Here is a 144,179-nt window from a genome sequence, read left to right as displayed (position 1 = left end):
CAGTCTGTTTGGAGTTGCCGATTAAAAGAAGGAATTTATTTGAGGAACAGTATTAAAATAAGGTACATCGACAATAAGGGAAGGGCAAATGAGGAAGAGGCCCGAGAAAACTGGAGGCAGCCATAATATTGCTCCACTTATATTTTGCATTTGTTTTAGTCTGGTTTTACAAGGAAAGTTAACTGGAATATTTCAGGATCATTACTGTTGTACTCGGAGTTCCAGTGGCACCATGATTAACTTCCTGGCCTCTGAGCCGGGTTTGAGTCCCACCCAGGGATCTGGTGACAGGCGAGCAACATGTCCCAGGAAATTCCAGCTGTGGGATGGGACATGAGTTTGTGCTCTGTCTGCCTGATATGCTGTTATATTGGGCGGAATCTAAGCAATAAAATGACAAAGTGTCAGTTCCGGTAAGAAGGGGGGTGCGAATCCGGTCGGGATTTTTGAGGGAATTTTCAACCTCTTTGCCAAAATAAAGTAAGTGGGCGTGGTTTACGCCATCATTCTGGCAGGATGGGGCCTATTTGAGCCAGGAACCGGCTCCAAATAGCTTGGCACGCTTTGTTTGAAGGGCGTCCCACCCAGCACTGCAGTCTAACAGCCCTCGGCCTGCATCACAGATGTCTCAGGGGTCTCCCAACCCGAGCACCGACATTCATCGCCGGCAGCTCTCCCCCCCCCCCCCCCCCCCCCCACCCTCACTATCTGTTCTCCTGCCCACTCTCCACAAATACATGAACCACCCCATGGGGCTCCCACTAGGGTCTGCACCTGGCATTGCTCCTTGGAACAGGCTGGCACTGACAGGCTTGCACTGCCAGGTTGGCACTGTGTCTCTACCTCCCCCGCCCCAGTGGGCTACACTTAACTCTGCCCCCTCCCCCCCGAGGGATCCTCTCCACTGCCCTAGGCCTGGGCAAACCTGTTGTAAATGATGCGGGCATGATGCCACGCCAGCGCCCAGTGAATATTCTGTGTGGAGGAAAGGTCTGAAGAGAGAGTGCTTGCTATTGTATTAAAATGAGATTCCCAGGCTACCTTAGCGCAGTTTGCACTCCGCCATCAAAGGGCAGGGGAGGGGTGAAAATTCCAAAACCCGAATCGCGTTTTTCAATTCTCTCCGGATTTTGATCCCGCGCCCGAGTTTCTCATGGGGGCGGGAGGGGGGGGGGGGGGGGGGGGGGGGTAGAATGCAGGTCCAAAATCGCTCTCACCTATGTGCATCCATTGAAATCAAGCATTGGATGATGATTCAAAACTAACCATGTGCTCGTCCAAAATAACAGTGAGAGGACTATCGAATAAACATATTAGGGAATTACATTTTGGCATCCCCCTTGAAATTTCATGGTGTTGGCTATGAGGAGAGGTTGAATAAACTAGGACTGTTTTCACTGGAAAGACGGAGGCTGAGGGGAGACCTGATAGAGATCTACAAAATTATGAGAGGCATAGACAGGGTGGATAGTGAGAGGCTTTTTTCAAGGGTGGAAGTGTCAATTACAAGGGGGCACATGGTTCAGGTTGAGCGAGGGAAAGTTTAAGGGAGATGTGCGGGGTAGGTTTTTCACACAGAGAGTGGTGGGTGCCTGGAACGCGCTGCCAGAGGATATGATGGAAACAGGCACATTAGCAACATTTAAGAGGCATCTAGGTGGGTACATGAATAGGGAGGAAATAAGAACAGAAGAACATAAGAACTAGGAGCTGGAGTAGGCCATCTGGCTCTTCGAGCCTGCTCTGCCATTCAATGAGATCATGGCTGATCTTTTGTGGACTCAGCTCTACTTTCCAGCCCGAACACCATAACCCTTAATCCCTTTATTCTTCAAAAACCTTTCGATCTTTATCTTAAAAACATTTAATGAAGGAGCCTCAACTGCTTCACTGGGCAAGGAATTCCATAGATTCACAACCCTTTGGGTGATGAAGTTCCTCCTAAGCTCAGTCCTAAATCTACTTCCCTTATTTTGAGGCTATGCCCCCTAGTTTTGCTTTCACCCGCCAGCGGAAAAAACCTGCCCGCATCTATCCTATCTATTCCCTTCATAATTTTATATGTTTCTATAAGATCCCCCCGCATCCTTCTAAATTCCAATGAGTACAGTCCCAGTCTACATCCAACCCCTTCAGCTCTGGGATTAACCTAGTGAATCTTCTCTGCACACCCTCTAGTGCCAGTACGTCCTTTCTCAGGTCCGGAGACCAAAACTGGACACAATACTCCAGGTGTGGCCTCACTAACACCTCATACAATTGCAGCATAACCTCCCTAGTCTTAAACTCCATCCCTCTAGCAATGAAGGACAAAACTCCATTTGCCTTTTTAATCACCTGTTGCACCTGTAAACCAACTTTTTGCGACTCATGCACTAGCACACCCAGATCTCTCTGCACAGCAGCATGTTTTAATATTTTATCATTTAAATAATAATTCTTTTTGCTGTTATTCCTACCAAAATGGTTAACTTCACATTTGTCAACATTGTATTCCATCTTCCAGACCCTAGCCCATTCACCTAACCTATCCAAATCCCTCTGCAGACTTCCGGTATCCTCTGCACTTTTTGCTTTACCACTCATCTTAGTGTCGTCTGCAAACTTGAACACATTGCACTTGGTCAGCAACTCCAAATCATCGATATAAATTGTGAACAATTGTGGGCCCAACACTGATCCCTGAGGGACACCACTAGCTACTGATTGCGAACCAGAGAAACACCCATTAATCCCCACTCTTTGTTTTCTATTAATTAACCAATCCTCTATCCATGCTACTACTTTACCCTTAATGCCATGCATCTTTATCTTATGCAGCAACCTTTTGCGTGGCACCTTGTCAAAAGCTTTCTGGAAATCCAGATATATCACCTCCATTGGCTCCCCGTTATCTACCACACTGGTAATGTCCTCAAATAATTCCACTAAATTAGTTAGGCACGACCTTCCCTTTATGAACCCATGCTGCGTCTGCCCAATGGACAATTTCCATCCAGATGCTTCGCCATTTCTTCCTTGATGATAGATTCCAGCATCTTCCCTACTACCGAAGTGAATCTAACTGGCCTATAATTACCCGCTTTCTGCCTACCTCCTTTTTTAAACAGTGGTGTCACGTTTGCTAATTTCCAATCCGCCGGGACCACTCCAGAGTCCAGTGAATTTTGGTAACTTATCACTAGTGCATTTGCAATTTCCCTAGCCATCTCTTTTAGCACTATGGGATGCGTTCCATCAGGGCCAGGAGACATGTCTACCTTTAGCCCCATTAGCTTGCCCATCACTACCTCCTTAGTGATAACAATCATCTCAAGGTCCTCACCTGTCATATTCTAATTTGCATCAGTCACTGGCATGTTATTTGTGTCTTCCACTGTGAAGACCGACACAAAAAACCTGTTCAGTTCCTCAGCCATTCCTCATCTCCCATTATTAAATCTCCCTTCTCATCCTTTAAAGGACCAATATTTACCTGAGCCACTCTTTTTTGTTTTATATATTTGCAGAATCTTTTACTATCTGTTTTTATATTCTGAGCAGGTTTACTCTCATAGTCTATCTTACTCTTCTGTATAGCTTTTTTAGTAGTTTTCTGTTGCCCCCTAAAGATTTCCCAGTCCTCTCGTCTCCCACTAATCTTTGCCACTTTGGATGCTTTATCCTTCAATTTGATACTCTCCCATATTTCCTAAGATATCGAAGGTCGATTTTCCCTCTTTCGACCATCCTTCCTTTGTGTTGGTATGAACCTTTGCTGAGCACTGTGAAAAATCGCTTGGAAGGTTCTTCACTGGTCCTCAACTGTTTCACCATAAAGTCTTTGCTCCCAGTGTACCTTAGCTAGCTCTTCTCTCATCCCATTGTAATCTCCTTTGTTTAAGCACAAAACACTAGTGTTTGATTTTACGTTCTCACCCTCCATCGTTATTTTAAATTCCACCATATTGTGATTGCTCCTTCCAAGAGGATCCCTAACTATGAGATCATTAATCAATCCTGTCTCATTACACAGGACCATATCTAGGACCCCTTGTTCCCTCATAGGTTCCATTACACACTGTTCTCGGAAACTATCGCGGATACATTCTATAAACTCCTCCTCAAGGCTGCCTTGACCGACCTGGTTAAACCAATCGACATGTAGATTAAAATCCTCCATGATAACTGCTGTACCATTTCTACATGCATCCGTTATTCCTTTGTTTATTGCCTGCCCCACCATAATGTTACTATTTGGTGGCCCAAAGACTCCTCCTATCAGTGACTTTTTCGCCTTACTATTCCTGATTTCCACCCAAATGGATTCAACCTTATCCTCCATAGCACCGATGTCATCCCTTACTATTGCCCGGATGTCACCCTTAAATAACAGAGCTACACCACCTCCCTTACCATCCACTCTGTCCTTCCGTATAGTTTGATATGCTTGGATATTTAACTCCCAGTCGTGACCATCCTTTAACCATGTTTCAGTAATGGCCATTAAATCATCGTCATTCACGATGATTTGCGGCATTAACTTATTTACCTTATTTTGAATACTACGAGCATTCAGGTAAAGTACACTTATGTTGGCTTTTATACCTCTGTTTGAATCATAACACCTTGATCAGCAACCTCTCCTCAGTTATTTTTCCTCAACTTTTCTCCTAATTTTCCTTGTCGTTGAACCCATATCTTCATGTAACAACCTGCCGCGTCGCTTTTCATTTTTGTTTTTACTTCCCGTTTTATTCCTTTTAGTATTACTGGGCCTATTCACTGAGCTCCCCTCAATCACCGTACCTTGTAGTGTCGCCCTTTTTGATTACTGCGTTTTGTTTCTGTCCCTGTTTTACTACCTTCTGACTTCCTGCATCGTTTCCCATCCCCCTGCCACATTAGTTTAAATACTCCCCAACCGCTCTAGCAAATAGCCCCCCTAGGACATCAGTTCCAGTCCTGCCCAGGTGTAACCCATCCAGTTTTTACAGGTCCCACTTCCCCCAGATCCGGTCCCGATGCCCCAGGAATCTGAAACCCTCCCCCTGACACCATCCCTTCAGCCACGTATTCATCCTATATATCCTGTCATTTCAACTCTGACTAGCAGATGGCACCGGTAGTAATCCTGAGATCACTACCTTCGAGGCCTGATTTCTTAACTTCCTTCCTTGCTCCCTGTATTCTGCTCTTAGGACCTCATCCCATTTTTTTACCTATGTCGTTTGTACCGATGTGTACCACGACTACTGGCTGTTCACCCTCCCCCTCCAGAATGTCTGTACCCGCTCCGAGACATCCTTGACCCGACCACCAGGGAGGCAATATACTATCCTGGAGTCTCGTTTGCCGCCACAGAAACACCTGTCTATTCCCCTTACAATTGAATCTCCAATAACTATTTACTATCACACTTATCACCCCTCCCGTCTGCAGCAGAACCAACTGTGGTGCCACAAGTTTGGTTGGTGCTGTTTTACCCTGAGAGGCCATTCCCCTCAACAGTATCCAAAGCAGTATATCTGTTCTGCAGGGGAATGGCCACAGGAGACTCCTGCAGTACCTGCCTTGCTCTCTTGCTCTGTCTGGTGGTCACCCATTCCCTTCCTGCCTGCGGAGCCTGAGCCTGCGGTGTGACCACCTCTCTATACGTGCTATCCACGATGCTCTCTGACTCGCGGATGCTTCACAGTGTCTCCAGCTGCGGCTCCAGCTCTGAAACTCGAGCTTCCAGGAGCTGTAACCGGAGACACTTCCTGCACACATGCTGACCCTGGGGACTGGAACTGTCCCCTGCCTGCCACATGGAGTAAGAGGAGCAGATCACACCTTGGAGCTGTCCTGCCATGATTTATTCTTTTAAATTAAACTTTTGAAATTAAACTTTAGAAAGATGTTTTTGCGTTGAATTATATCCAATCTCGTGTATATTATTTAATTAGCTTTATCCCTGAGTATTTATCTTGCTTGATCTGACAACAAATTAAATAGTTATTTAATTGAAATTAAAAAGTTATTTAATTAAAATTTAAAAAGTTATTTAAATCAACTTAAAAATTGTAATTTAAATCAACCCAAAATATTTGTTTAAGTGAGATTAAAAAATTAAAAAATAGTAATTCAAATCAACTTTAAAATAGTAATTTAAGTCAAATTTTAAAAATTGTAATTGAAATCAACTTAAAAATTGTAATTTAAATCAAACTAAAACTAGTAACTCCACAAATATTCAAATTTAGCCCAGTCTGCCTTTCAGCCAATCAGGTCACAGTCTCCTGTGACGTCACTTTACCGGGTTTTTTTCAATTTGAAATAAACAAACAGACAAGCAGCTGTCCTACCTGCAGCGCAGTATCCCGCGCAGGTCCGCTCCTCTCTGCTCCCGGCTCCCCTCTCGCTGTTTTAAACACTGAAACTCCCGGCTCTCCTCTCGCTGTTTTAAACACTGAAACTCCCGGCTCTCCTCTCGCTGTTTTAAACACTGAAACTCCCGGCTCTCCTCTCGCTGTTTTAAACATTGAAACTCCCGGCTCTCCTCTTGCAGTTTTAAACACTGAAACTCCCGGCTCTCCTCTCGCTGTTTTAAACACTGAAACTCCCGGCTCTCCTCTCGCTGTTTTAAACACTGAAACTCCCGGCTCTCCTCTCGCTGTTTTAAACACTGAAACTCCCGGCTCTCCTCTCGCTGTTTTAAACACTGAAACTCCCGGCTCTCCTCTCGCTGTTTTAAACACTGAAACTCCCTGCTCTCCTCTCGCTGTTTTAAACACTGAAACTCCCGGCTCTCCTCTCGTTGTTTTAAACACGGAAACTCCCGGCTCTCCTCTCGCTGTTTTAAACACTGAAACTCCCGGCTCTCCTCTCGCTGTTTTAAACACTGAAACTCCCGGCTCACCTCTCGCTGTTTTAAACACTGAAACTCCCGGCTCTCGTCTCGCTGTTTTAAACACTGAAACTCCCGGCTCTCCTCTCACTGTTTTAAACACGGAAACTCCCGGCTCTCCTCTCGCTGTTTTAAACACTGAAACTCCCGGCTCTACTCTCGCTGTTTTAAACACTGAAACTCCCGGCTCTCCACTCGCTGTTTTAAACACTGAAACTCTCGGCTCTCCTCTCGCTGTTTTAAACACTGAAACCCCCGGCTCTCCTCTCGCTGTTTTAAACACTGAAACTCCCGGCTCTCCTCTCGCTGTTTTAAACACTGAAACTCCCGGCTCTCCTCTCGCTGTTTTAAACACGGAAACCCCCGGCTCCCTTCTCACTGTTTTAAACACTGAAACTCCCGGCTCTCCTCTCGCTGTTTTAAACACGGAAACTCCCGGCTCTCCTCTCGCTGTTTTAAACACTGAAACTCCCGGCTCTCCTCTCGCTGTTTTAAACACTGAAACTCCCGGCTCTCCTCTCGCTGTTTTAAACACGGAAACTCCCGGCTCGCCTCCCGCTGTTTTAAACACGGAAACTCCCGGCTCGCCTCCCGCTGTTTTAAACACGGAAACTCCCGGCTCTCCTCTCGCTGTTTTAAATACTGAAACTCCCGGCTCGCCTCTCGCTGTTTTAAACACGGAAACTCCCGGCTCGCCTCCCGCTGTTTTAAACACGGAAACTCCCGGCTCGCCTCTCGCTGTTTTAAACACTGAAACTCCCGGCTCTCCTCTCGCTGTTTTAAATACTGAAACTCCCGGCTCTCCTCTCGCTGTTTTAAACACGGAAACTCCCGGCTCCCTTCTCGCTGTTTTAAACACTGAAACTCCCGGCTCTCCTCTCGCTGTTTTAAACACTGAAACTCCCGGCTCTCCTCTCGCTGTTTTAAACACTGAAACTCCCGGCTCTCCTCTCGCTGTTTTAAACACTGAAACTCCCGGCTCTCCTCTCGCTGTTTTAAACACTGAAACTCCCGGCTCTCCTCTCGCTGTTTTAAACACTGAAACTCCCGGCTCTCCTCTCGCTGTTTTAAAGACGGAAACTCCCGGCTCTCCTCTCGCTGTTTTAAACACTGAAACTCCCGGCTCTCCTCTCGCTGTTTTAATCACTGGAACTCCCGGCTCTCCTCTCGCTGTTTTAAACACGGAAACTCCCGGCTCTCCTCTCGCTGTTTTAAACACTGAAACTCCCGGCTCTCCTCTCGCTGTTTTAAACACTGAAACTCCCGGCTCTCCTCTCGCTGTTTTAAACACTGAAACTCCCGGCTCTCCTCTCGCTGTTTTAAACACTGAAACTCCCGGCTCTCCTCTCGCTGTTTTAAACACGGAAACTCACGGCTCTCCTCTCGCTGTTTTAAACACTGAAACTCCCTGCTCTCCTCTCGCTGTTTTAAACACTGAAACTCCCGGCTCTCCTCTCGCTGTTTTAAACACTGAAACTCCCGGCTCGCCTCTCGCTGTTTTAAACACTGAAACTCCCGGCTCTCCTCTCGCTGTTTTAAACACTGAAACTCCCGGCTCTCCTCTCGCTGTTTTAAACACTGAAACTCCCGGCCCTCCTCTCGTTGTTTTAAACACGGAAACTCCCGGCTCTCCTCTCGCTGTTTTAAACACTGAAACTCCCAACTCTCCTCTCGCTGTTTTAAACACTGAAACTCCCGGCTCTCCTCTCGCTGTTTTAAACACGGAAACTCCCGGCTCTCCTCTCGCTGTTTTAAACACTGAAACTCCCGGCTCTCCTCTCGCTGTTTTAAACACTGAAACTCCCGGCTCTCCTCTCGCTGTTTTAAACACTGAAACTCCCGGCTCTCCTCTCGCTGTTTTAAACACTGAAACTCCCGGCTCTCCTCTCGCTGTTTTAAACACTGAAACTCCCGGCTCTCCTCTCGCTGTTTTAAACACTGAAACTCCCGGCTCTCCTCTCGCTGTTTTAAACACTGAAACTCCCGGCTCTCCTCTCGCTGTTTTAAAGACGGAAACTCCCGGCTCTCCTCTCGCTGTTTTAAACACTGAAACTCCCGGCTCTCCTCTCGCTGTTTTAAACACTGAAACTCCCGGCCCTCCTCTCGTTGTTTTAAACACGGAAACTCCCGGCTCTCCTCTCGCTGTTTTAAAGACTGAAACTCCCGGCTCTCCTCTCGCTGTTTTAAACACTGAAACTCCCGGCTCTCCTCACGCTGTTTTAAACACAGAAACTCCCGGCTCTCCTCTCGCTGTTTTAAACACTGAAACTCCCGGCTCTCCTCTCGCTGTTTTAAAGACGGAAACTCCCGGCTCTCCACTCGCTGTTTTAAACACTGAAACTCCCGGCTCTCCTCTCGCTGTTTTAAACACTGAAACTCCCGGCTCTCCTCTCGCTGTTTTAAACACTGAAACTCCCGGCTCTCCTCTCGCTGTTTTAAACACTGAAACTCCCGGCTCTCCTCTTGCTGTTTTAAACACAGAAACTCCCGGCTCTCCTCTCGCTGTTTTAAACACTGAAACTCCCGGCTCTCCTCTCGCTGTTTTAAACACTGAAACTCCCGGCTCTCCTCTCGCTGTTTTAAACACTGAAACTCCCGGCTCTCCTCTCGCTGTTTTAAATACTGAAACTCCCGGCTCTCCTCTCGCTGTTTTAAACACTGAAACTCCCGGCTCTCCTCTCGCTGTTTTAAAGACTGAAACTCCCGGCTCTCCTCTTGCTGTTTTAAACACCGAAACTCCCGGCTCTCCTCTCGCTGTTTTAAACACTGAGATATGCACCGAGACAGGGCAGAAGGCTTCGTTTTTAGTTGGGGCATCATGATTGGCACAGGCTTGGAGGGCCGAAGGGCCTGTTGCTCTGCTGTACTTTTCTTTGTTCTTGTTCTTTGTACAAGTTCCTATAACAATGGGTGTGATAAAATGGCTGCCCCGAGACTGCAGTAATGCAGCTGCTAGTTTTCAAAACATCTCAATGTTATTCATGATCAAGTCTGTGTGCTAACTACAGTCCATCTACCCTTTGCCTAGGCTCTTCTGCTGTTTCAGTGGCCTCCTCTCAAAATCTGGCAGCTTCATTAGGTTGCTTAGTGAGAAAGAGAGGGAGAGAATAAAATAAATGAGAAAGAGAGATAGAGTGAAAGACAGCATTTAATAATCTTTTATTGTCACAAGTAGGCTTACATTAACACTGCAATGAAGTTACTGTGAAAAGTCCCATGTCGCCACATTTTTGCAGTGCCTTCCATAATCTCAGGACATTCCAAAGCACTTCATAATCAATGAAGTACCTGAAGTGTAGGCACTGGTTTAATTTGGGAATAACAGCAACAAATTTGTGCACATTAGGGTCCCATAAACAGCAATGCGATAATAACCAGATTATATGTTTTAATGACGGTGAGGGATAATTATTGGCCAGGGCACGGCACCTTCCCTGCTCTTGATTGATTGATATTTATTGTCACATGTACCGAAGTACAGTGAAAAGTATTTTTCTGCAGCCAAGGGAAGGTACAAAGTACGAACATAGTAGATATGGTAAACCACTGTTACACCTGTATTAGGTGATGTAAGGTAGGACCTGTACTACAGGTTCACCGGTAGACCCTGCCTGCTGGCTCCGCCCAGTAGGAGGAGTATAAATATGCATGTCCTCTATCCAGCAGCCATTTCACCAGCTGCTGTGGGAGGCCACACATCTTACTGCAATAAAGTCACAGTGGTATCCACCCTGAGTCTTTGTACAATTGATTGTGCATCAATTTATTGCAGTAAGATTTTCTATAAGATGGACCTCCGAATCAAACCAGATCGCCTACAGCTGGATCCGCAATCGAGCGACGCCAGAAAGGACTTTAATCACTGGCTAGCTTGCTTCGAGGCCTATGTCAACGCAGCGACCACCCCTCTGACGGAGGCTCAAAAGATACAGGTCCTGTACTCAGGGTTGAGCTCCAGCGTGTTTCCGCTGATCCAGGAAGCCCCGAACTACGCAGACTCCATGGCGCTCCTCAAAGAAAACTACGCACAGAAAGCGAACACACTCTTCGCCAGGCACGTACTCGCCACTCGCTCTCAACTCCCTGGTGAGTCCATAAAAGACTTCTGGCGGGCCCTAATTCCTCTCGTCCGGGACTGTGACTGTCAGGCCATTACGGCCACCAAACATTCTAACCTTCTTATGCACGATGCTTTTGTAACGGGGATTGGGTCGGACCTCATTCGCCAAAGGCCGCTTGAAGGGGCCACGCTCGACCTAGCAGGGACTAAGAAGCTAGCACTCTCCATGGCAGTCGCCTCACGTAATGCTCAGGCCTACCCCTCCGGCCGTGCGGCCCACCCCTCCTATCCCTCGTGGACCCCACAAGCGGCCGCCCCAGCCGGGGCTTTACCCAGCCAATACGCCTGCGCCACACGCCAATCCGCGCACCCCGGGGGTCCCCGATGTTACTTCTGCGACCAGCAGAAGCACCCTCGTCAACGCTGCCCGGCCCACGCTGCCATTTGCAAGGCTTGCAGCAAAAAGGGCCACTTCGCCGCAGTGTGCCAGGCCCGCACAGTCGCCGCTATCGCCCCCCTCCCCCCGACACACGCACAATGGGCGCTGCCATCTTCATCCCGGACCACGCGCGGCCTGTGGGTGCCGCCATCTCCACCTCCCGGGGCCACGTGCGACCAGTGGGCGACATCATTTCCCCCCCGCAGACCACGTGCGGCCCATGGGCTCTGCCATCTTGTCCAGCCCCCACAACGTGCGGCCCATGGGTGCCGCCATCTTGTCCAGCCCCCACAACATGCGGCCTATGGGCGCTGCCATTTTGTACCCCGCAGTATCTTCAGGCGCCGCCATCTTGTCTTCCCCACGGCGCATGGACGCTGACAACATTCCACGACCTGGGCCCCCCACGCTCTCCATCTTCGGACGCCAGCGATGACCAACCGCAGCTCGCCTCAATGACACTCGACCAGTCGTCCACACAACCTGGCCACCGCCTCGACTACGGTGAAAATCAACGGCCACGTGACCTCTTGCCCGCTGGACTCCGGGAGCACCGAAAGCTTAATTCACCCGGATATGGTAAGGCGCTGCTCCCTCGCGGTCCACCCCGCCAATCAAAGAATCTCCTTGGCTTCTGGATCCCATTCCGTCCCGATCCGAGGGTTCTGCACGGTCACTCTCATGGTCCAGGGCGTAGAATTCAGCGGCTTCCACCTCTACGTCCTTCCTAATCTCTGCGCTGCACTACTACTAGGGCTGGACTTCCAGTGCAACCCCCAGAGCCTCACCCTCAATTTCGGCGGGCCCCTACCACCCCTCACTGTGTGCGGCCTCGCGACTCTAAAAGTCGACCCACCCTCCCTCTTTGCCAATCTAACTTCGGATTGCAAACCGGTTGCCACCAAGAGCAGACTGTATAGCACCCAGGACAAGACCTTCATCAGGTCCGAGGTCCAGGGGCTGCTTCGGGGGGCATCATCGAGGCCAGAAACAGCCCCTGGAGAGCTCAAGTGGTAGTCGTTAAAACTGGGGAGAAGCGTAGAATGGTCGTGGAATACAGCCTGAACATCAATCGGTACACACAGCTCGACGCGTACCCCCTCCCACGCATATCTGATATGGTCAATCAGATTGCGTAGTACCGGGTCTTCTCAACGATAGACCTAAAATTCGCCTACCACCGCTCCCCATTCGCAAATCGGACCGTCTATACACTGCTTTCGACGCAGACTGTCGTCTCTATCACTTCCTCAGGGTTCCCTTCGGCGTCACTAATGGGGTCTCGTTCGTCCAAAGGGAGATGGACCGAATAGTCGACCGGTACGGTTTGTGGGCCACCTTTCCGTACCTAGACAACATCACCATCTGCGGCCATGATCAGCAGGACCACAATGCCAACCTTGCTAAATTCCTCTGCACCACCACTCTCCTCAACCTCACCTACAACAAGGAGAATGCGTGTTCAGCACGAACCGCTTAGCAATCCTCGGCTATGTGGTCCAGAACGGAGTTCTGGGGCCCGATCCCGACCGCATGTGCCCTCTCATGGAGCTTCCCCTCCCCCACTGCCCCAAGGCCCTCAAACGCTGCCTGGGGTTCTTCTCCTACTACGCCCAGTGGGTCCCAAACTACGCGGACAAGGCCCGCCCACTCATTCAGTCCACCCATTTTCCCCTTACGGCCGAGGCACAACAGGCCTTCGCCCGTATCGGAGCTGATCTAGCCAAGGCCGGGATGCACGCAGTAGAAGAGACACTGCCCTTCCAAGTCGAAAGCGACGCATCGGACATCGCACTTGCCGCCACCCTCAGCCAGGCAGGCAGACCCGTGGCATTCTTTTCCCGCACCCTTCATGCCTCAGAAATTCGGCACTCATCCACCGAAAAAGCTGTGAAGCTGTTGAAGCTGTGCATCATTGGAGACATTACCTTGCCGGCAGGAGATTCACTCTCTTCACTGACCAACGGTCGGTAGCCTTCATGTTCAACAACACGCAGCGGGGCAAGATCAAAATGATAAAATTTTGTGGTGGAGAATCGAGCTCTCCACCTATAATTATGAGATTCTGTATCGCCCCGGCAAACTCAACGAGCCCCCAGACGCCCTATCCCGAGGTACTTGTGCCAGTGCACAAGTAGACCGACTCCGAGGCCTACACGACAGCCTTTGTCACCCGGGGGTCACACAACTGTACCATCTTGTCAAGGCTCGTAATCTGCCCTACTCCATCGAGGAAGTAGGGACAGTCACCAGGGACTGCCAGGTCTGTGCGGAGTGCAAGCCGCACTTTTACCGGCCGGACCGTGCGCGCCTGGTGAAAGCCTCCCGGCCCTTTGAACGCCTCAGCATGGATTTCAAAGGGCCCCTCCCCTCCACCGACCATAACACGTATATTCTCAGTGTGGTCGATGAGTACTCCAGGTTCCCCTTCGCCATCCCCTTCCCTGATATGACGTCTGCCACCGTCATCAAGGCCCTCAACACAATCTTCACTCTGTTCGGCTTCCCCGCCTACATCCATAGTGACAGGGGATCCTCATTCATGAGTGATGAGCTGCGTCAGTTCCTGCTCAACAGGGGTATCGCCTCCAGCAGGACGACCAGCTATAACCCCTGGGGAAACGGGCAGGTAAGGAGGAAGAACGAGACGGTTTGGGGGCCGTCCAACTGGCCCTACGGTCCAGGAACCTCCCAGCCTCTCGCTGGCAGGAGGTCCTCCTTGATGCACGACACTCCATCCGGTCGCTACTGTGCACCGCTATGAATAACACACGGTCCAGGAACCTCCCAGCCTCTCGCTGGCAGGAGGTCCTTCTTGATGCACTACACTCCACCCGGTCGCTACTGTGCACCGCTATGAATAACACACCCCATGAACGCCTTTTTGCCTTCCCCAGGAAGTCCACTTCCGGGCTGTCGCTCCCGACTTGGCTCGCAGCTCCAGGACCGGTCCTGCTCCGTAGGCACGCCCGACTCCACAAGGCGTACCCGTTGGTGGATAGGGTGCACTTGCTCCATGCCAACCCCCAGTCTGCCTATGTGGCGTACCCCGACGACCGCCAAGATACTGTCTCCCTCAGGGACCTGGCACCAGCAGGTTCCACTCATACACACTTCCCCGGCCCGGCGCCACCCTCCCCTCCCCCGGCGCTCCCAGCATTAACCCCACCAGGACCATCCCTCCTTCCCCTGCCCACGCAAGAGGATGAAGAGGATTTCAGCACGCTCCCGGGGTCACCCGACATCAGGCCAGCACCCATGTCGCCAGCATCGACATCGCCGCCACCGTTACGTCGCTCCCAGCGGAACGTCAAGGCACCAGACCGGTTGAATCTCTAACTGGCACCAGTCTTTCAAAATACATTTTTTTTCTCTCCGAATAAAACACTGTACAGAAATTCACTTCTGTTTTTAGTTCTCCACCATCCCCGCCGGACTCATGTTAACAGGGGGTGAATGTGGTAAACCACTGTTACACTTGTATTAGGTGATGTAAGGTAGGACCTGTACTACAGGTTCGCCGGTAGCCCCTGCCTGCTGGCTCCGCCCAGTAGGAGGAGTATAAATATGCGTGTCCTCTATCCAGCAGCCATTTCGCCAGCTGCTGTGGGAAGCCACACATCTTACTACAATAAAGCCACAGTTGTATCCAACCTGAGTCTTTGTACAATTGATCGTGCATCAGTAGACAAAAGAATAATCGACAGAGTATATTGGCAGTGGTGCATCAACAAATAGTGATCGGTTACACTGTGGAACAAGGCCAAACAAGAGCAGCATAGGGTGTCGTGAATAGTGTTCTTACAGGGAACAGATCAGTCTGAGGGAGAGTCACTGAGGAGTCTAGTAGCTGTGGGGAAGAAGCTGTTCCTATGTCTGGATGTGCGGGTCTTCAGACTTCTGTGCCTTCTGCCTGATGGAAGGGTCTGGAAGAGGGCAAAGCCTGGTGTGAGGGGTCTCTGACAATGCTGTCTGCCTTTCTGAGGCAGTGGGAGGTGTATACAGAATCAATGTGAGAGTGGCAAGATTGTGTGATGCATTGGGCTGAGTTCACCACACTCTGCAGTTTCTTGCGATCTTGGACCGAGCAGTTGCCATACCAGGCTGTGATGCAGCCGGATAGGATGCACATCTGTAGAAGTTTGTGAGAGTCGATGCAGACATACCGAATTTCTGTAGCTTCCGTAGGAAGTAGAGACGTTGTTGGGCTTTCTTGACTGTTGCATCAGCGTGAGTGGACCAGACTGTTGGTGATGGTGACCCCCAGGAACCTAAAGCTATCGACCATCTCTTCTTCGGAGCCATTGATGCAGACAGGGGTGTGTGTTGTGCTGCACTTCCTGAAGTCAATGATCAGTTCCTTGGTCTTTCCAGTATTAAGAGAGAGATTGTTTTCGGTACACCATGCAACCAAGTGATATATCACTCTTCTTCAGAATAGTGTTATATCCATCTGGGATGGGAGTGGGGGCCTTGATTTAATATCTCATCTGAAAGGTAGGTCATCACCTCCCTCAATGTTGCACCAAGGGATCAGCTTAGATTCAGGTCTGGAGTGGGATCTAACTCGAGGTAGCTACTACTGAGCAACGGCTGACACCCTACCACATTAGGATTCTGGCTCTCAACAAAAAGAGAGTGAGTAACTGGTTTGTGAATTCATGCGCCTATCTTGTATTGTGATGCTGCTCAGTATCTGCCACTCAATAGCCTCTATGAAATATGCAAAAAGCAAAGCTGTCTCCAGTGGTTAAAGGAAACAGATGGGGCACATTTCAAGTTTACTACACAGGTATATCAGCTTTTTCCATTGATATTCTCACCAGAAACCATCTTCCACACAGTCCGTTCCAGGTCTTTGACCTTAGAGCTATAGCATATTCTATTTTTTCATTAAAATTTCAAAGGAGTAGAAGGTCCAGTTCATAATGGTGTGTCCATTGACACATTGCTTGGAAAGGCATCCCCGTGAGATAGAAAGCATATTCCATTGCTTCAGGATGATCTGTGTTGGTTACTGTTTTGAAAGAACTGATTGGCATATCATTATCCAGTTTTTATAAAATTGCTACTGCATGTGGGAGTGTGTCAACGGACATGGATATTTTTAGAAGTGTGGTGGAATCATTTCCGAGATAATGTGCCCTATCAATTAGCGCAGCAGGCATTTTGGTCTTAGTCGGAGTGATGTGAGGCTATAACACATCACCTGGGATCCTTTTATTTATGTACATTTGAAAACAGATGGAGGAGATGGATTGACCCTCCTGGCTGCATTTACCAGGCGCAGGGAGTAAAATATTTGATGGTGTCATCTGTTGAATGGACAATCACTTCTGGAGCTGTTTAACTGATCTCAGAGCATTAAACAAAGAACTTCTTTCAGGGCGTTTAAAAGTGATTATAGCAAGGTTCGAAAATCAGCTGAGATAGAGTTATAGATGCTTACAGCATGGAAACAGGCCCGTCGGCCCAGCTGGTCCATGCCGCCCAGTTTCTATCACTAAGCTAGTCCCACTTGCCTGCATTTGGCCCATATCCCTCTATTCCCACTCTGTCCATGTAACTGTCCAACTGCTTTTTAAAGGACAAAATTGTACCCGCCTCTACCGCTGCCTCTGGCAGCCCGCTCCAGATGCTCACCACCCTGTGTTTGAAGAAATTTCCCCTCTGGTCTCTTTTGTATCTCTGTCCTCTCACTTTAAACCTGTGCCCTCTAGTTCTAGACTCCTTTACCTTTGGGAAAAGATGTTGACTATCTACCTTATCGATGCTCCTCATTATTTTATAGACCTCTATAAGTTCACCCCTAAGCCTCCCACGCTCCAGGGAAAAACAAGTTATCCATATTTTCAATGGCATTGACAGGGGGAGGACTGCTGAGCAGGAGAATACTTTTCCATTTCAAATAGTGCCATGGGAATTTTAAGATTTGCCAAGTCAATTCTGGAACCCATAAACTTGTGACTTAGAGGAGATAGTACTGCACTACTAAACCAGTCGAGAGCAGAAGTAACAACAGACGTGTTCCCAAGGTCCTGTCCAAGTATAGGTTTTGAGAATAAGAACTGAATAAATTAATACAGTTGAAATTGAAGATAATTGTCATTCCAAGTGAGCCACAAACTCGCAACTCCCTTGGTTCAGCTCGATGACTATTCGATCCATCTTCACTTCACGCAAGATCAAATTAGCCATAGCTAACGGTAGTGCAGTGGTTAGCAATGCTGCCTCACGACGCCGAGGTCCCAGGTTCGATTCTGGCTCTGGGTCACTGTCCGTGTTTGCATGGGTTTCGCTCCCACAACCCTGATGCACGATCAATTAGACTCGAAGATGAGGTTGTATCAAAACTGAAGGCTTTAATAGACTAGATCTGTTCCCCAGCAGCTTCGGTACAGAATGAGGGCTGCTTGGACGGCACCTTTTCTTATACCCCGCCTGTCAGGGCGGAGCCACATACCAAACAGTCATTGGTAAGCTGCTAGGCTTACCCAATGGTCTACAACCTCTCGGGTGCCGCAATACCTGATACTACCACAAACCCAAAGATGTGCAGGGTAGGTGGATTGGCCACGTTAAATTGTCCCTTAATTGGAAAAAATTAATTGGGTACACTAAATTAAAAAAACATCTCTCCTGAAATAATACTTTGCATTTATCTGACCTAAACCATTTAATATTTTACTGTAATCTTCTGCACAACTGCTCAGGATTTGGTGCAGTTTTCTTGCTATGAAAGGGAAAAAGCAACTTTTGACACCCTTGGAACATCTCAACGTATTTCACAGCCAATGAGGTACTTCTGAAGTGTGGTCACTGTTGTTCTAATGTGGAGAACCATGACAGCCAATTGCATGCAGCAAGATCTCACAAACAGTAACCAGATACATATGGGCGGCAAGGTAGCATGGTGGTTAGCACTATTGCCTCACTGCACCAGGGTCCCAGGTTCGATTCCCAGCTTGGGTCACTGTCTGTGCGGAGTCTACACATTCTCCCCGTGCCTGTGTGGGTTTCCTCCGGGTGCTCCGGTTTCCTCCCACAAATTCCAAAGACGTGCTTGTTAGGTGAATTGGACATTCTGAATTCTCCTTCACTGTACCCGAACAGGTGCCGGAGTGTCGCGACTCGGAGCTTTTCACAGTAACTTCATTGCAGTGTTAATGTAAACCTACTTGTGACACTAATAAAGATTATTATAATCAGATAATGAGGTGGGGATTGGAATCTTCTGCACCAGTTTTTCTGGAATAAGGCAAGAAATAATCACTCCAGTTTAGCAGCGGGATAGCCAGTGACCAACATGCACAGCATGGACCCCACTGTTAAATCCTGCGAGCCTTTTTGATCGGCATCTCAGGTATTCGCCTAAAGCAGGTGTTAGGCTCTTTGATCAATTATTAAGGCACCCAGCGTCTTTTGGAAGACCCACTCAACAATAAACTCAAGATTCTGTAGTTTTTGGTGTGGTTGCAAAATAAGAACAAATGCTATTCTTTCAAAACTAAAATACTGCAGAAGCCAGTACTCCCCTGACTCCGAAATCAAAGGAACCATCCTTCCCCTTTGCCTGTCCTCGCCCTCATCCCAAAAGGGAGAGGTAGGGAGCTGGAGAGGTTTCGGGAGGGAATTCCAGATGGTTGAAGACACAGACACCAATGGCGAAGTGATTTAAAGTCTGGGGTGTGCAAGAGGGCCAATGAACTTAACACTTTGGGTATCACTAACATGGCGGTGGAATTACATTTTTGGTAATGAGGGAAGAGATAGAAAACTGTTTCCCGGCATCCAAAGGCACCCCTTTAAAAAAAAAAAATGGGCCGTGTGCTGGAACGTGTTTTGATTTGTACGCTTGTCTGTGAATCGAATGTATTGTTGGAATGTAGTGCACTAAATGTATAAGTGAGGGTTCAAGTGTTTTTTTTAATTGCTGCTCTTCAGTGAATGTGAAATTTGAGCTAATCAAGTGACTACAGGACTTGTCAGCACATTGGCAGTCTCCCCACTCTCTGCAGATGTGTCAGAAACGCTCCAGTTACATAATTTTTAATTACATAGTTATAACTTGATGAGAATCCTCTCCACTTTGTTTCAGGAAATTTCTACAAACTTTCCTCATTGAGTTTATATTTGGCATCATTCTTACTGCTCTTTGCACGGCTCCGAATGCGGGTTTCTTTCTTTCGCTCTCTGGGGACAAGACTTCTGTATGGCACTCTGATTCTGACCACTTTTGTTGAAGTCTCCAGTCACTCTCCATCGACTTCTCTTTGTTTTGCCCGTGAATCCTAATATTCTACAAGTGCTTTATTGTTACTCCCACTCTCAATGCTAATTCTATTCTATTTTTGTATACCTATCCCTTGTGGGGTTGTTTTTTCTTGCATGCCCACTGTGGTATATTGTAACAGCTGAGCCTTTTGTTTGTTGTATTGCCCTCTCTGTTGGGGAAGTGTAAATAAAATCAATTCAATAATGGCTCCCTGCGGTTGAGCATGTTATTTGCTCGGATGCTGTTAGAGCTGGGGAATTGTAGCTCCGAGGAGAGATTGGAGATATCGGAATTGTTTTCCCTGGAACAGAGAAGGCACATGATTGAGGTCTGCAAAATTGTGGGGGTTAGAGGTAGAGGAGTGTAGCCATCTGGGATGGCCACGTCCCAGTTACAAAATGGACACCCGCAAAGAATGCAGGGAAAATTGGACAATACTAAGAAACAAGTAGGTGCTAGCTCTGTCTGTTGATTAGAACCCTAAGCTCTCAGACAGGACAGAAATTGCCAAGAAATCTACATACTAATGAGCCATCTCCAGGGACAAAAGGGAAACATTTAGATAAACAATGTTAAGGCAGACACCCCGGCGCCAGAAGAGACTAAAAACAAAGCAGACCAATGGTCACTAGGACACGCCCAGCGATCAGGGAACCACCCCTCTATTGGAGGAAGATCGATACGGATGATTGGGAAAGACCCAATTAGTTGAGGCCAAGTTCAAGGCCCGCCCAAAAGTGCGCAAAGCCCTTTTTAGTATAAAAGATATTCCCCAAGGGAGAATCTTCCTCCTTTGTCTTTGGCTTTCAGTGAAGAGAGGGACCAGCCTAGCAGCTGCATCAGACCAAGTAAGTTCCAAGTCAACGCACGCTACGAGATAGACGCTCCTGGTTGCTACCCTGAAAACAGCTCAACCCCGCAGCCTCAGAACCGAGCAACGGCCATTGTTCCTCTGACTGAGTGGGCACCCGAAGCTAAGTATAGGCTTTAGTAATAGTGGTAGTTTAGTTTGTAGAGTTTATGCATGAGTAGATTTGACTGTGTGTAAATAAATGAGCATTGCTTTTGAACTTACTAACTGGTGTATCGAGTCATTAATCAGTATTCGGTTCTGAACCTTGTGGCGGTGTCGAAAGATACCTGGCAACTCTTGAGCAAACATCATTAAACAGAGCCAAATTAAGAGCCAACCAAAAGTTAGCAACAGGAGGCAGGAGAAACCTGTTTCTCTCGGCAGAGAGTTCAAAAACCAGGGGTCACAGATTCAGGCTTAATGGCAGAAGGAGGAGAGGGAGCTTTCTTTACACAGAGGGTGGTGGGAGTCTGGAATTTGCTGCCTGAGTTGGCGGTGGAGGCAGAGACCCTAAATTCTTTTTAAAAGTAGCTGCATCTCCACCTGAAGTGCTGCAAGCTGCAGGGCTAATAGGCCGTGGGCAGGAAAATGGGATTAGGGAGGGCACCTGGGTGTCTTTGGGTCAGCATGGACAAGCTGGGCCACATGGCCTCCTTCTGTACTGTATCATGTCTATGTTTCTATGTGTTAACCTCACTCTATGCAACATATAACAGAAAGGTGACAATGAGAATGCAATAGTATGTTTTGGATTTCATTTTTTGATTTTGAGGAAATTAGAGCAATCTCAAAGATTGTTTTGTGCGTGCACATCATATTCAGGTACACAGTGAGTCAGCACAGTACGTGATTGGAACAAAAATGGCACTGAAGTCATATTTGGGCACAATGAGGGAATTCAACTCTAACAAAGAGGACTTGTGTAGTCATGAGCAAAGGTTACACATTTGGCTGAAAATAAAAGATGGGGATGAAGTAAACATTTTAATTCACCGTGATGGAGCCAAAAAATTTTGAAGTAGAGCGGGATCTACCAGTCGCTTGTGCCCGAAATGCAGTGCAGGGCGCAATGCAGCCAGTAGATGCCGGGAGATTCCATTCCTGGGATTTACCCAGCTCACCAAGCCTCGCATGATCCAACGTGATTTCGCAAGCTTTCTCATGTCAATACCTCGTATTGTGGGCGGGATCACTTTCTGGCAAATCTGCATATTAGAGTGAGACTGCCCTGCACCTGGTGATCTTGACTTCTTCCACAACATTTGCTTTCTTGGGGAGTGGTCACAACATGGCTCATTTCGGGGTTCTAGGGCAAGCTGCACGAAGGCTGGACATGGGAGGCAGGTGAAGGATGGAGGGTCTCCAAACGATCTAAATCCTGCTGTAACCTCTGACAGTCCTCTAACCTGGACGATTGGTCCAATGACATTACCACTATGCCACCATCTCCACCATCGATGATACCTTTACCTATACCAAATCCAATCATTACCCTGGGTATATTACTGAGAGTAGAAAGTTGACAATGGAACGAAACAGCAGTTTCTGCAAAGAACGACCAGCCGATTCGATAATATAGAAGCTCAGAAGAGTTCAGACTTGAGATGTTTACTCTATTTTGCATCTCCACAGATGCTGCCGGATCTCTTGAGTTTTTCCAACATTTTCTGTTTTGGTAGGCAATTCAATAACCCTTGTTTGAGTAATTGCTCCAAAATGAATTTCTGTCCCTTAAAATTCCTGCTCCTTCCTCGCTATTCCTGTGGCCTGCTCCTCATACTGCTAAAGTCAATATTTTCCCGCTTCTGTAGTAGAAAGATTCAACACAGTCGTTAAGACAAAATAACAAAGCTTTATTTTCGAAAAGACTGCATGCAGTACCGGCTGAAACTTGAAGTCAGAGAGCAGTCAACAAAACTGCTGAGTCTTTCGCAAGTTCCGCGCTTTCGCGGAGAATTAGCTCAATATTTATACATTATCATTATCAACATTGCGTGACAACAGTATAGTCAGGAATTTGATCGGAAATACAAACGGAAGCATAGAACAGACCTTTTTTGGTCACATCACTCATACCATTATCTTGTCCTTGGAGGGAACATTGAAAGGTCGGAATAGAATTATTTCTTCCTGAACTTATCTTGTTTAATTCCTACGGCCCTGGGTTATGACGAGTTAGTTTTATCAGGAATTGCCGAGGTCCGGTGTTTTGGAATGGCTCGACCTTCGCTGATCTTTTCAGACTTCAAGTTATGCAGAGTTGGCCTTATCAGTCTTACAGTCTGAAATGGCTAGGCAGCATTTCTTACAGGGGTCTGGTGAACTGTGAGCATTCTTTACATGGGCCTGGTGAGCTGGAATATGTAGTTCAGCCTTTCTTACATTGTATCAAACATTTTGACCAGTCTTCCCATTGACCAGTTTTCCCATCATGCCATTACTTAATTTGTACCATATCACAATACGGGATGAGAACTCAAAAATCCTGGGCGGGATTCTCCGGTCTTCCAGCCGCGTTTTCCAGATCGTCATGGCCCCGCCCGATAGTGGGATTCCCCGTTCCCGCAACCGGCCAATGGGGTTTCCCATTGTGGCCACCCCCACACCATCTGGAAGCCCGTGGGCGTGAGTGCGCTGCCAGCGGACTGGAGGACGCCGCTTCCTGAATTCCGCCTCCAGTCTGGACTATTTAAGAAGTATATATATTCACTTGCGCAGCCATTACCTCTTGCGCTATGGGTCAAGCACAGGAAAATGGGATTCGCGTAGTCACATCATTGTTGACCGGCATAGACACGATGGGCCAAATGGCTTCCTTCTGTGCTGTAAACGTCTGTGAATCTACAATCCAGCTAAATTTATTTTCAATATTTTTAACGCCTCCTCCCCCATATCATTTGTTCCCATCTGGACAGCCATTATTACTTTATCTGAAGGCGCTCCAAGTATTCATCACTTTACAACAATTTCCCCAACCATCCTGATACAATCTGTGTCATAAAGATATCACTTTGCTGAAGACTTTCATTCCAACACCCACAGAAAGAAGTCAAACAACTGTCACTGAAGAGAGGAGATAGAAATTGATGTTTCACAATTGATATATGAAATGGCCTAATGCATCCATGAGCCCTGTTACCACTGTTTTATTCTTGAAAGGAATATAATAATTATAACTTTTTCTTCAATTTCAGAGATTTTGAGGGCAATACAGAGAAGTTGATTCCGCATTGCTTTGGAATTTCAGGAAAGAGTAATGGCACTGATTGGCAGTGGGACATATCGGAATTTAAGATTTCCCACAAGATATCAGTAAAATAGAAATCTGAAATCGGCCTTAATTTCACCTTCCTAACAGTAGCGCGCTATGATCAAAGACCTCCGTAAAATGGTGAAGTGTTTGCATATGCAGACAATACATAAAATTAATTCAGCAGTTTCTTAGCAACAAATTGAGTCTATTTTGCCTTAGTATATCACAGTAGAAAAGTGGCAGGCAAATTTTAAATAGTCAAGACAGTAAAATTAAATCATTGTTTTTACAAAACGAAATGTGTCACTTTTATGAATTATATTTCAAAATATTTATTTCAGGCACATGTTGAATAAACTTCAATTGCGCCATGACTATAAAATTAACTCCTTTGTTGATGTGTCAGTTGTTTTTCAGAGATTCTCCGTTCCGGAGTCTAAGTACTCCAGCCAGCGGAGAATCGGGACTGTTCCCCGCTGGTGCTGGGAGCACCCTGGACATGCCATTCCCTGGCACTTGGATAGAAATGTTTTTGGAAATCAGCTTCTCTGTGCCGTTTCATTGCACGTGGGTGTGCTGCAACTGAGAGTGGCGGGACCTAATCTCGCAGACAGATCGCATCTCCTCCCCCCCCCCCGCCCCCCACTTCAGGCCCTGTCCTTTGGCCGTGCCAACCTGGCACCTTGCAGGCCAGGGATGGAAAAGTGGTAAGTACCCTCCCAACAATTGCCTCTAGGGTGCCGACGGGGATCCATTCTGGGAGGTGGAGGTCAAGGGGCCTTTTGCTGGGCTGGAGGGGCTCATGTCAGCAGTCTTCCCTCAGATGGGGCTCCTTTGGCTGCTCTCCCCATCCGCAGCCTTTAAAATCATTAAACAGTCAGTCAGTGTGTAAAAGTTAAAGATTTCCCAGGATAAAGTGAAAATGTTCTCGTCTGTACCCTCATACCATTTAGACACTCACACATTATCTCATAACTACACACCCCTCACAATAAAGGGAAGTGTTCTCAACTGCACCCAAAACCCTTTAAGCAGTAGGTCAGTACGTAAGAAATAAAGTTTTATCATAATAATCTGAAAGTGATCTGATCTGTACCCCTAAATCCTTTAAAAAGCCTGTCCGTATTCCAAGTTTAATGGTCTGAGGGATGAAGGTAAAAGTGATCCTTTTAATGTGGTAGAAACCTTTGAAGTGGATTTCTACGATGCTGAATGCTTTGAACTGGATTATTTACATTGAAATTTACATTCCATTGCTTGATGAAAGCATCATGATTGACAGCTCGCTGGAACTTCAAAGGGTAGAATCAGATTGTTTATTTTTATAGTTCTGCAGGGATCCATTAAGCCAGGGTAGCAGCTGTTTCTCTAATTGCATTTTTTTTATTAGTCTGTCTCGTTTTTCTTGAGGAAGGAACAGCTGCTTCCTATAAACCACTCAGAGAACAAAGAGTTTATGTACTTGTTGAGAGGTAATTCACTACTTTGCCATGCCTCGGACTGCAAGACGCCGGGGCCACGCTCTTCAATACTTGCACTTATTCACACCTGCAGAACTTTCAGCAGAGGGTGGAGGGACAATGCGCCCCACCTGGCTTGTCAATGATGTGCCCTGCCCGGCAATGACATGTAAAATAGCTCCAATGAGCTATTTGACTGGTCCTGCCGAGTCAGAGCGGGAAGCCCATCTGGACCATCAGAAATCCTGCCATGTTTAATGGGGCGGGCAAGGAAGTCGCGACCGGATTGCCACCTGGTGCAAATCCCGATTTTGCCCTGCTGTGGGATTCTCCACCTGATCAGGATTCCTGGTCTTAGCGGCAGGGAACAGAGAATCCCGGCTAAAGTACGCCAACTCTGGCTGGAATTTTCTGATCTAGCCCGTGGCTTGGATTCTCCAGACCTGTTGCAGTGAATGGAGTTTTGGCTGAGCACCAAGTTCTCTGTTCTCAGTGGAAGCGGTGATGGGCCAAACAAGATTGGAGAATCCTGGCCTTCAGATTGATACGTTGTCTTCAATATAGATCTGCAACGATCTACTACCCAACCCAATTACGTGTTGGAATATGCTAGGTTGCCTATTACTATGTATTGCTGTTTCAACAAGTATTGACTATTTGTACTTTGCAAAATACCTTGGTTTTATTGAATGCTTGGCTGGCTGAACCAGTGACTTTTAGACCTGAAATGTTGCTTTTTCTTTTCGTCGATCTTAAATAATGAATGACTTACTGATTCAATAAATAATTAGTTTTGACAGAGTACATCTCACTTAGAAACGTGTGTTGAGAAAATGGCGAGTCATCCTAGATTCAACGTCTGAAGAAAGGTTTTGTTTTCAATTGAGGTGCCCTAGATGAAGGGCTAATTACTTGCGGAGGGCACTATTATGATTGAGGAGTTTGAAAGAAACGTGATGTCAGCTTTGGTTTTTGAAAGCCCAAAGATTGCAGAAGGAATGGAAGAAGCAAGAAGACAAGCTGTGTGTCCTATCATTTCATTCATTTCTATTTTATGGTTTGTAATGCTTTAACCATGGTGGCTCAGCGGTTAACGTTGCTGCCTCACAGCGCCAGGGACCTGCGTTCGATTCCAACCTCGGGTGACTGTCTGTGGGGAGTTTGTACTTTCTCCCCGTGTCTGTGTGGGTTTCCTCCGGGTGCTCCGGTTTCCTTCCACGGTCCAAAGATGTGCAGACTAGGTGGATTGGCCATGCTAAATTTCCCCTAAGTGTCCAACGATTGGGTGGGGTAACAGGAATAGGGCAGGAGATTGGGCCTACGTAGGATGCTCTTTCAAAGGGCTTGTGCAGAGTCGATGAGACGAATGGACTCCTTCTGCACTGTGGGGCTTCAATGAACCAGGGACTGGTTATCTCAATGAGCAAGATGCTCAGAATGTGGATTAGCTTAACACCAACATCACAGGGCTCGGACCCCCGCTGAAGCAGACTCAGGACCTGCCTCCTTGTCCCCACTTTGCTGTGGTTTGGTGAATGATCACCTAGGACCTGCCTTTGGGCAGCAAACTGAAGAAGACAAATGCTTTGTGTCTTTCAAAGTGCGACCACAAAATTACCACAATTTATTTTTCATCTTGTCACAGAATGTGTTTCATTCAAAATGTCGATCATGATCTAATGCCAGGAACCTGCCCTTCATTCTGACTTCCAGGTCATGAAGGTAGAACTAAGAAGCAATTCGGATTCTCAGGGGGCTTGACAGGGTCGATGTTGAGAGGTTGTCTCCCCTTGTGGGATCTAAGACCAGAGAGCATAATCAGGGTAAGGAGTCACCCATGTAAGACAGCGATGGGGAGGAATTTCGCCCCTCAGAGGGTATTGAATCTTTGGAATTCTTTACTGCAGAGAGCTGTAGAGGTTTGGTCATTAAGTATGTACAAGGCTGAGATAGACATATTTTTAATCAGTGAGGGAATCAAGGATTATGGGGATAAGGCAGGAAAGTGGAGTTGAGGATTATCACATCAGATCTAATTGAATGATGGGATGGCCTACTTCTGCTCCTATGTCTTATGGTCTTATGGTCAAAGTGCCCCTATTGGTCTCCCAAAATGGACTTCCACTGCAAAAAGTTTTTAAAAAAAACAATACTCAACGTGAAATATATATTTGATAAGTCATTTCTTTACATTACCACAACTGCTGCGTGACACCACAACACAAATGTTACTCATTTTCCTTGTGAGGAAAATATTTACTGACAAACATTCTCATTGAAATTGAAAATTATTCTTTGCGAGCGATGCCCTTGCTTAAAATCTGTTAAATATCCAACTGCTTCCTGTTCAGATGACAAGATTATTGGTCGACTTCTATCTCCTCAGCTGCTGCCTGCTCTGCTGAGTGTTTTCAGCAATTTCAGTCCTCAAAGCATTGCACGGATTCTCGTTTCTACACCCGTTTGCCCAATGTTGATTATACATAGTTTCTAAAACTAGGACAGATTGTCCAGAACCACTCTGTGTGCAAAGGCCCTGTAGATGACTTCATTGCAGTGTTCCTTATTTGAGGAATGAACCTGAGAAGAAATGGTGTGTTTTTATAAAATTCATTTACGGGATGTAGACGTCACTGGTTAGACCAGCATTTATTGCCCATCACTAGTTGCCCTTAAGAAATTGGTGGTGAGTTGCCTTCTTGAACCGCTGCAGCCCCTGAGGTGTATGTACACCCACAGGGCTGTTAGGGAGGGAGTTCCAAGATTTTGACACAGTGAAAATGAAGGAACGGCGATGTATTTCCAATTCAGGATGGTGGAGATCCCAGTTATCTGCTGCTCTTATCCTTATAGATGGTAGTCTTTCTGTAACATGCATGTTCCATTTCAAGATTTTGTTAGAGACCAAACTGACAGCAAGATATTGCAATATGGGTGGCACGGTTAGCACTGTTGCTTCACAGTGCCAGGAACCCAGGTTCGATTCCCAGCTTGGGTCACTGTCTGTGCGGAGCCGGCATGTCATCTCCTTTTCTGCTTGGTTTCCTCCGGGTGCTCCGGCTTCCTCCCACAAGTCCCGAAAGATGTGCTTGTTAGGTGATTTGGGCATTCTGAATTCTCTCTCAGTGTACCCGAACAGGCGCCGGAGAGTGGCAACTAGGGGATTTTCACAGTAACTTCATTGCAGTGCTAATGTAAGCCTACTTAATAATAATAATCGCTTATTGTCACAAGTAGGCTTCAATGACGTTACTGTACGGGAATTGAAACTGCGCTGCTGGCATTGTTCTGCATTGCAAGCCAGCTATTTAGCCCACTGTGCTAAATCTGCCCCTTTGTGACACTAATAAAGATGATTATCATTTTATTTTTAGATCTTGCTTCATGCATAGTTGACGGCTGTGTTAACAAATAATTAAGTTGCCCTTGTCAGGAACAAGGGGCGACATTCTCCGACCCCCCGCCGGGTCGGAGAATCGCCGGGGGCTGGCGTGAATCCCGCCCCCGCCGCTTGCCGAAGTCTCCGGCACCTGAGATTTGGCGGGGGCGGGAATCGCGCCGCGCCGGTTGGCGGGCCCCCCCGCTCAATTCTCCGGCCCGGATGGGCTGAAGCCCCGCCGATAAATTGCCTGTCCCGCCGGCGTAAATTAAATCACCTACCTTACCGGCGAGACAAGGCGGCGCGGGCAGGCTCCGGGGTCCTGGGGAGGGCACGGGTCAATCTGGCCCCGGGGGGTGCCCCCACGGTGGCCTGGCCCGCGATCGGGGCCACCGATCCGCGGGCGGCCCTGTGCCGTGGGGGCACTCTTTCCCTTCCGCCTCCGCCACGGTCTCCACCATGGCGGAGGCAGAACAGACTCCCTCCACTGCGCATGTGTGGGAATGCTGTCAGCGGCCGCTGACGCTCCCGTGCATGCGCCGCCGGGAGATGTCATTTCCGCGCCAGCTGGCGGGGCACCAAAGGCCTTTTCCGCCAGCTGGCGGGGCGGAAATTCCTCCGGCGTCGACCTAGCCCCTCAATGTTGGGGCTCGGCCCCCAAAGATGCGGAGCATTCCGCACCTTTGCGGCAGCGCGATGCCCATCTGATTGGCGCCGTTTTGGGCGCCAGTCGGCGGACATCGCGCCGTTTCCGGAGAATTTCGCCCAAGATTTCCCTCATCCAGTACTGCCTCGTGTTTTATGGAAATGACAAAATGAACAAGTTAGTGAGCTAAAATGAAAAATTTGTTTTCAAGGGAACTTTCTGTTTTTCCCAATTGTTCCACGCGGAGATTGCATTTTGAATCATGTGGACTATTATGCTAATAGTAGTGTTCACAATAGGAAATCATGTGGTTCAATGTGTAGCATCCCTGAGCTAGAAGCTCTGAGTTCAAATCCCACTTCCAGGATTTGATGGCCATGGAGGGTGTGTTCAAAACACAACCAGATAGGTTGATTATCAGCCTGAAAACCCTTCACATGTGCCTATAGCAGGCGGTAAGAGTGGGAGAGTCGCTTGGTCAGTCATGATTGATGTGAAGTGGTGCCCCGTGCCTCTGGTGAGAGATGAGCGACCTGCCCTTGACCAGTTTTGAGAACTGTTAGCGCACAAAGGGATTGCACATATCCAAGTTGCAGAGCCTAGAATAATCAGAACATCTTTCCACACACAGGGTAGCGGAAATTCAAACTCTCTCCCCCAAAAGATGGCAGATCCTGAGTCAGTTGACAGGCAGGGAGTTGAGGTGCACATCAGCCTTACTTAATTGAATGGCAGATCAGTCATGAGGGGCTGAATGGCCTGCTCCTGTTCCCACTCTCCTATTTATTGCTGGAGAGTATCTTCCTCGCGAAACACAGATCAGAAACATGGCAGCACACGATTTTCCAGCCATTGGTTTCATAGCCAGAACTTTATGACTCACATACCGGTGACATGACAGACGGGGGGGGGGGGGGGGGGGTGCGAGGGGGCTGGAACGGGGATGCATACTTTGGGTACCGTGCTGTCGCTGCCTAGACATCCCCACCTGTTTTCATCAACAGTGGAAGGCTGGGGGTGGGGGGTGGTGGGGAGGTGGGGGGGGGGGGGGAGGGGATGTCATTGGCGCAAACCCACCTGAGGCTTTAATTGGCCTCTTAAGAGCCTCTGCTTTCCATCGCTGGGTATTTGCCTACAGTAATCAATTTTAATCTTTATTATTGTCACCAGTAGGCTTACATTAACATTGCAATGAAATTGTGGGAAAATGCCCTCGTCGCCACATTCCAGCGCCTGTCCGGGTACACTGAGGGAGAATTCAGAATGTCCAATTCACCTAACAAGCACGTCTTCCGGGACTTGTGGGAGGAAACCGGAGCATCCGGAGGAAACCCACACAGACACGAGGAGAAAATGCTCCACACAGACAGTGGCCCAACCCGGGAACCTGGCGCTGTGAAGCAACAGTGCTAACCATTGTGCAACCGTGCCGCCATCACGGAGGGCAGCACCAAGGGTCCAACCTGACATGTGATGCAGGTGGCAGCAAGGCAAGGGTGGAAGCCCCACTTTCTGGTCCCAGCACCCATCAGAGCAGCCCCCCACCAAGATAATCCCCCCTTCCCCGGGATTGTTCTGACCCAACCCCACTGATCCATTCGGTCTGTGAGACCTGCCCGGGTGAAACCTCAGATTCCCCTGGCGCCTGGCTCCAAAGCGCCTCTTCCTCGGCATATTGCTGCAGCCACAACAGTGGCCAATTGGGGCTGCTGGGGAAACACTGCCAGCCATTATATTCGTCAGCAGCTCTCGGAGGCAGGACCTCCTTCCTGATGGCGGCGGAAGACCTGCCTCAAGCCATCTCATAGCCCAGATGCCATTAATTAGCTCTGAGGTGATTTGATCGAGCAGAAGTAGCCTTGCCCCTGACTTTTCACAGTAACTTCATTGCAGTGTTAATGTAAGCCTACTTGTGACAGTAAAAGATTATTAAAAGATCATTGCTGTTTTACACCCGTGTGTGGAGTCCCCCTCTCCTGTGTAAAACTCAGCCCACCAGTGTGTCTCAATTTTCATTGCATTTGTTTCACAGAGTCAAGAATTACCACTTGGAAGGAGTGAAATAATAACATTTTCACAAATGTAATGACGTGTTATTGAAAAGAAAGGCTGGAGGGTCTCTTGATCCACTTGCCACTCTATCTTGTGCTGCAAACCCCCAAAACGTTAGAACAGTTGGTGACTGTTCTATCAGTTCAAAATTATTAGTGGTGAATCTTCCAAAATGAAGAAGGTTTCATTTATAGTTGATGAGTGAGAATTGGGGTAAAGTAGATGGCAACAGTTTCAGCTGTTGAAGATGATTTGCTAAAATTAAGCGGCTCATTATACATCCACAGTATTTAGTGCGCATTGGCAGTGGTATAAATAGCTTGATTTATTTGCTGCATTTGAAAAAGATGCCCCTGTCATATGTCCACGTTTATTAATCATTTGCATGTTTGTGTGTCACTCTGGCACTGAATAGAAATGATTTTTCCATCTTTGTGCAAAATAAACCGTAAAGCCAAAGCTTTATTTTGGACTGCACTTGATTTATTGCGCATACTGATTCAGATGCTGTTTTCTCCAGCTTGAGTTGAATGTTATGCATTCCTTGGCGTTTTTTCTGATGGTCACATTTGTTTAAATTACTGTCTCTCTCTTGCGCATTGGTAATTCAAAGCATGGCAACAGAAGAGTTACATTTTTCTAGGCAAATGCCAGGGGGTCCTCATCTAATTTTTAATTAAGATCAATGAGTAACTGGATCTTGGCTTTGGTATCATTTGCGAGTGTTCTACACCAAAATTTCCACCGGTTGCTGATCTATTTTATATGCCATTTTATCAAAATAAATTTTAAAGAACGCACACTGACAACAGAAAAGTACACACTTATAATTCCATTGTGCCACATTACTTTGTCATCAACTTCTATTAGATATAATGATGATCATGCTTAAATTCAGATTATTGATCTTTGGTTGTGGGAGAGAATGAGCTTCTTCATTGTGGGAATCAAGAAGGGTAATGAATTTACAGATGAATCAGCCACACACCTCGATACAGTTTACAGTCAAGGGCACGACAAGCAAGAAAGATGGAGGGGAAAAAATTGGCATGCAAAGGATTTTACTATCAGTTCCTTCATTCCTCAAGCAGCATATCTCAACGCAATCCAAGTATTCGAAAGAGGTTGCGGTAGTAAATAATTCTTAAAAACTCATAGGGAGCAATTCTCTGGCCACGTTGCGCCCGACGCAAATCCTGCTATATTGCGGGAGAGCCCCTAAAGGGGATTTGCGCGAGGTGCCTAACATTGCGTGATGCTCTTTCGCCCACTGTAACTGATGTAATCTGGCTCACGCCCTCAATGGTTCATGCCTCCTCTGACTCCTGGTATTCTGCTCCCCATCGGGCAGCGTGAAGCCAGTGGGAATCACTACTGGTCTCCACCACCGAAGACCAAATGTGATGATAACGCTGCGGGGTGTGGGGGCGGAGCGGTCTGGGGGGAGATCTCTGAAGACATTGGAGCCCCCATGTGGTCGGGGACATGGCAAGGCAGTGCCATGGTACTGACAGTGCCAACTTGGCTGCCAGAGTGCCAGGGGCAGAGCGAAACTGGCACTGTCGAGGGGTGGGGCCCTAAAGGGAGTTGGGGTCTTTAGCGGGGAGGGGCCGGAAAGAGGGCAGGACCTGAAAGGGTGGGCATGAGGCGGGCAATTAGCAACTCCATAACGGGGTGTCTCACCTGTATGGGGTGGGGGGTGATGCTGGTACCGACGACTGAGGGGGAAGGGGGGCCCCAATGTCAGCGAAAAGCAGGAAGGGGGCCCCAATGTCAGCAAAAAGCGGGTGTCTGAAGCAAGACCCATTGGGAGAGCCCGATGCTAGTGAATCTTGAGGGGGAAGATGGATGGGGAGTTAGGGGGTTGCTGCCGAAGAGGATGGTGGGGGGAGGGCACTGAAACCATTGTTGGGAGGAGGGGGGGTTTATTGTCACTTTGAAATCATGGTGCCCTTTCAGAATGGCGCCTTGCTCTGTCTGAAGCCGGGAAGATCGCACCGATTTTCTCAGCCAAAGTGACACCCAAGTCATTTTTGGGGAGAATTCTGCCCACAATGTTGATGGACAGCAAAAGACGGTCATGCCTCACACCGTGATGCCCAGATTATCCTGACCAAATAATTCCTCCCTCCCCTAACCCTCCCCCCAGCCATCACCCCCCTCCCCCTCCCCCCAACCACCCTACATTGCCCCACCTAAAATTTTCACTCCTGTCTGCTTCAACTCACTGTAAAGTGTTGGCAGAACCTCTACTTTTTAAAAGAATTTCACCTGGAGACAGCTCTGGATTTTAAACGCCTGGTCATTTTCTGGCATTCTATGTTTCTGTCTTGCCTATCTTTTGTTTGGGTTTAATTTTTACATATTTACTTAAAATGACATTGACACCAAAGAGATTTCAAACCGGCTTCATTTTCATGTTTGGTTTGTAAATTGTAAATCCGTTCCAAATGGCTTTATTAATATTCAACAGTACTATTCAAACGCTTTGAAAACTAAATGGAACGACCTCGCGAAATGCATGATAAATTCAGCCAGGACAATGGCCCTCAGCCCTTTATATATTGCGAATATATCTGAAAGAACAATGAACAAGTAATACAGAGACAATGTCAGTACATTTTTGTCACAAGTTCCACTTGCTTACAATCCTTAAATTGCTGCATAAAGCTTAAAGGGATCTATGTAGCTATTAATTTTTCAAAATCTAAATAGCATGTAATATTTCTACCCAACGATACAGTACTGTCCTTTCCAAACTTTGTTGTAACTTTATATATATATATATATGATAAAACATTCTCCCAATGACATAAATTGCACAAGGCAGCGTTCAGATTGAAAAAAAATCACAATTTATTTGCACTGAGGCTTTGAATATTTCTGAGCTTTTTCCATACAATCAGTGGTGTCACCCGATTTCACAGGGCTGACCAGCTATTTGATAGCAATCTGACTGGGAAATGAGGCAGAATAGGAGATAGCAGAAGGTGCCATTCATCACTGAGTTAGCCCATTGGCCTTTTTAGCGCAAATATGGCAGGATGAAATATGTTGCTGATATATTCCTCGGCGCTCGCCACTCATCATACATTTGTTTTTGCTGCATTAAACAATCTTCTTTGAAATTAATTAAGTTATTAAAGTGCCCATTCGGTCATTTGCGAACGGCAAAAAATTGAAGATGCTAATTCTGGAAAGAGAGTGACATTTACTGATGTCTGATAATAAATATCCCTCATTGTTTTGGCCAACTGAGCAAAGCCAGTAAGATCTGTTATTAAAGGTTTTGCGACATCATTATGTGTGGAGCCTGTGTTTGGAGGGGGAAGGATGTACGTCCTGCTGATCGGCTGACCTGGCTTGTACTGGATGAATTTTGGAGGGGTGAATCGGGGGTGAGGGGTGCTTTGGAAACATCACCAGGTAGGAATTGCCAGTGTGCTTTGACGGACAGAAAATTAGGTAAACAATCAGAGCTTCCATCATTTTTGAACCCCCACCCTGCACCACCCTGCACCACATGTCGGCACCGATACTGGCCGCCAGTCTGACACATCCAGCTACCCACCCCCTGGGCTGCATGTGTCAGACTGTCTATCACTGTGCATTTTCTGTTTCCCCGCCGCCCCAGGAGAAGCCAGGGAAAGGGAGAAAACTGGAACGGAACCACCCCAGAGGCACTCACCTCAGCTAGGAACTTTAGCGAAGAGGCTCCTGGGACACTCGCTGGTGCACAAAGCAGACAAGCCCCAGTACATCAGCAGGAGGTAGGAACCCCCAAGGGGGCGGATGGTCGTAGGTGGGTCGACCCCAAGGACTAGCCATCCAGACTGGTTTGGGGACTCTGGAACGGATGGTCCCATCGATTATGGAGTTGCAGCTGCAGAGCCAGGGACTATATGAGGGGAGCATCCAGTACCTGTACATGCATCTGGAGAGTCAACCACGTGCAGCAGCAGGAGGTGTTGCCGGCCATGTGTGCCGCCCAGGCCAACACCGCACGGGTGGAGTCCTCAGTGGAGGCCTTGGGGTGGAAGGTTTCGGCCATGGATCAACTGTCCAAGTTCCCCAAATCTACTAGACTCTCCCTTGGACTGATCAATTCCCTGTAAGAACACGATTCACGATACCCTATGCTGCTCTTGCTCATTTGACCCTTGTTCCGCACTGTAACCAATCGCTATTTGTTGATGCACCATTTGTCAATGTATATCAATTATTCTTTTGTATACTATATGATGCACGATCAATTACACGAAAGACAAAGTGATTTCATAACTGAAGGCTTTAATCGAATAGAACTTGTTCCCCAGCAGCTTCGGTACAGAAAGTGAAGGCTGCTGGGACAGCACCAGTTCTTATACTCCGCCTGTCAGGGCGGAGCAACCTATCAACAGCCAATGGTAAACTCCTAGGTTTAACCAATGGTCATCAGCCTCTTAGGTACAGCAATACCTGATAATACCACATTCACCCCCTGTTAAAAAAAGATTCCGGCGGGAGTGGTGGCCAGTGGTAGCAGTCGCCTTTAACATGGTATGATCAGATATGGAGGTACCGTGATACCTCCTTACAGGGCTGTCGAGAATATTTACAAAGTGTTCGTTCACGGTTAAAGTTACAGCAAAGCAATCAGTCGATCGGGTGGCCTGGTCGTCCTTCTGGATTGTCTGGGCCTCGGTGGTGATTCTGGTGGGGGTCCAGGTGGTTGCGACTCCGGGAGAGTGGTTTCGGCCTCCCTGGCATCTTCGTCGCCCCTAGGCGACACTGTTGGGGCAAACGGTTGACACGGGGGGGGGGGGGGGGGCACCCGTAGGGGGCGTCAGTGGATGGGCGGGCCTAGGCAGGAGCGGCGGGAGTGCTGACCCTCCAGTGAGGTGCTGTGGGGGGGTGGGGGGGGGGTAATGGTTCGTGTTCGCGTGGGGCTCTGGTGGGCGCCAGGTCCCGAAGGGAGACTGTATCTTGCCGGCCGTCAGGGAATGCCACGTAGGCGTACTGGGGATTAGCGTGCAGCAGGTGAACCCTCTCGACCAACGGGTCCGACTTGTGAGCCTGCACGTGCTTCCGAAGCAGGATGGGTCCGGGTGTTGCTAGCCAGGTTGGGAGCGAGGTCCCGGAGGCGGACTTCCTGGGGAAAACAAGGAGACGTTCATGAGGTGTCTGATTGGTAGTTGTACAGAGCACCGACCGGATGGCGTGGAGGGCCACCGGGAGGACTTCTTGCCAGTGGGAGACTGGGAGATTCCTGGACCGTAGGGCCTGCCCGTTTGGTTGAGGGTGGCCGCCAGAGCTACGTCGGACGCATCGCTCTCGACCTGGAAGGGGAGGGACTCGTCGATGGCGCGCATCGTGGCCTTTGCAATGTCTTCTTTGATGCGGCTGAAGGCCTGGCGGGCCTCCGTCGACAGGGGGAAGGTTGTGGTCTGGATTAGGGGTCAGGCTTTGTCTGCGTAGTTAGGGACCCACTGGGCGCAGTAACTGTAAAACCCTAGGCAGCGCTTCAGGGCCTTGGGGCAGTGAGGGAGGGGGAACTCCATAAGGGGTCGCATGCGCTCAGGGTCAGGGCCTATAACTCCATTTCGCACTACGTAGCCTAGAATTGCTAGACGGTCGGTGCTAAATACGCATTTATTCTTATTGTACGTAAAGTTAAGGATTTTCGCGGTCTGGAGAAATTTGCGGAGGTTGGTGTCGTGGTCCTGCTGGTCATGGCCGCAGATGGTGACGTTATCATGATACGGGTACGTTGCGCATAAGCCGTACTGGTCAACCATTCGGTCCATCTCTCGCTGGAAGACCGAGACCCCATTAGTGACACCAAAGGGAACCCTTAAAAATTGATAGAGCCGCCCATCTGCTTCGAAGGCAGTGTACTTGCGGTCACTATTACGGAGGGGTAGCTGATGGCAGGCAGACTTGAGATCCACCGTGGAGAAGACCTTGTATTGCGCGATCCTGTTTACCAGGTCGGCTATATGGGGGAGAGGATATGCGTCCAGCTGCGTAAACCTGTTGATGGTCTGACTGTAGTCAATGACCATCCTATGTTTCTCCCCGGTCTTTACCACCACTTGAGCTCTCCAGGGACTGTTGCTCGCTTCGATGACCCCTTCCCTCAGCAGCCTTTGGACTTCTGACCTGATGAAGGTCCGGTCCTGGGCACTGTACCTTCTGCTCCTGGTGGCGACGGGTTTGCAATCCGGGGTGAGGTTCGCAAACACGGAAGGCGGGTCGACCTTAAGGGTCACGAGGCCGCAGACAGTAAGGGGGGGTATAGGGCCGCCGAATTTAAAGGTCAGGCTTTGCAAGTTACATTGGAAGTCCAACCCCAGGAGTGTAGCTGCACAGAGGTGCGGCAGGACATAAAGGCGGAAATTGTTGAATCTCCTGCCTTGGACAGTGAGGTTCGCTAGGCAGAACCCCTTTATCTCCACCGAGTGTGACCCAGAGGCCATGGAGATCCTTTGGTTTACAGGGTGGGTAACAAGTGAACAGCGCCTTACCGTGTCAGGGTGAACAAAGCTTTCCGTGCTCCCAGAGTCAATCAGGCAAGACGTCTCGTGGCCGTTGATGAAGACCGTCGTTGTTGCTGTTGCGAGTGTCCGAGTTCGACTTTGGTCCAGTGTCACCGAGGCCAGATGAAGCAGATGCGAATTCTGATTGGACAGCGTGTAGTCGGCCGTGCTGGGGGCCTGGGGCCCCATCCAAGATGGCGTCTCCCATGGGTCGCACATGGTGGCCGGGAATGGACAAGATGGCGGCGGGGATGTACAAAATGGCGGCGCCCACCCGTCCAGCGTGGTGTCTGGGGGGCAAGGTGGCCACGCCCGTGGGTCGCACGTGGCCCTAGGATAGGGGGTTGGTGGTGAGCGCTGGCCGGTCGGGGCCTGAAAGGGGCGTTGCCGCGGCGGTCTGGAGTCGCTGGAGACCGCGGCCACGGCGCGGGCCTGGCAGACCCCCACAAAGTGGCCCTTCTTGCCGCACCCTTTGCAGGTGGCGGTGCGGGCCGGGCAGCGCGGGTGGGGATGATTCGCCAGCCCGCAGAAGAAACAGCGGGGCCCGGCGGCGTTAGCGTGCCGCCTCGCAGCGCAGGCCTGCGGGGACACGGGGAAGGTCTGAGTGGGTGCCTCCGGCCGTCTCGAGGTAGCCTTTAAAGCACGCCAGCCAGTGCTTAAATATCGCCGCTGAGTTCTCCGCGTGGGGGCTGAGTTGTAGGCACTCCGGTTTGATTCGGCCATCCATCCTTCCAGCTTAAGTCTAGTCGATTAACTTGATGCACGATCAATTCAGTCAAGACAAAGTGATTTCATAACTGAAGGCTTTAATCGACTAGAACTTGTTCCCCAGCAGCTTCGGTACAGAAAGTGAAGGCTGCTGGGATGGCACCGGTTCTTATACTCCGCCTGTCAGGGTGGAGCTACGTATCAACAGCTAATGGTAAACTCCTAGGTTTAACCAATGGTCATCAGCCTCTTAGGTACAGCAATACCTGATAATACCACACTATATACGGACTGTGGATGTCCCCTTGGCAGGCCATGGCTGCGAGCGTCGGCGCCATTGCCCATGCGCTGGCGAACATGGCACAGACAGAGAGCGAGGTGGCCTAGTCCCAGAGGTATATGGCACACTCAGTGGATGATGTGGCACAGTTGCAGAGGGTGGTGGCACAGTTACAGTGTGATGTGGCGCCATCTCAGATGGAGGATGTCTACTCCCTGTGCTCCATGGCCGCAGACATGCAAACCCTGGTCCAGACGGCAGCAGGCCTCCAGGACTGGCAGCGGAAGGTGGCAGTGGAGCCTCAGGGGCTATCTCAGCTCGCACCCCCATCCCATGTGGTAACCCGGGGGCCATCAGACCTCCGAGGGAGGAGGAGGTGATGGGATTCCTGCTGGTAACTCCCGCAGGGAAGGTACCGGAACACCTCAGCACCTTGGACCTCCCCGTCTGTCCCTGGCGCATCACATGGGCAGCGGGCAGAATAGGGCAGCACCACATCATCATGGACACACAAGCAGCAGTGGGCAGACCCAGGCCCGGTCGGCCCAGAAGACGGCTGCCAACGGGGACCCAGGTTGCAGGGCGGGAATCGCAGCAGGATGCCTCCACTCCTGCTGTACCATCTGGGGGCCTGCAAGGTCGGAAAGTTAGACAGCAGTTAAGTTGGCATGGGTGCAGGGAACAGTTTAGTGACAGGGACTAGGGAACAAATCTGTACTTGTGTTGTCACATTAAAGTCCTGTTCACACCGTTACAACCTGCCGCGGTGCTCTGTCAGAAGGGTGTGAGGGATGGGCTGGTCTGGGCTGGCCAGAGAGGGGGCACGGATGGGGGGCTGGGAAATGGGCGGGGGGCTGAGCTTGGCCCAGTGACGGCAGTTCAGCCAGCGCTCACCGCTCCGGTGGCCCACCCTCACTCCCAACCTCCCCACCTCCGCCACCCCAGGGATTCAGTGGGACCGTGTAATGGAATGGCCAGCTCGCAGGCAGGGATCACCCAGGTGAACGGTGGGAAGTGCAATTGTGGGCAGGAGTCAGACATTGTCAAACGATGCGGAGCACCAGAGCTCATGGCAGAGCGGGTTGTCATCATCCTCCATCCTATGGTCCAGAGCTGCTGTTACTGTCATCCCAGCTAAGTGCTTTTTGCTGTGAAAAAGAGGAAGCCAAAGTACTTAGCTGCTTTTCATATGATGATGAGCTGTCAATCATAGGAAGACTGTTTATAATGACCCATTTGCATCTACCCGTTGGCTTGGGGCATGTAGCTTGTGGCCGCCACCAGCGGGGAACGGGCTTCAATCCTGTTCTGTGGCTGACACTTGATTTTGTGCCAGATCAAGAAACCCGCAACCAGCGGAGCGCAGCGGATAATGTGCCCCCTCATTTGAAAGATGGTAATATCGTTCTTTGGAGCAGAGGCTGAAAGTATTGAGCAACACGAATGACAATAAGCATCTCTACAATTGTCATTTTTTTATTATTTGCTCTGAGAATATGGGTGACGCAGGCATGGCTCCATTAACTTTCCATTGCTGCTTGCCCTGAGGAGGTGGAAACGAACAATATGTTCTTGAACTGTCATTGCCATTGAGAATAATGACATATGTTTGAGCCATGATGGTGTGTGGCTTGGAGGAGAAATTGAATGTAATGATATTCCCACTTTCCCAGTGCTTTCATGCGTCTTGATAGTAGAAGTGAGAATAGAGAAAGAGAGAGAGAGAGGTGCTATTGAAGCAACCCGAGTGAGTTGTTGCAGTGAATCTTGAAGATTATTCATACTGCAGCTAACATGTGCCAGTACTAATGGGGAGTGGCAGGGGGGGATATTGTGACCAATGGCAAGATCATTCATCAATTGAATTGCTTCATCCTTGCTTTCTGTTGCTGCAATCTCTATCCCAGCGAGTATTTGATTGCACTTCCGAGTTGAGCCTTTTAGATGACGCAGAATCTTTGTAGGGTCAGGAGATGACTCACTTGTCAGAGAACGTGCAACTCCTGTCCTACTCTTATGGCCAGAATCTTGTCAGCTGCTACATGATCAGCAGTGATCTCCAAGACGTTGACGATGGAGGAATTGTCAATGGCAGTGCTGTTGAATGTCAGGGGCAAAGGCTGGGCTTTCTTCTCCTCATGATAGTCACAAGTTGACACTTACGTGGTGTGACGGTTACCTGTCAATTTTCAGTCTAAATCTGAATGTTAACAAGGTCCTGCTTCATTATTAGAAGGATTGTAACTTGAGTTGCACACAGAAAGAGCATTTATGAACAGCCTCACTTCTGACAGTGGCAAGGAACTACTGGAGTCTCTGAAAAGAATTGGGCAAATGGAACTCACAAATTAATCCTGGACTGTGATGACTGACCCCCCCATGGTCACAAAAAAACTTTCTTTTTGTTGGGATTCGATTCCAGCCACTGAACCAATTTCATTTTTTACCTGCTTTCCATCCTCCCATGACTTTAGATTTTTGGGGGTTTCTTGCCGCCACATTTGGTCAAACATTCTTTTGATGTCAAGTTCACTCTCCTCTGACATTCAGCGTTTGTGTTGATATCGCGATCAAAGCTGTAATGAAGTCAAGGAGCAGCTATAGTGAGGGTGGTAATTGGGTAAGTTAGATCCAACCCTTTTTTTGCGAAGAATTCCACTTGGGCAATTATATACATTGTTGGGTGATGACATAGCTGTACTGGAATATCTTGGTGAGGAGGCTAGCTAGCTCCCATGCACAGCTCCTCAGCACTACAGCCAGGATTGATTAGTAATCGCTGCATTCTATTTACTTGGCCATGGGGATGTCTGCAGGGGGTCAAACAGATTTTGTCCACTTCGCAATGTCAGTTGATTGTGCCTGCAAGCATTCAGTCTGTTGCCTTTCACTTCACTTGTTACAAGTATGATGGGGGTTCATTCAGACAGAATGAATCTCACCACCAACCTGCAAGCAAAAAGATATTTTGATTTGTTTCCATTTTAATAAGCGATGGTGTATTTCCAAACTCCTTGGGTGGGATTCACCGTTCTCCAACGCCGTCGCGGTGATGGTTTGATGCCGGGTTTGTATCCTCCACCCCCGCCGAATTAGCGTCATCGTGTTGCGTGCCGCATGCCATTGAAACGGCGCTGGCGCTTCACCTGAAGGCCCTATCCCGATGCTCCGCCTCCGATGGGCCGAGTTCCTGGCCGTGCAGTTCTCGTGTGGTCTCAGCGGTCGTGAATCTGATGGGGTGGCTGCGGACAGTGTCAAGCGCCGCTACAGTTGGGCGGGAGCCATGCTGCTGGCCAGGGGAGCTTCTGCGAGGGCTGGGGGGGGGGGGGACTGGTGGGAGGTGGACAGGGGGTGGCCAGGGGGGCACTATCTGGCAGATCGGGTCCGTGCACAGCCGGCGCCATGTTTTACGGCGTGACTTCTGCAGATCGTCACCGTGCGCATGCATGGCTATGGACCCGGCTATTCTCCAGGCGTTTATATTGTGGGAGCCGGAAGTTTTACTCGCCGCGGCTCGGTCGCAGGGTCAGTGAGGGGTCGGTGCCTATTTTGCCATTGTAAAACGCCACAGTTGCCAAGCCAACGTCGGCACTTAGCCTCCAAAACGGTGAATCCAACTGTTAGTTTTTGTGTGATAAATTTCCGAATAGCCACACAGCAAACTCTTTTTAAAAGCAATTTCCAATTAAGGGGTAATTTAGCGTGGCCAACCCACCTACCCTGCATACTATTTGGTTGTGGGGGCGAGACCCACGCACACATGGGGAGAATGTGCAAAACTCCACACGGACGGTGACTAGGGGCTGGGATTGAACCCAGGTCCTCGGTGCCATGAGGCAGCAATGCTAACCACTGCGCCATCGTGCCGCCTTGCCCCACAGCAAACTCAGGACAGGATGAACTCAAAAGGTTAGTTTATTGCACACCTTCAAAAACTGCAGAATAGAAGCATCCGCAATATTTCCTCCGCACACATACAGTAAAGAGAGAGATAGGGAAGGCCACAGAGAAAATAAATATTGGTTCACGTGAATTCCAGAGTTCAGAATCAAAAACCAGTGCGAAATTCCTTCTCAAAGGTTGGTGCACTGGAAACCAATTATGTAAAATTTGCTTTTCCGGTGGTGTTGGCTTCACAAGATCGAATATGCATGGAGAGATGAATCAGTTTGATAGATGATGGTACAGAATTTTCAGCAGAGGCAAGGTTGATAGGACCAGTTTTCTGGCCTGGTGAGAGGGATTATAAACAGGTCCAGTCAGTTGGCAATTGAGTGGGTTGTCCGGCACAACTGTTTGTCCCTTTACCGCAGCTCCATTCATGGATGGATGTCCCTGGTGATGGAGCATGCAATTCCGTCAGGCACAATGAAGGCCTTCCGTACCCAATAGGCATTGCATTGACTGGAGTGCTTTATCGACCCCTTCAATCACTTTTTGTTTCAATGTTTTAACGTTCCTTTGGAATTTGTTTTTGTTTGATGCCGAGAACCTTTAAAGGGCTGCCCTTTTATTTTGTCTCTTAATTTAATTTATTTTTTCCAATTTGCCAAAAAATAGGATGTAAGCAAAGCATTATGAACAGGACCAGGCAGTGGGTACCTGAGGGGGTTATCCAACCTGACTGCCTGCCCCTCTACCGCAGCTCAATTCATGGCCGAGTGTCCCTACAGAGGAACCATGCGGCCAGCACCATTGAGGTAGGCACTGTGGGGATTGGAGGACATTATTGACCCTGTTAATCAAATCTTGGTTTGATGTTCCAAGTTTCCTTTGTGAATTGTTTTTTGTTTGAAGCAGTATCCCTTTGAGGGGCTGATGTTTTCACTTGTCATTATTTGAGTTTATTTGAGTAGTTTAATTGGCTAACCACTTTGCTCAAAAGAGGACTAACTTGATAGAGTTTTTCGAGGAGGTCACAAAGATGATTGATGCAGGTAGGGCAGTGGATGTTGTCTATATGGACTTCAGTAAGGCCTTTGACAAGGTCCTTCATGGCAGACTGGTACAGAAGGTGAAGTCACACGGGATCAGAGGTGAGCTGGCAAGATGGATACAGAACTGACTAGGTCATAGAAGGCAGAGAGTAGCAATGGAAGGGAGCTTTTCTGATTGGAGGGCTGTGACTAGTGGTGTTCCGCAGGGTTCAGTGCTTGGACTTTTGCTGTTCGTAGTATATATAAATGATTTGGAGGAAAATGTAACTGGTCTGATTAGTAAGTTTGCGGACGGCACGAAGGTTGGTGGAATTGCGGATAGGGATGAGGACTGTCAGAGATACAGCAGGATTTAGATCATTTGGAGACTTGAGCGGAGAGATGGCAGATGGAGTTTAATCCGGATAAATGTGAGGTAATGAATTTTGGAAGGTCTAATACAGGGAGGGAATACCCAGTGAATGGTAGAACCCTCAAGGGTATTGACAGTCAGAGAGATCTAGGTGTACAGTTCCACAGGACACTGAAAGTGGCAACACAGGTGGAGAAGGTAGTCAAGAAGGCATAAGGCATGCTTGCCTTCATTGGACGGGCCATTGAGTACAAAAATTGTCAAGTCATGTTGCATCTGTATAGAACCTTAGATAGGCTACACTTGGAGTAGAGTGTTCAATTCTGGTCGCCACACTATCAGAAGGATGTGGAAGCTTTGGAGAGGGTGCAGAAGAGATTTACCAAGTATGGAGGGCATTAGCTATGAGGAGAGGTTGAATATACTTGGTTTGTTCTCATTAGAACATCGGAGATTGAGGAGCGACTTAATAGAGGTTTACAAAATTATGAGGGGCATTGACAGAGTGGATAATCAGAGGCTTTTTCCCAGGGTAGAGGGGCAAATTACTAGGGGGCATAGGTTTAAGGTGCGAGGGGCAAGGTTTAGAGTAGATGTACGAGGCAAGTTATTTACACAGAGGGTAGTGGGTGCCTGGACCTCGCTGCCGGAGGGGGTGGTGGAAGCAGGGACGATAGTGACGTTTAAAGGGCATCTTGACAAATACATGAATAGGATGGGATTAGAGGGATACGGACCCAGGAAGTGTAGAAGATTTTAGTTTAGACGGGCAGCATAGTCGGCGCAGACTTGGAGGGCCGAAGGGCCAGTTCCTGTGCTGTACTTTTCTTTGTTCTTTGTAAATCAAGGATTTTCTCCACCATCAGGCCGCACTGTGGTGAGTGGGAATCAGGGGTAAATCTCTGCTGGTTGGAGTCACACCTGGCACAAAGGAAGATGGTTGTGGTGGTTGGAGGTCAAACATCTCAGTTCCAGGACATCACTGCAGGAGTTCCTCTGTAAGAAGTCTTACAACACCAGGTTAAAGTCCAACAGGTTTGTTTCGAATCACTAGCTTTTAGAGTGCAGCTCCTTCCTCAGGTGGCGAAACAAACCCGTTGGACATTAACCTGGTGTTGTAAGACTTCTTAGTGTGCCCACCCCAGTCCAACGCTGGCATCTCCACATCATGGCTACCAGGAGTTCCTCAGAGTAGTGTTCTAAGCCCAACCATCTTCAGCTGCTTCATCAATGACCCCCCTTCCATCAGAAGGACAGATGTAGGGATGTTTGCAGATGACTGCACAATGTTCAGCATCATTCACAACTCCTCAGATAATGAAGCAGTCCGTGTCCAAATGAAGCAAGACCTCGACAATATCCAGGCTTGGGCTGACAAGTGGCAAGTTACATTCACATCACACAAGTGCAAGGCAATGACCATCTCCTACAAGAGAGGATGTAACAACCACCCCTTGACATTTAATGGAATTATCATTGTTGAAATCCCCACAATCAACACCCTGGGGGTTACCATTGATCAGAAACTGATCTGGACTAGCCATATTAATATTGTGGCTACCAGGGCAGATCAAAGGCTAGGAATCCTATGGCGAGTAACTGACATCCTGACCCTGCAAAGCCTGTCCACCACTGACAAGGCACAAGTCAGGAGTGCAATGGAATACGCTCCACTTGCCTAGATGAGTGCAGCTCCAACAACACTCAAGAAACTCAACAACATCATAGTCAAAACAGCCCACTTGATTGCACTCCCTTCCATAAACATTCAAACCCTCCACCAGCGACAGAAAGTGGCAGCTGTGTGCACCATCTACAAGATGCACTGCAGTAACTCACCAAGGTTCCTTAGGCAACACCTTCCAAAGCCATGGCCACCACCATCTAGAAGGACAAGAGCAGCAGATACCAGGGAACCCCACCACCTGGAGGTCACCCTCCAAGTCACTCACCACTCTGACTTGGAAATATATTGCCGTTCCTTCACTGTCGCTGGGACAACATCCTGGAACCCCCTCCCTAACAGCACAGTGGGTGTACCTGCACCTCAAGGACTGCAGCAGTTCAAGAAGGCAACTCACCACCACCTTCTGAAGGGCAACTAGGGATGGGCAATAAATGCTGGCCTAACCAGCGATGCCCACATCCCATAAATGAATTTAGAAAGAGATCGGTCCTGTTGCTTGGTGGTGGGGAAGGTCCCTGTTGGAAGACTCTCTGCGTGGGAGTCCTCCCTCTTTTCATTGAGTATCTGGCATGGAGGATGCTGCATGCAGCAGTGCCCTGCAATCGTAGGCCAAGGTGCTGTATAGACCTCTAGGCCGCATGTGTTTTCTGTGGCCCGGGAAGGCCACCTTCCACATGAAGTTAGATTTCCCAAGGTTGAAGCCCCTTACTAGTTATTTGAAGGCGCCGCTCCTCAGTTCTTGGTTGCACTTCACCCCCACGTTCCTGATGTTTGGTCATCTGGTGTGGAAGGGGGGAAGGAGGGAGGAGGACTTTCTCATAACCCTGGGCCTGGCCAGGGTGGCCATCAACAGGTCCAGGGCAGCGGCCTGTCATCGACCTAAACATCTACCCCTCAATGGTGGCTATGGTCACGGCCCTTGAGGGGGAGCACACAGTGTCCACCTTGAAGCCTGCCGTGATCAATGGGTGCCACTGGAGGCTGGGGTGTATTATCATTAGCCCCGCACCCCCGGCAATGATATTTCTTTGTTTTAGTTACAATGCCCCACCAGGGGCTCTCAACCCCTCTCTTTGGTTTATTTTCTTGATTTATTTAAAAAGAGTTTCAATAGCGAAGAGGCAGCACTATTTGCAAAGAATTGTTTCTGTAGTGCAGCGGTTATCATGTTCACAAAAGGTTCCGGGCTCAGTTCCGGACAGGACAATAGTGGCCGTCTAATGGTAAGCATGTGGTCCTCTATAGCGGGACAGAAGTGTGTGAAATGCTGAGATTGGGAGTTCCAGCCTCACCAAGGGCATAAAAAGTGGCTGTTGTAGCAACGGGTTGAAGAGTGGCAGCAAAAAAGGACGAGGAGGCACAGTGGTAAGCATTGATGCCTCACGGCGCCGAGGTCCCAGGTTCGATCCCGGCTCAGGGTCACAGTCTGTGTGGAGTTTGCACATTCACCCCGTGTTTGCTTGGGTTTCGCCCCCACAACCCAAAGATGTGCAGGGTAGGTGGATTGGCCACACTAAATTGCCCCTTAATTGGAAAAAATGAATTGGGTACTCTAAATTTATAAAAATAAAAGGACGAGGAGCAATACTCAGCAAAACAACACCTAACGGAGAAGAACCTTTGCCCTTAATTTGTTAATTTGACCTTTTAATAATTTGATCTTTCTGTTTATTTGGTCATACTCAAAATGATTTAAATAGGGGATAGCTGGGACACTGTGGGTATGTGAGAGGAGAGCTGTGAGACTGCACAAAAGTTACTAAGTTCTCTCAGTAAAGCAAAGCTTGGCGTTTTGGTTTCTGCTTTACCAATTGGCTTGGATCCTATTAATAGCCGCTGTCTGATTGACATATACCCGACGGGCCTTCCCGAAAGAGGCAACATGGGTCACTCGTCAGCTCTCCAGGTGAGACCTCCGATGTCTCGAAGATTCCATCTACTGTCTTTCATTCGGCAGGAAACCTGGGCAGGATTCTCTCAGCCCAGGCCAGGCTAGCGAATTGGCGGGACGGGCGTGAATTGCGCGTGCCGCCCCGAAGCTGATCCGCTGATTCTCTGGCGAGCGGAGAATGGGCGCCATTGGCGCCAGCGCCTGTCTCAGTGCACATGCATGCATTTGGCGCCGGTCCCACTATGCATGCGCAGACCTGCGGAGCCCATCTGACGCCGACATCGGCAGCTTGAGTGACGTGGGTCGCTCCAGTGCATGCTGGCCCCCTGTCGGGGTCAGAATCGCTGCTCCTGGGGGCATGTTGACGCCGTCGAGAAACGCGACGGCGTTTACAACGGCATCAACACTTAGCCTCAGGATCAGAGAATCCTGCCCCCTATCTCCACGCCCAATTAAGAGGGTATCCTGGACACATTCCAAGCTGCGGTTGTTCCAGTTGCAGGACCCACCAACAACCTTTCCTCCCCACCGGCATCCCCACCCCTCTCCAAATTGGAACTTTGCCTCAGGGTAAAGAAATTTCAGATTGGAAAGGCTAGCTGAATGAAGACTCTGCCACCAATGGTCAAGTGGAAAACTGAACATCCCAGAAGAATGGTGAGCAAGGGAAATAGGATGGAGCAAGCAGAGGTGTTTCAAATAAGAATTTTGAAATTAATGCAAGTGGGGCAATGGAGCCAGAGATGAACAACAATGACAGAAGTGATGGGTGCACAGCCCTCAGTGTCAGAGAGCTTGTGGACATTTTTAGTGACAGAGCCTACACTTTCCATGCTATTATTGGTTGATGCTATTGGCAGCAAAGCTTTGAACATGAAAATTGTGCAGCCTATTGTTCCATAGTACATTGTCGTATTATCGGTGGTATTGCAGACATGAAGATATAATGCTGAATTTGAAGATACATTAGTAATGATTTGTACAACGTTGCAGCATGTAAGGAGGCCACAGTATCTGTGCAACATATCTTGATTTGATAAGAACCAATTTAAGATGAATCCTCAGGAGCAACAATTGCTGTGCTCGCTTGTGCAGTTGCTCTCTGGGCCTCACAAGTCTGTGACAGGTTGATTGAAAGTGTGAGGAAGGATCTGAAACCAACACTAAATAAACATGACAATAAAAGGAATTAAACATGTCGGCAGCCAATGACTGTTCCAAATATGAGCACAATATCAGACCCAATAAATGTGTCTAGTTGTCATTCTAAGTTCTACAAATCTATTTCACAGCCTCTAAATTAAAAATTATGGTAACGAAAACCTCCTGATAATTGAATTCCAAGAAACACATGCAACAGCAAGACAGCATTCCTGTTCCTTAGCATGCAACCCCAGATATGTCACTCATGATTATGAGCCAGTGCACTTATTAAAGCAGTGAAATTGATGCTAATAAAACAAGCATCTGCTGGTCTGGAAAAGTCACACTAAAGTAGCTCAAAAAAAAAATCTGCCTTTCACTCCAAGTTGTTTGCAGTATGTCAGAAACTTGACAATGTTAGGCGAGTTAGTTACATCGCTTCCACCAGTCTCACTGGGTTTGAGTTGGAAGGTGATGGTTCAAGTCCCACTCCAGCTAAAAACAAACAGACTGACACCTCAGTGCAGTAGCGCAGGGCTCCCTCGGTGCTGGATTCAGGACAAGGGGGCACGATTCATCAAATTGAAGTGACAGGCCGTTGAGGGTTGATGTCAGCAAACAGTTATTCAAACAAGGGACTGTAAAAATCTGGAAATCTTCTTGCTCAAAACACTGTTGGAGCTAGGTCACTTGCAAAATGAGATTGATACACTTCTGTTCAGCAAGGGTGTTCATGGATATGAAACCAAGGCTAGTAAACGGGAAGAATCAAGATGTGGAGATGCCGGCATTGGACTGGGGTGAGCACAGTAAGAAGTCTTACAACACCAGGTTAAAGTCCAACAGGTTTGTTTCAAACACTAGCTTTCGGAGCACTGCTCCTTCCTCAGGTGAATGAAGAGGTAGGTTCCAGAAACATATATATAAAGTCAAAGATGCAGATGATACTTTGAATGCGAGCATTTGCCGGTAATTAAGTCTTTACAGATCCAGAGATAGGGGTAACCCCAGGTTAAAGAGGTGTGAATTGTCTCAAGCCAGGACAATTGGTAGGATTTCGCAAGCCCAGGCCAGATGGTGGGGGTGAATGTAAAGCGACATGAATCCAAGGTTTCGGTTGAGGCCGTACTCATGTGTGCGAAACTTGGCTATAAGTTTCTGCCTGAGGAAGGAGCAGTGCTCCGAAAGCTAGTGATTTTAAACAAACCTGTTGGACTTTAACCTGGTGTTGTAAGACTTCTTCCTGGGAAGAATCAAGGTATAGACCAGACATGATCTAAATGAAATGGTTGCAGTGGCTCATTGGACTGAATGGTCTATATTCCCGTTCCTATGATCCCATTTCTTCATAGCCTTCTGATCGCCTTCAGTTCTGTAATCAGCCCCAGAATTCACTGTTTTTCAAACTTTAACTCGTGTTGTGATATGCTGAAATGTCGCTTCGAAGAAGTGTGTCTGAAACTACTGTCAATCATGACCACCACTGGCACAACAACAGCCGGAATTCCCCCGTCGTCAGGATTCACTTTTGCCACCGGCAGCACACCCTGCCCATGGGATTCCCATTGTCAAGCGGCAGAAAGATAGAATCCCGCGGCCAGCGAACGGCGTGCAGCCGAGTAACACGTGGCTTGGGGACAGGAGAATCCAGCCCGACATTTAATGCACTGGCCCCATGATGTGCAAGCAGCTGGACTAGGAATCAGTGGCGTCATTCTCCGACCCCCCGCCGGGTCGGAGAATGGCCGTTGGCCGCCGTGAATCCCGCCCCCGCCGAAGTCTCCGGCACCGGAGATTGGGCGGGGGCGGGAATCGGGCCGCGCCGGTTGGCGGGACACCGGCTCAATTCTCCGGCCCGGATGGGCTGAAGTCCCGCCCAGAAATTGCCTGTCCCGCCGGCGTAAATCAAAGCTGGTATTTACCGGCGGGACCAGGCGGCGTGGGCGGGCTCCGGGGTCCTGGGGGGGGGCGCGGGGCGATCTGACCCCGGGGGGGGTGCCCCCACGGTGGCCTGGCCCGCGATCGGGCCCCACCGATCCGCGGGCGGGCCTGTGCCGTGGGGGCACTCTTTCCCTTCCGCCTCTGCCACGGCCACCACCCTGTCGACCTGCGACTCCACCTTCAAGGAGCTATGAACCAGTACCCCTAGATCTCTTTGTCCTGTAACTGCCCCCAACTCCCTACCATTAACTGAATAGGTCCTGCCCTGATTTGATCTACATGCATCACCTCACATAGCTCACTTACATAAAACAGCGAAGAGACAAACTTCGAGTGCATTAAATGCTGGTATAATATCACCTCATCGCACACAGCACCTCCAAGTTTACATAGAAAATAGGAGCAGGAGGAGGCCATTAGGCCCTGCGAGCCTGCTTCGCAATTCATTATGATCATGGCTGATCATCCAACTCAGTAGCTTGTTCCCGCTTTCCCACTATGGGCGAGTTTCTCCGACCCACCGCCGGGTCGGAGAATCGCTGGTGGCGGCGTGAATCCCGCCCCGCCGCTGGCTGCCGAGTTCTCCAGCGCCGGGGGCAGGAATCACGACACGCCGGTCGACGGCCGCTGGCAGCCCCCCCCCCCCCCCCCCCCCCGCGCGATTCTCCGCCCCGCGATGGGCCGAGCGGCCACCTGTTCAAACCAGGCCGTACCGATTTCGGCGTCAAAAGGAATTTTCCGCCGATCGCCGATTACGATATCGGCGTCGGGCGACGGAGAATCCCACCCTATGTTCTCCCTGGCTCTGCGGGCGGCCTGTGGAGTCCTCGGGGTGGGGGGGGGCGGGGATTCAGCAGTTTCTGTGGTCAATAGGCTTACCACTCTCTAGCTGAAGAAATTACTCATCACATTTCTAAATAGTTTACCCCGTATCCTTAGATTGTGACCCCTGGTTCTGGACTCCTCCTCCATCGGGAACATCCTTGCTGTATCTGCCCTAGTTCTGTTACAATTTTACCGGTTTCTATGAGATTCCCCCTCATTCTTCGAAACTCCAGCAAATATAATCCTAACTGACTCAATCGCTCATCATACGTCAGTCCCATCATCCCAGGAATCAGTCTGGTAAACCTTCGCTGCACTCCCTCGATAGCAAGAACATCCCTCTTCAGCTAAAGAGACCAAAACCGCACACAATATTCCAGCTGTGGATCACGAAGGCTCTTGCAGCAAGTCATCCCTGCACTCGGATCATCAAGCAATGAAGGCCATTATTTGCCACCTTCTTTCGTGTGCACCTGCAAACTTATTTTCAGTGACTGATGTACAAGGACACCCAGGTCTCTTTGCACATTCCCCTCTCCCAATCTATAACCACGCGACAAAAAAACAAAACAGACACCATGCGCCATTGGGAACTCGGCCCATCGAGGGCGGAGCATTGAGGGAGGGCCTCAGGTGGCGTCCTGAGGCTGCCTCAACAGTGTGCGGCGTACTTCCAAATGATGCCGTTTTGGAGGGGACGGAGCAACTGGAAACAGGCAGCGCCCCCGATTTCGGCGTCAAAAGGAATTCTCCGCCCGATCGCCGAATACGATATCGGCGCCAGGCAGCGGAGAATCCCACCCCATGTTCTCCCACTGGAGTGGATTGTGCCAGTTCTATGATCCATCTGCAGTCAAAAGCAGGATGCAATTCAATGTTCCCCACCAAACAAATTTTTGCATGCATGGAATACAAGGGTTTGGGAACGCACGTACTACTTTCTACGGCACGCAATCTTCGACACACCTACTGATGAAGTCTTTGACGGTGGTGACGTACTCGTTTAGGTTGGCCGCTGAGTTCCTGAATATGGACCAGTTTCCTGACTCCAAGCAGTCGCGGAGGAGTTTTTCTGTTGCCTCGCACCGGCATTGCATGACCTTCTTAACCGTATTCTCCAGCTTAGGTTTCTGGTAATATGCCGGGAGAAGGAGCACCGTCTTGTGGTCCGATTTTCCGAAGTGCAGTTGGGGGATCGATCGTTAGGTGCTCTTAATGTTTGTGTAGCAGTGGTCAAGAGTGTTGTTGCCCCTGGTTGGACAGGAGATGTGTTGGTGGAATTTGGGCTGTACACTCTTAAGGTTGGCCTGTTTGAAGTACCCGGCCACGATGAACAAGGCCTCCGGATATTCTGTTTTGTTATTATTCATAGCAGTGTATAATTTATCAAGCACCTTTTTCACTTCCATGTGGGTGGGATGTAGACTGCCGTGATAATTCTGAATGAACTCCGTGGAAGATAGCCGGGTCAGGAGCTTCCTAGGCTGGTTTGGGCGCTCCGGGAGCCGGGCCCTTTGTCACGCGAGGTCAGAGTTGGACCTCCGCGTCAGGCCTCTTCCACTTCCAGGTGAGGTCAGGGTCAGGTCGCCGGAGGAGGCCTTCCGGGTCGGGTCCTGTCGGATCATGTGGGTCAGCCCGTGGACGTCGGAAGATCTTCAGACCTGGAGTGCGGAACTTCACAGTCAGGTATTCCAGGTCCAGGGAGCAGTAGTCACGTGCGAGCACCAGGAGGAGTTGATGAGGATGCAAACCCCACCACCCTTCGCTTTGCCTGATGACGCCTTGCGGTCCGTCCGATGAATTGAAAACCTTCAGGTTGTATAGCACAGTCTGGTGAGCAGGGATGAGCCATGTCCATGAAACGGAGCACACAGCAGTCTCTTACTTCCCTCTGAGATGTAAGTCTAGCGTTAAGCTCATCCAGTTTGCTTTCGATCACTTGGACGTTTGCCAGGAGTATGCTGGGGAGAGGAGGCTTGAAACTGCGTTGCTTTAGTCTCACTGCAGAATGTCGCTTTTCCATCGCTTCCTCGGTTGGCGGCTGCTTCCGGGTTGTCCCGGGTACCGATGGGAGAGATCTGACCTTGTGTAAGGTAAGTGGTTGCGTCTGGTGGGGTTCCGGGCACTGGTTGCGATTTTGGGGTTGCGCCTGGCAGGGTCGTGAGTGCTGGTGGCGATTTCGGGGTCGCCGGGAGAGCATGTTCACAATCCAGTCAGGCTCCCGAGTTCCATAAAGACGCGTCTACGTTTCAGCGTGCTTGAGTATTCATGTGGGGTCTTTTCTGTTTTAGGGGTAGTTAGTCTGTGTTTGGGTCGCTGGCAGTGTCTTTCTGGGTAAGTTGGGCAGGTCACGTGTTTGGTTACAGCGTTAGTGGTCAGGTCAGATGTTCCTCGAATCAGGCCTGACAGTAGGCCTGGTCGGGCCTCAAGGTTGATTCTCCTCTTCTCCATCTGCCAGCAAGTCGGGGCGCTGGGCAGGTCTCTCTGGGTCGGGTCAGGTCAGGACTCGTGGTCAGGGGCTGGGCTGGTATTCCGGGAGCCGGGTCAGGGGCTTCCTAGGCTGGTTTGGGCGCTCCGGAAGCCAGGCCCTTTGTCACGCGAGGTCAGAGTTGGACCTCCGCGTCAGGCCTCTTCCACTTCCAGGTGAGGTCAGGATCAGGTCGCTGGAGGAGTTCTTCCGGGTTGGGTCCTGTCGGATCATGTGGGTCAGCCCGTGGACGTCGGAAGATCTTCAGACCTGGAAGTGAAGATAGAAGAGAAAGGTTAGAGATAATGTTAGTGTTAGAATTATGTTTCAAAAGATTAGTATGCTTATAAGAGATGTAAGAAGAAGATCTGTGGGAGATAGCTCGCAGCCATCTTGTAAGTTAAAGTTATGTCACTCTCCATCTTGATGAAGAATTGTGTCATATTATGGTCGCTGGTTACTGTTCAGAAACTTCAGCCAATATTTCAGGAGATTTTCAAACGAAGAACCAAGGGCCGATACTTGCCATGCAAAACTAGTTGTAACAAATCAACAGGCTATTTTTCACTGCACCTGGTCTTCTTTCCATTGGCATTCAAAGAACAATAGTTCAAACGTCTTTTGGAGACCTGTTTCACTGTTGCTTTTATTTGGTGTGAAAACTTGGCAAGGTTTTATATGCACTTCACTCCCGGCAAAGTTTTTTCAGGACTTTAAACCATGATAAACAGCTTTCATATTTACTAAATTGGGACGAATCAACTGAACTTCAACAATTGATTTTTTATACATACTTAATTGGAGAACTGTTGGCATTTAGTCAAAGTGTGCAAGTTGTCAGAATATACACCAGTATATCATGGGGCAGACACACACTGATGGACACACAGTGGGACCAATCAACACACACAACACCGCAGCCAATCACCAGTGAGAGCACACACACTATAAAGACAGGGGGCATCAGAGTTCCCGCTCATTCGTGTTGCAGCTAGCTAGGAGGACAGAGCTCACAGCCTGCAACACAGACATTCACCATGTGCTGAGTGCATCGACTGGTTAGGACAAGGCAAAGGTCTTTAGTTAAAGCTAGTATCGTATTAACCAACAGTCTAAGTAAGTTTAAACAGTTAATGATTCAATAAAATAGTGTTGCACTATTTCAAGTGTTGGAGACCTGTATGTGATCCAGAACACCCAACACATCATGATACCAGGAGTCGTGGGATACTAGCACTTCTTAGACCTACCTGCAAGTGATCTGCCTTCCGCCAGCATTCCGTCATCCTGCGACATGGACAACATCAGCCCGCCGCCGCCGCTCCGCATCGCCGGCAACCTCGGGGCCAACTGGAAGATTTTCAAACAGCGCTTCCAGCTCTTCCTCGAAGCCACGGACAGGGAGGGCGCCTCGGACACCAGGAAGATTGCTCTTCTCCTCTCCACGGCCGGGGACCATGCCATCCACATTTTCAACTCTCTCACCTTTGCAGATGATGAAGACAAGACGAAGTTCAAGACGGTTCTCCTCAAGTTTGACACTCACTGCAGCGTAGGGGTGAATGAAAGTTTTGGACGCTACGTGTTCCAGCTGCGTTTGCAGGGTAAGGATGAACCTTTCCAATCCTTTCTTACGCACCTCCGCATCCTTGCGCAATCTTGCAGTTACGGGCCCACCTCCGACTCCATGATACCCGACCAGATTGTTTTCGGTGTTCAGTCAGACCCCCTACATCAGCAGCTCCTCAAAGTAAAGCAACTCACCCTAGCGATCACCATCGAGACCTGTGTCTTACATGAAAACGCCATGAGTCGGTATTCCCATATACAAGTGGCTTAAACGGCGCGGCAAGGTCCCCACAAGGCGGAACAGTCCAAGTGATTGAGCACCTCCAGGGCCTCAGCCTGGATGAGGGCGGCCATTTCGCGTGCTTTTCACGGACTCCTGCGCTTGTACGCACTAAACGTGGGGACGGCGACATTGAGGAACGTAATGCGCAGGCGCGCACCACGGATGACCGCACCGCGCATGTGCGGTGGCGCAGGGAACGTCCTGATGTCACGGCGTGCGGCAACTGTGGCTCCACCCATTTAAAGCGGCAATGCCCCACAAAATCTCGACAATGCCTACGATGTGGAAGACCTGGCCACTATGCTGCCTTCTGTCGAGCAGCTCAGCCTGCCAACTCATATCGCTTCAGCCAGCCTCGCAGGAATGTTCGGGCAATTCAACCCACGGTCACCGAGTCTGATGCGGACCTCCCACATAGCAGTGACACCGAGGACCCGAAGGCGCCTTTTCGAGTCGGTGTCGTAACGAAAAACAGGCTGTCCCCAAAGCAAAGACACCAGCCGCTGTCGGTATACAGCATCGATCCAGACGATGAGCGGTGTGCCAACCTGACGTCATTCCTGCTACCGGCTTGTGCCAACTTGAAGTGATGCACAAGTCACGGAAAGCCATCCTTCCTTTCGAGATCGTGGGCTCCTCGAAGGACTCTCTGCTTGGCACACAGGCGTGCAAGCTGTTGAACCTCGTTCAAAGATTTCACTCTCTCTCTCCTGATGACACACCCGCCTTCCAGGTCACTGATTTCAGGGCGCAACTCAACGCCATCATCGACTAGCACCGCAACGTCTTCGAAGGCATGGGCACGCTCCCGTATACTTACAAGATCCTACTCAAACAGAACGCCACGCCTGTGGTGTATGCACCTCGCAGAGTCCCAGCACCCCTCAAGGACCGCCTCAAGCAGCAGCTGCAGGACCTCCAAGACCAAGGAGTGATCTCCAGAGTTACGGAACCAACCGACTGGGTCAGTTCCATGGTGTGCGTAAAAAGGCCTTCCGGCGAGCTGAGAATTTGCATTGCTCCCAAGGATCTGAATCGCAATATCATGAGGGAGCATTATCCAATTCCCAAGTGCGAAGAGATCACATGCGAGATGGCTCGCACCAAGCGCTTCAGCAAACTTGACGCCTCGAAAGGATTCTGGCAAATACAGCTCGACAAATCCAGCAAGAAACTGTGTACCTTTAACACCCGCTTTGGCAGATATTGTTACAACAGGATGCCGTTTGGGATCATATCGGCTTCAGAAGTGTTCCACAGGATCATGGAACAAATGATGGAAGGCATTGAAGGTGTTCGTGTTTATGTCGACGACATAATCATTTGGTCCAGCACCCCGCAGGAGCATATCAGTCGCCTCCAGTGCGTGTTCAAACGCATAAGGAAGCAGGGCCTATGCCTCAACAGAGCCAAATGCTCCTTTGGTCAGACGGAACTCAAGTTCCGAGGGGACCACATCTCCCAGTTGGGTATGCGGCCGGATGCGGACAAGGTGGCTGCTATCACAGCCATGAAAACGTCAGAGGACAAGTAGGCGGTCCTCCGATTTCTGGGCATGGTCAACTTCCTAGGGAAGTTCATCCCTAACCTCGCCTCTCATGCCACGGCTCTCAGGAACCTGGTCAGGAAGACGACAGACTTTCAATGGCTTCCTGCCCATGAGCGCGAATGGGGAGAACTCAAAACCAAACTCACCACGGCCTCATTCTTAGCTTTTTTTGATCCAGCGAAAGAGACAAAAATTTCAACCGATGCCAGCCAATTTGGCATTGGGGTAGTGCTCCTGCAATGTGATGAGGCCTCATCATGGACCCCCGTTGCATATGCATCACGTGCCATGGCCCCCACGCAACAGCGCTACGTGCAGATAGAAAAGGAGTGCCTGGGCCTTTTGATCGGTGTCGTCAAGTTTCATGATTATGTGTACGGCCTTCCCCAATTCACCGTCGAGACCGACCATCGCCCGCTGGTCAAGATAATACAGAAAGACTTGAACGACATGACGCCTCGCCTCCAGCGTATTCTGCTCACGCTCCGGCGATACGACTTCCAGCTGGTATACACCCCGGGCAAAGATCTAATCATCGCCGACGCTCTGTCCAGGGCAGTCAACACTCCATGTGATCCAGCGGGAGTCGTCTGCCAGGTTGACGCCCATATGGCCTTCGTGGCCTCCAATCTACCTGCCACGGATGAACGCCTCGTCCAAATTCGCCGTGAGACAGTGGCTGACCCTTTGCTACAGCGTGGCATGCGCCACCTAACAGACGGGTGGCTCAAGGGCCAATGCCAGCAGTTCTACAACATCAGAGATGATCTGGCGGTAGTCGATGGTGTTCTCCTGAAACTGGACCCCATTGTCATCCCGCACAGCATGCGGCAGCTCATCTTGGAACAGCTACACGAGGGCCATCTTGGCGTGGAGAAGTGCCGCCGACGGGCCCGAGAGGCAGTGTACAGGCCTGGCATCAATGACGACATCGCCAACACAGTGCTCAACTGCCCCACTTGTCAGCACTTCCAGCCGGCCCAACCATGTGAGACCCTACAGCCCCATGAGTTGGTCACGTCCCCTTGGTCCAAGGTCGGCATCGACCTGTTCCACGCGCTGGGCAGGGACTACGTCCTGATTGTAAACTATTTTTCAAACTACCCGGAGGTGGTATGTTTACACGACATCACATCGTCTTCAGTCATGTGGCCTGTAAGGACACCTTTGCTTTACACGGCATCCCACTCACTGTGATGTCGGACAATGGCCCCTGCTTCGCAAGCCAGGAATGGCCCAACTTTCCCAGGAGGTACAACTTCGTGCAAGTGACATCCAGTCCCCTGTACCCCCAATCCAACGGCAAAGCAGAAAAGGGCGTCCACAGATTCAAACGGCTCTCTGCTGCAAGGCTGCCGATGCTGGGTCCGATTTCTACCTCGCCCTGCTGGCCTATCGCTCGACCCCACTGTCCTCTGGCCTGTCGCCAGCCCAGCTGCTCATGGGTCGCACCCTGAGGACGACGGTGCCATCCATTCATGTCCCAGACCTCGGCCACGTTCCGGTCCTTCAACGAATGCAACTGTCTCGTGCACAGCACAAGGCGGCTCATGTGTCTCCCGTGCAGCTGATCTCCCTGCTCTGGCTCCAGATGACAAGGCCTTCATCCATCTTCCGGATGGTGGCTAGTCTGCAACCGCTGTGGTTCTTCGGCAGGTGGCCCCCCGCTCATTCCTGGTTCGTCTACCGGATGGCTCCATTCTGCGCCGCAATCGATGTGCCCTTCATCTCGCTCCGCACTCGCTACGTGATCCTCCACCATTGCTACGCCCTCCTGTTGACCCTGACCTGGACTATGCAGAGATTCCGGTCACTCTGCATCCTCCTCACTCTGACGCAGTCCAGCGCGCTCCTCAGCCAGCTGCTCCTGACCCACCCTTGAGGCGGTCAACCACAATTCGTCGCCCACCTCAGAGACTTAATTTGTGAATGAATTTTGTGGACTTATGGACTTTTTGATTTGTTCTGTTCTTCCGTTTAATCGTTCAAGTGGTTAGTACATAGTGTTCATCTCGTTATTCTTGTGACATACTGTTTTTCGGCACCAGGCACCTTCCCATGTAAATAGCTTAGTTTTTATGTCTATAGCCCTGTAAATATTTCACACACACGTAGTCAGGAACATTCACCACACACTATTTATTGCCACGCAGGTAAATTTTTTATAAAAGGGGGGAAAGCTCGTATCGTATTAACCAACAGTCTAAGTAAGTTTAAACAGTTAATGATTCAATAAAATAGTGTTGCTTCTATTTCAAGTGTTGGTGACTGCCATACTAACGAATACCTTTATAGGTCAGATGGAACAACATGCTCTATATAATTAACTGAGACTTCCATAACACAACGAACCAGCTACTGGAAACAGCTAATAATTAATTCCTCATCCACCGTAAATGTCATAATATGATTTTAAAAAAGGATGCGCACATTTTGCATTTTGTCTTATCGCACCTCTCCGAAAAGGACCTCGCGCAGGGAATTATGTCCAATTGCAGTGACTTGTCTGATAGCTTGTTGGATGCACAGCTGTTGGATTTTTACATTCGTTGCATCGAAAAAGGGTAGCTAAAATAAGAATTGCTTTCTCTGAACCTTTTAATAAACCGAATGTACTTGAGGTGAAGAAGTTTGTTTCATAGATCGACAAATGAAAGCACACACGCCACATCCTATTTTGCTACGTTTCTATTCTTACAAATTATCCTGATTTTACTGACACTTTTTGTTGAGAATCACGTTTATGGCTCAGTGGAATCGGCCAAGTTTATGACCGTAGAAACATTTCTTAAAGGGTTAAATTGTGCAACTATTGAGAGCAAGGAAAATACGGGCGAAAGGCGGGACAAATGGCCGAGGCAGAGGTGAACGCGCGACGATAACGGCAGCGAAAACCGCCCGGGAGAAGCAAGTAACAACACCAGATCCATTCTCGCATTGCCCTCTCTGTATTGGACATAAATAATGTAATTGTTTCTCCGGCACCCAAATGTATATGTACCTCCCCAGTTTCTCCCCCCCCCCCCCCCCACAAACAGGTGCCTACTTATGTCTTAAAAATAATATTGTCAACTGTACAGAATTGCTGTTGTTGAGACAGTGCACAATATTCTCCCAGTTGTTGTTTTTTCTTCTTTTCTATGTTATATACATATTTTATTCTGTGTACATAACTGTAAATATACTTTGTTCAAAAACTCAATAAAAAACATGTATTAAAAGTATGAAATTATTTTACGTACAACATAGAGGAAAACAAACGATTATGGGAGCAGAAGTGGGCTGGTCATTGGATTTGCTGCGTTGTTTTGTTAACTTTGGAACTTTCTGTATTCCCAATTCCAGTACCTTCTCCACCATTAGAGTTTACCAGATTGTCATTCTGAGCAGAAACTTTACATAACAGAGCATGTTTCAGGAATGAGTGGTTTGGAGGCCATTCATAAAAAATTGACGGATGGAGAAATCAGCTTCGGAGGACGAGGGGAGGCAAAGGCTTCATTTCTAGTGGACATTTGCCTCCTGCTTTGCGGGGGACTGATGTTGTAAATTTAGGACATCATTTTGTTTTGCTTGCACTTGCTTCTGAAGAAAAATTAGTTTGTCGGCTATGCAATACTTTTCGTTGGTTTGCAGAAAGAAGTGGCAGAGTTATTTCCGAAGAATTCAAGGGAAGACCAAAAATATGGATCGGAATTCTCCAGCCGTTCGCTGGCGGTGGGATTCTCTGGTCCTTACCGGCAGGGCATCCACACCCGCGGGTTTGCTGGCGGCGTGCGGTGGTTTCAGTAATGATTCCCATTGACAGCGAGGGGAACAGACAATCCCACCACCAGCGAGTGGCGCGCCACCTCCTGCATCTGTCTGGGTTATCGGAGAATCCGACCATTGATCTTGAAAACTTTCCTCTTCAGTCTTTCGTGGGACATGGGCATCGCTGGCAGGGCCAGCGTTTGTTGACCATCTCTAATTGCCCTTGACCTAAGTGGCTTGCGTGGCCATTTCACAAGGCAGTTAAGAATCAACCACATTTTTAAAGCAGCATGGTGGCGCAGTGGGTTAGCCCTGCTGCCTCACGGCGCCGAGGTTCGATTCTGCTGCGGGTCACTGTCCGTGTGGAGTTTGCACATTCTCCCCGTGTTTGCGTGGGTTTCACCCCCACAACCCAAAGATGTGCAGGCTAGGTGGATTGGCCTCGCTAAATTACCCCTTAATTGGAAAAAATGAATTGAGTACTCTAGTTCCACATTTTTGTGGATCTGGAGCAGCATAATGGGCGGCACAGTGTTTAGCACTGTTGTTTCACAGTGCCAGGGACCCAGGCTCGATTCCCGGCTTGGGTCATTGTGTGGAGTCTGCACATTCTTCCCATGGCCGCATGCGTTTCCTCCCACAAATCCCGAAAGACATGACTGTTAGGTGAATTGGACATATTAAATTCTCCCTCAGTGGATCCAAACAGATGCCGTAGTGTGGCGACGAGGGGATTTTCACAGTAACTTCATTGCAGTGTTAATGTAAGCCTACTTGTGACACTAATAAATATTATTATTATTATATCAGCCAGACCAGGTCACAAAGGGACATTAGTGAATCAGAGGAGTTTTTAATGAGAATCAATGCTAACTTCACAGTCACTGTTACTGAGACCATATTTATGTATCAAATTCAAATTTCACCAGCTGCCTTGGTGAGATTTGAACCCATATCCCTTGAGCATTATCACTACACCACCAGCAGTCTAAGTGGGTAGCTTTATAATCGCAGCCATAAACAAAGTAAAATCACAGAGTGCTGCCTTGGCAATGAGAAATTAATGCAATTACTAATTAGATTGAGAAAACTGAATACTTTTCAATGATGTCGGAAGATTAAGATCGTCGCAAGAATAAAACAAATGTTAGGGGTGTTTTACATGCCTTGTTGAACATTATAAGAAAGAATATTGGAAGCATAATTCCTCAGCCATTGCATTGAATGTGAAATCCCAATCTAGAGATTGAAGCACAGAACCCAAATTGTCAATTCTATGCAATAGCGAGGAAGCCCCAGCCTGCCTCCTTAATTGGACATAAAAGATTATATGACATTATTTATGGAACACAATCAAATTCAAACCCCCTTATATAACCCCTCCTCTATAGGGTACTTTTCCTGGCTGTGAGCAGCAGGATGTTGATGTTGCTGTTAGCTGGTCGATCGCAATTAATAGAATAGCCAACTCGACTGGCTTCATGATTCTTCAGTCTCATAAACCTAAAGGAAAAGAACATTGTTATATTACAGAGATGTAAAATATATATTACTCATTTGGCTTGCCGAGTTGTATTTAACTTGGTGATAAACAGTCAAAGTCTTCCAATTGATGACAAATTATTTATTGAGTAACAAAATAATATACTTGTGAGTTCATTTACTTTAATACTTTGACTAGTAATAGAATTAACTAAGATTAGATTAAATTAACAATTAATATAATACACTACACTCTGAGCTGGTCATTTCTATCCTCTAGCTGCAATATACACATACTAACACTCAGAAAGAGCGGGAAACTCCTTATATAGTTCCTGTTAGTGATGCCATCTAGTGATCATCTGACTGTACTGACTGCACAGTAACTAATCATGTAGTAACATACACAGAGATCACTACAAACATCAAAGTGAGTGATGAGGAATCCTGACAGTGCCCTCAGCCCTCTCAGCATCAGGCACATCCATCGAAGTGAGCGCCTCTCCACTAAACCTCCACTGTCACACAACAGCCATTTCCCCACAGCTGTCCCTCTAAACTCCACCTGAATGAAGCACTTTGCCCCTTTGAGAGTCTCAGCAGTCTCCAGCACCCCCTCCCCAAGCGTAAGGCATTAGGGAAGTTAATTGCATTCGATGGACCAGTATTCTAACCTCACGGGGGACGTACACAATGCCCCGACATTGCCTTGAACTGGGTGAGTGATGAGAAACCTCACTATAATGCCTTGCAACGGGGGCCACATCTGTGCCACCTCTCTGTTATGTAGGCCTGAGTATGAGCATTGGCATTCAATGCTTGACGGCAGGTTAAAAATTGTGTGCCAATAAGTGACACACCCATGCATTGTACTGCTGACTTAATTGACACAATTGGCTCATCAAGAAAAGGTCCGGTAGACGACCACACAACTGTTTTTTCTTTGTGACCAGTGAGGTACAACTGATTAATGTGAAGACTGCAATTAGTATGACAACTTCATCCTGCGAGGGCACCTTCGTTCCCCGAGCTCGGGGCTAATTCTCACTGCAGTCATCCCCACTCCTGTGTGAGGGTCTTAAGGCTTCATGAAGCTGGAAAACAATCTTTCTCTGCCCCACTTTGCCCATACAGCTTGGCCTCTCATGCGAACCCACCCAAGAACCTCACAGTCGCCCGCAGTGTTGGCCGTATGGATTCACCAGCTGCCACTTTCCAGCTGCCACTCTGGAAGGCAAATCCCTCAGCGGGTATATAGCCATAAGTCCTGGATACAGGAAGAGATGCCAACCGTCAAACCTCTTTATACCTCGAGGCTCACAGACATGAAGGGCCACGAAGGCCTGTGAGTGACCCCCACCCCCCGAGACGCCAAGAAGATGTTGACCTTTAGGTGGGAATGCCCCTTCCCCCCATTCCCACCCCCAACGCGCTGGCATGTTTTCCAGTGGCAGAGGCAGTTTGCCTTTGGTTGCCGGCGGGATACTCTGGTCCCACCAAAATCGACGCTGTTTTGCCTGACTCTCCCTCTCCACTGCCAGGGAACCAGCCGCGGGATCGCCTTGCATAGGGGGTGGAGTGGGGGGGGGGGGGGGGTCGAAGATCCCACTGGCAGGAAGGGCATGCAATTTCCACCCTTTGAATAAATATGTTTTGTTTGTGGAAAAACTTATTTGTATTAATCAAATTGCACCAAGCTACTAATCTTAAATATATCAAGAAATCATTTTGAAAGCAATTGTGCTTTTAATTCTTATTCCAAAACACTGCCCAGTTACGCTGGTGCGTAACTGCCCTGGAACAGGGGCTGGTTTAGCACACTGGGCTAAATCGCTGGCTTTTAAAGCAGACCAAGGCAGGCTAGCAGCACGGTTCAATTCCCGTACCATCCTCCCCGAACAGGCGTCGGAATGTGGCGACTAGGGGCTTTTCACAGTAACTTCATTTGAAGCCTACTTGTGACAATAAGCAATTTTCATTTTCATTTTTCAAACATTGACTGCGTCTCTCCAGAGGTCCTGCCTACCTTGCTGAATATTTCCAGAATTTTATTTCAGCTTTCCACCAGCTGCAGCATTTTGCTTTTGGTTTAATGAGGGGGAAACAAAACATAATTTATTTTCTGCAGCACATTTCTAATAAGTGCCAAATATGTACAAGAGATTAACGAGTAGCGTGGTCTACAAGTATGATACTAATTGAACTGAGTAATTGTGGTAAAATAGAAACACATTGATAGTTGGTGTCACAGTACATTCTTTCCCTTTGAGATAACATCCAACCCACACATCATAAACAATGAAAGAAGACACAGTGGCCCAGGTAGCGTATTGTGTGTCTGATCTGAAACAGCTCAGATTTATTCATCTCCGGTGTCAGGTCAGTTATTAATATCTTCTGCTATGATGATAGAATAAGTTGTCACCGCCTTCTGATATCATCGGGTGCCCAGAGAAGGATGGTGGGGTCCATGATAGGGTAAATAGCATTAAAGTGCAGCTATGCTAAAGCTTGTACTGTGTCTAACAGGTACAAAAGGCGACATTGAGATGCTTTGCCTTCTCTTAGAGAGGGCAACCCCAAAGTAATGACAACTGATTGATCATTACAACAATGCTGATGACAATGGTGATGGTGATGTTTCCATCTGCAATGAAACAGAGAACTTGCCTCCTTGCTTGGCTCAATGTGAACACCAAAAATGGCTCAGTAATAAACGCTCTATTTTCCTTGACATTTGGTAGCTAGCACTCCGTTCATTAGGGTTATGATGGCTGAGGGTGGGAGCCACAATCCATGCACTGCTTCCACAGGCCCGAACTGCAGCAGCCATCTGCCCTTAGTTGAAAGGTAGAACCATCTACCCCAACCTTAGTGAGTGTTATAACCTGCCTGCTTACCACTGGCTGGGGACTAATGGCAATCCCACAATCCTTTGGGAGTATGAGCTTCCCCAATGAGGGGGGGCAGAGAAATGATCAGCAGATTCCCTGCATAAATAAAGCTGGCCAGTTTGGAACCGGCTAGAGGAGAGTGAGCAGCAAGGGAGTTGCTGCTGCTGTTGAATATATATGTTATTGTAAATAAATGTTATTCCTTTCTATCCTTCAACATGTGCTGGATTCTTTGTGGCCCTCACAAAACTGGCGACGAGGGTTAAAGTGGATAGCTGTCTACGCTGCTGAAGCCACCTCCCTGGATTGTTGTTGGATACAGGTTGGAAGTTGTTTTCTATTACAGCATGCCTCTGCACGGACGTTTGGATGTTTTTGATGCTGCGCTGGAAAGCTGGAACCAGAACGCACAACGGATGCGTTACTCTTTCCAGGCAAACAATTTCACCGAAAACAAGCGGCAGGTGGTCATATTGCTCACCGCCTGCAGCCCGCATACGTTTGAGGTGATTAGGAGCCTTACGTACCCAGCTGCGCCGGACACCAAAACGTTTGATGAACTTGTGAACTTAGTGGGGCAGCATTTTAACCCAACCCAGGCCACGATAGTCCAGCGTAACCGGTTTAATACCATTGAGAGGACCCCAGGAGAATCCCTTGCCGATTTTCTATCCAGGCTACGCAGGATTGCGGAGTACTGTGACTATGGTGAGACCTTGTCAGAAATGTTACACGACCGTTTGGTTTGCGGTATTAACAATGCGGCCACCCAGAGAAAGTTGTTAGCTGAACCAACATTGACTTTTCAAAACAAAGAACAAAGAACAAAGAAATGTACAGCACAGGAACAGGCCCTTCGGCCCTCCAAGCCCGTGCCGACCATACTGCCCGACTAAACTACAATCTTCTACACTTCCTGGGTCCGTATCCTTCTATTCCCATCCTATTCATATATTTGTCAAGATGCCCCTTAAATGTCCCTATCGTCCCTGCCTCCACTACCTCCTCCGGTAGTGAGTTCCAGGCACCCACTACCCTCTGCGTAAAAAACTTGCCTCGTACATCTACTCTAAACTTTGCCCCTCTCACCTTAAACCTATGCCCCCTAGTAATTGACCCCTCTACCCTGGGGAAAAGCCTCTGACTATCCACTCTGTCTATGCCCCTCATAATTTTGTATACCTCTATCAGGTCGCCCCTCAACCTCCTTCGTTCCAGTGAGAACAAACCGAGTTTATTCAATCGCTCCTCATAGCTTATGCCCTCCATACCAGGCAACATTCTGGTAAATCTCTTCTGCACCCTCTCTAAAGCCTCCACATCCTTCTGGTAGTGTGGCGACCAGAATTGAACACTATACTCCAAGTGTGGCCTAACTAAGGTTCTATACAGCTGCAACATGACTTGCCAATTCTTATACTCAATGCCCCGGCCAATGAAGGCAAGCATGCCGTATGCCTTCTTGACTACCTTCTCCACCTGTGTAGCCCCTTTCAGTGATCTGTGGACCTGTACTCCTAGATCTCTTTGACTTTCAATACTCTTGAGGGTTCTACCATTCACTGTATATTCCCTACCTGCATTAGCCCTTCCAAAATGCATTACCTCACATTTGTCCAGGTTAAACTCCATCTGCCATCTCTCCGCCCAAGTCTCCAGACAATCTAAATCCTGCTGTATCCTCAGACAGTCCTCATCGCTATCCGCAATTCCACCAACCTTTGTGTCGTCTGCAAACTTACTAATCAGACCAGTTACATTTTCCTCCAAATCATTTATATATACTACAAAGAGCAAAGGTCCCAGCACTGATCCCTGTGGAACACCACTGGTCACAGCCCTCCAATTAGAAAAGCATCCCTCCATTGCTACCCTCTGCCTTCTATGGCCTAGCCAGTTCTGTATCCACCTTGCCAGTTCACCCCTGATCCCGTGTGACTTCACCTTTTGTACCAGTCTACCATGAGGGACCTTGTCAAAGGCCTTACTGAAGTCCATATAGACAACATCTACTGCCCTACCTGCATCAATCATCTTAGTGACCTCCTCGAAAAACTCTATCAAGTTAGTGAGACACGACCTCCCCTTCACAAAACCGTGCTGCCTCTCACTAATACGTCCATTTGCTTCCAAATGGGAGTAGATCCTGTCTCGAAGAATTCTCTCCAGTAATTTCCCTACCACTGAAGTAAGGCTCACCGGCCTGTAGTTCCCGGGATTATCCCTGCCACCCTTCTTAAACAGAGGAACAACATTGGCTATTCTCCAGTCCTCCGGGACATCCCCTGAAGACAGCGAGGATCCAAAGATTTCTGTCAAGGCCTCAGCAATTTCCTCTCCAGCCTCCTTCAGTATTCTGGGGTAGATCCCATCCGGCCCTGGGGACTTATCTACCTTAATATTTTTTAAGACACCCAACACCTCGTCTTTTTGGATCACAATGTGACCCAGGCTATCTACACCCCCTTCTCCAGACTCAACATCTACCAATTCCTTCTCTTTGGTGAATACTGATGCAAAGTATTCATTTAGTACCTCGCCCATTTCCTCTGGCTCCACACATAGATTCCCTTGCCTATCCTTCAGTGGGCCAACCCTTTCCCTGGCTACCCTCTTACTTTTTATGTAAGTGTAAAAAGCCTTGGGATTTTCCTTAACCCTATTTGCCAATGCCTTTTCATGACCCCTTCTAGCCCTCCTGACTCCTTGCTTAAGTTCCTTCCTACTTTCCTTATATGCCACACAGGCTTCGTCTGTTCCCAGCCTTTTAGCCCTGACAAATGCCTCCTTTTTCTTTTTGACGAGGCCTACAATATCACTCGTCATCCAAGGTTCCCGAAAATTGCCGTATTTATCTTTCTTCCTCACAGGAACATGCCTGTCCTGTATTCCTTTCAACTGACACTTGAAAGCCTCCCACATGTCAGATGTTGATTTGCCCTCAAACATCCGCCCCCAATCTATGTTCTTCAGTTCCCGCCTAATATTGTTATAATTAGCCTTCCCCCAATTTAGCACATTCATCCTCGGACCACTCTTATCCTTGTCCACCAGTACTTTAAAACTTACTGAATTGTGGTCACTGTTACCGAAATGCTCCCCTACTGAAACATCTACCACCTGGCCGGGCTCATTCCCCAATACCAGGTCCAGTACCGCCCCTTCCCTAGTTGGACTGTTTACATATTGTTTTAAGAAGCCCTCCTGGATGCTCCTTACAAACTCTGCCCCGTCTAAGCCCCTGGCACTAAGTGAGTCCCAGTCAATATTGGGGAAGTTGAAGTCTCCCATCACCACAACCCTGTTGTTTTTACTCTTTTCCAAAATCTGTCTACCTATCTGCTCCTCTATCTCCCGCTGGCTGTTGGGAGGCCTGTAGTATACCCCCAACATTGTGACTGCACCCTTCTTATTCCTGATCTCTACCCATATAGCCTCACTGCCCTCTGAGGTGTCCTCTCGCTGTATAGCTGTGATACTCTCCTGAACAAGTAGCGCAACTCCGCCTCCCCTTTTACATCCCCCTCTATCCCGCCTGAAACATCTAAATCCTGGAACGTTTAGCTGCCAATCCTGCCCTTCCCTCAACCAGGTCTCTGTAATGGCAACAACATCATAGTTCCAAGTAGTAATCCAAGCTCTAAGTTCATCTGCCTTACCCGTAATGCTCCTTGCATTAAAACATATGCACTTCAGGCCACCAGACCCGCTGTGTTCAGCAACTTCTCCCCGTCTGCGCTGCCTCAGAGCCACACTGTCCCTATTCCCTAGTTCTCCCTCAATGCTCTCACCTTCTGACCTATTGCTCCCGTGCCCACCCCCCTGCCATACTAGTTTAAACCCTCCCGTGTGACACTAGCAAACCTCGCGGCCAGGATATTTATGCCTCTCCGGTTTAGATGCAACCCGTCCATCTTATACAGGTCACACCTGCCCCGGAAGAGCTCCCAGTGGTCCAGATAACAGAAACCCTCCCTCCTACACCAGCTGTTTAGCCACGTGTTTGTCTGCTCTATCTTCCTATTTCTAGCCTCACTGGCACGTGGCACAGGGAGTAATCCCGAGATTACAACCCTCGAGGTCCTGTCTTTTAACTTTCTGCCTAGCTCCCTGAACTCCTGCTGCAGGACCTCATGCCCCTTCCTGCCTATGTCGTTAGTACCAATATGTACAACGACCTCTGCCTGTTTGCCCTCCCCCTTCAGGATTCCCTCTACCCGTTCGGAGACATCCTGGACCCTGGCACCAGGGAGGCAACATACCATCCTGGAGTCTCTTTCACGTCCACAGAAGCGCCTATCTGTGCCCCTGACTATAGAGTCCCCTATAACTATTACTCTTCTGCGCTTTGACCCTCCCTTCTGAACATCAGAGCCAGCCGTGGTGCCACTGCTCTGGCTGCTGCTGTTTTCCCCTGATAGGCTATCCCCCCCGACAGTATCCAAAGGGGTATATCTGTTCGAGAGGGGGACAACCACAGGGGATTCCTGCACTGACTGCCTGCCCTTTCTGGTGGTCACCCATTTCTCTGCCTGCACCTTGGGTGTGACCACACTTACATAACTGCGATCTATGACGCTTTCCGCCACCTGCATGCTCCTAAGTGCATCCAATTGCTGCTCCAACCGAACCATGCGGTCTGTGAGGAGCTGCAGTTGGGTGCACTTTCTGCAGATGAAGCCATCCGGGACACTGGAAGCCTCCCGGACCTGCCACATCTCACAGTCAGAGCACAGCACCCCTCTAACTGACATTGCGTCAATTAATTAAAATTAAAATTTGTCTTTTTTTTTTTTTTAATACTTTTTTTAAATTTCAAAGTTACTGTCAACTATCTGTTTCCTGGCACTAGATTTCTAATAGAAATGCGATAGCTAACTATAATATTCTCCGGTCTCTGGCTTAGATATCCTCTAAATTATAATTCAGTTATTATGTTTAATTAGATCCCAAATACTCAAAAAAATTTAGGTTAGAATCCCAACCAGCCACTCAGGTCACAGCTTTTCTGTGATGTCACTTCAGTTTCCCCCCGACACACACAATTTGAAAAACAGGTATAAAAGTAAAAATCACTTGCTTACCTTCTGAGATGTTCTCAGGTTCCCTCGCTGACAGAGACTGCTCCTCCACCTCCAATCCTTGACCTGCACAATGCTAATAATATAATAATATAATATGGCACTTACCTTACACCAATGGGTCTTATTATTAGGTTAGAGGAGGAGGGCGGGTGGGAGACACTACACGTGTAGTGTCTCGGGTTTCCTCTCCACCAGAATTTATTGGGGGGGGGGGCACTTGCCAGAGGTCGAACTTCCGGTTCCCGCCGAAATCCAAAGGGCTGCTCCTGTAAAGGTAAGTGCTTTTAAACTAACTACTCACCTCCCAGAAGGCCCCTGCGCACCGCTGCCGCCGAAATCCAAAGGGCTGCTCCTGCAAAGGTAAGTGCTTTTAAACTAACTACTCACCTCCCAGAAGGCCCCTGCGCACCGCTGCCGCCGAAATCCAAAGGGCTGCTCCTGCAAAGGTAAGTGCTTTTAAACTAACTACTCACCTCCCAGAAGGCCCCTGCGCACCGCTGCCGCCGAAATCCAAAGGGCTGCTCCTGCAAAGGTAAGTGCTTTTAAACTAACTACTCACCTCCCAGAAGGCCCCTGCGCACCGCTGCCGCCGAAATCCAAAGATCCAAAAGGCCATTCAAATAGTATTGTCCCGAGAGAGCGCAGAACAGGTAGTGCAGGAGCTACAGGGAATGGAGGTGCATGCCTTGGGGTGCAAGCCGATCCGTCCGAAAGCGCCCCCCCCACATTCCTGCAGGCGACATCCCGATCGATGCCAGTGGCAGTCGGACATTCCCCCCTGAAGGGAGCCTTCTCCAGGCGCCGTCGTTCCGACAGAAACAGGGGCCAGACCAGGGGCCGTGCCTTCCATTTGGATGAACCTGCGTCGACTACTCCCGAGGACGTGGAGACGGAGGACGACTGCCTGCAGTTGCATTGTGTGGCAGCTCCCGGTGCGGCCCCCATTCAGGTGACAGTACGGGTCAATGGTCACCCGCTTGAGATGGAGTTGGACACTGACGCAGCAGTCTCTGTGATCGCCCAGAGGACATTCGACCGCATCGAGCAGGGTATACAGACCCTTAAATTAACCGATACACAGGTCAGGTTGGCCACGTATACGGGGAACCATTGGACATTGCAGGAACTACGATGACACCTGTTGTTTACGTACGCCAGGAGGGGTGTGTCCCACTTATCGTGGTGCGTGGCCATGGGCCCAGCCTGTTGGGTCAGGACTGGTTGCGCCATTTGCGGCTGCAGTGGCAGCACATCCTCCAAACAGTTTCTGGAGGGTTGACTGAGGTGTTAGGATGGTACCCAGATGTATTCCAGCCCGGTTTGGGGAAAATAAAAGGGGCCGTAGCCCGTATCCAAATCGAACCAGGAGCCACGTCACGCTATTTCCGGGCGCGCCGGGGCCTAACGCCTTGCTCGAAAAGGTAGAAGGGGAGCTCTCTCGTTTGGAGACTTTGGATATTATCGGCACGTCCGTTTCGCTGACTGGGCAGCACCAATTGTACCTGTAATGAAGCCAGATGCCACAGTTCGCTTGTGCGGTGACTATGAACTTACAGTGAAGACGGCTTCCAGGCTCGACCGATATCCAATGCCTCGCACAGAGGATCTCTACGCAATGCTTGCAGGCGGAGTCTCGTTTACGAAATTAGATATGAGTCACGCCTACCTACAGTTGGACCTGGACCCTGCCTCCCGGCCATGTGTAACGATTAATACACACCAGGGCCTGTATGAATATACACGGTTGCCCTTTGGGGTATCTTCTGCCTGCGCTATTTTTCAACGCGTCATGGAGGGCATTTTGAGAGGTTTACCACATGCCACTGTCTACTTAGACAACGTTTTGATTACAGGGACGTCGGAGCAGGAACATTTGGAAAATTTGGAGGCTGTCCTTAGATGCTTTTTAGAGTGTCATGTGAGAGTACCCATCATGTTACTGGAGTGATGTCTAAGTGTGGGTGGAGCTGAGCTCTACTTCTGCTTTTTAGTTTCAGTTTGAAAAAAAGCTGGGTGTGTCTGTGTGTTTCTGTGAGCTGCACTGCTGTTGATCTCTGCCATCCAAAGACTATCTATGGATCATTTGGTGAATTCAGAAGAATTATAAATGTTTTCAGTCTTGAATGTAAACCCTGATGTGCTTCTGTTTAGAGGTTTGTTAAGTATTTTGGGTGTTAAAAGGACAGCATACAGGTTACTTAGTGTTGTCTTCTTTGGGGGTGTATTTGTTTTACTGGGTGCTAAGATATTCACTGTTTGTTTTAAAAACTTGAGTTCGGAGAATAAACATTGTTTTGTTTTAAAAACTACTGGTCCATTTTCTACTGTACCATACCTGTAGAGTGAGCCGTGTGCTCCCCATATCACAATTAAAAGTTGTGGGTCAGGTGAACTCCATGATACACTTTGGGATTCTCTCAACACTGACCCATAACAGGAGGCCGGAGTCTGTTTACGTCACACAAAGTGTATCTTTCAGGCGAAGGAAGTAGTCTACCTGGGTTATCGGGTGGACCACGAAGGTTTACACTCTGTCGCAGAGAAGGTGTGCGCAATTCAACAGGCCCCCGCCCCGACTGACACTTCGCATCTTTGTTCTTTTCTCGGCCTTGTAAACTATTACGGGAAGTTCCTCCCCAATCTTGCAACTACGCTGGCCACGTTGCACCTTCTGCTAAAGAAGAATCACACCTGGGTTTGGGGTCAGCCGCAAGAAACCGCTTTCCGGCGGGTAAAACAATTGCCGTCGTCTGGGTTACTAACCCACTATGATCCTGGAAAGCCTTGCTCATCACATGTGATGCATCCCTGTATGGTATTGGGGCCGTCCTGTCCCACACGATGGAGAACGGGGCCAAGCGGCCGATAGCTTTTGCCTCCCGCACATTGACTGCAGCGGAAAAGAAATACGTGCAGATCGAGAAGGAGGGCCTGGCGGAGGTCTTTGCGGTGAAACGCTTCCACCAGTACGTGTATGGCCGCCACTTCACTATCGTGACTGATCATAAGTCTCTGTTGGGCCTTTTCCGAGAGGATAAGCCAATACCGCCCATTGCTTCCGCACGGATCCAGCGCTGGGCTTTGTTGCTCGCTGCCTACGAGTATTCTCGGGAGCACAAACCAGGAATCCAGATAGCGAATTCCAACGCACTGAAGCGATTGCCTTTATCGACTGGCCCCATGTCGACCCCCACGACTGGTGAGGTGGTTGCAACCCAAAATTTTATGGACACCTTGCCTGTCATGGCATCATAGATCTGTGAGTGGACCCAGACGGAGTCAGTCCTGTCAAAGATTCGGCACATAGTCCTGTATGGTGGGCAGCATAGACAGCTCCCAGGCGAGTTGCGGGCATTTTCCTCCAAGCTGTCAGAATTTAGCGTGGAAGACGGTATTCTCTTGTGGGGATGCGTGTGATTGTCCCGGAAAAAGGACAGGAACTGATACTAAGAGACTTGCACAATGGGCATCCGGGTGTGACCAAAATGAAAATGTTGGCCCGGAGTCATGTCTGGTGGCCAGGCCTCAACACTGACATTGAGAAGGTGGCCCAAAACTGCTCCATTTGCCAGGAGCATCAGAAGCTTCTGCTGGCCGCGCCCCTACATCACTGGGAATGGCCAGGGCGGCCTTGGGCACGCTTACATGCAGAGTTCTCTGGCCCTTCTCAAGGATCCATGTTCCTTCTATTAATCGATGCCCAGTCTAAATGGTTAGAGGTGCATAAGATGGTAGGCACAACGTCCTGCGCAACAATCGAGAAGATGCGTTTGTCTTTCAGTATGCATGGCCTCCCCGAGGTGCTAGTCACGGACAATGGCACTCCATTCACAAGTGAGGAGTTTGCGAGGTTCTTGAAGATGAATGGCATACGCCATATCCGCCCCGCCCCATACCACCCGGCTTCAAATGGGTTGGCAGAGCACGCAGTGCAGACATTCAAACAAGGCCTAAAGAAGCAGTCTTCCGGGTCGATGGACATGAGACTGGCTCATTTTTTGTTTTCAGATAGGACCATCCCACATGAGGTGACTGGGGTAGCTCCCGCGGAACTCCTAATGGGCCAGAGACTTCGCACCCACCTTAGCATGGTTTTCCCCGACATTGGCGCAAAAGTACGCCGCACACAAGAACGGCAGGGACATGGTTTTTCTCGGCATCAGCCAATTCGGCAATTTGGGAGTATGAGCTTCCCCAATGAGGGGGGGGCGGAGAAATCATTCGCAGATTCCCTGCATAAATAAAGCTGGCCAGTTTGGAACCGGCTAGAGGAGAGTGAGCTGCGAGGAAGTTGCTGCTGCTGCAGTTGCATATATATGTTATTGGAAATAAATGTTATTTCTTTCTATCCTACAACTCGTGCTGGATTCTTCGTGGCCCTCACAAAGGTGAGAGAAAGAAATAATGCACTCCATGATGTGAAGGGAGAGGGGATTCTGCTGCCTCCCAGCCGCGCGGTTCCAGGTGGCGGGAGGTGACGTGCCATCCGCCTGTGATGGGTTTTGACAAAGGGTCATCTGGACTCGAAACGTCATCTGGACTCCAACGGGCACGCTGTGCCTGAAAAGCAGCTCGCCGCAGCGCAGCGTGGCCAATAGAAACTGGGCCACCCCACTCCCGGGATCGACCTGGCTCGCAATTGGTTGAGATGTAAATCCTGCCCATTGTGGGGGGGATCACTTTTAGGCAAATCTGCATATTCGTGCGAGAGAGTAAGTCTCACTCTAAACTGCAGATTCCCGAGGTACCTGAAGCTTTTGGATTCATTCCCTTCGCCTCAGAGACCTCAGGTGAGTGCCGTTCAGCACTGGTCACCACAAACCGGGACCAGATGGAATGGGACTCGAGGGGGTCTCCCAAGAGGTCTGAGGCCCCCTGCAGCATGTCCTTTGGGTAGAGTGGTGTAAGGGTGCCAGGATAGCACTGCCAGGGTACCCCGGTGGCACTGCCAGCTGGAATGGACACTGACAGGGTACCAGGTTGGCACTTCCATGGTGCCAAATTGGCATCTCTTGCGTGTGTTTTGGCCGGGGTGCCCTGCGTGGGTGCTGGAGGGTGCAGGGGAGCCGGGACCCTCCCATAGTGCATTAGGGCTGAGGGAGTCGGGGATCACTTCTGGGGTCTTGGCGATCGGGACGCCATTTAAAAATGGCATCCTGATCTCTCGCTCCACTGGGGAGTTCCGGTGAGCGGTGCCCCCCCAGTGACCAGAATGAGGCTATGTGCAGTCTCGGCAGCGCATTCCCCACTGAGGCCCTTTAGACAACGCGAGTATTAAATTGGTAATGGGTTGAAGGGTTATGGAGAACGGGCAGGACAGTGGAGTTAAGGCCAGGATGGGATCAGCCATGATCACATTAGGCTCGGGAGGCTAAATTGTCTACTCCTGCTCCGAGGTCATATGTTCTGGGGAGGAGGTGCTCTGGCTGATTTCGCAATTCAGGGGCGAGATTCTCCGACCCCCTGCTGGGTCGGAGAATCGCCGGGGGCTGGCGTGAATCCCTGCCCCCCCCCCCCCCCCGCCGGTTGCCGAATTCTTCAGCATCGGATATTCGGCGGGGGCGGGAATCGCGCCGCGCGGTTGACGCACCCCCCACTCCCCCCCCCCCCCCCCCCCGCGCGATTCTCCGGCCCGATTGGGCCGAAGTCCCGCCGCTAAAATGCCTGTCCCGCCGGCGTAGATTAAACCACCCACCTTACCGGTGGGACAAGGTGGCGCGGGCTGGCTCCGCGGTCCTGGGGGGGCGTGGGGCGATCTGGCCCCAGGTGGTGCCCTCACGGTGGCCTGGCCCGCGATCGGGGCCCACCGATCCACGGGCGGGCCTCTGCCGTGGGGGCACTCTTTCCCTTCCGCTTTCACCACGGTCTCCACCATGGCGGAGGCGGAAAAGACTTCCTCCACTGCGCATGCGCAGGAATGCCATCAGCGGCCGCTAACGCTCCCGCGCATGCGCCGCCCGGAGATATTATTTCCGCGCCAGCTGGCGGGGCACCAAAGGCCTTTTCTGCCAGCTGGCGGGTGGAAATTCATCAGGCGGGGGCCTCGCCTCTTAAGATTGGGGCTCGGCACCCAAAGATGCGGAGGATTCCGCACCTTTGGGGCGGCGCGATGCCCGACTGATTTGCGCCGTTTTGGGCGCCAATCGGCGGACATCGCGCCGATACCGGAGAATTTCGCCCAGTTCTTGGTCTGTAACATTGTAGGTGGCAGATGAGGAACATATCAGCCAAGATAGAATGGCGGAGCAGCCTCGATGGGCCAATAGGCCTAATTCTGCTCCTATATCTTTACGAACTGATGAACTTATGAGTCGCATTGAATAGCCAAGGGTTTCTCGGCATTCGAGCGCTGGGAAACACGCGGGTAAACGCGCTCGCGATGGAACTTTGTTCGCATTTGGGAGGATCGTGCCCATTGTGCCATGAAGGCCAGTGGGACGTGCAACATTTAACATCCATTACAATTGTGATGCTGCTTTCAGTCACCAGCCTTAGACTTCAAATATGTCATCTGTTCACTTGCCTGTGAAGCACCTTGAGATGTTTTTCTATGATGGAATTTAAGGGCTCCTTAAAAGGGCTACTTAAGCACAATTACATTCTCTTCAACAGCACCAAATCCGTTTCCCATCTTTCAGTCATTAAATGACAGGGGCTGGTAAAGACTCGATGGGCAAAATGGCCTCCTTCTGCACTGTAAATGAATCAGCATTCCCAGTTTACACGGTGCAAGAATCTCGGTGGGCCCACCTTGAATGTAACCTTAAAATATGAACTAATTGCTTTGCCTGCACACAATAAAAGTTACCGAATAAACTTCGAAACCTTGAGTAATGTGTCCTTCGTATTCAGCGTGTGTAAACCTCGCTCTCCCAGCCCTGTCCGACAGTTCATAAACCGACAAGTGCAGAATCATCCAAACAAACACTTTAATAAAACACTATTTGTTTTCGTTTGCACACCTTACCTACCCAAGTGACTTAACCTTTTCTTTCCAAATCAATCCTGACAGTTCTCCAAGTAATACCACAAAAAACAATAACGTCTGAAGGTTGCCAGGCAACAGGGACCATTGACACCGATGCTGCTTCACTTGTACTGTATGTGTGACTTGTCAGGTAGATGTGAAATAGCTTCTGTTTTGGAAAAATAAATTGACCACTTTGTCGGTTTGTGCAATTAGTGTGTTTACTTTCCTTTTATGATGGGTTACGTGCAATATTTAAGCTGCCTGCACAGGAGCTTAGCGACTATTAGTATAAATTATATTTTAAAATGCAATTGATGATTGCTCGCAATGTAACTAGCTGTATAAAGCAGCAGGCTGGTCTGAATAAGTTTAGAGTACAACAGTTGCAATATATATAATTCAGAGGGCTGGATTTTCTTTGGTAAATTAAGGACAGCCCTGTGTTTTATGCGTACAAACGAGGCAGCAGTTGTATTGTTATATTATTCAAAAAGAGTTAGGAAGTTTATTGCTACGCACATATATGCATATATACCCAGGATGGCACATCACTCGCAACTGCACTACAGCCAGGGCGCTGAGCAACACTGCGTCACCCTGCAGCACATGGCGTGACCTGAGGAATATATTCAATGTCAGCTCCAGTATCTGTGTTAAACAGTGTGATTATTGCAAACTTCTGAGAACCACAAAACATAACAGGGGCAATGTATCTGCCTGGGTTTCCTCTGGCTGCTCCGGTTTCCTTCCACAGTCCAAAGATGTGCAAGTTAGGTGGATTGGCCATGCTATAAAATTGCCCCTTAGTGTGCAAAAGGTTAGGTGGGGTGACTGAGTTGCAGGGATAAGGTGGGGAGTGGGCCTCGGTAGGGTGCTCTGTCAGAGGGTTGGTGCAGACTCGATGGGCCGAATGGCTTCCTTCTTCGCTGTAGGGATCTATGATTCCATGAATGGTGTGAGAAAGGGATGTACATCCATGTCCCATGGGAAATTTGCCAATGTGACATTTAGATAATGCTCTCTGTAATGGAGAAAGTCCCGACACCCCCCGCCCCCCTAGGGTGGAGGTGTGGGCTTAGGTAGGATGCTCTTTCCGGGGCTGCTGTAGACTTGATGGGCCTAATGGCCTCCTTCTGCACTGTAAATTCCATGATCTATGAAAAGGCCAGCAAGGTGACAGTTTTTGTTTTAGCTGGGCACAGAGGAGAGGATGAATAAATTATTGCAAGGAGCAAAAGATGAGTCGGGGGTGGGTTGGGGGGGGTGGGGGGGGGGGGGGGGGGCGGTATGCTGTACATATGAGCGACGGTCCCTCTGACCTTTGTTTGCTGTCTGCAGCCGGTTTCTGGCATTAAGCAATCCCTGTTCTGCCCGCCTCATGTATGTAAACTCAAGGGATTATTGCTTTTGTGCAGCCTGAGTGGCACATTCCCAAATGCTGGGTGACCGCACACCCAGTAGAGACATCATTGCACGTGACAATCAACAGCATAAGTAAGACAGCGGGAAGTATCTAATCATCAAGGGTGCAGCCAATGATGGTGGGTGGGGGGGGGGGGGGTGGGGGGGTGGGTGCAGTGGAGTGCAGGGGCGGCGGCAGTGGAGTGCATAAAGTCTCAAAGAGGCAGGTGGATTTGCAGAGAAGCAGAGACCCCCTCCAATATTGCAAAAACAGCGTCAAACTTTGCACCACTCGTTCACAATTGTTTGGAGACATGAAATTGCACGAATGAATGAGTGGCTTTTTATTCTCCCCCCTAGTAAATGTTCAAATCATCTGACAGTAAATGGCAACGAGAGGAACAATTTCTGCTCTTAGAGTGTTCTTTCTGTTAAATTGCCTCTGAGTTGCTTGAAAATATCCAGTTGCGCCAAACTAATTTATGCATGTGGCTTTTCGCCGTCAGCCAATGGAAGCTCATCAGAAATACAACTGCTTCAAAATAATCAATATAATTTTTCGCAAGGGGAGGGAAAATAGACCTCACTTTGCTCCCCTGCTCTTTGTGGACGTTGGGTCCAATATTCACTTCAGTGCTGGGTGGCAGCTCAACTTTCACACTCATCACTCCAGATGCAAGGAAAGATCAGGGACACCAAACAAAGGCTCTTTTTCACCAATGGGAATTAAGAATTTACCTCGCATTATCCCGGAAAGGCAAAGTACTCAAAACTTTAAACAATAGGTTAATCGAGTCGTTTCATGCTGTTGCTATACAGTGGGTATGCGAGTGGTATTTTCCACTAACAAGACGCGACTTGTCAGTCCAAATAGATGTTCTGAGTCGCACGCAACTGAGCAATATCAGGGGTGGGATTCTCCGCCCCTCCGTGCCGAAATCGGGGGCGTCATTCTCCGACCCCCAAGAGGGTCGATTTTCGGCCTGCCGATATTCTCCCTTCCGGATGGGCCGAAGTCCCGTCGACGTGATGACCGTTCACGTCGACGTAAATTAAACCTCCTTTTCATCGGCGTGATTGTTCCAGGTTCACGCCAACCAGCGTGGAGGAGAGTGACGGCCTGGGGGGTTGGCTCTGGGCAGGCGATGGCGTGGCCGCAGTCTGATTGCGTGAGGAGAGGTGTGTCTCGGGTTGTGTGTGTGTGTGTGCGGCGGGGGGGGGGGGGTGGTTAGAGTAGGCTGGGCTCCGGGGGAGTGCCGGGAGGGGGGTCCGTGCCGGGGAGGGGGATGGGGGGGGGGTCCGTGCCAGGGTGGAGGTTGGGGGGGGGGTCCGTGCTTGGGTGGAGGTTGGAGGTTGGGGGGGGGGGTCCGTGCCGGGGTGGAGGTTGGGGGGGGTCCGTGCCGGGGTGGAGGTTGGGGGGGGGTCCGTGCTGGGGTGGAGGTTGGGGGGTTTCCGTGCCGGGGTGGAGGTTGGGGGGGTCCGTGCTGGGGTGGAGGTTGGGGGTTGGGGGGTGTCCGTGCCAGGGTGGAGGTTGGGGAGGGGGGTCCGTGCTGGGGTGGAGGTTGGGGGTTGGGGGGGGTCCGTGCTGGGGTGGAGGTTGGGGGGGGAGTCCGTGCTGGGGTGGAGGTTGGGGGTTGGGGGGGGGGGGTCTGTGCTGGGGTGGAGGTTGGGGGGGGTCCGTGCCGGGGTGGAGGTTGGGGGGGGGGTCCGTGCTGGGGTGGAGGTTGGGGGTTGGGGGGAGGGGTCCGTGCTGGGGTTGGGGGGGGGGTCCGTGCTGGGGTGGAGGTTGGGGGGGGGGCTCCGTGCCGGGGTGGAGGTCGGGGGGGGTTCCGTGCCGGGGTGGAGGTTGGGGGGGGGGGGGTCCATGCCGAGGAGGGGGATGGGAGGGCAAGTGAGTTGGTCCACCTGGCCAGGTGCCAGCCTCCATCAGTTGGACCCATGCGGTCCATGCCACCTGGCTGGGGGGAGGAAGGGATATGGGCAATGATGACATGTCGTCGTTCCCCTCCCCCCCACCAGGCCGTCATGTTTTCAGATCATCCAGCGATGTTGGCCGCCGTGGTGGCAGCCGCTCATGTCTATGTTGCCCTGGATGAGGAGGAGGAGGAGAAGGAGGAGGAGGAGGATGGTGCCGCAGAGGGGCAGGCGGCAGCCGCCCAGGCTGGAGGGACACCTGACCGACAGGACGAGGAGTGGGAGGAGGACGTCGCGGCCCCACGGCAACGGAGGCACCCGAGGGCGCCCCGTGTGTACCGGCCCCGGCAGTCATACCAGGACCTCACGGACCGGGAATGCAGGAGGAGACTCCGGATGAGCCGGGAAACCGTGGCACACATCTGCCACCTGCTGGCACACCTGTCACCGCGTGGCACTGGCGGGGGACACCCTCTCCCCGTGTCCGTCAAGGTTACGGTGGCCCTGAACTTTTATGCAACGGGGTCATTCCAGGCACCGAGTGGGGACCTGTCCGGCATATCGCAGACATCGGTGCATCGGTGCATCCGGGCAGTGACAGATACCCTATATGCCATGGCGCACCGCTACATCCGCTTCCCCGTGGACCGGGCCAGCCAAGATGCCCGGGCCCTGGGCTTCTCTGCCGTGGCCGGGTTCCCCATGGTCCAGGGAGCGATCGATGGGATGCACGTCGCCGTGCGGCCACCTGCAGATAACAGGGCCGTGTTCACTAATAGGAAGGGGACCTATTCGATGAACGTACAGGTGGTCTGCGACCACCGCATGATGATCCTGCACGTCTGCGCCCGTCACCCAGGCAGTGTACACGATTCATTCGTGTTGTCGCGGTCATCCATCCCCTGCATGTACGAGGGACGCCATCCCCGGCTGAGGGGCTGGTTGCTGGGCGACAGGGGCTACCCATTGCGATCGTGGCTGATGACGCCTATACGGAGGCCACGCAATGAGGCGGAGAACCGCTACAATGATGCCCATGTAGCGAGAAGGGGAGTGATCGAGAGGTGCTTTGGCGTGCTGAAGATGCGTTTCAGGTGCCTGGACCTCTCTGGGGGCGCCCTCCAGTATCGGTCAGATAGGGTCGGCCGCATCATTGTGGTGTGTTGCGTCCTGCACAACATAGCCCAGCAGAGGGGCGATGTACCGCAGGCAGAGGAGGGCGGAGTGGAGGAGCAGCAGGAAGAGGCACAGTCCTCCCCAGATGAGGGGGATGGGGGCAATGGTCAGGGCAGACGGGGTAGACACAGGCGGGTGGCTGTCCACCGTTACCGGCTGGCCCAGCGGGCACGGGACAGACTGATAGACGCCCGCTTCACTGACTAGATAGGCGTGGGAATCGGGTAGTATGGCCACAGACCGCACACCATGGCAACAGCCGACCACCCACACCCCCCACCCATCCACCCACCCAGCACCCTCACCCCCCTCCCCAACCCCACCCACCCCAACCGCATGCACCCCTCCCCCCCCCCATTGCCGATCCACCTGCGGCACAACGGGCCGGGCTCACACAGTTGCGGGTGGACGCGTGTCTATCGCAGGCCATGGAGGATGAATACAACCCGCCCTGCGATGAGCTCCTGGCTCCACATCGTTGGACTATGTCTGACCCATGGCCACAGTACCACCATCCACCCGGACCATCCCTGCATGCGGCTGTGACACTGCAGCGCACGGTCCCGTCCTCTGCCCGGGGGCTGTTGATGGCGGCCCAGGGGGAAGGGGGCAGATTCACCTGGGGCTGAGGTAAGACCACCCCTCACACACACACTTGCGCTCAATGTACATGACACCCCCGCACACTTTGGACTGAGCACAAAGGCAACTTCGGTAGGTGTAACATTGACTTTAATAACCAAAGGAGTTCATGCACGTGCCCTAGCCCCTAAAACTCATCTGTGCCCTGCACCCGTGCCAACTTACTCAGTGTCTAATTGTTTGGCCTTACGGGCCCTTTGACTACGTCTACGTGGTTCCCCACACGGTACAGCAGAACTGGAGGTGGACTCCTGTGATTCCTGCCCTCTGACACTGGATCCCTTTGGCAGCCGTTTCCTGGGGCATCCTAGATGCGCCAGGCTGCGGCCCGGGCGACTGGGATGGCGAGCTGCCAGCCTGTCCTGCCCGTTGCCCACCCGATGCACCTGGGACGGAAGGGGGGGAGTCCGAGGTGTCGCGGTGTACCGGGACCTCCCCTACAGAGGGAGCAGGGACGGAACACACCACCTCCTCCTCCCTCGGGGTGCCCGATGGCCCCCAGGCCTCTACATGGGTGGGGGATGCGAACGGACTGGCCATCCGACGCCCCCCCGACATCTGGCGCTGCCAGTCCTGGAGGCCCGTGCTGGTATTGACAGGGGTCTGCAGGTTTGCAGCCATGGAGCCCAGGGGGTTGGCAAACCCTGTCTTTGACAGTGCGACGCCGGCTCGCACATGGCCACTGGCGCCGATACCTGCAGAGACTGGGCCATGGCCTGCTGAGTCTGGGCCATGGCCTGCTGAGACTGGGCCATGGCCTGCTGAGACTGGGCTTTGGCGTTGAGCGCCTCTGCCATCTGGCGCTGGCACTGGCTCATGGCCTCCTGTGAGAGGGCAGCCATTTCCTGGGCCACAGACGCCGCCTGTACGGAAGGCCCCAGGCCTCGCAAACCGTTCCCCATGTCTGACACCGTCGCACCCATTGCCTCCACCGCGGACGCCACCCGTGCGGTGTCAGCCTGGGTGGCACGCATGACCGGCACCACTCCCAGCTCCTGGACGCGGGTGGACTCCTCCACCTGCGACCGCAGCGGCCGCAAGCCGCCCGTCACCCTCTTCGCTCGTCTCCGGGTCGGTGGTTGCATCGGATCTATGTGTGGGTGTGGTAACTGCAGGAACCCAGGATCCATCTGGGCGGCAGATGTTCGCTTGGGCTGGGCTGCCCTCCGACCGCCCGGCTCCTCTGCTGCTCCTACCTCCACCTGCTGTACCGGGACGGCTGTGTTGTGCACACCAGTGAGTGTACCAGACGCCTCATCACTAAAGTGCCCAACCGTGGTGAGTGTTTCTGCGATGGTGGAGGGTGTTGGTGACAGCAGTGGCATTGTGTCGTGCTCTTCGTCCCACTCTGAGTCCATGGCACTTTGGGGTGGGGGTTCGTCTCCACCCATCCACTCTGACTCACTGTCTGGTATTTCGTCTTCCTGGGTAGTGCTGTCCCGGGTAGTGCTGTCCCGGGTAGGGGTGTCCTGGGTAGTGCTGTCCCGGGTAGGGGTGTCCTGGGTAGTGGTGTCCTGGGTAGTGGTGTCCTGGGTAGTGGTGTCCCGGGTAGTGGTGTCCTGGGTAGTGGTGTCCTGGCTCGGATGTGACGGGGGCCTGTGGCTGCCCCCCTCATCGCTGGGTGGTCGCTCCCGCACGTGACGGGGGTGTCGTCTCCCTGTTGCTCCAGGTCTCTCCGTCTCCTGTGGTGTCCGAGGGGCATCCTGCGGGCGTCGCATGCTGGAGGGTCCGGGTCTCTCCGTCTCCCGTGGTCTCCGAGGGGCATCCTGCGGGCGTCGCATGCTGGAGGGTCCGGGTCTCTCCGTCTCCCGTGGTCTCCGAGGGGCATCCTGCGGGCTTCGCATGCTGGAGGGTCCGGGTCTCTCCGTCTCCCGTGGTCTCCAAGGGGCATCCTGCGGGCGTCGCGTGCTGGAGGGTCCGGCTCTCTCCGTCTCCTGTGGTCTCCGAGGGGCATCCTGCGGGCGTCGCATGCTGGAGGGTCCGGGTCTCTCCGTCTCCCGTGGTCTCCGAGGGGCATCCTGCGGGCGTCGCATGCTGGAGGGTCCGGGTCTCTCCGTCTCCTGTGGTCTCCGAGGGGCATCCTGCGGACGGTCTGCATCTGCGGGGATGGGTGCCTGGACGTTTGGTCCTGCGATACACAATGAAGCATGCATGGTTAGACATCAGGCAGTGATCAGGTGATACGGGGGAGGGGGATATGGGGAGGGGGGATATGGGGACGGGCTGTCGGTGGCTCACTTGCTACTACGCCCCCGACCTCTGCATCAGCAACCTCCCGGTCCTCAGGTCCACCAGCCAGTTCCAGGGCCCTTTCCTCATGTACGGTCAGTGGCCTCTCATCAGCGGGGCCTCCTCCAGTCCTCACATGCTCCCTATTGTTGTGTGCGCGCTTCTCCTGTGGGTGGGGGGGTGGGTGGCAGGGGTAAAAGGCAACACTGTTAGGCAGGTATATGAATGCACGCCATCGGTTGCGCGTGCGTTGCAGAGGTTAAGGTTAGGGCTATATTCACTTGGGGATATGGGGGAGGGGGGATATGGGGGAGGGGGGATATGGGGGAGGGGGGATATGGGGGATATGGGGGAGGGGGGATATGGGGGATATGGGGGAGGGGGGATATGGGGGAGGGGGGATATGGGGGAGGGGGGATATGGGGGAGGGGGGATATGGGGGATATGGGGGAGGGGGGATATGGGGGCGGGGGGGATATGGGGGATATGGGGCAGAGGGGGATATGGGGGATATGGGGAGGGGGGGATATGGGGGAGGGGGGATATGGGGGATATGGGGGAGGGGGGATATGGGGAGGGGGGATATGGGGGAGGGGGGGATATGGGGGAGGGGGGATATGGGGAGGGGGGATATGGGGGATATGGGGGAGGGGGGATATAGGGGAGGGGGGATATGGGGGATATGGGGGAGGGGGGATATGAGGGAGGGGGGATATGGGGGAGGGGGGATATGGGCAGGGGGTATATGGGGAGGGGGGATATGGGGAAGGGGGGATATGGGGAGGGGGGATATGGGGGAGGCTCACCCTGCCTGCTCTGACGAGGTCGTTCACCTTCTTGTGGCACTGGGTGCCTGTCCGTGGTGTCAGGGCCACAGCGGTGACGGCCTCTTCCACTCCCCTCCACAGACGCCGGCTGTGGCGTGGGGCAACTCTGCGGCCGTGCCCGGGATACAGGGCGTCCCTCCTCTGCTCCACCGCGTCCAGGAGCGCCTCCACATCGCGTGACTCGAACCTCGAGGCTGAGCGACGGCCAGCCATCCAGTCGGGTGTTGCGGTCGGGTGTTCCGGTCGGGTGGGGGGGAGCAGCGCGGCCTTATGAGCCGTCACGCCGTGCACCTCGCTGCTAGCCCATTTCGGGCCGGAGACTATCGACCCATTTTTCCGACGTGACGTAAGTCGGATTTGTGCCGTTTTTTGCGCCGATCGGCGGACATTCCGCCGATAACGGAGAATTTCGCCCCGGGTTCGGCGCGGGGGCGGAGAATTACTCAAAATAGGCTCCCACGCCGACACACGATTCTCCGGTGACCAGAGAATCGCCGCCAGTTGCGTGCATGCAATCGACGAAGCGCCGGACGGGGGCCGTTGAAAGCAGCCCCCGTGGTGATTCTCCGCGCTCGACTGGCCGAGCGTCTGCCAGTTCTGCCGAGTCCCGCCGGCGTGGTTCATATGTGGTCCCACCCGGCGGGACCTCGGCGTTCTGGCTGCGGGGTCCATCCTGGTGGTGGGGCGGGATCTGGGGGATCCGACTCCAGGTGGCTACCGATCAGCGGGCGCGCTCATTCCCGGGGGGGGGGGCTATGTTCCTCCGCGCCGGGCCCCTGTAGATCTCCACCATATTGCATGGGATCCAGCGCTAAGATGGCCGCTGCACGCATGCGCGGATCCGCGGCCGGCCGCCGTGCACATGCTCAGCCGCGCGGGCTTAACTGCAGGACCCCGCCGGCAGCCGGAGCTGCGGGACGCATGCCAGGGCGCTGCTAGCCCCCTTGAAGACGGAAAAGGTCCGAAGTGATCCCCGCCCGTTTTCCGGAGGGCATGGGGGCTTAGTCCCCAGAAGGGAGAATCCCACCTCAGGTATCAGTTTCAGTACCAGTGAGATGCCAGGATGCCAGGGTGGGAGGTTGTATTCAACCAGTCTGCACTTGCAAAACCCCAAATAAGACTTCTATTGTTAGATGTGTTTGCACAATTAGGTAGCATTTACTGAATAAGCCTGAGTGTGCCAATAGTTACACTAACAACCAACCAAGCTCATTAACATGGCTCATTCGCATTTGCTACAAGCAGCGTATATTCATACATGGGGACCTGCTCTCTGAAAATAAAGGATTATTTCTAAGCATTCAGTCTTTTTGAATTATCTGGGAGCTTGGAGAGCCTATAGGTCCTTCTCACTTTCTCCAGCGCAATACCACAGCCAAAGCAGAGTCGGTTTGTCGCCCAATCAGCGCCCTTTTCTCCTGTAATATAAATTGTTGTAATCATCTGAAATTTGCATTATAACTGTCTCTTTTCTGCGAGATATTAAGGGTTAGGAATGCAAAGTTTTGGTTTCAGCTTTCGGTGAATTGGGAGTTGTTACTTCTGGTTTGCTTTAGTGTGCCTGTGTGTGTTCACAAACCATGTTTGAACCTTTGATCCAGCTGAGACTTGTAGAAGCAAGTAAGCTCTGAGTTTGCTATAGAGAACATTGTTGAGGAGTGCAGCAAAGCTCTGAAAGGAAACCTGGTGGGGTTTTCTTTTTGAGGAGAAAGTGAACGTAAGAGAAGCTCACCTCAAGGCTGAAAACATCCAGTCTGTTATATTCGACAAGAGAATTCAGCACTCTATGTTTAGGGAGAAACTGAGGGAGTTTGAGAGAATGATGTTTGACCAAGTAGCTCGTGACCAAGAGAAGTCCAGCAACAGAATAGATACCAAGGGGCTGTCAAAGTATATCTTATGAGTCGTGGCATGTGAAATGAAATGAAATGAAAATCGTTTATTGTCACAAGTAGGCTTCAAATGAAGTTACTGTTAAAGCCCCTAGTCGCCACATTCCGGCGCCTGTTCGGGGAGGCTGGTATGTGACCACCAGTGACACCTAAACTTGGACCAGGATGTCATAGAAACACAGAAGAATCACAGAATCCCTACAGTGCAGAAAGAGGCCATTTGGCCCATCGGGTCTGCACCGATCCTGCGAAAGAGGACTCCACCCAGATCCACTTCCCCGACCACCCGCCCTATCTCCATAACTTGCACATCCCCAGACACTAAGGGGCAATTGAGCATGGCCAGTCTACCTACACTGCACATCTTTGGACTGTGGGAGGAAACCCGAGCACCCGGAGCAGACCCAGGCAGATCTGGGAGAACGTTCAGACTCCACACAGTCACCCAAGGCTAGAGTCAAACCCAGCTCCCTGGCGCTGTGAGGCAGTAGTGCAAACCACTGTACAGCCGTGCCGCCCCATATTGGTAAGAAGTTAACATAAACCTGAACTGTGGCCTGGGGAGCCAGATCCAGAGAGAAACGAACAGCCTCCAAGAGTATGGATATGTTTAAATGTCTACCACAGTAAAAGTCACAGTAAAAAGGTAAAGCAGGGCTCATACTGTTCGATTGAGTTTAATGTAAAGCTCATTTTCTTTACTCGGTGTACTAGTTAGTCGTTATTTCTTATGTCTGCTTTGTCAAAGTTTGTAGAGAAAAGTTTCTTCTGGTATTTCAATATAACCTTGGTGTTGTGGTGCTTATTTCCTAAACCTCGATTCTTCCACACATTATGGGCGGGAGTTTCCCTATCAGAAACTAAGTGTTGACGCCGGGACTGAATCGATGGACTTCGACAACAACTAAATCGGCACCACTCCCGGAGCAATTCAGGATCCGTTAATGGGCTAGCGCCGGTGGCACGTGGAACTCAATCGATTCCAATGAAAAACGGTGTGCGATTTGCCGGGGTCGGAATTGGCACTCGAGAGGCTGACAAGCCGTAGCCGCATATTCGCACTCCACTCCCCACACACATTCATCCCAGCCAACATGATGGCAGCACGGAGAGCGGCACCCCCCATTTTGCAGACGCAGAGCTGGGGACCTTGCTGGCAGGCCACCCTGTTTCCCGGGGTGGGAAGGAGGTTGCCATCCACTGCCATACACCAGGCCTGGGCGCAGATGGCAGAGGCCGTGAGCACTGTGGGCCCCACCGCCAGGATCGGACAGCGGTGCCGAGAGAAACTGCACAACCTTCACACGGTGGCCGGGGTGAGTAGGCAGCACTGTGCCCCTGGAGGGCGACCGAACGCCAGCAGCCGGCAGTGTGCGCACTCCTCACCCTGCACCACCTGCCAGCACAGCACCCATGTCAGCTGCCATGGCCAGGTGCCCTCGCCATGATGGCCCCAAGCTGCCCATTCCCTATTCTGCCCGCATCCAACAATCTAACACTGTGCGCTTTTCAATTCTCTCTCCCCACCACCCCAGGAGAAGTTGGCGGATAACAGGAGAGTGAGAGAAGACCAGAGTTGCCCCCCCTACCAGCGGCCCCCTCACTGCCACAGAGCAGCAGGCACTGGTCTGGAGCCCGGAGAAAGGACAGTCACCGAGGCGGAGGTTGGCATCGGGCAACCAAATGAGCCCTCACTGTGTTGTGGTTTCCCATGGCACATGTGGCAATGAGCGCATCGCTGAGCATGAAATGGCCGAGCTGCAGGCAATGTTTTGGTGGATGTGCCTCTTACGGGCGTCTTTATTCAGTATGTGGTGTGTGGAACTTGACACACTGTAAAATGCAGCCCCAAGAATTGTAAATCCACCCTCAATTGTCCAACTTCCATGCAAAACCTCATTTTTCTTGGAAAAAGTGGAAATTATTCAATTTTCTTTTTGAAAGGGTTGATGTTGGGAATCTTTGTTCTGATTAAAATCATGTTTATATCAAGTTACCTGTATGTTCGTTTAAGAAATGTGCAGCAAATATTTAAATATTTGGATCTTCATCATCGGGCATTCAACTCTTTTTTTCTTGACTTTACGGGGTTAATCTTTGTGTATTTTGCAAGCTCGATAGATAGAGTTTTGAGCATAACTTTGATATTCTAATCAGATTGTTATATCTTTATAACAGAGATGTTATAGAGACACACATCAGTTCAGTTGGAAGCTCTGTTAATAACAAGTAGAATATTTTAGATTCCAACACCATAACCTGCATCATTTTCCACAGAATACTTAAAACATATTTCAAAGAAAGAAACAGCAAGCATTTATATCGCACCTTGCATAAGCTCAGGAAGGCCGAAGAAAATAAAGTACTCTTGAAGGGAAGTCACTAATGTAGCAACCGATTTGCGCAGAGCTAGGTCCCACAAACAGTAATGACATTAATGATTAGATAACCAATTTTACTGGGTTAGGTTGGCTAGGACACCAGGAGAAATTACCATGCCTTGTTTTTGTTTTAAATAATGGAAGATCTTTTATGCCCACCTTAGTAACTTGACAAGGCAGGCAAAAATTGAACAATAATTTATTTTCATAGAATCATTGAATCTTAGAATTTACAGTGCAGAAGGAGGCCCTTCGGCCCATCGAGTCTGCACCGGCCCTTGGAAAGAGCACCCTACTTAAGCTCGCACCTCCACTCTATCCCCGTAACCCAGTAACCCCACCTAACCTTTTTTTTTAACACTAAGGGCAATTTAGCATGGCCAATCCACCCTAAACTGCACCTCTTTGGACTGTGGGAGGAAACCGGAGCACCCAGAGGAAATCCACACAGACATGGGGAGAACGTGCAAACTCCACACAGACAATAACCCAAGTCGGTAATCAAACTTGGGACCCTGGAGCTGTGAAGCAACAGTGCTAATCACTGTTCTACTGTGCTGCCCATTTTAACCATGTACAAAGTTCTGCGCAAAACAGCATCTTGCTCCCAGTTCAATCCTTGCTGGGAGGACTAGTCTGTATAGGCCCTGCTTCGGACCGGCTTTTATATCAGTACATAATGAGCCCCAGGCAGGTGGCCTGCGCCCCCCATCTGGGAAGCTTGTACTCAACGAGCACCACAGGAAAATTAATGATGAGTTCCAGTGGTCCTTGTAAGGGATATGGCAACCCCCCTCCCCCCACAAAGTCTGAAAATCTCCCTTCAGCCACCAAGAGTGGGGTCTTGCTGTGCCGCTTTGGTCACGGATTCGCTTTAGCCTGAGGTGGCGGCTCTGGGTCGGGTGGAGTGTAGCGGTTCGCTGATAGCCATTTTCTGGCCGACCACCGAAGAAAGGCTGTTGGGGACTCGGTCTGCGACACGGCGTCGCCTGCTGGAATTGATTCCTCTGCCTCTACATTGGATTCGGAGTTATCCTCCTCCTGCAAGATGGGGTGTTTCAACCCGGATGGCTGTGACCCCAGGCTGGGGGGCGGTTCCTGAAGCGGCGGAGATGTCAATGTAGCCGGCTGGTTGTCAAGATGTATGGGTTCCTGCTTCATCAGGTGGTCCAAATGTTTGCGGTGGTGGACCTTCCTCTGAACATGGACCTTCTAAGACACCGTTCGGTCTGGTACAACGCCTGGGAGCCACAAAGCTCCATCCCCAAATTTGCTGGCAAAGACAGAATTTCGAGAGTTAAATGTTCGCCCTGGCACTCTCGAGTCGTGGTGTCATTCTGAGTTTCCTGTTGTGCCTCTATCTTACCACCAAGACTTGAAACATTAGACTCAGCCAGGTTCTGAGTATCTGACACATCAAGAGCCCTGCAGAATTCAATGAGGCCATTGCCGAGGGTTTCTGATATCCCTGACGCTCCAGGTAGCTGCGCACGACCCTCAATGCCAAACCACCAGACATAATTGCGGGTCAATATTTTCATTTTAGATGCACCCAGATGTGAAGATTCTGCAGCAGGGCTCGCTGTCCCTGTGCAGGGGGCGGGGTGATCACCCGACCTCCCCACAGCATGGCCCCATCTTCTATACTGAGCTCGGCAAATCTCTGGGCAAAAGACTAGAGAGCTTTCCGAAGGGCCTCCTTCTTCCCACCACATAAATGGTAGAACCCTCAAGAGTATTGAAAGTCAGAGAGATCTAGGAGTACAGGTCCACAGGTCACCGAAAGGGGAAACACAGGTGGAGAAGGTAGTCAAGAAGGCATACGGCATGCTTGCGTTCATTGGCCGGGGCATTGAGTATAAGAATTGGCAAGTCATGTTGCAGCTGTATAGAACCTTAGTTAGGCCACACTTGGAGTATAGTGTTCAATTCTGGTCGCCACACTACCAGAAGGATATGGAGGCTTTAGAGAGGGTGCAGAAGAGATTTACCAGAATGTTGCCTGGTATGGAGGGCATTAGCTATGAGGAGCGGTTGAATAAACTCGGTATGTTCTCACTGGAACGACGGAGGTTGAGGGGCGACCTGATAGAGGTCTACAAAATTATGAGGGGCATAGTCAGAGACTTTTCCCCAGGGTAGAGAAGTCAATTACTAGGGGGCATAGGTTTAAGGTGAGAGGGGCAAGGTTTAGAGTAGATGTACGAGGCAAGTTTTTTACACAAAGGGTAGTGGGTGCCTGGAACTCGCTACCGGAGGAGGTGGTGGAAGCAGGGACGATAGTGATATTTAAGGGGCATCTTGACAAATACATGAATAGGATCAGAATAGAGGGATACAGACCCAGGAAGTGTAGAAGATTGTAGTTTAGTCGGGCAGCATGGTCGGCACGGGCTTGGAGGGCCGAAGGGCCTGTTCCTGTGCTGTACATTTCTTTGTTCTTTGTTCTTTGTTCACTCAACAGCATGAGGTGAAGTCTCGCCAATCCCGGATGTTTCCCCCCCTCCCCACCTGGGAAGCTCATATTCCATAAGCCCCAAAGGAAGATCAATGACGGTTTCCCCGTGGTCCTCATGGGGGTTATGGCACCCATCTGAGAGGGTATAAATGGCCACGGTTTAGTGTCCATTTGAAAGAGAGAGGTCGGTATTTTCCAGTCGCGTCTGCCCTGAGACTGACTGGTCCATCAAATTGTCCACCTTGCCCCTGCCGATACCCACAGCGAGGGGGACCAGAAAATGTACCCCAGCACTGGAAGCTTAACCTATATATATCTCTGGAGTGTGACTTGAACTCATCACCTGATATTGGAAAGTACTACCAAGCAAGTCTGGCATGAAAAAGCCACTTTGTTCTTTTCAAATAAAGAACTTGGTCTAATTGATTTAATTATTCAATTTTTCCAGATAATTTGTGAGGAATTATGAAGGTATTTGTTACATGCAGCTCATCTATTATTCATACCTGAAATTATTGGAACATTTATGTCTCAGTGTGAAGTTGCTAATTTGCATTCAATTGCACAAGACACTCGGCCTCCCACTGTGTAATTGTACTTAATCTGCAACGTGACCAAATTTTGCTTTTGAGAGATTTGAAGTAAGTTGGCGAAGATGGATGGCGAACCAGTGTCAAAGAATTTGCTGTGATAAATTAGAGGGAGGAGAGATGAACTGTCCAAACACATTCACGTTGTGTCTTAACACACAGAGCTCTCCAGAGCAACTGAATAAATTATGTCATTGATTTTTCTTTTCACAGCGGAGATCAAACCTGAATAAGTGTCAGTTTGGGCGCAACAGGACAGAAAAGTGAATGTGACTTTCAGCGCTGATTGGTGAATGTGCAGGATCCTTTGTTAAACCTATTTGTTTTCCTCAAACTGGGACTGTGGAGCCTTTGTGTGCTTGTGGGCAATTTTACAAACCTCAGTTGGTGCACCCCGTAGAGTGTTGGAAATTTTGTTTTTACGACCATCGCTGCAGAAGATAATAACACGAGTCGCTGTCCAAAGTAAATTCAAACTGTGACAACGGCTGTCTGTGGAGAAATGTCAGAAAAGGTTTGCAGTGTTTATTAGATGGTGACAATATTTTTTTTAATAACTTGCCTCGCAGTTCCTCGGCGACCCAATAGCCTGCTCTTGTCTACAAGTGTAATATTTTTTCCCTTTATAATTCCAAGTCAGCAAACAGAATCACAGAATTGTTACAGCGGAGATGGAGGCATTTCGGCCCATCGTGTCCGAATCGGCTCTCCAAATTAACATTATGGGTTAGTGCCATTCCCCTGCCATTCATTCATACCCCTGTGCCTCGTTTCTATTCAAACAATCATCCAAAGCCCTCTTGAACGATTCGATTGAACCGGCTTCCACTGCACTTCCAGGCAGTGCATTTCAGACCTGAACAGCACGCAGTGTGAATATTTTTTTTCGCTTTATATTTGCTTCCTGTGAAAGTCACTTTAAATCTTCACCTTCTAGTACTTTTACAAGCGGGAATAGTTTCATGGTGGCACAGTGGTTAGCACTGTTGCTTCACAGCGCCAGGGACCCAAGTTCGATTCCCGGCTTGGGTCACTGTCTGTGTGGAGTCAGCACGTTCGCCCGTGTCTGCGTGGGTTTCCTCTGGGTGCTCCGGTTTCCTCCCACAAGTCCCGAAAGACATGCTGTGAGGTGAATTGGACATTCTGAATTCTCCCTCAGTGTACCCGAACAGGCACCGGAATGTTGTGACTAGTACTAGTAACTTCATTACAGTGTTAATGTAAGCCTACTTGTGACAATAATAAAGATTATTATAATTATATACTCGGTTTAGCCCACTTATGATTATGAACATCTCTGTGAACTTCTCCAATCTATCCTCATAACTGGAACTCATACGCTTCCTATAGTGTGGCACCCAGAATTGTACACAATATTCCGGCTGACGTATAACTAGTGTCTTGTATAAGTTCAGAATAACCTCCTTGACCTTGCACTCTATGCCACTATTAATAAAACCGATACTATCTGCTCTATTAACTGTTTGTCTGCCTGTCCTGCCACCCTCAACGATCTATTCACATATACAACCAGGTCCCTCTGCTCCTGCACCTCTTTAAGAACTTTACCTCTCACTTTACATTGTCTCTCCATGTTGTTCCTATTAAAACGCATCACCTCAGACTTCTCCACATTGAAGTCACTTATCTGCCCACCCCATCAAATTGTCCACGACCTTTCAAACTTCTACCCTATCCTCCTCTCCGTTTACAATATTTCCAAGTTTTGCATCATCCACAAATTTTGAAAATGTCCCCCGCACACCAAGATCTAGATCATTAATATATATCAGGAAAAGTAAGGGTCCCAATACCGACCCCAGGGGAACTCCACTACAAACCTTCCCCCAGCCTGAAAATGTTACATTAACCATTACTCTCTGCTTCCTATTCTTCAGCCAATTTCATATCCATGTTGCTGCCATCCCATTTAATCCATGAGCTATAACATGTTGGTGGTCATCTTCCAAGATTCTATAAACTCTGAAACAGTTCCTCCAGGTTGGAGTGTACCTAATGTAAGCCCACTATTAAAAAGGGAGTTAAGAAGAAAACAGGGAATTCTAGATCAGTCAGCATGGCATTGGTAATGGCGAAATTTGTTGAGTCCATTATCAAAGGTTTTATAGCAGAGCACTTGTTAAACAGTGGTAGAATCGGACAGAGTCAGCATGGATTTACATAAGGGAAACCATGTTTGACAAATCTACTGTAATTCTTCGAGGTTGTAATGATAATAATAACCTTTTTATTGTCACAAGTAGGCTTACATTAACACTGCAATGAAGTTACTGTGAAAAGCCCCTCGTCGCTACATTCCAGCGCCTATTCGGGTACACTGAGGGAGAATTCATAATTCTCAGGAATTGAACCCGTGCTGTTGGCCTTGTTCTGCATTACAAACCAGCTGCCTAGCCCACTGAGCTAAACCAGCCCTCCAGCTAAACCAGCCCTCCAGTAGAGTTGATGAGGAGGAGCCAGTGGATGGGTTTATTCGGACTTTCAGAAGACTTTCAACAAAACAGATTCGCAAGTCAAATTAAAATGCATCAGATTAGGAGTAGTGTATTGAGATGGATAAAAATCTGGGGCATCATTCTCCGAACCCCCGCCGGGTTGGAGAATCGCCGGGGGCTGACGTGATTCCCGCCCCCGCCAGTTGCCAAAGTCTCCGGTACCGGATATTGGGTGGGGGCGGGAATCGCGCCGCGCTGGTTGGCGGGCCCCCCCGCTGGATTCTCAGGCCCGGATGGGCCGAAGTCCCGCCGATAAATTGCCTGTCCCGCCCGCGTGGATTAAACCACCTTTTGAACGGTGGGACAAGGCGGCGTGGGCGGGCTCCGGGGTCCTGGGGGGGGGCGCGGGCGATCTGACCCCGGGGGGGGTGCCCCCACGGTGGCCTGGCCCGCAATCGGGGCCCACCGATCTGCGGGCGGGCCTGTGCCATAGGGGCACTCTTTCCCTTCCGCCTCCGCCACGGTCTCCACCATGGCGGAGGCGGAAGAGAATCCCTCCACTGCGCATGCGTGGGAAACTTTCAGCGGCCGCTGACGCTCCCGCGCATGCGCCGCCCCGAGATGTCATTTCCGCGCCAGCTGGCGGGGCAACAATGGCCGTTTCCGCCAGCTGGCGGGGCGGAAATTCCTCCGGCGTCGGCCTAGCCCCTCAATGTTGGGGCTCGGCCCCCAAAGATGCGGAGCATTCCGCACCTTTGGGGCGGCGCGATGCCCGTCTGATTGGCGCCGTTCTGGGCGCCAATCGGCGGACATCGCGCCGTTTCGGGAGAATTTTGCCCCTGGTTGGCAGACAGGAAACAAAGAGTGTGAATAAATGGGACTTTATATTCCATATTTAGATTTAGATTTAATGTCACATGTACCAAGTTATAGTGAAAAGTATTGTGCTGCTTACAGTCCAGGCAGATCGTTACATTCATGAAAAATATAGGCAATACAATAAATACACAATGTAAATACATAGACATAGACATTGGGTGAAGCATACGGAGTGTAGTGCTACTCGGTATAGAAGATGCATGGAGAGATCAGGTCAGTCCATAAGAGGGTCATTCGGGTGTCTGGTAACAGTGGGTAAGTAGTTCTTTTTGAATATGTTAGCGCGTGTTCTCAGACTTTTGTATCTCCTGCCCGATGAAGAGAGAATAACCCGGGTAGGAGGGGTCTTTGATTATGCTGCCCACTTTCCTAAGGCAGCGGGAGGTATAGACAGAGTCAATGGATGGGGGGGTTTGTGTGATGGAGTGCGGTTGTTCACGACTCTCTATAGTTTCTTACAATCTTGGGCCGAGCAGTTGCCATACCAGACTGTGATGCAGCCAGATAGGATGCTTTCTATGGTGCATCTGTCAAAATTGGACATGCTGAATTTACTTAGTTTCTTGAATACGTATAGGCGCCGTTGTGCTTTCTTGGTCGTAACATATGTATGGACCAGGAAAGATTGTTGGTGATGTGCACACCTAGGAATTTGAAGCTTTCAACCATCTCCACATCGGCAACATTGATGCGGACAGGGGTGTGGACGATACTTTGCTTCCTGAAGTCAATGACCGGCTCCTTAGTTTTGCTCTCGTTGAGGGAGAGATTGTTGTCATTACACCAGGCCACTAAGTTCTCTATCTCCCTCCTGTACTCTGACTCATCGTTGTTTGAGATCTGACCCGTTGCGTTTGCTTCATCCGCAAACTTGTAAATGGAGTTGGAGCCAAATTTTGCCATGCAGCCGTGTGTGTATAGCGAGTACAGTAGGGGGCTAAGTACACAGCCTTGCTGAGCCCCAGTATTGAAGACTAGTGGGGTACCACAAGGATCAGTGCTAGGACCCCAGCTATTCACAATGTATATTAATGATTTAGATGAGGGAACTGAATGTAATAACTCCAGATTTGTAGGTGACCCAAAGCTGGGTGAGAGGGTGAGCTATGAGGTGGGTGCAGAGATGTTTTGCGTGATTTGGACAAGCTGAGTGAATGGGTAAATGCGTGGCAGATGAGGTATCATGTGGATAAATGTGAGGTTATCCAGTTTTCTAGCGAAAACATCGGCAGATTGTTATCTTAATAACTATAGATTGAGAGAGGAGAATGTGCAATGAGACCTGGGTGTCCTTTGCACCAGTCACTGATAGCAAGCATGCAGTTGCAGCAGATGACAAGGAAGGCAAATGGTATGTTGGTCTTCACAACGAGTGGATTCGAGTACACAAGTAGGGATATCTTGCTGCCCATCTTGGTGAGGTCACACCTGGAATATTGTGCACGAACGACAGCCATGCTGTGCCCGAAAAGCAGCGCGCTGTGGCACAACATGGCTGATAGAAGCCGGGAGACTCCCGGCTTCTATTGATCCCCAGATCGAACTGGTCGCGACGCCTCTCGAAATCTATTGTGGGCGGGATCGCGTTTTGGCTAAGCTGCATATTAGAGCGAGACAGCTAGTATCACTCTACTATGCTGTTTTCTGAGGGACCCGAGACGTTGCGATTGATCCCCTTAATAATAATAATCTTTTACTGTCACAAGTATGAAGTTACTGTGAAAAGCCCCTAGTTGCCACATTCCAGCTCCTGTTCGGGTAAGCTGGTACGGGAATTGAACCTGCCTTGCTGGCCTTGTTCTGCATTACAAACCAGCTGTCTAGCCCACTGAGCTAAACCAGCGCCTCTGAATTAAACCAGCTCCCTTCGAAGACGTTGGGCGAGAGCTGTTCAGTACTGATCTCCACAAATGGGGACCTGACGGAATGGCACTTGTGGGGGTCTTCCAGGGAATTGGAGGCCCCCAGGTACTTTCCCTCTGGCAGGGCAGCACCCTGGCACTACAGGTACCACCCGAGCATCCTGCCAAGCTGGCATTTTTCACTCGGTGGCGATAGGGCCGGGTGTGCCCTGTATGGGTGTTGGTGGGGCCGGTCGGGAACACCCCTATGTGTGGCCTCATCATGCGTTCCCGCTGCGGCTCCGTATCTAACCCGAGTGACGTTTGACAGTGTTGTGTTTCTCAGTGTTGCGAGCGCCTTGAAACACATGGCTAGACATGCTCACTGTGGCACTTTGTTTCCATTTAGTTCAATCGCGTCCATTGCGAAGGAGTGCAGAGAATGTTTACCTGACTGATTCCTGGGATGCCGGGACTGACATATGAGGAGATTGAGTTGGTTAGGACTATATTCACTGGAGTTCAGAAGATTTAGGGGGCATCCCATAGAAACCTTGGGTAATCCACTGTTGTACCTATATTAGAGGATGTACGGTAGAACCTGCACTACAGGTTCACCTGTGGCCCCTGGCTGCTGGCTCCGCCCAGGAGGCGGGGTATAAATATGCGTGTCCTCCAGCTCGCAGCCATTTCGCCAGCTGCTGTGGGAGGCCACACACCTGATACCAATAAAGCCTCAGTTTGGATTCAACTTTCGTCATTAGTCAAATTGATCGTGCCTCAATTTATTGGTATCAGTTTTGAAGGATGGACCTCCGTATTAAACAAGACCGTCTGCAGCTGGATCCGCACTCAAGCGACGCCAGAAAGGACTTCCAGCACTGGCTAGCTTGCTTTGAAGCGTATATCAACGCGGCGCCAACCCCTGTTCCAGATCTTACATTCCAGGCTGAGCTCCAAATTCTTCCCACTGATCCAGAATGCGCCGAACTACGCCGACGCCATGACTCGACTCAAGGACAATTACGAGCAGAAGACAAACACGCTCTTCGCCAGGCACGGGCTCGCAACTTGTTCTCAACTACCTGGAGAGTCCATAGAAGACTTCTGGAGGGCCCTAATCCCACTAGTCCGGGACTGTTACGACCAGGACGTTACAGCTAAGGAACACTCAGGCATCCTTTGTGACTGGAATTGGGTCAGATATCATACGTCAGCAGCTCCTAGAAGGGGCCACGCGCAACCTCGCAGAGACTAAAGCACTATCGCTCTCCATGAAGGTCGCCCTGCGCAACATCCAGTCCTACGCCCCCAACCGCGCGGCCCACCCCTCCTACGCTTCATGGACCTCACAGGCAGCCGCCCCACCCAATATGCCAGCCAGCAAACCCGGGGGGGCCCGATGCTACTTTTGCTGCCAGCAAAAGCACCCCCGCCAACGCTGCCCGGCCCGCGCTTCCCTTTGTAAAGCCTGCAGGAAGAAGGGCCACTTCGCCGCGGCGTGCCAGGCCCGCTCAGTAGCCGCGATCGCCCCCACCCCCCCCCCCCAGTCATAGACAATGGGCGCCGCCATCTTCTCCTCCCCCCCAGACCATGTGCGACCAGTGGGCGCCGCCATCTTCCCCTCCGCGCAACATGTGCGTTTCATAGGCGCCACCATCTTGTCCACCCCCGCAACCTGCGTTCCATGGGCGCCGCCATTTTGTAACTCCCAAGATCTTCGGGCGCCGCCATCTTGTCTACGCCACAGCACATGGACACCACCAGCGTTCTAGGATCTGAACTCAACGGCCGCCCCATTACCCGACAACCAACCAAGGCTTGCCTCCATGTCACTCGAGCAGTCTCGCATAACCTGACCAACGCAACCATCAGCGTGAAAGTCGACGGCCATGTGACCTGTTGCCTGTTGGACTCCGGGAGCACCAAGAGCTTTATGCACCCGGATACAGTAAGGCGCTGCTCCCTCACGATATACCCCGTCAATCAAAAAATCTCCCTGGCCTCCAGATCCCATTGCATGGCGATCCTGGAAGTACTGTACGGTCACGCTCACGATCCAGGGCGTAGAATTCCACGGCTTCCGCCTCTACGTTCTCCCTAACCTCTGCGCTGCACTTATCCTCGGCCTGGATTTCCAGTGCAACCTCCAGAGTCTAATCCTTAACATCGGCGGACCCTTACCGCCCCTTACTGTGTGCGGTCTCGCGACCCTAAAGGTCGACCCACCTTCCCTCTTTGCTAATTTAACTCCAGATTGTAAACCCGTCGCCACCAGAAGCAGATGGTACAGCACCCAGGGTAAGACCTTCACCAGGTCCGAAGTCCAGCGGTTGCTTCGGGAAGGCATCATCGAGGCCAGCAACAGGCTCTGGAGAGCTCAAGTGGTAGTGGTTAAGTCTGGGGAGAAACGCCGAATGGTCAGGGACTACAGCCAGACCAGCAACAGGTACACGCAGCTTGACGTGTACCCCTCCCACGCATATCTGACATGGTTAACCAGATTGCACAGTACTGGGTCTTCTCAATGGTGGACCTGAAATCTGCCTACCACCAGCTCCCCATCCGTAAATCGGACAATCCATACACTGCTTTCGAGGCAGACGGCCGCCGATATCACTTCCTTAGAGTCCCCTTCGGCGTCACTAACAGGGTCTCGGTCTTCCAAAGGGAGATGGACCGAATGGTCGACCGGAACGTTTTGCGGGCCACGTTTCCGTACCTAGACAATGTCACCATCTGCGGCCATGATCAGCAGGACCACGACGCCAACCTTGCTAAATTTCTCCGCACCTCACTTACAACAAGGAGAAGTGTGTGTTCAGCACGAACCGCTTAGCCATCTCGGCTATGTGATCCAGAACGGAGTTCTGGGGCCCGATCCCGACCGCATGTGCCCCCTCATGGAGCTCCCCCTCCCCCACTGCCCCAAGGCCCTCAAACGCTACCTGGGGTTCTTTTCATATTACGCGCAGTGGGTCCCAAACTATGCGGACAAGGCCCACCCACTCATACAGTCCACCCACTTTCTCCTGACGGCTGAGGCCCAACAGGCTTTCGCTCGGATCAGAGCTGACATTGCCAAAGCCGGGATGCACGCGGTAGATGAAACACTGCCCTTCCAAGTAGAAAGCGACGCATCAGACGTCGCCCTTGCCGCCACCCTCAATCAGGCAGGCAGGCCGTGGCATTCTTTTCCCGCACTCTTCATGCCTCTGAAATTCGGCACTCATCCGTTGAAAAAGAGGCCCAAGCTACCGTTGAAGCTGTGCGGCATTGGAGGCAATACCTGGCCGGCAGGAGATTCACTCTCCTCACTGACCAACGGTCAGTAGTCTTTATGTTTGTGGTGGTATGTATTAGGGGTCATGTGAGACTGTGAAGCCGAGATGCTATTGGCTGACAGATCCCGGGTCCTGGTTGGCTGACGACTCCTGGCTCCGCCCTGAAGGCGGAGTATAAGAACCCGGGCTTCTCCCCGCAGCTTCATTCTGTTGCTGAGCTGCTGGGGACAAGCATCGCTTAATAAAGCCTGGATCAAATTCATCACTTCTCGTCTCTCGTAAGTCATTGTGCGCTACAATTTATTAAGCGAGCTTAAAGGACTATGGAGCTCCGGATCGCCCCGAAATGCCTGCGGATCAGCCCCCACGCAGCGAACTCGGCAGCAGTATTTAAACACTGGCAAGCATGCTTTGAAGGCTACCTCCGAACGCCCCCTGGCCGGATCACAGAAGACCAGAAAATGCAGGTCCTGCATTCGAGGGTAAGCCCGGAAATTTACCCTCTCATTGAAGACGCAGAGGATTTCCCGACGGCGCTCGCATTGCTGAAGGGCATCTATGTTCGGCCCATTAACCAGGTCTACGCGCGACGAGACGGCAAAGTCCCGGAGAATCGCTAGAAGAATTCTACGCCGCGTTGCTAATTTTGGGACGGGGCTGCAGCTGCCCGCCGGTGAACGCGATCGAACACACGGACATGCTAATTCGCGATGCATTTGTGGCCGGTATGAACTCTCCCCAAATCCGCCAAAGACTTTTAGAAAGAGAGTCGCGAGGACTCTCAGAGGCACGGGCCCTTGCAGCTTCCCTAGATGTGGCCTCGCAAAACGCCCACGCCTACGGCCCCGACCGCGCGGCAGCCCCTTGGGCTCCGTGGACCCCCGTCACGACAAACTCCCCCCTCCCCCTCGCAAGCTTGCGCGGTTAAAGCGCCAGACCATCCCGGGGGGGCCCGCTGCTATTTCTGCGGACAAACGAAACACCCCTGGCAGCGCTGCCCGGCCCGCGCAGCTATTTGTAAAAGCTGAGGCAAGAAGGGCCATTACGCGGCAGTGTGCCGGTCCCGGGTGGTCGCCGCAATCCCCGGAGAAGAACGGGCCCAGCACATCCCAAACGCTCCCCAACCCCCCCCCAGCGCCCCATGTGCGACCCGTGGGCGCCGCCATTTTGGGTCCCGGGCACCACCAGGGGAGGATGGGCGCCGCCATCTTGTGACCCCCCAGCCACGTGCGATTCATGGGGGCGGCCATTTTGTCCACCCCGACCACGTGCGATTCATGGGGGCGGCCATTTTGTCCACCCCGACCACGTGCGATCCATGGGGGCGGCCATTTTGTCCACCCCCGGCCGCGTGCGATTCATGGACGCCACCATCTTGGTTGACAACAAAGGACCCCAGCATCGACGGCTCCACGGGGTCCGAAGAAGACGCCGCAACACTACTACCACGACTGGCTTCGGTGACACTGGATCAATCGCGGCCCCGGACGCTCCAGACGACGACAACAACGGTGCTGATCAACGGATACGAGACGCCATGCCTGATTGACTCTGGGAGCACTGAATGTTTTATTCACCCAGACACGGTAAGACGTTGTTTTCTGACCATCCATCCAAGCAGGCAAAAGATTTCCCTCGCTGCAGGATCGCACTCCGTAGAGATCAAAGGGTTCTGCATCGCGAACCTAACAGTGCAAGAGAGGGAGTTTAAGAACTACAGGCTCTACGTCCTTCCCCAACTCTGCGCGCCCACATTACTGGGATTAGATTTCCAGTGTAACCTGCAGAGCCTAACATTCCAATTCGGCGGCCCAATACCCCCACTCAATATCTGCGGCCTTGCAACTCTCAAGGTTGAACCGCCGTCCTTGTTTGCAAACCTCACCCCGGATTGCAAACCCGTCGCCACTAGGAGCAGACGGTACAGCGCCCAGGACCGGATATTTATTCGGTCTGAAGTCCAGCGGTTGCTGAAGGAAGGCATAATCCAGGCCAGCCCTGGAGAGCCCAGGTGGTAGTAGTAAAGACCAGGGAGAAGCAAAGGATGGTCGTAGACTATAGTCAGACCATCAACAGGTACACGCAGCTAGATGCGTACCCTCTCCCCCGCATATCCGACATGGTCAATCGGATTGCCCAGTATAAGGTCTTCTCCACCGTGGACCTCAAGTCTGCCTACCACCAGCTCCCCATCCGCCCAGGTGACCGCAATTACACCGCCTTCGAGGCAGACGGGCGGCTATACCACTTCCTAAGGGTCCCATTTGGTGTCACAAACGGGGTCTCGGTCTTCCAACGGGAGATGGACCGAATGGTTGACCAGCACGGGTTGCAGGCCACATTCCCGTATCTCGACAACGTAACCATCTGCGGCCACGATCAGCAGGACCACGACGCCAACCTCCAAAAGTTCCTCCAGACCGCTAACGCCCTGAACCTCACATATAACGAGGAAAAGTGCGTTTTTAGCACAAACCGGTTGGCCATCCTGGGATACATAGTGCGCAATGGGATAATAGGCCCCGACCCCGAACGCATGCGCTCCCTTATGGAATTCCCCCTCCCCCACTGCTCCAAAGCCCTGAAACGTTGCCTGGGTTTCTTTTCATATTACGCCCAGTGGGTTCCCCAGTATGCAGACAAGGCCCGCCCCCTAATACAGTCCACTACCTTCCCCCTGTCGACAGAGGCTCGCCAGGCCTTCAGCCGCATCAAAGCAGATATCGCAAAGGCCACGATGCGTGCCATCGACGAGTCCCTCCCCTTCCAGGTCGAGAGCGACGCATCCGACGTAGCTCTGGCGGCCACCCTTAACCAAGCGGGCAGACCCTTGGCCTTTTTCTCCCGGACCCTCCATGCCTCAGAAATCCGCCACTCCTCAGTGGAAAAGGAAGCCCAAGCCATAGTGGAAGCTGTGCGACATTGGAGGCATTACCTGGCCGGCAGGAGATTCACTCTCCTCACCGACCAACGGTCGGTAGCCTTCATGTTCGATAATGCACAGCGGGGCAAAATTAAAAATGACAAGATCTTAAGGTGGAGGATCGAGCTCTCCACCTTCAACTATGAGATCTTGTATCGTCCCGGAAAGCTGAACGAGCCGTCCGATGCCCTATCCCGCGCCACATGTGCCAACGCACAAATAGACCTCCAAGCCCTCTACGAGGACCTCTGCCACCCGGGGGTCACTCGATTCTACCATTTAGTAAAGTCCCGCAACCTTCCCTACTCTGTGGAGGAGGTCCGTACAGTCACAAGGAACTGCCACATCTGCGCAGAGTGCAAACCGCACTTTTTCAGGCCGGATAGAGCGCACCTGATCAAGGCTTCCCACCCCTTTGAACGCCTCAGTTTGGATTTCAAAGGGCCCCTCCCCTCCACCGAACGCAACGCATACTTCCTGAACGTGGTGGACGAGTACTCTCGTTTCCCCTTCGCCATCCCCTGCCCCGACATGACAGCGACCACAGTCATTAAAGCCCTTGGCACCATATTCACACTGTTCGGTTGCCCCGCGTATATCCATAGCGACAGGGGGTCCTCCTTCATGAGTGACCTTCTCCACGCGAACCCGCAGTACGCCTACGTGGCGTACCCCGACGGCCGACAGGACACGGTCTCCCTGCGGGACCTGGCGCCCGCCGGCAACACACACACACCCCCGACACCGATCATCCCCTCCCTGCCACCGGCGCACCCCGCGACCGCCCCCTTCCCGGGGGGGGATCGGTCTTCCTCCCATGCCCGCCCAGGAGTAAAACAGGAACAAACACCGAAACGCTCCCGGAGACGACAACGCCTGAGCAAGCACCTGCACCACCACCGGGGCTGAGGCGATCGACGAGGAAGACCAGACCGCCCGCTCGACTCGTGGAATCCGCGTGACACCAGGAATGTTGTTGTAACAAAAAAAATGTTTTGCTAATATTGTAAATAGTTCGCACAAACTTGTACATAGCCCAGTGCAGGGCTAAAACTGTAGTAACACTGTCCAAAACTTTCCTTCCAGGTCCAGCCTTGTAAACCTCTACCACCATGCGAACCACCACCCCGCCGGGTTCCTTTTTAACAAGGGGTGAATGTGGTGGTATGTATTAGGGGTCATGTGGGACTGTGAAGCCGAGATGCTATTGGCTGACAGATCCCGGGTCCTGGTTGGCTGACGACTCCTGGCTCCGCCCTGAAGGCGGAGTATAAGAACCCGAGCTTCTCCCCGCAGTTTCATTCTGTTGCTGAGCTGCTGGGGACAAGCATCGCTTAATAAAGCCTGGATCGACTTCATCACTTCTCGTCTCTCGTAAGTCATTGTGCGCTACAATGTTTAACAACACACAGCAGGGCAAGATCAAAAATGATAAAATCTTGCGGTGGAGAATCAAGCACTCCACCTATAATTATGAGATTATGTATCGCCCTGGCAAACTCAACGAGCCCCCAGACGCCCTATCCCGAGGTACATGCGCCAGCGCACGGGTAGACCGACTCCGGACCCTGCACGACAGCCTTTGTCACCCAGGGATCACACGGTTGTACCACTTCATTGAGGCACAAAATTTGCCCTACCCCGTCGAGGAAGTAAGGACAATCGGCAGGGACTGCCAGGTCTGTGTGGAGTGCAAGCCGCACTTCTACCGGCCGGACCGTGCACGCCTGGTGAAGGCCTTCCGCCCCTTTGAATGCCTCAGCGTGGACTTGAAAGGCCCCCTCCCCTCCACCGATCGTCACTCAAATTTCCTCAGTGTGATCGCGAATACTCCTGGTTCCCCTTCACCATCCCTTGCCCAGACATGATGTCTGCCACCGTCATTAAAGCCCTCAATTCGATCTTCACCCTGTTCGGTTTCCCCGCCTACATCCACAGTGACAGGGAATCCTCATTCATGAGCGATGAGCTGCATCAGTTCCTGCTCAGCAGGAGTATCGCCTTCAGCAGAACGACAAGCTACAACCCCCGGGGAAACGGACAGGTAGAAAGGGAGAATGGTATGGTATGGAGGGCCGTCCAGCTGGCCCTACGGTCCAGAAATCTCCCGGCCTCCCGCTGGCAAGAGGTCCTCCCTGATGCACTACATTCCATTCGCTCATTACTCTGCACTGCCACTAACAATACACCACATGAACGTCTTTTTGCCTTCCCCAGGAAGTCCACAACCGGGGTGTCGCTCCCGACTTGGCTCACAGCTCCGGGAACTGTGCTTCTCCGTAAACATGTGCGACTCCACAAGGCGGACCCGTTGGATGTTAGAGGTTCGTCGCTCTCAAAGGACCATCAAGGCCCCGGACCAGCTGAACCTCTGACCGGTCCACCGGACGCCAAGGGACATTTGTTTTGCTCTGTAAATAGTAAAATCATGATTCTATATAGTTATCCACTCAATTTTATCAGTGGGTGAATGTGGTAAAGCACTGTTGTACTTATATTATGATGTGGAGATGCCGGCCTTGGGCTGGGGTGAGCACAGTACGAAGTCTTACAACACCAGGTTAAAGTCCAACAGGTTTGTTTCGATGTCACTAGCTTTCGGAGCGCTGCTCCTTCCTCAGGTGAATCACCTGAGGAAGGAGCAGCGCTCCGAAAGCTAGTGACATCGAAACAAACCTGTTGGACTTTAACCTGGTGTTGTCAGACTTCGTACTTATATTAGAGGACGTACGGTAGAACCTGCACTACAGGTTCGTCTGTGGCCCCTGCCTGCTGGCTCCACCCAGGAGGCGGGGTATAAATATGCGGGTCCTCCAGCTCGCAGCCATTTCGCCAGCTGCTGTGGGAGGCCACACATCTGATACCAATAAAGCCTCAGTTTGGATTCAACTTTCGTCTTTAGTCAAATTGATCGTGCCTCAAACCTAGGACTAAGAGGAGGGGAAATTTGTTTACTATGAGACTGGTGAACCTGTGGGATTCACGACCTCAGGAGATAGTTGAGGCCAACAAATTGTGGCTGGAATTGTCTGGTCTTTGTGATTCCCTGGGCGAGATTCTCCGACCCCCGACGGGTCGGAGAATTGCCGGGGGCTGGCGTGAGTCCCGCCCCCGCCGGTTGCCGAATTCTCCGGCACCGGAGATTCGGCGGGGGTGGGAATCGCGCCGCGCCGGTTGGCGGGCCCCCCGCGCGATTCTCCGCCCCAGATGGGCCGAAGTCCCGCTGCTGGAATGCATGTCCCACCGGCGTGGATTAAACCACCTCTCTTACCGGCGGGACAAGGCGGTGCGGGCGGGCTCCGGGGTCCTGGGGGGGTTGTGGGGCGATTTGGCCCCGGAGGGTGCCCCCACGGTGGCCTGGCCCGCGATCGGGCCCACCGATCCGCGGGCGGGCCTGTGCCGTGGGGGCACTCTTTTCCTTCCGCCTTCACCACGGTCTCCACAATGGCGGAGGCGGAAAAGACTCCCTCCACAGCGCATGCACGGGGATGCCGTGAGTGGCCGCTAACGCTTCCGCGCATGCGCCGCCCGGCAATGTCATTTCCGCGCCAGCTGGCAGTGCACCAAAGGCCTTTTCCGGCAGCTGGCGGGGCAGAAATCAGTCCGCCGTGGGCCTAGCTCCTCAAGGTTAGGGCTCGGCCCCCCAAGATGCGGAGGATTCCGCTCCTTTGGGGCGGCGCAATGCCGGACTGATTTGCGCCGTTTTTGGCGCAGGTCGGCGGACATCGCGCCGATACCAGAGAATTCCGCCCCCTGTTCCTGCCAGCAGCATGCCCTCACCCACGGGTTTCCAGGTGGCTTCAATTGGAAATCCCATTGACAAGATATAATCGCACCACCAGCGAACGGGACCAGATGACACGCCACCAAAAAACACGTGGCTGGGGGAAACGGAGAATCTACCCCAAGTGTGGTTTTTAAAAAATCTTTTGATTGGTATTTCTCACAATTATAAACAATTGTATATGTACATCACATTTTTCTCACCCGCGTTAATTTACTTCATTGGATAGAAAGGGTCATTTTGTCTTTCTCTTAATTGACCCTGTATTCATTCCGCTGCTCTCTGGATTGAGTTATGGTCCCTCACCCCTCCCGCCCCCCCTCCCTTGAGTACTGCCCCCCCCTGCCCAGTTGGCTTTAGCTGTGCTTTGCTTTTATTTTCAGGGAGAGGGGTGGGGGGTTACACTTCCCCTTCTCTTCATTGATGGTTTTACCACCTTCCTTCTGCTCCCTCCCCCCCCCTTCCCCCTTGTGCAGTCCTTTGGTTCCCCATCTATCTTGTTTTTTTATTCTTAACTCACTCCTCGTTGCTGGCCTTGAACAGGTTTTGGAACAGGCCAACAAACTGCCCCAAGTATCTAGGAAGCCTTCTTCTGACCCTCGGATAGCGTACCTAATCTTCTCCAGCTGGTGAAATTCCGAGAGGTCAGCGAGCCAGTCTGCAGCTGTGGGCGGTGCTGCCGATCGCCAGCCGAGCTGGATTCTCCGGCGTGCGATTAGGCCCCCTTCCCCATGTGTAGTTCTGGCTGCTCCGATACCCCAAAGATTGCCACTATTGGGCAAGGTTTCACCCTCACCCCCACAACCTTGGACATTGCCTCGGAGAAGGCTGCCCGGAATCCAGCAAGTTTGGGACAAGCCCAGAATGTGTGGGTGCGTTTGGCCGGGTCCCTCTGGCACCGTTCACATTTATCCTCCACCTCCGGGAAGAAACTGCTCCTTCAGGGGTTCTGGTCAGGTGCGCTCTGTGCAGCACTTTGAGCTGCATTAGGCTGAGCCTTGCACAGGAGGAGGCTGAGCATAGAACATAGAACATAGAACATAGAACGATACAGCGCAGTACAGACCCTTCGGCCCACGATGTTGCACCGAAACAAAAGCCATCTAACCTACACTATGCCATTATCATCCATATGCTTATCCAATAAACTTTTAAATGCCCTCAATGTTGGCGAGTTCACTACTGTTGCAGGTAGGGCATTCCACGGCCTCACCACTCTTTGCGTAAAGAACCTACCTCTGACCTCTGTCCTATATCTATTACCCCTCAGTTTAAAGCTATGTCCCCTCATGCCAGCCATTTCCATCCGCGGGAGAAGGTTCTCACTGTCCACCCTATCTAACCCCCTCATCATTTTGTATGCCTCTATTAAGTCTCCTCTTAACCTTCTTCTCTCTAACGAAAACAACCTCAAGTCCATCAGCCTTTCCTCATAAGATTTTCCCTCCATACCAGGCAACATCCTGGTAAATCTCCTCTGCACCCGCTCCAAAGCCTCCACGTCCTTCCTATAATGCGGTGACCAGAACTGTACGCAATACTCCAAATGCGGCCGTATCAGAGTTTTATACAGCTGCAACATGACCTCCTGACTCCGGAACTCAATCCCTCTACCAATGAAGGCCAACACTCCATAGGCCTTCTTCACAACCCTATCAACCTGGGTGGCAACTTTCAGGGATCTATGTACATGGACGCCTAGATCCCTCTGCTCATCCACACTTCCAAGAACTTTACCATTAGCCAAATATTCCGCATTCCTGTTATTCCTTCCAAAGTGAATCACCTCACACTTCTCTACATTAAACTCCATTTGCCACCTCTCAGCCCAGCTCTGCAGCTTATCTATGTCCCTCTGTAACCTGCTACATCCTTCCACACTGTCGACAACACCACCGACTTTAGTGTCGTCTGCAAATTTACTCACCCACCCTTCTGCGCCTTCCTCTAGGTCATTGATAAAAATGACAAACAGCAACGGCCTCAGAACAGATCCTTGTGGTATGCCACTTGTAACTGAACTCCATTCTGAACATTTCCCATCAACCACCACCCTCTGTCTTCTTTCAGCTCGCCAATTTCTGATCCACACCTCTAAATCACCCTCAATCCCCAGCCTCCGTATTTTCTGCAATAGCCTACCGTGGGGAACCTTATCAAATGCTTTACTGAAATCCATATACACCACATCAACTGCTCTACCCTCGTCTACCTGTTCAGTCACCTTCTCAAAGAACTCGATAAGGTTTGTGAGGCATGACCTACCCTTCACAGAGCCATGCTGACTATCCCTGATCAGATGATTCCTATCTAGATGATTATAAATCTTGTCTCTTATAATCCCCTCCAAGACTTTACCCACTACAGACGTGAGGCTCACCGGTCTATAGTTGCCGGGGTTGTCTCTGCTCCCCTTTTTGAACAAAGGGACCACATTTGTTTTCAAGGAGGTTTTAGACATTGATCTTGGGGCTGTGGTAGTCTGTGTAGAGGTATTACGGTACCTGGTAATGCAGGAACACCATTGGTAGATATTGTATGTTTCCTATTGGTCAAGCTGTATGGTAGCTCCGCCCTTCAAGGTGGGATATAAGAGCCCGTGCCGCCCCAGCAGCCTTCTTTCTGTACCTGAGCTGCTGGGGGAAACATCTAGCTTATCAAAGCCTTCAGTTGGACTACAACCTCACTTTAGTGGTCATTGATCGTGCATCAATTTAATAAGCTAGACTTAAAAGGATGGAGCTCCGAATCAAGCCGGAGTGTCTGCAACTCAGCCCCAACGCGGCGAACTCAGCGGCAATCTTCAAGCACTGGCTGGCGTGTTTTAAAGGCTATCTCGGAACGGCCGAAAACACACCCACGGGAGAACAGAAATTGGAAGTCCTGCACTAGAGGGTGAGCCCGGAAATTTACACCCTCATCGAGGACGTGGACGACTTTGATGCAGCAATGGAGCTGCTAAAAGGACATTATATTCGCCCGGTAAACTAGGTCTACACCCGACATCTGCAAGCAACGAGGCGACAAATCCCTGGGGAATCGCTGGAAGAATTCTACCGTGCACTCCTGGTGTTGGGGAGAAACTGTACTGCCCTTAAGTTTTGGCGAGCGACAACACAGAACTCTTGATCCGGGGCGCTTTCGTGGCAGGTATGCTGTCATAGAACATAGAACATAGAACAATACAGCGCAGTACAGACCCTTCGGCCCCCGATGTTGAACTGAAACAAAAGCCATCTAACCTACACTATGCCATTATCATCCATATGTTTATCTAATAAACTTTTAAATGCCCTCAATGTTGGCGAGTTCACTACTGTAGCAGGTAGGGCATTCCACGGCCTCACTACTCTTTGCGTAAAGAACCTACCTCTGACCTCTGTCCTATATCTATTACCCCTCAGTTTAAAGTTATGTCCCCTCGTGCCAGCCATATCCATCCGCGGGAGAAGGCTCTCACTGTCCACCCTATCCAACCCCCTGATCATTTTGTATGCCTCTATTAAGTCTCCTCTTAACCTTCTTCTCTCCAACGAAAACAACCTCAAGTCCATCAGCCTTTCCTCATAAGATTTTCCCTCCATACCAGGCAACATCCTGGTAAATCTCCTCTGCACCCGCTCCAAAGCCTCCACGTCCTTCCTATAATGCGGTGACCAGAACTGTACGCAATACTCCAAATGCGGCCGTACCAGAGTTCTGTACAGCTGCAACATGACCTCCCGACTCCGGAACTCAATCCCTCTACCAATAAAGGCCAACACTCCATAGGCCTTCTTCACAACCCTATCAACCTGGGTGGCAACTTTCAGGGATCTATGTACATGGACACCTAGATCCCTCTGCTCATCCACACTTTCAAGAACTTTACCATTAGCCAAATATTCCGCATTCCTGTTATTCCTTCCAAAGTGAATCACCTCACACTTCTCTACATTAAACTCCATTTGCCACCTCTCAGCCCAGCTCTGCAGCTTATCTATATCCCTCTGTAACCTGCTACATCCTTCCACACTATCGACAACACCACCGACTTTAGTATCGTCTGCAAATTTACTCACCCACCCTTCTGCGCTTTCCTCTAGGTCATTGATAAAAATGACAAACAGCAACGGCCCCAGAACAGATCCTTGTGGTATGCCACTTGTGACTGTACTCCATTCTGAACATTTCCCATCAACCACCACCCTCTGTCTTCTTTCAGCTAGCCAATTTCTGATCCACATCTCTAAATCACCCTCAATCCCCAGCCTCCGTATTTTTTGCAATAGCCTACCGTGGGGAACCTTATCAAATGCTTTGCTGAAATCCATATACACCACATCAACTGCTCTACCCTCGTCTACCTGTTCAGTCACCTTCTCAAAGAACTCAATAAGGTTTGTGAGGCATGACCTACCCTTCACAAAGCCATGCTGACTATCCCTGATCATATTATTCCTATCTAGATGATTATAAATCTTGTCTCTTATAATCCCCTCCAAGACTTTACCCACTACAGACGTGAGGCTCACCGGTCTATAGTTGCCGGGGTTGTCTCTGCTCCCCTTTTTGAACAAAGGGACCACATTTGCTGTCCTCCAGTCCTCTGGCACTATTCCTGTAGCCAATGGTGACATAAAAATCAAAGCCAAAGGTCCAGCAATCTCTTCCCTGGCCTCCCAGAGAATCTTAGGATAAATCCCATCAGGTCCCGTGGACTTATCTATTTTCAGCCTGTCCAGAATTGCCAACACCTCTTCCCTACGTACCTCAATGCCATCTATTCTATTAGCCTGGGGCTCAGCATTCTCCTCCACAACATTATCTTTTTCCTGAGTGAATACTGACGAAAAATATTCATTTAGTATCTCGCCTATCTCTTCAGACTCCACACACAATTTCCCATCCCTGTCCTTGACTGGTCCTACTCTTTCCCTAGTCATTCGCTTATTCCTGACATACCTATAGAAAGCTTTTGGGTTTTCCTTGATCCTTCCTGCCAAATACTTCTCATGTCCCCTCCTTGCTCGTCTTAGCTCTCTCTTTAGATTCTTCCTCGCTACCTTGTAACTATCCATCGTCCCAACCGAAACTTCACACTTCATCTTCACATAGGCCTCCTTCTTCCTCTTAACAAGAGATTCCACTTCCTTGGTAAACCACGGTTCCCTCGCTCGACGCCTTCCTCCCTGTCTGACCGGTACATACTTATCAAGAACACGCAGTAGCTGATCCTTGAACAAGCCCCACTTATCCAGCGTGCCCAACACTTGCAGCCTACTTCTCCACCTTATCCCCCCAAGTCACGTCTAATGGCATCATAATTGCCCTTCACCCAGCTATAACTCTTGCCCTGCGGTGTATACTTATCCCTTTCCATCATTAACGTAAACGTCACCGAATTGTGGTCACTGTCCCCAAAGTGCTCTCCTACCTCTAAATCCAACACCTGGCCTGGTTCATTACCCAAAACCAAATCCAACGTGGCCTCGCCTCTTGTTGGCCTGTCAACATATTGTTTCAGGAAACCCTCCTGCACACACTGTACAAAAAAACGACCCATCTATTGTACTCAAACTATATCTTTTCCAGTCAATATTTGGAAAGTTAAAGTCTCCCATAATAACTACCCTGTTACTTTCGCTCATATCCAGAATCATCTTCGCCATCCTTTCCTCTACATCCCTAGAACTATTAGGAGGCCTATAAAAAACTCCCAACAGGGTGACCTCTCCTTTCCTGTTTCTAACTTCAGCCCATACTACCTCGGAGGAAGAGTCCCCATCTAGCATCCTCTCCGCCACCGTAATACTGCTCTTGACTAGCAGCGCCACACCTCCCCCTCTTTTGCCTCCTTCTCTGAGCTTACTAAAACACCTAAACCCCGAAACCTGCAACATCCATTCCTGTCCCTGCTCTATCCATGTCTCCGAAATGGCCACAACATCGAAGTCCCAGGTACCAACCCATGCTGCCAGTTCCCCTACCTTGTTTCGTATACTCCTGGCATTGAAGTAGACACACTTCAAACCACCTACCTGAACACTGGCCCCCTCCTGCGACGTCAAATCTGTGCTCTTGACCTCTATACTCTCATTCTCACTTACCCTAAAACTACAATCCAGGTTCCCATGCCCCTGCTGCATTAGTTTAAACCCCCCCAAAGAGCACTAACAAGTCCTCCCAAATCTGCCCGCGATTGCTGGAAAAAGACACCCTAGGCCTCAAGGAGGCACTGGCCCTTGCAGTGGCCTGGACGTGGCCTCCCGAATCGCCAGCACTTACATTCCCGACTGCGCGGCAGCCCCCTGGGCAGCGTTGTTCCCCTCCGCAGCCGACCCTGAGACAGCTCCCATTCCCCCACAAGCTTGTGCTGCAAGGCGGCCTGCCAACCCCGGGAGGCCCCGCTGCTACTTTTGCGTGCAGGCCAAGCACCCCGGCAGCGCTGCCCGGCCCGCGCATCCACCTGCAAGGGATGCGGTAAAAAGGGCCACTTCGTGGTGGTATGCCAGGCCCGTGTGGTCGCCGAGATCTCCAGTGGCAAATGCGGACCGCCAGCACAAACCTCTCCATGGTCCCCATGCGGCCAGCGGGTGCTGCCATCTTCCTCCTCCAGGGCCATGTGCGGCCCCCCGGGCACTGCCATCTTGTCCCGCGGGCGCCACGTTCGATGGATGGGCGCCGCCATTTTGCGCACCCCAACCATGTGCGACCAATGGGAGCCGCCATTTTGGATGGACTCCCAGGACCCCAGCTCAGCTGACCGCACACCGCCCGAAGAGAACACTCAACTGCTGCGATTAGCCTCTGTGACCCTGGACCCGTCCCGGTCTCGAACGCTCTCAACTGCTACAACAACAGTATTAATCAACGGGCACGAGACATCCTGCTTAATTGACTCTGGGAGCACGGAGAGCTTCATACACCCCGACACGGTAAGGCGCTGTTCTCTCCTCGTTCACCCCTTTAATCAAAATATCTCCCTGGCCTCCGGTTCCCACTCAGTAGAGATAAAGGGGTTTTGTGTCGCAAACCTCACGGTCCAGGGAAGGGAGTTTAAAAATTACCGGCTCTACGTCCTTCCCCACCTCTGCACGGCGGCACTCCTAGGTTTAGATTTCCAGTGTAATCTCCAAAGTCTAACTTTCAAATTCGGCGGCCCTATACCCCCCCTCACTGTCTGCGGCCTCGCGACCCTCAAGGTCGATCCGCCTTCCCTGTTTGCGAACCTCACCCCGGATTGCAAACCTGCCGCCACCAGGAGCAGACGGTACAGTGCCCAGGATCAGATCTTTATTAGGTCAGAGGTCCAAAGGCTACTGAGGGAAGGAGTCATTGAAGCTAGCAACAGTCCCGGGAGAGCTCAAGTAGTGGTAGTAAAGATCGGGGAGAAGCATAGGATGGTCATCAACTACAGTCAAACCATCAACAGGATTACGCAGCTGGAAGCGTACCCTCTCCCCCGCATATCCAACCTGGTAAACAGGATCGCGCATTACAAGGTCTTCTCCACGGTGGATCTTAAGTCCGCCTACCAGCAGCTCCCCATCCGCACTAGTGACCGCAAATATACTGCCTTCCAGGCAGATGAGCGGCTCTATCACTTCTTAAGGGTTCCCTTCGGTGTCACTAACAGGGTCTCGGTCATCCAGCGCAAGACGGACCGAATGGTTGACCGGTACGGTTTACGGGCAACATTCCCGTATTTCGATAATGTCACCAACTGCAGCCACGGCCAGCAGGTCCACGACACCAACCTCCGAAAATTCCTCCTGACAGCAAAGATCCTTAATCTTACGTATAACAAGGATAAATGCGTGTTTAGCACCGACCGCCTAGCCATCCTCGGCTACGTGGTGCGAAATGGAGTTATAGGCCCCGACCCTGAGGCTGAGCAGGGCTGAATATGCTTTCAAGGAGGTTTTAGACATTGATCTTGGGACTGAGGTAGTCTGTGTAGAGGTATTACGGTATCTGGTAATGCTGGAACACCATTGGTAGATATTGTATGTTTCCTATTGGTCAAGCTGTACCTGGGCTGCTGGGGGAAACAACTGGCTTATTAAAGCCTTCAGTTGGACTACAATCTCGCTTTAGTGGTCATTGATCGCGCATCAGGGGCTAAAGGTATCAAAGAATATCGGGGAAAAGGAGGAACAGTTACTGAGTTGGGAGATCAGCTATGACTATAATGAATGGAGGAGCAGACTCGAATGGCCGAATGGCCTTCTCCTGCTCTTATTTTCTATTTTTTATATCTCTGTTGCATGGCACTGTGCCAAATACCTTTTCAAAGTGCATAGCTGGGATTCTCCGAGCCCATGCCGGGTCGGGGAATCAAACGGGGGGGGGGAGGGTGGCGTGCGGATCCCGCCGCACCACTCCGACGCCGGGCCCCGATTCTCCAGCGACTGGAGAATCGGCGCTAATCGCGCAGGCACAGTCGCTGCACCGCCGGTTGGGGGCCGTTGGAAGCGGACCCCGCTTCGATGCTCCGCGTTCGACGGTCGAGTGCCCGCCGACGTCGTTCGCGTATGGTCCTACCGGGCGGGACCTCGGCGTTCTGGCTGCAGGGGCCGTCCTGTTGGGGGGGGGGGGGGGGGGTGATGGGGGCCGACTCCGGGGGGGCCTCCATGGTGGCCAGGCCCGCGATTGGGGGCAACCGATCGGCGGGCGTGCTCATTCCGGGGGGGCCTATATTCCTCCATGCCGGGCCCCTGTAGGGCTCCGCCATGTTGCCCGGGAGGCCAGCGCAGAGACGGCCATGGCGCGCATGCGTGGACTCACGTTGGCTCTGTAGGGCCGGCTTTCACCGCCAGAGCAGCGCACAGCGTTCCGGCGCAGTGCAAGCCCACAAGGAAGGGGAGAATGACTGGGCCTGGATGCCCGTTGACGCCGGCGTTGCTCACGACGGTTTTGACGCCAGCGTCCTCACTTGGCTGGGATTTTGGAGAATCCCAGCCCATGTGTGTCACATCAACAACATGACCCTCATCGTCCCGTTCTGTCACCTCTTCAAAAAACTCCAGCCTGTTGGTTAAACACGATTTTCCCTTTTCATCCTAATCAACCCCCCTTTTTAATTCTGTCCTGAATAATTGTGTCTGGAAGCTTGCCCACCTTTGAAGTTAATCCGACTGCTCTGCAATGGGTAGGCAACCGTAAAACCTTGTTTGAACAAGGCTGCAATGTTTGCAACTGTCCAGTCATCTGGCACCTCCCCTGACACCCTTCGATATCCCTGGATGCATTTCATCCGGTCACAGCGCCTTGTCAAGTTTAAGTACCGACAATGTTATGGCACGGTTGATGTTAAGTGTCAAGTTCCCGAAATCTTAAAGAGAAAGTTTAAATAGTTGCCAAAATTAGGAGAGTTTCCCAATCAGGAAATCATGTCCCTGACTATTTGTGTTGATTTCATAGTAATTAAATGTTTCTTAAGAATTAAAGAAAAAAAACATAGAATTACACTTAAGGGCAGCAGGGTGGCGCAGTGGTTAGCATTGCTGCCTCACGGCGCCGAGGTCCCAGGTTCGATCCCGGCTCTGGGTCACTGTCCGTGTGGAGTTTGCTCATTCTCCCCATGTTTGCGTGGATCGCGCCCCCACAACCCAAAGATGTGCAGGGTAGGTGACTGGCCACGCTAAATTGCCCCTTAATTGAGAAAAAAAAATGAATCGGGTACTCTAAGTTTATTAAAAGAAAGAATTACACTTAGACAGAAAAATGGCTTTACACAATAATCAATACTTTAAAACAGTCCCAAAAATCTGTAACTTAACAATGCTCAGAGCTAACTTTCCCTTTTCAATTCAGCAACTATCCTTATAGATTTTAAAATCTATAGAATTCCAGTATCTTTTTTCACCTCACACTATTTGTTTTCCCTTTGTTATTTTTTGAGTCTGACAGCAGCTTGTTCAGCAGGTCTGGTCTTGTTTTGGAAGTTCTGACCAGATATCCTGCAGTCCTCTGCGATATCTAAGCAGCTGCGCCCCCCCCCCCCCGCCCCCCCCCCCCCCACCTCCCCCCCACACCCCATTCACCAAGGCTTCAGAATTGTTGTGTTCTGTGACCTTGCTGTTGCAATGATTTTCACAGAACATCTTGTTGCTTAACCATAACGATGATTTATTGATGAACACATGGAAAGATAACAAACAGAATTCTACACAGACAAAGTTACTATGTGAGTTCTGTGAACTCTCCGAGAACTACCCTTATGTGCGACCGTCCTGTTGTACACCTTACTTCCAAGTGGTGAGTGTTTCATGTCGCGTGACCGATGCCTGGCTCCACCAGCTGGTCAGGGGTCGCATTGCTAAGTATGTACAATACTATTCACAGGCATATCACCACATCCCCCTTCCTTTGGAGATGTTAACATTTATGGATAACAACATGATTCGTATTATCGTTTTAACACATGTGGCATATGTATATACAGATTCAACTGTGCTTCAATTAAGATGATATGCCTACTGGAAGTGTCCCTTTTGCACAGCTCATTGCGAATCTCCAACAGTGTCACCCCACTGATCTTCTAGGTTCTTGTCAGCTTTCCGACGTCGCTTCTAGAAGACTGGTGTCCATGCAGGTCTTTTGTGCCTTAGCCTTTTGAAGCGATGCGTCCTGAAGACTGGCCATGCCTGCGTCATCAGCTTCTGCATCACCAGCTTCTTTCGCGTCCTTACACAATGCTATTTGTTGCTGCGTTGACGCGCACTCTCTGGCCTGTCGTCCACATTGCCGATGTCTTCTTGTTTGGTATTATCGGTGGGACTCACAGTATCCCCCACTCTCATTCTCTTCCTCTTTTTTGATTTGAGAGCGATTTTGTGACTGCTCGTCTTTTTCCGCTTGGCTTTGATAGCACCCCTCTTTCCGCTGGCCTGCGCAATGGGAGCGGTTGGTTGTGGATCATCTGCTGAGACTTCTCGTGTTAGCATACTTCTGTGGGATGTGCATTGTGGTCAAGTATACCTTCAGTAGCTGGCTGCAGAGCCCCTACTCTGGTACCTTGGTTGGATCCACATCCCCAACGTTGGGTGCTGTCCCTACATCATGTATTTGAGTCCCAAGCGATGGCTCTTACGTCACTCAAAGTTATAATGCATAGGTCATCTTTTCCTGCAGAACCAAGTGATGGTTCCTCATCATCTGGTAATATTATATACCTATCATCTGCCGTTGTGGAGCTGCTTACAGATACAGCCACATCTGGTAATATTATATACGTATCATCTGTCGTTGTGGAGCTGAAAAACAGATCTGCTCCACTAGCTCACCTTTCGGTGTAGTGGCCTCGAGTATTGTGGAGTCCACTACTTGAACCATTTCATAGGCCTGAGATGATTCACCGTATGCTTCTGGAGCCAGTTTCTCCGGAATAGGTGTTATATCTTCCGTTATTAATTCCCGTACCAGCCTCCCCGAACAGGCGCTGGAATGTGGCGACTAGGGGCTTTTCACAGTAACTTCATTGAAGCCTACTCGTGACAATAAGCGATTTTCATTCTTTCATAGTTTGTTCGCAGCTTAGTCACTTTCATTCAATCCATTTCATTTCAAAGTGTCTGCTACTGCAATCTCACCTCCAGTCTCTGTATACGCCATCTTAGAGCTTTCACACTTCTCGGTGACCTGCGCAGACCGGGCGTTCCTTGTGATCACCTCGTTATTCCCGCCAAACCCCCGGAGTAGAGCTTCACAGGATTCCTCATCTTAGTTTACCATCACTCCCGTGAAGCTACCTGACTAGCATTTCATAGTCGTCCCCATCTGGCTCGCCCTTTACCTTCTTCATCGTATTCAAGGCCTTCGGAAATATAATTGTAGTACTCATCATTGGAGTCAGTGTCATCTGAAAGACTTCTCCTGTAAAGTACGACATTGCACATGGAATTATGTGTTCATGGAGCAGGCCATCAATTTAAGTCAGCGACGAGTATTGCTGCAAAACTCTTATTTAACACTTCATGCTGTGGAACGTCAGGAGGACTGAGGAAATTGAAGAATGAGTCATTTGGTAGAGTTTTTGTAATTGTTTTACGAGTACTCCCACCCGTATGCTTCGGCTCGTATACTTTTGTATTTACCTTTTTTGTAAAATACTCATTTGGTTCAAACTTAAAGTCCAGAGTGAAGCTGATTGGCTGTTCAAGCTCTGAACATTTAACGTACACATCTTGCAGATGATTTAATACGGGCTCATCATGCTCTTGTACCACACCATTGAATATGTACACCTTCCTTCTCCTGTATCATACCACTGAGTATATACATCTTCCTGCTCCTTTACCATATCACTGAGTACATACACCTTCCTGCCCCTGTATCATACCACTGAGTATATACATCTTCCTGCTCCTGTATCATATCACTGAGTATATACATCTTCCTGCTCCTTTACCATATCACTGAGTACATACACCTTCCTGCTCCTGTATCATATCACTGAGTACATACAACTTCCTGCTCCTGTATCATACCGCTGAGTATATACATCTTCCTGCTCCTGTATCATATCACTGAGTACATACATCTTCCAGCCCGTGTATCATATCACTGAGTATTTACATCTTCCAGCCTGTGTATCATATCACTGAGTATATACATCTTCCAGCCCCTGTATCATATCACTGAGTATATACAACTTCCTGCTCCTGTATCATACCACTGAGTATATACGTCTTCCTGCTCCTGTATCATATCACTGAGTACATACATCTTCCAGCCCGTGTATCATATCACTGAGTATATACATCTTCCAGCCCGTGTATCATATCACTGAGTATATACATCTTCCAGCCCCGGTATCATATCACTGAGTATATACACCTTCCTGCTCCTGTATCATACCACTGAGTATATACGTCTTCCTGCTCCTGTATCATATCACTGAGTATATACATCTTCCTGCTCCTGTATCATACCACTGAGTATATAGACCTTCCTGCTCCTGTATCATACCACTGAGTATATACATCTTCCTGCTCCTGTATCATACCACTGAGTATATACACCTTCCTGCTCCTGTATCATACCACTGAGTATATACACCTTCCTGCTCCTGTATCATACCACTGAGTATATACATCTTCCAGCCCCTGTATCATATCACTGAGTATATACATCTTCCTGCTCCTGTATCATACCACTGAGTATATACACCTTCCTGCTCCTGTATCATACCACTGAGTATATACGTCTTCCTGCTCCTGTATCATATCACTGAGTATATACATCTTCCTGCTCCTGTATCATATCACTGAGTACATACACCTTCCTGCTCCTGTATCATACCACTGAGTATATACATCTTCCAGCCCCTGTATCATATCACTGAGTATATACATCTTCCTGCTCCTGTATCATATCACTGAGTACATACACCTTCCTGCTCCTGTATCATACCATTGAGTATATACATCTACCTGCTCCTGTACCATATCACTGAGTACATAGACCTTCCTGCTCCTGTATCATACCATTGAGTATATACATCTACCTGCTCCTGTACCATATCACTGAGTACATACACCTTCCTGCTCCTGTATCGTATAACTGAGTATATACACCTTCCTGCTCCTGTATCATAGCACTGAGTATATACATCGACCTGCTCCTGTACCATATCACTGAGTACATAGACCTTCCTGCCCCTGTATCATACCACTGAGTATATACATCTTCCTGCCCCTGTATCATACCACTGAGTATATACATCTTCCTGCCCCTGTATCATACCACTGAGTATATACGTCTTCCTGCTCCTGTATCATACCACTGAGTATATACGTCTTCCTGCTCTTGTATCATATCACTGAGTACATACATCTTCCAGCCCGTGTATCATATCACTGAGTATATACATCTTCCAGCCCGTGTATCATATCACTGAGTATATACATCTTCCAGCCCCGGTATCATATCACTGAGTATATACACCTTACTGCTCCTGTATCATACCACTGAGTATATACGTCTTCCTGCTCCTGTATCATATCACTGAGTATATACATCTTCCTGCTCCTGTATCATACCACTGAGTATATAGACCTTCCTGCTCCTGTATCATACCACTGAGTATATACATCTTCCTGCTCCTGTATCATACCACTGAGTATATACACCTTCCTGCTCCTGTATCATACCACTGAGTATATACACCTTCCTGCTCCTGTATCATACCACTGAGTATATACATCTTCCAGCCCCTGTATCATATCACTGAGTATATACATCTTCCTGCTCCTGTATCATACCACTGAGTATATACACCTTCCTGCTCCTGTATCATACCACTGAGTATATACGTCTTCCTGCACCTGTATCATATCACTGAGTATATACATCTTCCTGCTCCTGTATCATATCACTGAGTACATACACCTTACTGCTCCTGTATCATACCACTGAGTATATACATCTTCCAGCCCCTGGTATCATATCACTGAGTATATACATCTTCCTGCTCCTGTATCATATCACTGAGTACATACATCTTCCTGCTCCTGTATCATACCATTGAGTATATACGTCTTCCTGCTCCTGTACCATATCACTGAGTACATAGACCTTCCTGCTCCTGTATCATACCATTGAGTATATACATCTACCTGCTCCTGTACCATATCACTGAGTACATACACCTTACTGCTCCTGTATCGTATAACTGAGTATATACACCTTCCTGCTCCTGTATCATCGCACTGAGTATATACATCTACCTGCTCCTGTACCATATCACTGAGTACATAGACCTTCCTTCCCCTGTATCATACCACTGAGTATATACATCTTCCTGCCCCTGTATCATACCACTGAGTATATACATCTTCCTGCTCCTGTATCATATCACTGAGTATATACACCTTCCTGCTCCTGTATCATATCACTGAGTACATAGACCTTCCTGCCCCTGTATCATACCACTGAGTATATACATCTTCCTGCTCCTGTATCATACCACTGAGTATATACATCTTCCTGCTCCTGTATCATACCACTGAGTATATACATCTTCCAGCTCCTGTATCATACCACTGAGTATATACATCTTCCTGCTCCTGTATCATACCACTGAGTATATACATCTTCCAGCTCCTGTATCATATCACTGAGTATATACAACTTCCTGCTCCTGTATCATTTCACTGAGTATATACATCTCCCTGCTCCTGTATCATATCACTGTGTATATACACCTTCCTGCTCCTGTATCATATCACTGAGTATATACATCTTCCTGCTCCTGTACCATATCACTGAGTATATACACCTTCCTGCTCCTGTATCATATCACTGAGTATATACACCTTCCTGCTCCTGTATCATTTCACTGAGTATATACATCTTCCAGCCCCTGTATCATACCACTGAGTACATACACCTTCCTGCTCCTGTATCATACCATTGAGTATATACATCTACCTGCTCCTGTACCATATCACTGAGTACATAGACCTTCCTGCTCCTGTATCATACCACTGAGTATATACATCGTCCTGCTCCTGTATCATATCACTGAGTATATACATCTACCTGCTCCTGTACCATATCACTGAGTATATACACCTTCCTGCTCCTGTATCATACCACTGAGTATATACATCTTCCTGCTCCTGTATCATATCACTGAGTATATACATCTACCTGCTCCTGTACCATATCGCTGAGTATATACACCTTCCTGCTCCTGTATCATATCACTGAGTATATACATCTTCCTGCTCCTGTATCATACCACTGAGTACATACACCTTCCTGCTCCTGTATCATACCACTGAGTATATACATCTTCCAGCCCCTGTATCATATCACTGAGGATATACACCTTTCTGCTCCTGTATCATACCACTGAGTATATACATCTTCCTGCTCCTGTACCATATCACTGAGTACATACACCTTCCTGCTCCTGTATCATATCACTGAGTACATACACCTTCCTGCTCCTGTATCATATCACTGAGTATATACACCTTCCTGCTCCTGTATCATATCACTGAGTATATACACCTTCCTGCTCCTGTACCATATCACTGAGTACCTACACCTTCCTGCTCCTGTATCATACCACTGAGTATATACACCTTCCTGCTCCTGTATCATACCACTGAGTATATACATCTTCCTGCTCCTGTACCATATCACTGAGTACATACACCTTCCTGCTCCTGTATCATACCACTGAGTATATACATCTTCCTGTTCCTGTATCATATCACTGAGTATATACATCTTCCTGCTCCTGTATCATACCACTGAGTATATACGTCTTCCTGCTCCTGTATCATATCACTGAGTATATACACCTTCCTGCTCCTGTATCATAGCACTGAGTATATACATCCTCCTGCTCCTGTATCGTATCACTGAGTATGTACACCTTCCTTCTCCTGTATCATATCACTGAGTATATACATCTTCCTGCTCCTTTACCATATCACTGAGTACATACACCTTCCTGCTCCTGTATCATATCACTGAGTATATACACCTTCCTGCTCCTGTATCATACCACTGAGTATATACATCTTCCTGCTCCTGTACCATATCACTGAGTACATACACCTTCCTGCTCCTGTATCATATCACTGAGTATATACATCTTCCTGCTCCTGTATCATATCACTGAGTATATACACCTTCCTGCTCCTGTATCATACCACTGAGTATATACACCTTCCTACTCCTTTTTTTCCACATAAAACGCGACAGATCCTCCACACTTAGCCTCAGAAACGGAGAATCTGGCCCATAGAGCTTAAACTGCTGTTTGAAAATGCACCAGTTTTCGTCTACGTTACTCGACATTTGAAGCTGGTGGGGTGCCTTTAATGAATTATTGATGAACACGTGGAAAGATAACAAACGAGTCCGACGCCTTCCTTCATCAGGTGGATTCCTCGGACTTTCGGCGGGGGGGAGGGGGGTGGGGGCGGGGGGAATGTTACAACCTGCCTGAATTCTATTGGCTGGGGACTATTGGTTATCCCATGTTTCTTGGGGAGTATGAGCTCCCCCAATGAGGGGGCTAGGGGGCGAGGAAAACATTAGCAGTTGCACCTGTATAAATAGAGCTGGCCAATGTGGCACCGCCTCTCGAGTAGGAAGCAGTGGTGAACTATTGCTGCTATGTATATATTAGTTGTAAATAAAGTTATTTTCTTTTTGACTGTACAAACTCATGCTGGATTCTTCGTGACCCTCACAGGTGAATTCAGAAAGTTTATTCGCCATTATAAATGTAACAAGCCAGAACGATGAAATACAAAGTGTCAGTTAACAGTACTCAGTAGTAATTAACAGGAGGAAGCAAAAGCTGAACTTTAACAATTGAACAGATTTCTCAATGTGCTTCTCAGACCACGGCGTGAAGTCAAGGTTCTGAAAATGTGGCTGACATGTTAAAAAACACTTCTCTCTCTCGACACCTCTCTCTTTACGGCTTCTCAAGATCTCTTTTTATACTTGAACGATTTTTAAAACCAACCTTAGTCAGTTGTTGGAAAATAGCGAATTGGTCAATGGGAAGCAATTAAACGTCCTCGCTGCGCCTGACTTGGCCTCTCAATGGGCTGGATCCAGATTTACATATTTAAGTGTGCAGTTAAGCCCACCAAAATACATTTGCGCCGGAGTTACCCAAGGTGTAGGACCTAATGGCCTCGCCTCGGAGACTCCGATCGGGCGCCATTTAGCACTTCTGTCCACTAATGTGGACCAGACGCAATCGCACTGGGGGGGGGGGCGGGGGGGGGGGGGGGGGGGGGGGGCGGGGGGGGGGTGGTTGTCTCCCAAGCAATGGGAAATTTCCTGGTGATCGGGCTCAGGCAGGGGGTACCCTGTCCCCCCCGATGTCACCCGAGCAATGCGGCACTGCCATCCTGGCACCCTGGCAGTGCCACCTAGCAACCCTGCCATTACCACCTGGGTGCCACCCTGGCAGTGCCAGAGTGTCCAGGTGGCATTTCCAGGCTGGAAGGGGTGGTGCCAGGCTGGCAGTGTCAAGGTGGCCAAGTGGCATCTTGCCCATGTCGGGGATCGGGTTAGGGGGTGCCCAGACCTTACATGGGGGGGGGGGGGGTGGGGGGAAATCAATGACCCCCTAATTGGTAAGTTGCGGAGTTCGGGATGGGGTTAGAGGTGGTGGGGTCCGGAGGCAGAGGTGGTGGAGTCCAGAGATCGGGGCGCCATTTTGGTTCCTGCAATGGCGAGTGCATTAATTGAGCCGAATTGCGGCCTCGGCAAGGCATTCCTTGCCAAGGCCTAAAAATGAAGCAGAGTCCCGTTTAATAGCGGGTCATTCTTGGCAATGCAAGTGCCGTCGAACCACACTAACCACGCCCAAACGGGGCTCTGTTTCATTTACATTAAACCCCGCCCATAAGTTTTCAATGATGAAAGAAGAGATAGCCCCTAGTTTCTTTTAGCTAATTATGCATGTTGTCTCAACTGTAAGACAATGGCTTCTCAAAACCTCTAACCCTTATCTTGAGTTTGCCTAAGTGTAGACCAATTATTGGTTTACATAACTGTCTGTCATTTATAATTGAGACATCTTGAATAGAAGCCTATTCATTCCTTCAGTCAAGGTGAACAAGTTCATGTTATCTTTGGTTGGCCTGTCTGGGAAGGGAGTATCTTAAGATGCATTTTAAGAATTTGTATTAATAATCAAGTGTTAATTATATAATTTGTTTATAATTATAAAAGTTACAAACTTTTTGTGTCACAGTTACATTACTGTACTAGCCTTGCTAACACATCTATTAATGCATTATTTATTCTTTAATTGTCTCACAACTATCAACAACCATTATCAGCTACTTTTGGTTCCAGTCTATTTGGCCCAGATCCGTTCTTGCCCCATTGAAGTCAGCTCTCCCCCAGTTAATTATTCTTACTCTGGATTGCCCATTATCCTTTTCTATCATCATCCTCAACCTTACAGTACAATGATCACTGTCTCCTAAATGTCCTCCCAACTGACACTTAGTCAACATGGCCCACTTCATTTCCAAGAGCCAGGTCCAACAGTGTCTCCTTTTTTGTTGGACTGGACACTTACTGCTGTAGAAAAGCTTCCTGACACCATCTCGGAACTTTTTCCCCTCCCCACTATCACTATCCCAGTCTAAATTCTGGTAATTAAAGTCTCCCATTATTATTATTTTTAAATTTAGAGTACCCAATTATTTTCTTTTAAAATTAAAGGTGCAATTTAGCGTGGCCAATCCACCTAACCTGCACATCTTTGGGTTGTGGGGGTGAAACCCACACAGACATGGGGAGAATGTGCAAACTCCATACGGACAGTGACCCAGAGCCGGGATTCGAACCCGGGTCCTCAGCGTCGCAGTCCCAGTGCTAACCACTGCGCCACATACCGCCCTAAAGACTCCCATTATAACTACTCCATAATATTTGCATCTCTCTGTAATTTCCCTGCAGGTTTGTACTTCTACAGCCTTCCCACTAGTTGGCAGTCGATAGACTCCACCCTTTTTGCTCCTTAGCTCCAGCCAACTTGATTCTGTCCTTGCATCCTCTGGGACAACTTCTTTCTCCAGTGCTACAGTGCCGTTCTTAACCAATATTGCCAGTTACCTATCCTTTCCGAACACCTTGTACCGAGGAATATTTAACATTCAATCCTGCCCTTCTTTGAGCTGTATCTGTTATCACCACATTATTATGTTTTCACATCACAATCTGTGCCGGTAATTCCCCAATCTTATTTGCTATGCTTTGTGTATTCGCATACGTGCACAATAATCCTGACTTAGATATCATTACTTTCTCCCTTACTCTGGCATCACCTATTAACTTGCTAACCTTCATGCTAGTGCTCTCAGTTCCTCCCAGTATTTTGTGCACACTGATATTCCTCTCTAATATTCCTTCTTGGTTCCCACACCCCTGTCTTAAAGTTTAAAGCCATCCCAACAGCACTAGCAAAATGTCCCACAAGGAACTCAATCCCAGCTCTGTTCAGGTGCAACTCGTCCAATGTGGCACCAATGTGGACCTTGACATCTGGCCATTCAACCTTCCCCTGAAAGATTTCCTGCAGCTACGCTGTGGCATCCTTGCCCCTGGCAGCCGGGAGGCAACACACCATCCCCGAGTCACGTCTATGGCCACAGAAATGCTTGTTTGTTTCCCAAACTGATGAGTCCCTATCTCTATTGCTTTGGCTTTCTTCTTCCTCCCCTCCTGTATAGCCAAGACACTTGTGATACCACAAACCTGGCTCTGACTGTGCTTCTCTGAGGGATCCGTGGAAATGGAAAACTGATTTGTGTACGGGACCCAAGGGATTCGTGCACTACCTTCCTGGTTCTCTTGGACTGTCAGCTGGTCACTCATTCCCTCTCTACCTCAAGGCTCTGAAGCTACGGTGTGACCACAGCTTTGAACGTGCTATTCACGTAGCTCTCAGACTCCCGGCTGTGCCACAGTGACTCCAGTTGCCACTCGAACTCTGAAAGCTGGACCTCAAGCTTGTGCAGCTTGTCAGCACTTCCTGCATAATTGGTTGTCTCAGACAGGTAGCATCCATGACTTCTCACATATAACAGAAAGTCAGGGAGCATGGGATACAGGGAAATTTGGCTCTCTGGATACAGAATTGGCTGGCCGAAAGAAGACAGCGAGTGGTAGTGGATGGAAAGTATTCCGCCTGGAGGTCGATGACCAGTGGTGTCCTGCAGAGATCTGTCCTGAAACCTCTGCTCTTTGTGGTTTTTATAAATGACTTGAATAAAGAAGTGGAAGGGCGGGTTAGTAAGTTTGCCTATGACACAAAGGTTGGTGGTGTTGCAGATAGTGTTGGGGGTTGTTGCCGGTTACAACAGGACATTGACAGGTTGCAGAGCTGGGTTGAGAAGTGGCAGATGGAGTTCAACCTAGAAAATGTGAAGTGATTCATTTTGGAAGGTCGAATTTGAATGTTGAATGCAGGGTTGAAGGGAGGATTCTTGAAAATGTGGAGGAACAGAGGGATCTTGGGGTCCACGTACATAGATCCCTCAAAGTTGCTACCCAGGTTGATAGGGTTGTTAAGAAGGCTATGGTATGTTGGCTTTCATGAACAGGGGGATTTAGTTTAAGAACCGCAAGGTTTTGCTGCAGCTTTATGAAGGCCTGGTTACCACACTTGGAATATTGTGTCCAGTTCTGGTCACCTCATTGTAGGAGGGATGTGGATGCTTTGGAGAGGGTGCAGAGGAGATTTACCAGGATGCTGCCTGGACTGGAGGGCATGTCTTATGAAGAAAGGTTGATGGAGCTAGGGCTTTTCTCATTGGAGCGAAGAAGGAAGAGAGGTGACTTGATAGAGGTGTACAAGTTGATGAGAGGCATGGATAGAGTGGATAGCCAGAGATTTTTCCCTAGGGCGGAAATGGCTGTCACGAGGGGACATAATTGTAAGGTTATTGGAGGAAGGTATAGGGGAGATATCAGAGGTCGGTTCTTTACACAGAGAGTGGTGGATTAGGATAAATGGTCGACACATCGCGGGCCGAAAAGCCTGTACTGTGCTGTACTGTTCTATGTTCTATGTTCTTGCTGCCTGCAATAAAACAGCCTGCCAGTTCACCAGACCCAGACACGCCAACGGCCAAAAACCTAACAAAAGATTAACTTGTCCTTTGGGTGTGTGGCTTATTCTACATTCCCTCTGCTGTCTCAATGCTTTCTATACGTTTTACCAGTAAATCAGGGGCAGACTCCTTATCCTACATGTAAAATAGAGTCAATTACTACGTCGGGTCATTCAACAGTCTAGTCTCAGTGAGTGATGAGACAAGTTTAATACTACATCTCCTATCATAATGACCTGTCACTTTTTGCTCACATCAACATTGACTATGAAATGTTTCGGAAATTAATTCAAAGATTATCTTAGAAATGAATTACCTGATTGCAATGTACAACTCCTCACTGGCCTCCCCCGTGCTCCGTGTAGGGGGCTTGCTGACGCTGCTTGGTTGGGCCGGGGGTGCAGGCAAACTCTTGCCTCGTGTGGTGCTGGTGGTGTGTCACCTCACCTAGCAACAGGATGAAAAATAATTTGCGTCATTCATATATCAGAGCTTGGAGGTCATTGCACAAATCCAGATCACTGTATCACTTGTTTTTGATGCGACACAGCTGCATTAGTCACGGAAAGAGGCATACTATGTAACATTAAAATAACAATTGTATCACCTATTTTTTACCCACAACTTCCTCCTGGAGCTCATGGTCCATGGCCTCCAGCTGCTTTTCATTGGATCGTGAGGCTGCAATGTATTGCATCTTCCAGCCATTCTGTCCTCCATTGCTGTTTCGAGGCATTTGTTGCCGGCAGAATTCTCCTTAATTCTGCCAGAGAAAGTATATTTGGAATCATCTAACTTTGATGTGATATCTGACAAACCACTCTCCGCCACTGTTGCTGTCCGCGACAGTGCATGACACAATTTTGGACACCCTGAAACTTAGGCTTTTCACCTGATCGTGGCCAATCTGAATGAAGCATCAACTAATCAACTTTCCCACCTCTGCCCATTCACCTTTCGCCTCCTTGCTTACCTGGAATCTATCGACCCCTGCCTTAAAAATATTCAAAGATTCTGCTTCCCCCGCCCTTGGAGGAGGAGAGTTCCAAAGTCTCACGACCCTCTGAAAAAAAGATTCCTCCTCATCCCTGTCTTAAACGCACGACCCTCCATTTCGTTAGCTTTCCTAATTACTTGAACCTTTATCGATTTGTGAACTATAGGACACCCAGATCCCTCTGCAGCTCAGAACTCTGCAATCGCTCACCATTTAGGTGCTTTTTAAAAATTCTTCCTGCCAAAATGGGCTTTTTAGCCTTTTCCCACCTCTTTTTCAGATCTACCCACTCACATGGCCTATCTACATTCATTTTTAGTATCCTTATTTTGGGGAGAATTTTCTGCGCCATCCGTGCCCCCCTCCCCACCAACCACAGTTGGTATCTCCAGTTGGTTTCAACTGATCCTTCCAGCGGCACGGTAGCACAGTGGTTAGCACTGTTGCTTCACAGCGCCAGAGTCCCAGGTCCGATTCCCGGCTTGGGTCACTGTCTGTGCGGAGTCTGCACGTGCTCTCCGTGTGTGCATGGGTTTCTTCCGGGTGCTTAGGTTTCCTCCCACAGTCCAAAGGTGTGCGGGTTAGGTGGATTGGCCATGATAAATTGCCCTAAGTGTCCAAAAAAGGTTAGGTGAGGTTACTGGGTTACGGGGATGGGGTGGAGGTGTGGGCTTAGGTAGGGTGCACTTTCCAAAGTGCCGGTGCAGACTCGATGGGCCGAATGGCCTCCTTCTGCACTATAAATTCTATGTTTCCTCTTCCCCCCCCCCCCCCCCCCCTCCCAACCCCCACTGAAATCGGATCCCTGAGTGATTGAACTGGGCCTGGATTTTCTGACTTCCGATCAATGTCCAACCTGCAACCTTTCCCTCCCTCTCTGGCTGTTGCCGGTTGCCAAAGGTTTCCCCTTCCTAAAAAGTATCTAATGCTGTGTCCGTGAAATGGATTCAAAGATATTAATCAGATCCGGCTGTCAACAGTACACTTTTCTAAGTTACCCTTGCAATTCTATTTCATTTTCAAAACCCTTTTTTGTTGTTGATTAATGTCATGTTGACATTTAGTTATGTTGTCATTGCTTTCATTGAAGCAACCGTGATATTGATTTAATGACTGCCAGTTTTTCCTGTGATAATCTGTATTGATTACATGTTAAAAATTTATGGCTGATATTTATTATGATAATAATGAGGAAAAATAATGATGATCAATTGGCAGGAAGGAAACGGGATAGCAAAGTTGCTCTTACTGTCACTGCTGATATGAAAAGGTGATTTATATCACAGGCTCAGACTCAACCTGTAATGCGGTGAAGTGGTTTCTCATTTCCAGCACATTTGATGTTTGTGTGATCCACGGTGGCACAGTGGTTAGCACTGTTGCTTCACAGCGCGAAGGTCCCGGGTTCGATTCCCGGCTTGGGTCACTGTCTGTGCAGGGTCTGCACTTTCTCCCCGTGTCTGCGTGGGTTTCCTCCGGGTGCTCCAGTTTCCTCCCACAAGTCCCGAAAGACGTGCTTGTTAGGTGAACAGGACATTCTGAATTCTCCCTCAGTTACCCGAAAAGGTGCCTGATTGTGGCGACGAGGAGCTTTTCACAGTAACTTCACTGCAGTGTCAATGTAAGCCAACTTGTGACAGTAATAATGATTATTATTATTAATATATTGCACTTTGGGACCACATAGAGCATTTGCGGGGTTTAACTTCTGTTTCTGATACATGTTTAGCTTGTTCCTACGAGGCAGCCAATTATTTAAGGTGGTGAAGTCATAGAAACATAGAATCATAGAATTTAAAGTGCAGAAGGAGGCCATTCAGCCCATCGAGTCTGCATTAACCCTTAGAAAGAGCACCCTACTTAAACCCACACCTTCACCCTATCACCCTAACCCAGTAACTCCACCTACCCTTTTTGGACACTAACGGCAATTTAGCATGGCCAAACCACCTAACCTGCACATTTCTGGACTGTGGGAGGAAACCGGGGCACCCAGAAGAAACCCATGCAGCCATGGAGAGAACGTGCAGACTCAGCACAGACAGTGACCCAAACCAGGAATCGAACCGGGACCCTGGAGCTGTGAAGCAATGATGCTAACCACTGTGCTACTGTGCCGCCCCTAAGTGACCAGCAAGTTCCATTACCCCCAATAGTGCACCTCTCCTAGAGTCCCAGTTACCTTACACTCTTCAGGCGAGGTTCACATGTGAGCAAACACAATGAGCATCATTCAGCTATTTGACAAAGGGCATATCACATCCAACCTGACATTTGCAGCTAACGTATAATTGATCAGTACTGAGGGTCCCTGCCCAGTCTGCAAATGGCTGTGGTCCATTAACCAAATGCACACCAGTCCCTTTAATTTTCCTGATCTGTGCAGTGCGGTTTTAACTGGGTAGTGTAGTGTAGTTGGTCCCATTGGCCAAGTAGTGATTCCCTGACCTTACAAAACCTGCTCCACTAGGTTCTACCTGGTCTAAATTCTCGGTGATAAATTATTGTTTTGGTTCTGTAGGATTAGAATCCCCTCCAACTGGACTTTTATTAACTATAAAGCCCCAAAAGCTTCATGGAGATGAACATTACAAACAAACAAGTCAAATCTCAACATAAACAGGCAGGTTGTACTTTAAGGGCTTAATCTTCAAAACGGGCCAATATCGAAGCCACGTCACGAGAGCGTAGAACATAGAACACACAGTGCAGAAGGAGATCATTCGGCCCATTGAGTTTGCACCACATCCACTTAAGCCTTCACTGCCACCCTATCCCTATCCCCCAAACCCAATAACCCAGCAGAGGGCAGTAGAGCGGAGCTGCTGATTGGTGATGCAAGGGAAATTTGCATACCTCCGTCGTGGTCACCCTAAATTGAAGGTGTACCTGAGCTAGAGACCCTAGCTGTTTGAGTGAAGACAAGCATCCAGCAGAGGCAAGTAGAGTGGAGCTGCTGATTGGTGTTGCAAGGAAAATTTGCATACCTCCGTCGTGGTCACCCTAATTTGAAGGTAGTCTGTGGAGGAGCTGTTGTCAAGTGACACTTAAACCCGAAACACTTCTTCAGTGTTTCCCTCCCTACCCCCTCCCCTAACCAAAACAAACAACCGCTGTGAAGATCAAGAGGAAGGCTCGAGGTCAGTGAATGGTAAGTAGTGTTTCAGTTTTCTTTTCATTGGTATATTGATATATTTTTTTCTTCGTTGTTTATTTATTTATTTACATTTTTTGGTAAATTGTAATTGTTGAAGTTAACCGAAGGTTTAAGACATGGCAGGAGATCTCAGACCCATGTCATGCACCTCGTGTGCGATGTGGGAGCTCAGGGACACGTCCACTGTCCCTGGCTCCTTCACGTGCAAGAAGTGTGTCCAGTTGCAGCTCCTGTTAGACCGCTTGACGGCTCTGGAGCTGCGGATGGACTCACTTTGGAGCATCCGCGATGCTGAGGACGTCATGGATAGCACATTTAGCGAGTTGGTCACACCGCAGATGAAAGGTACTGAGCGAGATAGAAAATGGGTGACCAAAAGACAGAACAAGAGTAGGAAGGCAGTGCAGGTGTCCTCTGCGGTCATCTCCCTGCAAAACAGATATACCGCTTTGGATACTGTTGAGGGAGATGGCTCACCAGGGGAAGGCAGCAGCAGCCAGGTTCATGGCACCATGGCTGGCTCTGCTGCGCAGCTGGGAAGGAAGAAGAATGGCAGGGCTATAGTGATAGGGGACTCAATTGTAAGGGGAATAGACAGGCGGTTCTGCGGACGCAATCGAGACTCCAGGATAGTATGTTGCCTCCCTGGTGCAAGGGTCAAGGATGTCTCGGAGCGGTTGCAGGACAGTCTGGGGGGGGGAGGGTGAACAGCCAGCTGTCGTGGTGCACATAGGCACCAACGATATCGGTAAAAAACGGGACGAGGTCCTACAAGCTGAATTCAGGGAGTTAGGAGTTAAACTAAAAAGTAGGACCTCAAAGGTAGTAATCTCAGGATTGCTACCAGTGCCACAAGCTAGTCAGAGTAGGAATGTCAGGATAGATAGGATGAATGCGTGGCTCGAGAGATGGTGCAAGAGGGAGGGATTCAAATTCCTGGGACATTGGAACCAGTTCTGGGGGAGGTGGGACCAGTACAAACCGGCGGACTGCACCTGGGCAGGACTGGAACCGATGTCCTAGGGGAGGTGTTTGCTTGAGCTGTTGGGGAGAGTTTAAACTAATGTGGCAGGGGGATGGGAACCGATGCAGGAAGTTGGAAGGTAGTAAAACAGGGACAGAAACAAAAGGCAGTAAGGGGGAAAGTGTAAGGCAGAGAAACCATAGTCAAAAATCAGAAAGGGCGACAGTACAAGGTACAGTGGCTGATGGGAGCTCAGTGAATAGGACCAGGAATACTAAAAGGAATAAAACGGGAAGTGAAAACATTAATGGTAAGCGGCACAGCAGGTTGTTACATGAAGATATGGGTTCAACTTCAAGGAAAATTAGGAGAAAGGTTAAGAGGAAATATAACTTAGGAGAGGTTACTGATCGAGGTGTTAAGATTTAGAACAGAGGTAAAAAAAAAGCCAACATGAGTGTACTTTACCTGAATGCTCGGAGTATTCGGAATAAGGTAAATGAGTTGATGGCGCAAATCATCGTGAATGACTATGATTTAGTGGCCATTACTGAAACATGGTTAAAGGATGGTCACGACTGGGAGTTAAATATCCGAGGGGATCAAACTATTCGGAAGGACAGAGTGGATGGTAAGGGAGGTGGTGTAGCTCTGTTATTTAAGGATGACATCCGGGCAACAGTAAGGGATGACATCGGTGCTATGGAGGATAAGGTTGAATCCATTTGGGTGGAAATCAGGAAGAGTAAGGCGAAAAAGTCACTGATAGGAGTAGTCTGTAGGCCACCAAACAGTAACATTATGGTGGGGCAGACAATAAACAAAGAAATAACTGAAGCATGTAGAAATGGTACAGCAGGTACCATGGGGGATTTTAATCTACATGTCGATTGGTTTAACCAGGTCGGTCAAGGCAGCCTTGAGGAGGAGTTTATAGGATGTATCCGCGATAGTTTCCTTGAACAGTATGGAATGGAACCTACGAGGGGACAAGCGGTCCTAGATCTGGTCCTGTCTAATGAGACAGGATTGATTCAGGATCTCATAGTTAGGGATCCTCTCGGAAGGAGCGATCACAATATGGTGGAATTTAAAATACAGATGGAGGGTGAGAAGGTAAAATCAAGCACTAGTGTTTTGTGCTTAAACAAAGGAGATTACAATGGGATGAGAGAAGAACTAGCTAAGGTAGACTGGGAGAAAAGACTTTATGGTGAAACAGTTGAGGACCAGTGGAGAACCTTCCAAGTGATTTTTCACAGTGCTCAGCAAAGGTTTATACCAACAAAAAGGAAGGACGGTAAAAAGAGGGAAAATCGACCGTGGATATCTAAGGAAATATCCCGTAACAGCCTCCCCGAACAGGCGCCGGAATGTGGCGTCTAGGGGCTTTTCACAGTAACTTCATTTGAAGCCTACTTGTGACAATAAGCGATTTTCATTTTCATTTTCATTTCATTTTTCAAATAAGGGAGAGTATCAAATTGAAGGAAAAACATACAAAGTAGCAAAGATCAATGGGAGACTAGAGGACTGGGAAATCTTTAGGGGGCAACAGAAAGCTACTAAAAAAGCTATAAAGAAGAGTAAGATAGACTATGAGAGTAAACTTGCTCAGAATAGAAAAACAGATAGGAAAAGCTTCTACAAATACATAAAACAAAAAAGAGTGGCTAAGGTAAATATTGGTCCTTTAGAGGATGAGAAGGGAGATTTAATAATGGGAGATGAGGAAATGGCTGAGGAACTGAACAGGTTTTTTGGGTCTGTCTTCACAGTGGAAGACACAAATAACATGCCAGTGACTGATGGAAATGAGGCTATGACAGGTGAGGACCTTGAGAGGATTGTTATCACCAAGGAGGTAGTGACGGGCAAGCTAATGGGGCTAAAGGTAGACAAGTCTCCTGGCCCTGATGAAATGCATCCCAGAGTGCTAAAAGAGATGGCTAGGGAAATTGCAAATGCACTAGCGATAATTAACCAAAATTCACTGGACTCTGGGGTGGTCCTGGCAGATTGGAAATTAGCAAACGTGACACCACTGTTTAAAAAAGGAGGTAGGCAGAAAGCGGGTAATTATAGGCCAGTGAGCTTAACTTCGGTAGTAGGGAAGATGCTGGAATCTATCATCAAGGAAGAAATAGCGAGGCATCTGGATGGAAATTGTCCCATTGGGCAGAAGCAGCATGGGTTCATAAAGGGCAGGTCGTGCCTAACTAATTTAGTGGAATTTTTTGAGGACATTAACAGTGCGGTAGATAACGGGGAGCCAATGGATGTGGTATATCTCGATTTCCAGAAAGCCTTTGACAAGGTGCCACACAAAAGGTTGCTGCATAAGATAAAGATGAATGGCATGAAGGGGAAAGTAGTAGCATGGATAGAGGATTGGTTAATTAATAGAAAGCAAAGAGTGGGGATTAATGGGTGTTTCTCTGGTTGGCAATCAGAGTGGTGTCCCTCAGGGATCAGTGTTGGGCCCACAACTGTTCACAATTTACATCGATGATTTGGAGTTGGGGACCAAGGGCAATGTGTCCAAGTTTGCAGACGACACTAAGATAAGTGGTAAAGCAAAAAGTGCAGAGATACTGGAAGTCTGCAGAGGGATTTGGATAGGCTAAGTGAATGGGCTAGGGTCTGGCAGATGGAATACAATGTTGACAAATGTGAGATTATCCATTTTGGTAGGAACAACAGCAAAAGGGATTATTATTTAAATGATAAAATATTGAAACATGCTGCTGTGCAGAGAGACCTGGGTGTGCTGGTGCATGAGTCACAAAAGGTTGGTGTACAGGTGCAACAGGTGATTAAGAAGGCAAATGGAATTTTGTCCTTCATTGCTAGAGGGATGGAGTTTAAGGCTAGGGAGGTTGTGCTGCAATTGTATAAGGTGTTAGTGAGGCCACACCTGGAGTATTGTGTTCAGTTTTGGTCTCCTTAATTGAGAAAGGACGTACTGGCACTGGAGGGTGTGCAGAGGAGATTCACTAGGTTAATCCCAGAGCTGAAGTAGTTGGATTACGAGGAGAGGTTGACTTGACTGGGACTGTACTCGTTGGAATTTAGAAGGACGAGGGGGGATCTTATAGAAACATATAAGATTATGAAGCGAATAGATAGGATAGATGCGGGCAAGTTGTTTCCACTGGCGGGTGAAAGCAGAACTAGGGGGCATAGCCTCAAAATAAGGGGAATTAGATTTAGGACTGAGTTTAGGAGGAACGTCTTCACCCAAAGGGGTGTGAATCTATGGAATTCCTTCCCCAGTGAAGCAGTAGAGGCTCCTTCATTAAATGTTTTTAAGATAAAGATAGATAGTTTTTTGAAGAATAAAGGGATTAAGGGTTATGGTGTTCGGGCCGGAAAGTGGAGCTGAGTCCACAAAAGATCAGCCATGATCTCATTGAATGGTGGAGCAGGCTCGAGGGGCCAGATGGCCTACTCCTGCTCCTAGTTCTTATGTTCTTCTGTAACCCCTCCTAACCGTTTTGGACACTAAGAGCAATTTAGCATAGCCAATCCATCTAAACTGCACATCTTTGGACTGTGGGAGGAAACCAGAGCACCTGGGGGAAACTCACGCTGACAACGTGCAGACCCCGCACAGACAGTAACCCAGCGGGGAATCGAACCGGAGACCCTGGCACTGTGAAGCCACAGTGCTAACCTCTATGCTACCGTGCTGCCCGAATGCTGTGCTGAAGCGCTGGGACATTACTGTCTCAAAGACAAAACAGTGACGATCAGCCAATCCGATTAAAAGAAACTCGGAGACTATCAGAGCTGATGCCCCCAGACAAGAGCCATTATACAAACAAAGATCAATATCAGCTGAGGAGAAATGGGCTCTATCACATACATATCAACTTGAGAGCCAGAGCGATCACACACTAATGGGTTCCATTGTTTCGCTCTTGGAAACAATGTCACAATGAATGGGTTTATCTGGATCAAGGCAGGAACAAATAGAAATCATAGAATTTCATAGAATTTACAGTGCAGAATGAGGCCATGCGGCCCATCGAGTCTGCACCGGCTCTTGGAAAGAGCACCCTACCCAAGGTCCACACCTCCACCCTATCCCCATAGCCCAGTAACCCCACCCAACACTAAGGGCAATTTTGGACACTAAGGGCAATTTATCATGGCCAACCCACCTAACCTGCACATCTTTGGACTGTGGGAGGAAACCGGAGCACCCGGAGGAAACCCACGCACACACGGGGAGGATGTACAGACTCCGCACAGACAGTGAGCCAAGCCGGAATCGAACCTGGGACCCTGGAGCTGTGAAGCAATTGTGCTATCCACAATGCTACCGTGCTGCCCTCAACAAATCAACAAAGGTCCTAAGAATCCAAAAAGAATATCTCGAGGAAATGTGTTTTGATACTTTTGATAAAGTTTTGTAATAAAAGGGGCCAAGACTGACACTGCAGTCATAAAAGAGAATCAGGAACGGCCAACCTGATTCATGGACCTGCAGCCCGCACCAGAACAACCAACCGTGTGGGAAATAGTAAGTATCAGCCAGATATGAGGGATATCGGGGCTGAGGTTCACGGATAGTTTTAAGGGTGACAGCTAAATCCTGAGGAGGGTTGAGCTGGGATCTGGGCAGAAATGTGGCATTTTTTTGCCTGTGCTTTCTTGTGGAAGCTTTTATTAATAAAAGGTTGGGTTCAAGTGCCGTGCATCATCATTACATTAGTTCGAGCTTTTGTATCAGGGAATTGTTAATAAACGATGGTTAAGCCTGACACCCTGTGCCAATGTAAGATTGCCCTTTATAAAATCCTAAAGTCAAGAACTGACAGTAAGGATAAACAGGATTGTGCACCTCCTACACACTGAATATGAATGCCATTCACTTCAAAAGGTTTCACCATTGATTATCATATCATAGAATTTACAGTGCAGGTTTCCAGGTGGTGGGGGTTATGTTCCTTGGCTAACCCGGCATGCACTATAGGAAACTGTCCTACTTTCAGTCTAAGCAGGAAGCTTCCTCAATGTGTAGAAGTACAGCATAGAAATACGTCATCCAGCCCAAAAGATCCACACTGGCATTTAGACTCAACATGAGCCTCTTCACATTCATCTTCATCAAACCCTATCAAGATAATCTATTATTCCTTTCTTCTTCATGTATTTGTCAAACTCTTCATTCTTGTACTTTGGCTCAACTGCTCCTTCTGATAGCAAGCTCCACATTCTCACCACTTTCCACTGCTGGGCAGCACAGTAGCATAGTGGTTAGCACTGTGGCTTCACAGCACTGGGTCCCAGTTTCGATTCCTGGCTTTGGTCGCTGTCTGTGCGGTGTCTGCATGTTCTCCCCGTGTCTGCGTGGGTTTCCTCCAGGTGCTTCGGTTTCCTCCCACAAGTCTCGAACGACGTGCTGTTTGGTAATTTGGACATTCTGAATTCTCCCTCCGTGTACCCGAACAGGTGCCGGAATGTGGCTGCCCAGTTGAGCAAAATGAGGGGGCCCGGGTTTCCACATGCCCTATGGCGAGTTTTTCAGCAGCTCAGGCCGACGGGATCTTCTGGTCCCGCAACTATCAATGGGATTTGCATCCACCCCCCACCACCTGGAAACCTGCGGCAGGAAAATCCGGTTGGCTGGAACAGCCAGAAAATTCCCTCTCGACTATTCCAATCCCAGGTTCGCGTTTTGAGAACATGTATTCATAATTAAAATAGATCTGGAAATTAAAAGCGCTTGAACCAATAAAAGTTAGCAGTGATCATATTAATGTTAACGAAAAGCATAACTGGGTCACTGGTGAACTAGAGGGAAGGAAAGCTGACAACCCGGCTCTCCAAGTGACCCATGTCTATCACACCACCAAAGTTAACACGTAACTGTCCTCCATAGTAAGAAGCCTTACAACACCATGTTAAAGTCCAACAGGTTGGTTTCAAATCACTAGCTTTCGGAGCACAGCTCCTTCCTCAGGTGAAGGAACCTGAGGAAGGACCTGCTAGTGATTCAAAACAAACCTGTTGGATTTTAACCTGGTGTTGTAAGACGTCTTACTGTGACCACCCCAGTCCAACGCCGGCATCTCCACATCATGGCACTCTATAGTGGCCTCGAAAGCCATTCAGTTTGGGTTTGTGAGGCTGGTGTTGCCTCAGCTCACATGTACAATATATTTGCTGTGAAAACAGAAATTTCTGGGAAGAAATACCACACTGAGTTGATGGCAGGGCAGTTGAATCAGAGGCTGCCTGCTGGCAATACGCCCTGGAACCCCAGCCTTCCTTCTTTTTCTTCAAAGTTCTGCCCCACACGGCAGGGAAAAAAATGCCATTGTTGTCAGCGATCTCAATGCCACTTTTCCGGCTTTGCTGAGATGGGGGAGAAATCTCACCCACAGCCTGCATATGTACCCTGCTCAAAGCTGAATTCCAACCCCACTCACTGTACTTTCATAGAATTTACAGTGCAGAAGGAGGCCATTCGGCCCATTGAGTCTGCACCGGCTCTTGGAAAGAGCACCCACACCCCCACCCTATCCCCATAACCCAGTAACCCCACCCAACACTAAGGGCAATTTTGGACACCAAGGGCAATTTAGCATGGCCAATCCACCTAACCTGCACATTTTTGGACTGTGGGAGGAAACCGGAGCACCTGGAGGAAACCCACGCACACACGGGGAGGATGTGCAGACTCCGCACAGACAGTGACCCAAGCCGGAATCGAACCTGGGACCCTGTAGCTATGAAGCAATTGTGCTATCCACAATGCTACCGTGCTGCCCCTTGTTCTTATGTACTTCTCCCAGAGGTTATGAATCTGTGGAATTTGCTACCCCAGAGTGCGGGGGATGCCAGGACAATGAGTAAATTTAAGGAGGAGTTAGACAGATTTTTAATTAGTAAAAGGTTGAAGGGTTACGGGGAATGGGCAGGACAGTGGACTTTAGGCCATGATGAGATCTGCCATGATCGTATTGAATGGTGGAGCAGGGTCTCCGCACAGACAGTGACCCAAGCCGGGAATCGAACCTGGGACCCTGGACTGTGAAGCAATTGTGCTAACCACTATGCTACCGTGCTGCCCTTAACCGTGCAGCACCTTCAGTGGCTGCGCTCTCTCTGCTGTCTGTTGTTTATATTCCACACTTGTAACATAGCACAAACTTCATTCCACTTTGCAAGAAAAGTGCCACATATAACAGGATCCCTGTCATATACTTCAAAGGAAATAATAGGGTCTCAATTGTGCTGACATTTACTCATCTCCTTCAGTCAATTAAATTTGCACAGCGTGTTCATGAATGTCCACACTCTCAGAACGTCGCAGTCCAGACTTTTTGAAGTGATAGATCGTGTCATTGATCTTGTGGTTGAACTGGTGCCAGCTGTGTCTCAGTCAAAGGGCACTCTTGCTTCTGGCTCTGAAGATTGCTATGTCGCACTGCGGAGACTTGAGCACCAAATCTTGTCTGGTTGTGCTGAAACGAGGGAGTGCTGTACGTGTCACCTTTTGGATGTGGTATTGAAACCGCGGCCATGTCTGCTATTTGCACAAGGTGCTATTTCAAGGGAGGGCAAGCGTGCCATCCCCCGGTCTATGTTTACCTCTCAGCCAATACCACAAAAACAGATTATCTGGTCATTCTCACAATTGCGTTGGTGGGAGCTTGCTGTGCGCACAAATTGGCTGCTGAATTTCAATGCAACACTGATTACACTGCATAATGAACTGGATTGCCATAAAGCACGAGGTCACAAAAGCAGTAATACAAATGCAAACCATTCTATCTTGTTCCTCAGAATATGAAGATATTTATCCAGTTCAGGAAGCTTTAGTCTTCATTATGTCCTGCAGGGTGCTAACTAATGGCTGACTTGGCATATGTTTGTTCCACTGTTGTTTTGAGATGTGAACACGATGACCTGGCTGACTGAAGAACCTGACATTTGTACAATTAAGTCATTGAGGTTTCTGCTGCACTGGCACTTGGCACTTTCCCGCTGGATATTTTGTTGTTGCATTTTTCAGCACCTAGATTTCACAAGATGCGCCTGGACCTTATGGCGTCAGTGGATTAGCATGAGTGTTAATGAACAGGATTTGCACTCGTTGTTCCAGCAGTTGTCCTCGTCACCACCTTGCCGTTAATGGTCGTGTCAGCTGTGGTTCAAATGGCAGCTCCCTTATCCTCCCTCTGAATCAGAATGTTGTGGGTTCTAGCCCCGCTCTGGGATTTGCGGGCTAAAATCAAGGCTGACACTCTGTCACAGGACTGCTGGAGTGCAGCGCTGTTGAAGGTGCTGTATTTTGGGTAAGATATTAAACCAAGGCCCTGCCTGACCTCTTTGAAAACGTGTAAGATCTCATGTAGCTATTTTGAAGAGCAGGGGAATAAACACTTGCCAATGATTTATCATGTGGTACGCATGCCCCGGGGTCACAACACAATGCAGTTTCAATACCACATTGAAAAAGGTGACACGTACAGCACTCCCTCGTTTCAATAAAAGAGGGCAGCACGGTAGTACATTGGTTAGCACTGTGGCTTCACAGTGCCAGGGTCCCAGGTTCGAGTTCCTGCTGGGTCACTGTCTGTGCGGAGTCTGCACATTCTCCCTTGTCTGCGTGGGTTTCTTCCGGGCACTCCGGTTTCCTCCCACAGTCCAAAGACGTGCAGGTTAGGTGGTTTGACCATGCTAAATTGCCAAAGTGTTAGGAGGGGTTATTGGGTTAGGGGGATAGGGTGGATGTGAGAGCTTAAGTGGGTTGGTGCAGAATTGATGGGCTGAATGGCCTCCTTCTGCACTGTATGTTCTGTGTTCTAATTCTTATAAACATTCCTGAAATCTTTGACCATTAGCTGCCCAGTGATCACAGTCACTAGGTTTGTAAGTCGAAACACAATTACTGTTTATTTATACCAACAACTATCATAAAATATGCAATAATTACAACTGCATACCAGCAAGCTAATACCTACTACCCACTTTAACTGTCCCACGCTCTACCCACACACACAAGACAGATAAACACAGAGGGGTGAAAAGGGGTAAAAATAATAAGGAAGAAGGTCAAAGTCTTTGCTGTAAATGGTGGTTCTTTAGGTTTTTGCTGATTAAAGTCTCTTGTTTACAGTTGGTAATGGTCTTCTTTGCAGAGTCATTAA

The 144,179-nt window shown here is 49.7% G+C and overlaps 1 long non-coding RNA gene across 1 annotated transcript; it reads right to left on the bottom strand.

The window, feature by feature from the left end:
* Positions 1–62,025: 62,025 nt before the first annotated feature.
* LOC140407760 (uncharacterized) lies at positions 62,026–130,279 on the bottom strand. The gene is made up of 3 exons (XR_011939783.1): positions 130,211–130,279; positions 93,508–93,620; positions 62,026–62,691 (listed from the first exon to the last, which is right to left on the bottom strand). It is a non-coding gene; the product is annotated as an uncharacterized lncRNA (long non-coding RNA).
* Positions 130,280–144,179: the final 13,900 nt, after the last annotated feature.

Source organism: Scyliorhinus torazame, chromosome 2, assembly GCF_047496885.1.
Source record: "Scyliorhinus torazame isolate Kashiwa2021f chromosome 2, sScyTor2.1, whole genome shotgun sequence".
Taxonomy (NCBI): Eukaryota; Metazoa; Chordata; class Chondrichthyes; order Carcharhiniformes; family Scyliorhinidae; genus Scyliorhinus; species Scyliorhinus torazame.
The sequence above is the reverse complement of the archived record's forward strand: the minus strand, read 5'-3'. Positions and strand labels throughout refer to the sequence as shown.